The 144,179-nt window shown below is 36.3% G+C and overlaps 1 protein-coding gene across 3 annotated transcripts; it reads right to left on the bottom strand.

Moving 5' to 3' along the window:
• Positions 1-34,977: 34,977 nt before the first annotated feature.
• LOC134794389 (octopamine receptor) lies at positions 34,978-85,321 on the bottom strand. Of its 3 annotated transcripts, none has more exons than XM_063766195.1 (3): positions 85,078-85,321; positions 36,924-36,993; positions 34,978-36,849 (listed from the first exon to the last, which is right to left on the bottom strand). In XM_063766195.1, the coding sequence occupies exon 3, from the start codon at positions 36,656-36,658 to the stop codon at positions 35,228-35,230; it is 1,431 nt and encodes a 476-aa protein (XP_063622265.1). In that variant the 5' UTR covers positions 36,659-36,849; positions 36,924-36,993; positions 85,078-85,321; the 3' UTR covers positions 34,978-35,227. The 3 variants fall into 3 exon arrangements, with proteins under 3 accessions (XP_063622265.1, XP_063622264.1, XP_063622263.1); XM_063766194.1 differs by having other exon boundaries at positions 34,978-36,830; XM_063766193.1 differs by lacking the exon at positions 85,078-85,321 and having other exon boundaries at positions 34,978-36,830; positions 36,924-37,216.
• Positions 85,322-144,179: the final 58,858 nt, after the last annotated feature.

Genomic DNA, 144,179 nt, shown 5'->3' with positions numbered 1-144,179 from the left:
GTTATATAACTATATTCTGGCTAAGTCACTGCTGGTTATTGAAAATCAGTTTAATATACTTATTTCTCGTATTCAGAGGTGCCTTTGAATGAATGAATGAAATTAATTTATTCCAGAAATAATCCATATGTGATTAAAACATTTAACATTGCCTTTGTGCATTGTGCGTTTGTAGAAGTATGAAACTTTGTTTGATATTGTTTAGTCATTTTCTATATGACGTATATTGCTAGGATTTAAAGTTATGCATCGTGCAAATTTACGATTTGACGTGATGTTTGTCTGTCTTACGACACAGTACGGGCGGGCAGTATGAGCAAGCCTGGGGGACATCAGCTAAGCAAAAATTGATATTTTTTTCAAGAGAAGTGTTAAGAGGGCGCGTAAAGCTAGGAAATTAGAAAGGAACAAAAAATACAGCGCGCCGCGCGAAATTTGCGACGAAAGATTTGACGATTTCATGAATGGGATGACTTACTTGTTTCTACTCCAAGTTGTCAAAAGATGGCATTTAATCTTTCACTTTTCCTGAGAATATCCAGTAACCTAATAATAATGCAGACCTCAATGTGGTATTGTAGCAGACGTTCTGCACGGATATTATGGTCGACTATGTCTACGTGACAGCGTGATAAAACAGTGTCCGCCCCTTTCAATCATGTGGAGTTAAAAAGTGACACTTTTATTTTATCACGTGGATAAAGCCATTCAATAGGCTGCCTGGACAGATAACAATTAAGGGCCGACTTTAAATTCTTTATATAAATTGAATTCCTTTGCCGCGGCTACACGGCGCTCTAACAAAGTGCGCAAATCATTACTTTGAAAGTATTTTCGGTGCTTCTGATGGCTGTAATTTAGAAGTTCTTATCACTTTAAATCATACTAATAACAAAACAAAACACGAAAACAAGATTATGATATTTAATTGAGGTTGTACCTATGTAAATGTTCATTTTTACATTTGCAAACTTGGTCATATTTATGTGATTAGATTATTTACCGCGAAGAGGCAAACTTTGAAAAGGAACCTATTATTTTATCTCTCTGTCTCTCGTAGGACATTTCAAGAACAGCCAGCTATACCTACTTACAGATGATAATGAGAACGACTTTTAAGCATCAAAATAAGGCAAGTTTTCAATTTTATTTATATATTTTTTATCTATATAAAAATATCAAATTAAAAAAAAAATAGGGGTCGAGAAGTTATAAAAGCGGCATCTTCCCGTGATTTATGAACAGGGTCACCCGTGTCGAAGTCCCGTAACTTTAATATAAAAAAAAAAGTTTCGTCTGGGCAATAAATATTGTAGGGCTAAGATTAAAACCAGCCGAACGTTAATTTTGATGTTCGACAATTTGCCGCCATTTTGTCTTGAGGTTCGTTGAACTTGTGAAGCTTACTGGCTTAAGACGATAAACTTCGACCCGAGCTTAAATCAGGTTTAGTTGTCTAAACCTACCTATATCCGGTGGAATAAAACGAAGGACTTTTACGCAAACTGGGAATTGTTCAGGCTACGTACTTTATTTTTCACTATTAAATTAATCAAGTTAATATTTCTAACCGTTTTTTAAGATACAGTTTGTTAAACATTAGTGCGAAAATCTGTATGTTTCAACCCTAGCAAGTAGATCCTATTGAATGACATGACATGTGTCAATTTAAAATGTAAATAACTTTGTAGGGTTGTCACTGATATAAAAATATTTCATTTTAATGATTTTGTTTTACTTTTAAATCCAGCTTTATGATTATAATAACTCGATTGTAGATCACTTAGATAATACTATCCTTTCACCTCAGTCTCTAGAAATGTTACACCCTGTATAATAATAATATGAATTCCAGAATGATATATCTGCCAATTCTGCCATTTAAATTCTAGTAATGTTATAATATTTACATATATCTGCTGGTATTCAGAACATTTAAGTATTGAAACGGACAAATTGGAACGTAGAAGTCAGTTTAATTTGAGCTTAAATAAAATTACACATATTTATTAGTGATCAACCTGTTCGACCCGTTATCGAACGTCGAACGCTATAAATTTCTGAGTTTTTTTTCGCTTTACCTTTTTCGATATTTCAGCTGGATTGCACCATCTGTGGTCACGCGGATGCTCGCGCGGATGTGTGGTCATCCGAGTGGTGACGATTAGTATGGTCACTAAACATGTGTATAAAACGTGAAACTTTAAAATGTTCTAAATAAGAGTACCTAATACTGCTATAAATACTTAAGCACAGGGACTTAATCATTGTTTTAATTCGTTATTTAAAAAAAGTGTTTGTTTTTAGTTACTACCAGGGACCGGAACCGGTTACCTTAACCGGGGTTTTTCATAGGGTTATTTTAGAAGTGGTTATAAAAACCCCTACCATAACGGTAACCGTCTGATACACTTTGATTCGGTAACCGTATCAGATCGAGTTAACCTCTGTTACCGGTAACCGAAAAAAAAACCCAGTCTATTCAGTTACCTCATTATAAGGTTTTTGACCAGTTCAAACGATTGTAATCTTTACGCACACTTAAATTCAACTTATTATTGAATAACCGAGGTTGGCATGGGCGGTCTATGAAGCCTCCAGCACAAACAAGTTTTTTTGCTGTTCCTTTGTTTATCTTTATACCTACCTGTGTGGTGTGTGCTTATTATAAATCTTATTATATTATAAACTAGCTGTGCCCGCGGCTCCGCCCGCGTGGAATTCGGTCTGTGTCAGTAAGCGGCTAATTTCTAAGCCTAATTTCTCTCCCTCTCCCCTGGAGGCGGAACTTAAAGTAAAGTTGACAGATGGATATGCTAGAGGACTGTAGTCCAGATAAAATATTTTACAATTAGGTACCACTAAATAAAACTACACTCCAAAATAATAGTTTTTTTCGCCCTTATTCAAATTTTACACGTGATTTAAACGACAGAGTAGTAGGTGTATATCGGACGATACAGTAAGCCGTAAGGTATACGCGCGCGAGCGAAAGCGAAGCGGCCTGCCTGTGGCTAGACCGCCACTAACCGTGGTTTTCTTCAGACTCCTAAGGAAGACCACGTGCCCCTTGTAACCTCAATGCGTTGCGAGACTTTCGGGAATGATTCGATTTTTTTCGGGAATGCATGGTAGTTAATGCGTATAAAATGCGAGTCCCAAATCGTTTGACTCCGCAAACGACCAGTGCCGGATTAAGATATTTTGATACCCTAAGCATTTCGGCTGCCCTAAGCAGAAAACAAGTAACTCGAAAATTTTCAAAAACGTTTTTTTTGGATTTTCGGTATCTACAATTTCAGGCGCATCTTTCACCAAAAAAATAATTGTAAAATAATGTGTAGTTTTCAAAATATTCATGTTTTTAAAATCCGAGTATCTTTTTTTGACCCTGTATTCTACGCTAAATTCAAGTATATATCCCATTTCTACGCTAAAGACAAGTAACTAAACAGAGATACTTGTAATTCATATAGATGACCGAGATACTTGAGTTTAGCGTAGATGTTCGTAACTGCGAATTAGTTTATTACAATGGTAAAACAAGTATCTCCTCTCACAATCTGCGATTTAGGTCAGAAATTAGTTACATAGTTATACAAAAGGTACCTTGTTTAAAGACATACATAGAAAACAAATTTGCTTAGCAATATTCCTGTCAAAGGTGAAAAGTCTGTGAAATTTAAGTTTAAAGTAAAAGTGTTGTTAAAACAAATAAAATTATCTGTATTGTCTACACTGTAGACTCTACAGTAATGAAAACAGAACACTAGAATACGCCAAAGAAAGAGGAAATCTTAATTATGCCGTATCCGTGCCAAAGGTTTTGGAAAAAATTAGAAACAAACAACAACTGACTGTATTCAATTGACCAAAAGGGAAATATTTAATCCAGGAATAATGCCAAAATTTGAATTTTTATAAAGACACTTATTATGTGGTGAAGTGAATCATTTGAGGTCAATCTCGAGAAGTCTATTAGTAGAGTTCGACCAAGAAAAGTGTTATTTTAAACGTCAAACTTCTATGAAATTATGACATATACATAACACTGGCACTGGTGTGCTCTCAACATCTCTGCAGACTTTTCTTGGTCTAACTCTACTAATAGACTTCTCGAGATTGACCTTGTGCTGTCAAAATCTCTGCAGACTTTTCTTGGTTTAACTCTAGCCACTAAAGAGATCCACCAATTACTTACCATATTAATAGGTGTATATCAGCAAAATTTCAGATGGATATGGTTTTATAAGAAATAGGTAAAACTGACTTGCAGGATTTAATTAGATTTTTACTTTGTTACAAGTAAAGGTAAATAGTAAATAACGTAACTATGTACCTAAGTATGTATTTATCTATACACGTATGTATATATCGTCGCCTAGTACTCATAGTACAAACTTTGCTTAATTTGGGGCTAGGTCAACCAGTGCAAGATTGTCCCCAAATATTGATTTTTATGAACTCACCAGCTCTCACCATTCCATGCACCTGCCTCATTCCTATCAAACACGTCTGTCAAATAGGACTATAAAAAAATGCAAGTCGGACTTGCCCACCGAGCCTTACCAATTTACATAGTTATAGATTTTTTTATTTTTTACAAATTTATAGTTTTCAGATTATTCCCTGTACTTATAATGTAATACAATATTACTTGCCAAATTTCATAGTTTTAGGGCAACGGGACTTCTCGTTGACCTAGCTACCTACTACCCCCCTACTTAGGTACCCTTTAAATTTTGAATCCCTTGAGAATGTCGAAATATACTTACGTATTTTGGCATAAACCACCGTATCTTTATTTTTACGTTAATGTAGATGTTTGATTTTTTTCTACATCTTTAAGGGAATGTAGACCTGAGTATATGGTTTTAATTTCAACTCGATACCTCCACGCGTTTCCGAGATAAAGGATCTTGACAGACAAATGGACGGAGGACGGACGGACAACAAAGTGATCCTATAAGGGTTCCGTTTTTTCCTTATGAGGTATGGAACCCTAAAAAAGAAAAGTTCGGAAGCAGGATCCTGTAGGTACCACCCATCTACGAAGACAGAGGGTTTGTTGAAGGAATGGGTCATCGTATCACAAAATAATCTCTGAAAATAAATAAAATCGATGAAATAGGTACGAATAACCATGTGTCAGAAGGTACGAGGATGGCAACGTCAATCACTAATTTAAAAAAAGTCTATTTTCCAATAGAAAAGAACTTTAAAATATATAAAAAAATATTTTTTTTTTTCAAGCGTTTTATTATCTAACAGGGATTTTGAAGTCGATAAACCTGAAAGAAATAAAAATCAGTTTTCGGTAGCATATGTTATTAGCTTTCATTTGGTACCATTTCCTTCAGAATTGCATGAAAATTGGAAAAGTTATTGAGCGGAGAGCCAAATATGTTTAGTATTTAAGAAGCTAAAGTGCTTGCTATTTCCAAACTAAACACGAGCTACTTGAATTTGTGTAGAATCGTTCTGAGATTTTCGGGCAGTAAACTACACAGAAAACATTTTATGCCTGTACAAAGTTTAATATACAAGAATAACAAAAAATAAAGTCTGTATAAGCTTAATTTTATCGCCTTTAACATAATGGTATAAACAGATGTTACATTTTAGACCAAATACCTAACAAAACTGACAAATTACGTTTTTTTGCTCTCCTCAAAAATTTGTCAAAACTGGGTTACTTGTTTTCTGCTTAGCCCCTGCATATAGCTTCAGTGTACAAATTCCTTCAGTCGCAGGGGTTACCAGTCAAAACGATTGTAAGTATATATTTATAATGGAGCAAAATTGAGGATAACTTTAAATTGAAACTCGGGCATTTAATTAAGTAACGTGAGCCCAGAAGCTCGGCCTTCACGTCAATTTTGACGGCACAGACATTAGCGTAATTACGACGCTTTAGCTGCCTTTAATCTTAATTACCTCTTTATGAAGGTACTATTTCCTAAGGGATATAACAGGTACTTTGTTATTCACTCTTCCTAAATTAATTAACCCTTAATTTTTTAGGTTTTTTATGTGTTTATATGTAATTTTTAAAGTTTTGCAAGCGTTTTACATTTTACTTTTATATTCATATTATAAATCACCTAGCCTAAAGGTTCCGTCAGACAGGCGCGTTTTCCGGGCGGGGCGTGAGCGGAGCGTGAGCGTTTTGTATGTAAAAGCGGCGCGCCCCGCTCACGCCCCGCCCGGAAAACGCGACTGTGTGACGAAGCCTTTAGAGTTGAAATAAATAAAGAGAATAATTAAATTTACATTATTTATTTTTATTTATTATTAAAATCTTACAGATGGCCATAAAAATATTTAAAAAAATATCCATTTAAGGCTTTCCTGGAAATCGTATCTACAGTATAGTGTGGTATAGTTGACAAAAACCAATGCTCTTCAAAATTAAAGTGTCAATACTTAACAAATTGCATAGTAGGACAAAACATGAAATAAAACAATATGTCTATTTTTACATACTTCATTAAAATAATGAGACATAATGAGAAAGGGATTCATGAATAAAGCTTTTAAGTTATAAAAGTGTAGGTACCAAAACAGGTGTGTAAAATCAGTTACGCTTTCGTACTAAACACAATTGCACGTTGCATTTAATGTAGTGTACTTTATTTTTATGGTTTTTGCCGTAGGAACCCCGGGCTTGGGTCTAAAAAGTTCAGTAAACGGTCTAAGCTATCATATTTCACGTCTCTAACGCTAATAATATATTTGTGTAGAATATAAGTTAGGATATCACAAATAAATAATGCATAAGCTTATTAATTTTCGTGTAAAAATATGAAAAAAAAAACGCTTCCTTACCATTTTAATTCAGACAGGTGTATTTTTTTTTCTAATTGGTAACTATACGAAAATTAAGATAAGATTTAAAATGAGTGAATAAATAAATTGCCTATATTTTTTCAAAGATCTGCCAAATGAAGTGTTAAGGTTTGTTGGAATTCAGAAAAAACAATCTGTGGTCGCGAATGGTTGAAAAAGCCGAGCAGAATGTAATATTCAAGTTGATATTTTTAACATTTATTGCCCTTTAGGCTGTATCGATCCTTTGGTTTAACACGGGTTGTTTGGGCTGTTAACGAACGGGGTTTAGAAAACATTTCCTTTATAAACCCGGCTTTAGCTCCGGGTCCAACCTTTGGACGCTATTTATATGTAGAGTTTAGGGTATTTTTGTAACTGCTCTTTTGAAGAAATGGAATAACGGTTTCCTTCTGTAGTGAAAACTAATTTAATATTTTGCATGATACAGTATACACGAACATACAATATTAAACAACAACACAATACCTACTTGTTATTGCATACATCTCTTTAAAATAACCTGTTAGCAATTATTACAATAAATTTTCAGAATTAAGTAAAAGCTCTAGAAATATTTTGAAACTAGCTGTGCCCGCGGCTCCGCCCGCGTGTAATTCGGTCTGTGTCAGTAAGCGGCTAATTTCTAATCCTAATTTCTCTCCCTCTCCCCTGGAGGCGGAACTTGAAGTAAAGTTGACATATGGATATGCTAGAGGACTGAAGTCCAGATAAAATATTTTACAATTAGGTACCACTAAATAAAACTACACTCCAAAATCAAGAGTTTTATTCGCCCTTATTCAAATTTTACACGTGATTTAAACTTAGAGAATATAACCAAACGGAGTGGTCATTAACAGGCGTTCCCCTCTGTCGAAAATAGGCGGCCAATGGTCAACCGACGTTTATCTGACATGGCTATGTTTACGTTACGTAGGTACACATTTGATTTGCCCCTCCCCCGCAAAAAACGCCAGACTATTTTGTACCGTTATAAAATTATAGACATGGCGTCTCCGTTGGTTATATTCTCTAAGGATTTAAACGACAGAGTAGTAGGTGTATATCGGACGATACAGTAAGGTATACGCGCGCGAGCGAAAGCGAAGCGGCCTGCCTGGCTAGAGTGCCACTTACCGTGGTCTTCTTCAGACTCCTGAGGAAGACTACGTGCCCCTTGTAACCTCAATGCGTTGCGAAACTTTCGCGAATGATTCGAGTTTTTTCGGGAAGGCATGGTAAATGCGTATAAAATGCGAGTCCCAAATCGTTTGACTCCGCAAACGACCAGTGCCGGATTAAGATAATAATATTTTGATGCCATGGAAATCAGTCACATCATTTTATCACGAAAATTGACAGTGCCGCAGCAGTAACGTTGCAACAGAGTACCTAATGCTGGTGCAGTCGCCACCCGAATGTCACCTTTATCATAAACATTTTAGAATGTTATTGAAAACGCGAGCGAAGCGAGCGCGAAAATGTTTCGATATAAAAAAACGCAATTTGATAGACAGTTGTAGGTACATTTTTACTTTTAGTACGGAAATCAGTCACATCATTTTATCACGAAAATTGACAGTGCCGCAGCAGTAACGTTGCAACAGAGTACCTAATGCTGCTGCAGTCGCCACCCGAATGTCACCTTTATCATATCTCAGAAAGTAATTGAAAACGCGAGCGAAGCGAGCGCGAAAATGTTTCGATATTAAAAAAACGCAATTTGATAGACAGTTGTACATTTTTACTTTTAGTACGGAAATCAGTCACATCATTTTATCACGAAAATTGACAGTGCCGCAGCAGTAACGTCGCAACAGAGTACCTAAAGCTGCTGCAGTCGCCACCCGAATGTCACCTTTATCATATCTCAGAAAGTAATTGAAAACGCGAGCGAAGCGAGCGCGAAAATGTTTCGATATTAAAAAAACGCAATTTGATAGACAGTTGTACATTTTTACTTTTAGTACGGAAATCAGTCACATCATTTTATCACGAAAATTGACAGTGCCGCAGCAGTAACGTTGCAACAGAGTACCTAATGCAGCTGCAGTCGCCACCCGAATGTCACCTTTGTCATAAACATCTTAGAATGTTATAGAAAACGCGAGCGAAGCGAGCGCGAAAATTATTCGATATAAAAACGCAATTTGATAGACAGTTGTACATTTTTACTTTTAGTATGGAAATCAGTCACATCATTTTATTACGAAAATTGACAGTGCTGCAGCAGTAACGTTGCAACAGAGTAATGCTGCCGCAGTCCCCACCCGAATGTCACCTTTATCATATCTTAGAAAGTTACTGAAAACGCGAGCGAAGCGAGCGCGATAATTTTTCGATATAAAAAAACGCAATTTGATAGACAGTTGTACATTTTTACTTTTAGTATGGAAATCAGTCACATCATTTTATCACGAAAATTGACAGTGCCGCAGCAGTAACGTTGCAACAGAGTACCTAATGCTGCTGCAGTCGCCACCCGAATGTCACCTTTATCATATCTCAGAAAGTAATTGAAAACGCGAGCGAAGCGAGCGCGACAAAATTTCGATATAAAAAAACGCAATTTGATAGACAGTTGTACATTTTTACTTTTAGTATGGAAATCAGTCACATCATTATATTACGAAAATTGAATGTCACCTTTATCATATGTTAGAAAGTTATTGAAAACGCGAGCGAAGCGAGCGCGAAAACTTTTCGATATAAAAAACGCATTTTGATAGAGAGTTGTACCGTTTTACTTTTAGTATGGAAATCAGTCACATCATTTTATCACGAAAATTGACAGTGCCGCAGCAGTAACGTTGCAACAGAGTACCTAATGCTGCTGCAATCGCCACCCGAATGTCACCTTTATCATATCTTAGAAAGTTATTGAAAACGCGAGCGAAGCGAGCGCGACAATTTTTCGATATAAAAAAAACGCAATTTGATAGACAGTTTTACATTTTTACTTTTAGTGTGGAAATCAGTCACATCATTTTATCACGAAAATTGACAGTGCCGCAGCAGTAACGTTGCAACAGAGTACCTAATGCTGCTGCAGTCGCCACCCGAATGTCACGTTTGTCACAAACATCTTAAATGTTATTGAAAACGCGAGCGAAGCGAGCGCGAATTTTTTTCGATAATTTTTGGTGCCCCCTATAGTTCGTTGTTTTAGCATTAGAAATAAGGTAAACAATCTTGATGTGTCTTCTAATTCAAAAACACATTTTAAAAATAAGTTACGGCAAATATGTAACAATTATGAATCTAATACGATCGTTTACATTCTTCTGCTTTCATAAGTAACAGTTACTGATTTTTAAAAACCGTTTTTCAAATAAAAGACAGGTCAAGATCGCTTACCTTCTTTCAAGTTCTTTCTAATGCTAAAAAAACGAACTATAGACATGGTGCCCTAAGCAATGCTTATTTTGCTTAAAAGGGTTAATCCGGCACTGCAAATGACAGAGGTCAATGTGTTTTTTTCAAAGTACCCAACTTCGTGGCCATTATTAAGTGCTTAAGGAGGCGATACGTATGAATATGGATTTGATATGGATGCGATATAATTACGATTAGGTATAATTCATGACGGAGAAAATAAATAATTTTAAATAATTTTATGCAATTATACGCGTGTTGATTATATAAACACACATAGTGTTTATTTTACCACTACGTAACTATGTAAACCCATTTTTAGTTTTCTTGGTTACTTAATGTTTACTCAGCTAGCCCAAAAGATGGCACTGTGCAATGGGGGGCAATTACTTTACTGTCGTTTAATTTTGTTGTATTATTAAATCAACACAATTATTCAATTAAATTTGTTGATATCCGTACGATTGATTGAAATTTTAGAAGAGGGGTCTTCTAAACTTAGAGTTAATTTGCCAAAATCCTTCCTCGGTGGCTTATTTATGTCACATCGTATTAAATTCAGCGCCATCTGTTAGTTTACCAGGGTACTCTATAGTGTAAGCACATATTTGAAAAAAGTTTGCCCCTCCTTCCTAAGTAGCGCCATACGATTCAGGGGCAAACTTAAGTCAATCGATTATTGTGGCTACCCCCCCTTTTAGGGGTTGAATTTTTGTAGCCTATAACCTGGCCGAGGATTTTCTCGACAGATTAGTAAAGTTTTCATCAAAATCCGTTCAGCCGTTTTCACGTGATGCGCGTTCAAATAAACAGACAAACAGATAAACAGATAAACAGACAAACAGACAAAAATTCTAAAAACTGTTGGAACGTGTTCTGTTATCAATTCCAAGTATTCCCAGCCAACTTTTTTTCAAATATCTTCCATGTACAGACTTTCGACCCTCTTCAGCTTTATTATATGTATAGATATTCTTTTTTATTTTCAAACTAAGTATGTGTTGTGGCTCAGCGACCCTTCGAATTGGCCTCGGAAATGTGACCACGCCACTTTTCCCGATCCTGTGCCGTTTCCTGCCAATTATCGGCTCGTAGCTGACGCAAATTTGATTTTCAAAAGAATACTATTTCTGACAATATATTTCGTTTGTTTTCGTAACAACGATCTTACTGCTATTTATGAAACAGTTGCTTAACAATTCTTCAGTTCAGCTTTAACAGAGAAGATAACAGAATTCACGGTGCCGAATACTTCCTTTTTATTGGACATATAACGGAATGGGATGATTGAAAAGCACAATTTGCGTCCTCAATACCTACCGTGATAATTTAGACTTTTATTCTGTTACTTGGAAAGAATTTCCATGCCAACAAGTTTTATCAATTACCTAATTAGCAGACCTCAATTAGCATTTTTACGGCTAGGGTGGATAAGATCCTTTTTCTCGAGACACTTCTTACTCGTCTTCACTTTTACCTTCGAGTTGAAATTAATACCAAGTCCTTTGATTTATTGTCATACTAAATCCTGTTACTATTAATTAGCCTAGAAACATGAAATTTAAAAAGAAGCAATAGCTTGAAGCGCTCACAAGTAAATATGTAGTTTTGTCCAAAATAAAATGCAATTACAGAATAGGTACATCTCTTTTGGTGATATTATTAAGTATTATTGGAAGTACGAGTAACAGGCAAGTGGCAATCAATGTATTGGATGTCAGATTTATATTAATGTTATGCAATCTCTACATTCTCTAATTAGTATATTTAAAACTTTGGCACGTGTGCCAGAAGAACGAATCTGTTTGAGTTTTACCCGTGTACGAGTTAAAGTTTGATTTGTTTAAACTTCCAAAGTTACATGTTTGGAAGTAACTCTTACACCTTGTTTGAATACTGAGTTAAATTCAGTGTTCGCGTTTAAATGGCTTCATATGGAGCACTTTCATTATTATAATAATACCTACTTATTTCTATTATTCTACCTTCCATGCAAAAGTGTCAAAGTGTTTTGAGAATTAATTTTGCGACACGAGGCTATGTAACTTACTCCAAGGCTGGACCAGATTTTCATAAAGTAGGTACCGTAGCACAGGTAACGTAGTAAAGTTTGACAGTGTAGTAGTAGAATACACACAGCTAAACTGTGGAAGGAATTTTCGTGTCGCATGCGGTATTTCTGGACCGATACGACCTTCAAACCTTCAAGAAAAGATCGTACTCCCATCTTAAATGCCAGCAACGTTTTTACAACCCCTCTGGTGTTGGGCGACGGTAATTGCTTACCGTAAGGCGATTCAGCCGCTCTTTTGTCTCCTATATCATTAAAAAATGTTCGATTCCTCTCCCTCAAAGTCGTCAAACATAAAGGGGCCCACTGATTAACAGTCCGCCGGACGGTATCGGCCTGTCAGTTGTTCGGAACTGTCAAAATTTTGTTCTAACTGACAGGCCGAAACCGTCCGTTACTGAAAACTGAAACTGTCCGGACTGTTAATCAATGGGCCCCTTAAGACCTGGGCATAAAAATAGGTACTCAATACATTTTACAACGGTCCCACAGATTTTTATTCTGATTCAATATAAAATGTAAATTAATAGCTTCTTTCTTGTGACAACTTCCCAGTAACACGAGAATTATACCATTAATATTTGTCATCATGTCATCAAACGTAATACCTACGTTTTAAAATTGAATCATTTTCGAAATTGAATTTGTAATGGATAACTGCCATTATTCATTAATCTCAACGCCAAACAGTAACTTGAATAAGCAGAGTCAGTTACACAAAACATCAATTACGCCGGCCATTGAATCAAAAAGACAAATTTAAATAATAATTGTAAAGGCATCGGAAGTTAAATACGTGTTGGGCGGGAACCTCACTAATTTGTCTGCAAATCAAAAGGTACGAGGCTTTTACAATTAAAATTCCCTTTTACATTTATTTATGGCGGCTTTCGGATGAAAAAAGCGCCTGGCGTCCGTTGGCTCGTTGGGTGGACGACATGCGGAAGATTGCGGGTCACTTCTGGATGAGATTAGCTCAGGACCGGGACAAGTGGCGTACTATCTAGATACTCTTATCTAGACATAGAGACATATGCTCAGCAGTGGACGATAAAGGGCTGATATGATGATGATTATGTCGGCTGTGTTCCATAATAGAAAAACTTGCTATAAATGAAAGATAAACTTGTAAATATGAAGAACTGGCTGAATGGTCTTGATTGTCATATTTTTGTGCAGACAAAAGTTACATACAAAAGATTTTATGAGAATTTATGAATGAAACTGTTCTTTATAGAATAAAATGTTATGAATCATGCACCATTGCATTCTTGATAACACTATTAAATGTTACACCATTACAAAGTTATTGCAGCAAATATTGCGAAATTGAAACACGCCATTTTTATTGGTACCACGTATTTCCATACGATTGTGTCATAATTTGTAATATTTTTCGTCCCTTATTTCACCACTTGATATTCATTGACCAATGTTTGACGGTATTTAAGAGCCCATCAACGTGCACACTAGCGCCATAGCTAAATAAAGGATGACTCACGTTAGACCAGGCCGTGTCCGGGCCGGAGCTACGGCACATCGTTTTCTATATAGAGCATCACGCGATCGCCTGTCATGTCATAGAAAAGTAAGCTCCGGAAGCTCCGGCGACCCGGACACGGCCCGGTCTAACGTGAGTCATCCTTAATCGTGATTAATTAAATTTAACGAAAGATATTGAAAAAAGGGGGCCGCTACGTACTGTATTGTGTATTTAAGTACCTTTTGAATACATCAAACTAGTTTTTATGTTGTTGGTTTCGTCGATCTTGGAACTCAAAACAAAAACGGCTGTTTTAATTTTGGACGCATAGATTGACGAATCCAGCAACATAAAAACTAGTTTGATGTATTCAAAAGGTACTTAAATACATAATACAGTACGCAACGGCCCGCTTTTTTCAATAACTATCGTTAAATTTAAATAATTACGATTATTTCGCTGTGGCGCTAATGTGCACGTTGATGGGCTCTTAAGGCTAGCTTGTCGTTACGAGAAAGATTTATGGCAAGGAAAAACGATGAACCAAACCGGTTGTCGGGGACTACCTTCCGTAGCGTGCCAAGTGGGCAATTCTGCAAGTATAACAGCAATACTACCAAGTAAGGTCATGGCAGTTCCATATAAGCTACGGTGCTGCCGAAAGTTTAGATTAAGCTTTATATAAAGGGGGTACACTTGTACACGTACGTACCTATTTTACTTTATAATATTTTCGACAGAAAAATAATTTTTACAAAAAATATCAGGCACATTACTTATGTTGACTTAAATATCCCACAATTTTGTACCAAGAAGCCAAGAACTCAAATTTGTTTTATTGAACGTTCAAAAAGGTACAACGTACAATATTGTATGTAGGTATAAAATTGAATAAAAAAGCATACCTGTACCTATATATTAATTAATGTACCCTCTTCAACTAGGTACGTGGTAGCGTCCACGAGCTTGATTATTTGAATTATCTTATTTACATCAAAATTTTTGAAACCTCAATGTATTTTTCGGTCCGATGATTATTTTATAACAATACTAGCCTGAAAGTTTGTTGTAGGTATTCATTTAAAATATATTATACATAACTTAACTTGGCAAAATGGTTGTTAATACAAATTAGCTCTTTGAATAGGTATTTGATTTCATAATATTACAGAATAACCTTGCGCAGTTATTGGATTTTGTACCTACATATTAGCAAAGTCGAAGGCCAAGCGATATTATTCATTTGTAAACCGCTTATGGAACGGACGCGTGCGCACCATGTTTAAAATTATTTTTCTAATCACAACTTTAGGGGTCATTGACATCATTCTCAGTGTACCGATTGACTACTTTCCCATATTTGGTACTGATGCTGATGCAATCGTTTTTGAGGAACCGACTAATTCTGAAGCAGGCTCGCTAATCGAGATCAGATTTGGTGAAATTGGTAACAATAATAATAGTGAAAGTGAAAACAAATCTGATGAAAATAGTACCGATGTGAATGGTGAAATCACTAGTGGTATCAATATCCGTAATAGCAGTGAGAACAATATTGATGCTGAGTTTAACAGTGAGGTCAGTGAATACAATAGTGTTAACCACAGTGAGAGCAGTAACATTGGCGTTGAAATCAAGTGCCCTAAAGGGTTTGTGCTAGTTGGTGATACGTGTTTCCCTGATGATTAGCCCAATATACTTGAACAATGCTGACAATGTATTTCAGAAACCTAGGAGTATAGAGGTGTAGCATAAGGAAGTTACTTATTACCTTACATGTTTACGAGTATAACTTTTTTGTGCAAAAATGACGTATTGACGTACGAATTTTAATGGTATTAATAAAGACCTAAGAACATTCATATCCAGTGATCGGCATTAAATTTAAAATTTTGGCCTTTGTATTTTTCAATGTATTTTTCAAAAAGGGCAATTTTTTGTACTTTATTATTTATTAATTTATTAAACTATATCCATTGCTGATACGACGAGTGAATATCGGAAGTAAATGTGTATCACTATTAAAATCAAAAAGTGTCGATTGAGAAACGGATACGGAAAATAAATTAATGTCTTCATAGTTTTAAGTACCTATATTGTCTTCAGCAGCGTTGCTGTGAAACATTACTGACTAGATTGCTGAAGGAAATGACGTTTTAGGATTTACCACATTGATAATGATATTTCTTGCAGCACTGCAGTAATGCTGCACAGCAATGGCGCAGTCTGAATTCGAATGTAACCTTTAGTTCGGTCAATGCCTTAGCTTACTTGTCTGCTTTTTTATTTAAATGTACTTGTACCACTCGTACCTAGTGTGATGTTGTCTAAAAAAGACTTATAAGTATGTACATTGATTATGTTTGAAGATGATTGTAATTTTTGTGCAAATTGAGCCGTATCTTAATTTTTATATTTATAACGAATTATATGAAGAAGGTGTATTTAAGGTTTATTTATAAACGCGCTATGTAAGATCTCTTAAGAGCTTTATTTTGTCATCTAAAAGAACTTTGACGAGGACTTTATTATATTGAATATCGAGACTGCCCAAAGCAGTATTTTACTCTGAGCTAGCCTCAGGTAAACGCAAGGCTGGTGGGCAGTACCTGCGCTACAGGGATGTCTTAAAACGCCACCTTTTGGCCTCCGGCATATCATGCGAGTCGTGGGAGGAGCTTGCATCTCGGAGATCGGACTGGCGAACTGCTGTCAATACGGGACTTGATAACTTCGAACACACCCGACTTGAAGATCTTGACGCCAAACGCCAGCTCCGAAAAACTCGGCCCAAGCCCTCCTACAATTACACATACAACGCGTCTGGGCAGCTTTACTGTGTTTTGTGTTGCCGCACTTTCAAGACCAAATTTGGATTTGCGAGCCACGCTCGCGCCCACGCACGTAATAGTTAAGAGTGTTAAGACCCTTTTTGATTTGTCAGGATGTCGCCGTCGACGGATACGTCTGGGAGGACATCATCATCATCATCATATTGAATATATTAGTACCTAATAAGTACCGAGAAGGTAAACAAAGGCACCTACTTAAGTATGTAAACATGGTTGTTCCAATAACCTGTTTGCAAAACGTATGTCTGAGTAGGTATGCGTGTGATGAGGTCATAAAACATGTGCATGACATTACAGATTATTTAATATTTTTATACTTACAGCGCAATTCGGGAAATGACTTAGAGATTACATCAGACATCAGAATTAAATCTATTTAGATATCATGTAGATATCATTCTAATATCAGTTTACGTACGAATTGGCCAGTCATTCGTATGAACACGATTAGAGGCCTATTTCTCAATGGATCTTGTATAACAAGCGTATCAGGCTTCTGAGAGATGCAGAATGCAAGCTTTTGTGAATCGACACCGAGGTTGTAAAAGGCTTGTCCCTTGTTTGTGTATTTAGGTTTTTTTGTAGGTAGGTGATTAGTTTTAAGTAATTTGACTGTAAATGCCAATGATTTTAGTATAAAATGTTAAAAGTATACAACAAGAATCAATTAGAATAAATATAAGTTGTAATTGAGTTTTCTTATCTGCGTAATGTGAATAAAGTATTTATTTATTTTATTTTTTTATTTATTCTCTGTAAGGTATTTGTTTTTATTATAAGTAGTCTGCAATATAACTAAATAATTTATAACCGGTTTTATTAAGTAATAAATGTCCAATACTGGTATCATTTTCCTAGAGATGAGGAGACATAAATGAACAAGTAGCGTAACTACTTAAGTAGGCATGAACATATGAATTTAATATTAATCATATAATTTAAAGATACAAGAAATACTCATCACCTGTAGTGCACCTTGATAAATAGACATTCAAAGCTATACAGTTGACTCGAATCTTGGCTGGAAGTGTCATGTCATGTTGACCAATTATGTAATAAGTTGAGTAATGCTGCCTTTGCCATTAAAAAACTGCAGCCACTCATAACGAGAAAATCACTAAAAGCTGTATACTTTGCCCATTTCCACTCCTTAATATCCTATGGTACGTTGATATGGGGAAATTCTACTGATGCCAAGCGAGTCTTAATACTCCAAAAAAGAGCTATTCGATTACGGCCGGAGTCCAAGGCAGACATCCGTGTAAAGAACTTTTTAAACAACATCGCATCATGACGCACTACTCCTTATACATATTTCAAATATTGATGTTTGTAAGAAACAATTTAACCATGTTTAAACACGTCGAGGTTGCGGGCAAACAGCTCCGATCCACGGGGAGACTACGCACAGTGCCGCGTCGCATGGCACTTTCAGTCAATCCGAGGGCGATAGGGCCAACATAAAAATATAAATCTTAGCAAAAGTGCTTTGTTGGCGAAAAGTTTTCATAATAATTGTGACTCATAATGTTCGCATGTAATGCCGAATATTCGGTCGCCGAATATTCGGTATTCGGCCGAGAGAAGGGCCGAATATTCGGTATTCGGTATTCGGCCAAATTCACTATTCGGCGCATCTCTACTTTAAAGGCTCTCACGTCTCCATGCCTCCAACCTTTTAGACTCATTAGTCTCTCAACTCATAACACTAATTAAAGGGTAAGTAAGTACCTATTTTAATACCCAGGCAATAAATTCAATGAAAAATATTAAGCGAGTGGTCCTGTCTAGATAATTGGAATAAATTATCCAATTTATTCCAAAACATATTAACTGTAATTTATCTTTTCATTAGGCCCTGCTAATTAACGTAAATAAATAATAAATAAATATTCTTTATTGCACCATAAAGTTAAAAAAAATACAATAGTTGAAATACAAGCTTAAGACTAGGTAACAACAGGCGGTCTTATCGCTAAAAAGCGATCTCTTCCAGACAACCTTTGGGTAGCAGGAAAGTTAAATATATACTACCTACTTACAACTTTGAACGGGTAGTGCCGATTCATATAAATTAACAAACCAACAATTATTCATTAACAAGTAAATTATGATCGAAACTGTTTAGTTTTGATCATCTCAGTAATTACCTGTATTAAAAAAAAAATAAGTGAAGAGTAGAAACCTTTTTAGAGAGATGATCAAAACCAAACAGTTTCGATCATAATTTACGTTAATTAGCCGGGCCCAATGAAGAGATAAATTACAGTTAATTTAATGCAGAATGCAAACAGTCCGTTACTAAGAGAATGTTAAATTAGGCACTTCGTTCAAGAAGTTTATGAACAGAATATTATGAATAGTAAGTACCTAGGTAATAACTAGTGTTTAAGACAATATGACTGCCGTAGCGTGCAGGCGATGACGATGATGATCAGTAGAAGTAGACGTAGAAATATTACAAAAAGTATAATTACTAATACGGGAATCTTTTTGAGAGTAACCCAGTTAGAAGGTTCCATTCCAAAGCTTTAACTCGAGTAAATCATCATCATCATCATCATCTCAGCCTATACGTCCCAAAAAGTTTCCACTCTTCACTTAATTTTTTTTTAATACAGGTAATTTACTGAGATGATCAAAACTAAACAGTTTCGATCATAATTTACTTGTTAATTAATAATTGTTGGTTTGTTAATTTATATGAATCGGCACTACCCGTTCAAAGTTGTAAGTAGGTATTTAACTTTCCTGCTACCCAAAGCGTGTCCCACTGCTGGGCACAGGCCTCCTCTCATGCGCGAGAGGGCTTGGGCTATAGTCCCCACGCTAGCCCAATGCGGATTGGGGACTTCACATACACCTTTGAATTTCTTCGCAGATGTATGCAGGTTTCCTCACGATGTTTTCCTTCACCGAAAAGCTAGTAGTAAATATCAAATGATATTTCGTACATAAGTTTCGAAAAACTCATTGGTACGAGCCAGGATTTGAACCCGCGACCTCCGGATTGAAAGTCAGACGTCATATCCACTCGGCCACCACTGCTTATTAAATACAATATATACTCGACAAAATACTCGAGTAAATACAATTCGGTAATTTTAAGGATTTAGCGGTTAATAGAAATTAAACTGTCGTGAGTCAAATTAACAGTAAGCTAATCATACGGTTTAACTGACGTGTAGTAATCACACGCGCGACATGTTTCGGGGAGCCTAGGTCTTCATTTTCAAGCACTAGCGTGTGACTAAAATACGGATGACTCACGCCAGACCGGGCCGTGCCCGGGCCGGGGCGTCCGACATGTCATTTTCTATGACGGCTGATCGGTCATCACGTGGTGATTTCCATAGAAATGAAGTTCCGGAGGCTCCGGCCCGGCCACGGCCCGGTCTAACGTGAGTCATCCTAAACCGCATAATTAGCTAAGATTAAGCGGTTCTCTTCATGTCTGTCAAATTAATCGCAAACTTAAGCACCATCAGTACGGTTACCATCAGTTTGTCACTGACATAAACGCCGTCGAGAACGTAATTTACTTTCTATACATCTCGCTCGCACTCGCATATTAGTGCAAACGGGATGTATAGAAAGTAAATTACGTTCTCGACGGCGTTTATGTCAGTGACAAACTGATGGTAACCGTACAGATAGAATTTCGTATATCCAGTTGTAGTTAATTAATTATTATAGGTGGATATGCACCCACCGCCTGACAGCTTCCAAAGTAGTCTTACTCGCTAGTTTAGTAATTACTGTAGATGTATTGTCGTGTTATTCTCGTGTCCCAACAGACAAGACCGACGGGATAATTATGTTTCCCGGTTGCAACTAAAGACTATTTAGTCGACAACCGCTTGTCCATAGAAACGTACCTAGGATATAAATATTTTCTATAATGTCAATATCCAGACAGGGAAATGGGGACTACGTTTGTACGGAGAAGCGGTCGTCCCTTTTCCTCTTAAAGGAGCCCAGGTTCCGCTTTTTCCAGCTAATTTATACGTAGGCACTAGTTTTTATGAAAGCGCCTGCCATCTGACCTCTCAGGGGAAACTAGGCCTCATTGGAATTAGTCCGGTTTCCCATGTGAGCATGACGTAATAAAAAATGGTAAATTGATAATAATACTCGTAATTCATACATAAAAACAATTCAATAAACTCATTGCCAAAAAAATTTCGTTTTCTATTTAAAACCACGAAAACTATGGTCCAAAATTAACTCCATTATCTTCATTCAGGTGAAGAAATTAACCAAACCAAAACCATACACAGTAGGTACTACCAATGTACATTGTATTACCAATATAGGTATTGCCAATGTACATTGGTAATAACATTGGTACCTATTGTTAATTACGGATTAAACTTGTTAGATGTTTTATGTAGGTGGTTTAACGGTATTCATAATAAATGTGCCAAGTGGATACAAATCCTTAAGTTGTATATACTAAACTTTTAGAGCTATGAGGATCGTATGGGTTAGTAGACTGGAATATATGAAAATGTATTCAGCGGCAGCGTCTGTCGCAATGCCGCAAAATTCAATATCTGATCAAATCGAAATCGCTGTTTTAAAAGAAGTTTAAAGAATTTTCCATTCATATTACAGTGGTCAAAAATGAATTTCTTTATGATTTTCCTACATTAGAGTATTTCTTTTCTGTCTGTCCCAGTAAAAATGAGAAGCTATATACGTATGGCGAAACAAACGTGACAACAGACAAATAAATAGTGTATTGTTTTAATGCGAGAAATTCATTATACGTATATTAGATACCTACATATAATGAATTTCTGTAAATATCTCATGTCAAATAAAATGATGATATAAGTATTTGTATATTAAATATTTATCGTAGTCTTAGTACCCACAACACAAGCCTTCTTGAGCTTACCGTGGGACTTGGTCAATTTGTGTATGAATTTCTTCAATCATTGTATCTCTAAATTACATTTTAGTCTACTTTAATATTAATTTAATATTGACATGAACATAACATGTTTACAACATTTAAAAATATGTTATTCTGATTCTAATGCACTTAGAATTCATTAGCATAGTTATGAATTTGTAAATCTAATTATATTTTTCCTTTTTAATATGTAAATTGGCTCAATAAATTAATTAGTAGGTACCTATGAGTAGTTATTGAGTACCAACATTCAACAATTAAGTAGGTAGACAGAAAACTGAAAACAGCAATAATTCATTCAAATATCAAATTAAGTACATTCTAGGCAAGTATTCACCAGTCGTGAACCGTTTAAGTCTCGCCAAATAGCTCAGTCAAATTTCCGGGATTGTTGGAATACTTGGGATTGTCAAATCAAATCCCGGAGTGGACGCGCTGAATTGGGATGTAAATTAAATAGGTTTCACGTACTTACGAAGCACGTTAATGATTTTGCGAAGTAATTTATGACAAATATCGTTGGAATTACATTGTATAATCTGGAAATATTTAGTTAGTAGTACTAACTTAGTACCTATATAATTATGTTAATACAAAAAGTATTTACAATTAATTTATTGGGCTTCTAAACTAAAGATCATTAATAACGATTTATTTAAAGTAAAGCGTCTTTCAAATCGGTCAGTAGTCACAAAAGAAAATCAAATGAAAAATTTTATGGCGCAATTACATAGAAAGTCTTCATTTCTTTACATGATTAACAATAGGTATCGATATGGAACTTAGTAAGCTTATGTTATTCAGAATACCGAGAACGTACCTAAAACAGTTGTAATTCAAGACCAAAAATAAAACATACATAATATTCTCTCGCGTATCGCCGTCATGGGTTTAGCGTTAGCCATGGATTACCTTATAATAAGTACCTATATAGATTATGCATTAAAAATTACATTGGACTCCTGGTCACCGAATATTGGCCCAATTAGGTACCAAGTTAAGACACCCCGAGCTCATGTTTAAATGTCCATAAATTTTAATTTTAGGCCATATCAAGAGACTTACGCGTCTCATTAGAATGACAGGTCGCCATAACATAACCACACCGTCACGCTTAGGGTTGCCAACTTTTTTTGGTGGAATATAGTATTTTCCAGAATAAGGAATAAAAATATAGTACATTCCAAAAAAATATAGTACTTTCAGATAAAATACTAAACATGAGTGTAATATACGTTTAATCGGAAATATAGTATTTTAGCGTACTCTATATTTTCCAAAAGTATATAGTACAGAGAGTCTAAATATAGTACAATACTATATAATCTAGTACGGTTGGCAACCCTAGTCACGCTATGTGTCCACTTACAGTGAAAGTTCACGAGAAAAGTGGACATCATCGCAACGAACCTATAAAAATAAAAATATCACAACCTGTTATTGTGACGCTCCTATCGTCGATTTATAGCGAGGATTTAAACGTGGACTCATCAACAAACTGACCAGTGTGACGCTCTCATACTTTATTAACATGATGCTAATGCGTAGTGAGCTGCGAGTCGTTTTAAACGCTTCATCTAAAGCTAGGTTGTCTGTGCCTTACGCAATAAAGTTTTATGGGGTGTTTATATCCCGGTCGGTATACGGCGGTTATCGCAAACCAGTCGTTGCTTGCGTGCTAGGCAAATATTCTTGGCGTGCAGAGAGTAGATAATAAAGGGAGAAGCAAGGCCATAAGCGAATTCTTTCTTTTGAACCTCCGAAGCAACGTGTGCAATGCCTTTACTCTGCCTGCCTGGGGTTTTTATATTGACTTACATTATTAAATGTTCCTTTTAATATTTAGGGCTCCTATGAGACGCAAGACTGCCCTGCTGGAGATGGTTCACTGAGTGGAAACGCCCCGCCCATGGAGGACAATGAAATTGTCCTGTCGACCTTCCTTGATATTGAGGACGTTTTCGACAACACTCGCGTTAACTCATTAGTGGAGGAGCTGAGTGTCATAAACTTTTATTTCTTCGTTTTATTACTTTATTTCTACCACTGTCCGCTGGGTGCAAATCATACTCTAAAATAGTGGTTAAGCTGGAACTGCTAAGTTATATAGTAGCGGCTCGATTCGGAAAATGAATTAGATTTCTACTAGACTTCAACAAGTTACGATACGGATAATTTAAAGATATTTGTAAGACAGATATGTCAAATTTGACGTTTGCGCGATTCTGGAGGTCCTCTTGAACGATTTCGACAAGTTATGACTTAGATATCTAGTCGATAGCTAATGTAGATCTAGTTGATCTCTAAATTGTCTCAAGATCTTGTGATTATCTCGAAATCCGAAGGCCTGTAGGTCTCCAACGGAAGCCTTACATAGAGGCTATTCTGAACGTGCCGCCACTTTACTTCCATTTTAAATTGGTGACCAGGTCTAGAATATCGGTCAAAAGGAAAGGAAATAGGCTCGGTAGAATCTTTACCATAGTAGATAGAAACATAAAGTAGATTAGTTTATTGAAAATATATGGTCAAAACTGGCTTAAAAGAAATTTTGTGCCTTGCTGACTGAACAACCACGAACTCCTCATAAGAAGATGCACATTTCTGTACCTATTAACTTGCATTGCAATTGTCCCTCGAAATTTCAACACTGAATTCTATAGGTACGTGCTTAATTAGATAAATATGACCCCTATAATTACAAACGTTCATAAAAAGTTATCCCCTACCACTCAGCAGGATGTACACATATTTACCACCTTATTTGTATAACAAAAACAATTGAAGAATTTATTTTAATCCTACTTATTTCCTCGTGCCTCTTATTACTTAGTAACAATTGTGAACTTCTCAGTATCGAAGACTCTTATAAAGTTCGTAAGAGGCTTGTATAAGTTTCGACTAAGATTGTTTTTATAAGTACGCCTGTTTATTGTATTATTCACTAAAGTTATTATTTAACTTTAGTGAACTGGCTGTGACTAGTGTGACTCTAGGAAAAGGTATCCGTTCCTAAAACTACTACGGGGATAGAACCCTTAGGAAAAGAATTCCATACTTAAGTACTTAATACTTTGCCTAATAGTTTGCTTAATAGTTTGAACAATAACTGTCTCATACAATTCATGATTTATCTCCCCTTTTACGAGTATTTGCATTGAGCAACCTGTATATCAGTGCACTGTTTTAACACATGTCTCATTATTAGCAAATGAGCTGCTCCCGCCAGGTGCAATTTACGACCTCATTAGTTTTTTTTCTTGGTATGGACTTGAGGGACCTCATTAGTTCTAGTCAGCGATACTTCCCTGTTTCCTTCCCCTGTACCTGTCTCACATAATGATGGGCTAGTTCATAGGAATTGATATCGTGCCTAAAAATATTCCTGATTGGAGAATTAGTTTTTTTTCATAGGTATGAATTATAAATTTATAATTAGGTAAATTAGGAATTGTAGGTTAATTCTAGATAAGGACAACAGTCTATTTGAAACTATTACGGGCGTCTGATCTCAGTAATTTGGAATGGAGAAATAGTTGCAGTCCGAAATATGTAATGGCGTACTAAATATACCTACTTAAACCAGAAAATTAATATAAGAATATAGGGATGTTCCTAATACTGGCAGGTCCTACTGTTGACGGATTTTCCTCGTCAAGTCCAAAGTTACCACATTTGACGGAACCTAGTGTGCTGACGCTTCAGGGTTTCATCAGAAATAATACATATTTAAATGCAAGTTTCGAACACAACAGACTTTCGTCTTCACAACTACTCCTGTAACGTGAGTATTAAGCCTTCGGTCTTCGGTGCATATCTGCTCAAAATAACAATGACTATGTTCCAAGTAAGTAGGTACAAAATAGCAAAACATTACACATTTAACACAGGGATTCACTAGGAGACGTAATTTTTATCTAGCCAGGAAATTAGAAATGAACAAAAGATTAGGCGCACCGCGCGAAACTACGAAGGACGGGTCACGATCGCGCGGGTTCTAACGTTTTTTGTCAATATCTCTGTTTAAAAAGTTAATTTTATATCAAACTTCATTGTAACTTTCATGTAAAATATGCAACGTTGTACCACACAAAACAACAACGGAATGCATTCATGATATGTCCGTGCAATTTTGGAAGTTAGTTATACCTACGTCGGGAATAATATCGTACAGGTGTTAAACTTCGCCTGACTTCGATACCAATACAATGTCGCGCGATGTCGTATACATATCTAGATGTCAAATGAAGTTACCGAGGGAGTTGTCGCCGAGATTTGTTGTGGGATATTTGTCACCTAGTGAATCCCTGGCTTTAGGTAAGCGTGTTCATCATACATCACATCATGTTGGCGAAATGATTACAGAGGAGATTGAAAAGCAATTTTGGGTTGTTATCCTTATTCCTTCTTCTGGATAAATATTTATAGGTGTTTTCGTAGAATTAATTTGTGGCAATATGTATGCATAGGAAATATCTTTGTAACACTGTTTACATTTTATTTAATCCGTTTTATAAAATAGTAAATATGTTAGTTATCATTAAATATGTAGCAGCCACTACAAATATGAAATAAATTAATAATAAAAAAACTTATTTAAAAACAAGCTTTTATTTAAATGCGCTAAAAGAATAAAATAAATTTTTCCTTTAAAAAATTTACTATCAAGTTTTAATGTCATTACATAATTTATATGATATAAAAGCTTGTCGCGAGATTCAAGTAGGTACTTACTCGTATTTACTTCGTATGAAAATTTTAAAAATTGTAATCCATCAGATCAAGTTATTTAAATTTTACTTGTTTATCTACAAAGGTTAATCTCGCGACAAGCTTTTATATCATATAAATTGTGTAATGACATTAAAACTTGATAGTAAATTTTTTAAAGGAAAAATGTATTTTATTCTTTTTAGCGCATTTAAATAAAAGCTTATTTTTAAATAAGTTGTTTTACTATTAATTTATTTTTTACTTTTTAGCTATCGCTGGACAGGTTTCTCAGTCTGTTCATCTCATTCAACGCATCATTGTTGCAAGATTATTCAAATAGGCATATTACAATGCGCTATTACAATTCAATAGATTCACTAAAAACTTCAACTTTCGTTTTAATGAAATAACTAAACGTTTTACGCGAAATATCATCTCTAAAAAGTAGCATATATCTCTAACCACCGTACGATGTTTGCGGCATAGGCCCGCAAACGTCAGTACCTATGTAGGTATGAGCCCTAAGACTTCAGTCGCTCTCGTAAACGATTTCTTTGGAAACGGTAACTTAGGTAACTTAACTTTTACTTTGTCCAGACGACAAAATCAAATTGCCAATATCATCCACATGTAATATACAATTTCATAAGCGCTTATTCCATCGATCGTACACGGTCGCCCAGTAGGTACTTTTTGTAAGGAAGACAACTGGCTTTCCTACATAATGTTGGGTCAGCGAGCCAAATGTCCTTGAATTTATTTTTGCATCCACACCACTCAATTGAGCGAAAAACTATCCCCTCTGGACACCTAATAGGTACTGGCGGTAATCACGCTGCTCCGTACTTATAAATACACGTATATATAATTTGCTCTCCTAAGTGCTCATCAAGACGAGTGAGATGACCAAAACAGCGTGTGCCTATGTTGCAACAAACCTGAGTTCCACTAAATACTGCCAGGGTTCAGCTACAATTCTATCTTGGGTATCTCCCAAGTGCTCAACAAGACGAGTCGGATGACCAAAACAGCGTTTGCTTATGTTGCACCAAACCAAACTAATACTCAACGAGACAATTCTAACAACCGTAAACACAATTACGTTATGTTATTTTATCACCGAGTTCCTATGGCCACCTCCTGTCTCCATCATCAGATCAGCTCGACGGTACCATAATATTGCATTGTCATCCAACTTACATATTATGTTTGCAAATTTTCAGCTTTTGTAAGAATTCAATTATTATGATACTAGTTATTATCGTTGACTGTACTTTTCTTTCCACAGTGAACTAATACTCAACGAGACAATTCTAACAACCCTAAACATGATTAAGTTGTGTTATTTTATCACCGAGTTCCTATGGCCACCTCCTGTCTCCATCATCAGATCAGCTCGACGGTACCATAATATTGCATTGTCATTCAACTTACATATGTTTGCAAATTTTCAGCTTTTGTAAAAATTCAATTATTATGATACTAGTTATTATCGTTGACTGTACTTTTCTTTCCAAAGTCAACTAATACTCAACGAGACAATTCTAACAACCCTAAACACAATTACGTTGTGTTATTTTATCACCGAGAATTATTTTGATACTAGTTTTTAATATGGTTGACTGTACTTTTCTTTCCACAGTCAACTAATACTCAACGAGACAATTCTAACAACCCTAAACACAATTACGTTGTGTTATTTTATCACCGAGTTCCTATGGCCACCTCCTGTCTCCATCATCAGATCAGCTCGACGGTACCATAATATTGCATTGTCATCCAACTTACATATTATGTTTGCAAATTTTCAGCTTTTGTAAGAATTCAATTATTATGATACTAGTTATTATCGTTGACTGTACTTTTCTTTCCACTGTGAACTAATACTCAACGAGACAATTCTAACAACCCTAAACATGATTAAGTTGTGTTATTTTATCACCGAGTTCCTATGGCCACCTCCTGTCTCCATCATCAGATCAGCTCGACGGTACCATAATATTGCATTGTCATCCAACTTACATATGTTTGCAAATTTTCAGCTTTTGTAAAAATTCAATTATTATGATACTAGTTATTATCGTTGACTGTACTTTTCTTTCCAAAGTCAACTAATACTCAACGAGACAATTCTAACAACCCTAAACACAATTACGTTGTGTTATTTTATCACCGAGAATTATTTTGATACTAGTTTTTAATATGGTTGACTGTACTTTTCTTTCCACAGTCAACTAATACTCAACGAGACAATTCTAACAACCCTAAACACAATTACGTTGTGTTATTTTATCACCGAGTTCCTATGGCCAACTCCTGTCTCTATCATCAGATCAGCTCGATGGTACCATAATATTGCAGTGTCATCCGACTTACATATGTATGCAAAATTTCAGCTTCATTGGAAGTCGGAAAGTGGGTCAAATTTAGCTTGCAAGATTTAACCCGTACTAACATAGTTACAGATTTACATAGATACATTTATTATAATAATTGCAAGTTAAATAAAAGCTTGTAAAATACTTAAGAGCCAACGGGAGTGGTCATTTCTCCATACAAACGTACTCCTCGTTTTCCTCCGTGGTTTTTGAAGCTAGAGCAATGATTTTTTTCAACACAGATTAATATTGTCAATATCTGTGTCGGACCGTTTTGCTTTTTTTGATATTTTTGTTTTTTAAGGCGCTAGAGCCCTTCAAAAATGGCCAAAATGGCCTAATTGACTATGCCGCAATGAGAGGCGTGGCATTCAAAACTGATATCAATTAGCCAAAAAAGCAAAACGGTCTGACAGAGATAATTTCATAATCATTTAGATTTCCAAATTTGGTTACGATTGGTTAAGTTTTGGAGGAGGAAACAGAGGAGTACGAAACCTCGATTTTTGAGATTTTTACGCAGGATTTTTCGCCTTGTCCTTATCGCACTACTTTTAGGTGCCGCTTCCGTTAGCGAGACGGGTATATTTACCTAAAATATTTAAAACTCAGCTCCTGTTTCGTCTTAAACACGCAAAAAAAATATTCAATAACGTTCTGGCCTTGAAATACATACCTCTGACCCTGTCCATGGTTGCTTGATTTATATAGCGTGTCGGTTTTTCTAGACAGTATTTTAGTAATTTATGTACAGTCAGCAGCAGAAGTCGCTAAGCGGGCGAGGTGTTCACAATGAACTTGACGCGACTTTATTGTTAAGAGAATAACTGCCGTATTCGAACTTCAAGATATTCACAAGAGACGACACGTATTAGATCCATTCTAGATACGTTATAGTTTAGATATCAACTAGTTCTCTTTTGCAGCGCAATTCGGGCAACCAATGTCACTTTTACGTTAGATAGAGTGTTGGCGACTGGCTGGCATGCGACCTATTTTATACTTTTAATTTGTATACTTTTTGAATGATTGCTTGTCAATCAGTCTGCCTGTCACCGCCTAACTATTAAGATCTTGTGTTTCGATTTAAATAAATTATTTATAATATTTGTTTAATATCTGCGTGTTTGCATTATATCTTCGATTCATCATACAGTCCATTCCATTAGCTATCATAGAGTAAGATATCTATTAGATGTGAATTGGATCTCTAAGTCATATCCTGTGGAAATCGTTCAACAGTATCTCCAGAATCGAGCAAATGTCAAATTTGACAGGTTAGATCTTAAACATATCGTTATCGTATCTTGGTGATGTCTAAAAGATATCTAATAGATGTCTATTTCAAAACCCGAGGCCCTAAGAGCGTGTCAAGGTAATTTTGAACACCTCACCCGCTTAGCAACTTCTGCTGCTGACTGTAGGTTATTAAATGTAAGCTTGAGTTATTGCCAATTCGGTGAAATCTATGGCAGCATCAAATCGTTTTACGGGATATGGCGTCCTTGTGTCACGAGAGAGGTGACCTTCAGGCGCCGTCTTTCAGCACTTTTAGTGCCTAGCTTTCCAATAAAACTATTGCTTAGTGCAGTAAACGTGTTAAAGTATGTAATACGCTGGGCTATAATTCGTTATCTACGGGTAACGGAAGAAAGCTTCAAGTGACTTCACTTATCGCTGACTGGCAGCGTCGAGGTAATTACGGCCCAAATCGAATTTTAAGATACGTCAGTTAATAGATCTAGAAACGATATGAATTAGATATCTTAGTGTCAAATGTGACGTTTCTTCAAACAAAACGTCACTTTTGACACTGACACATCTAATCCATATCGTTTCTAGATCTATTAATTGACGTATATTAAAGTTCGAATCGGGCAGTTATATGTACCAACATTTCATGGCATAAATAATTGATAGATTTGTGAAAAATAAAAGTATGACGATACATGCTTCCAGCGTTCGCGTCGAGTGAATTCGCTTAATTAAATCTTTTTTTCATGGCTGAGCCATAATTGGCAATTTGTGATGCGTAAATGCGAATATTGTCATTCCTAGAAATATTCCCACGCGCCATATTCCTCGTTATTCATAACTCAAAATGATTTTCCTATTTTTATTATTTAATTGCAATATAATATTTCAAAGAGGCTGATTCTATTTTAACAATTTGATATTCTTTTCATCTCGTTTTGATACGACCATGAGTCGTGTCATCAGGCATCTCACACATACAAGATTAAGCGTGCCTAATAAGACGACTCCTGGCTGCATTTCGTGACAATCAATCAGCGCTGCCGCTGATTGGCGCTCACGGTCGTTATATTGAAATAAAATGAAACTAACTAACTAACTAATATGGCTCAGCGATCCAAAGAGGATCTTGGCCTCCGAAAACAGGAGCACGCCAGAAATAAAATGAAAACCATTATTAAATTGTTAACATAATCGGCTTCAAGGAAAATAATTCTCCCACTGATACGCCCTGAAATTGATGTTTAGCTATTAATAGCTCTTTAAACCATAGAAACGATGGCGATTTACTTATGTTCACTTCAAACCTATTATAATACTTATAAACTAAAGATTTTAAAGTATTATTTGCCTACTATTACTTAAGGGCACTTTATGATTAAAATAAATAAAAAGTAAGCTTACCCATTTAGCATAGATACCTAGTTTACGGATTGTTTTAATCGCTGTATTCTCCAAAGACCGAATGTTAGCATTAAAACAAAAGAATGGCTAGCAACTACAAGTACGTGATTTGGAAAAAGCGTGTATATGGTATATTTTCCTCTTGCGCCGTACCAAATTCATTAGGTACTTTTCCAATCCAATACTCGACTTCCAAAAACCCCTCGATATACTGGCTTTCGTTTTAAGTGTTCCCCACCGTACCTTCCGCTCGTGCGTAGGGAATGTTCCTCCGTGCAGAAATTTCTTCTTACCCGTTGGACTGGATATATTGAAGAGTAGTTCTTACCTTAGCAGAGCGTGTATTTCCATTGGTTGTTCTAATTTTTATGGTTACCGGTGTACTGAGATATGGAACAACTATGTCTAATCAGAGCACATAGTTACACTGGTCCAGCTGAAACTTGCACTCGTCTGCGATGTACGATAGAAATAGCACCCCAGGTAATAACTAAATTTTTTACTTCGGAAAAAACGATGAAAATATAACGGCACTCATTTGAGATTATTGAATTGCTCGGCAGGTTTAGTATTACCGTCTGTGTCTACATTACCCAATGAAATACATTATTCTTATTATCAAAAAATATTACCTACTCATTTAGCTGACAATATGCCATGTGAAATTGTTTTTCTCCCGTTTAGAATTGGAGGATTTTCTAGTAGGGGAGCCCACGATGCTAAATCGGGATTTACTCGAGAGTCATACAGACCTATTGGAATCGAAATATTAGATGATAAGAAGAAAAAAAAGTTACATAAACTTTTTTTTCCAGCGAGCCGGAAAGCGTCTACATTTTTTTTTAATTTCGGGAGGTTGGTGGAGGGTTAAAAAATCGTTAAGCTGTTTGTGGGTTTGGTCGTTTTTGTCCACTTTAATGCTATATTTTTCTATAACTTAATATAACAGTACCCATAGTACAAGCTTTGCTTAGTTTGGGGCTAGGTTTGATCTGTGTAAGATGTCCCCTAATATTTATTTATTTTATTTATTTATTTATTTAACACTTATTTGTAGCAATTTTCTTAATCTGACGAACACAAGTTTGACGCCTACTTTTTACATTGTAACCGTCAGATTAAGGAAATGCGTGCAAATAATTATCAGATTTAGTAATAGCACAATGATAGCGTTAATTTGGACTAGTATGACCAAATCCACAATTTGTTGAACCCCCCACCAACCCCCCACCAACCAAGGGCTCAACATAGATAGCTAAAAGGGGTAAAGGTAGACTACACGGGGTAGCAAGATATCATTCATATCTTAATTTGACGCGCTCGAGTAAACACAAAAATCCCCTCTTGGGCTTCCCTACCACAAAGGAGACCGACGATTTCGGGCCTTCCAAAAATTATTGGATATAAATTACAAACTATTACGTAATGTACCTATTTTATTACGTAAAATAAACATACTGAGACGAATCCACGAATTGCTAATTCCCGCCGAGGCATATACATACAATGTTTTTCTCCACATGTGTAGGGAAATATGGTAAAATAATCAATTATTAAGGCTACTCGAAGCTTAACATCAAAAATTGTCGTCCCTCATAATTATAAAAACTATCTAATCGTTATTTATCGTTTTTTAGTGATTCCTAAAATAACAAAAAATTAGCTATAAGTAATTGAATAGAATAGAATAGAATAGAATTAATTTATTCGTAAGCACAAACAATCGGTACAATACATAACATTATATAAAAGAAAACATAAAATAAGATTAAAGTGCCACGAAATGGTCCCATCTCAGCATGTTGCTGGTGGCTTTAATTGACACTAATCGGTTTATGAAAAAACTATTTTTGAAAAATGTTGTGCCATATCCGCATTTTACTATAGGATAATTACACTCTGTTAACAGAAAATTATCACAAAAGTGTGACATATCCACAACTTTTGTGTCATATTATCATACATTGTGCGTTTAACATTTACTCATAAAAAACGGATATGGCAATAATAAAAATGCTTTTTTTTCATGATTACCACTGTATTCACAATATTTGTTTGGTATGGTATAAATAGTAAACATATGTGCCTAAATGATAAATACGTTCAATATTTCCTAAATGTAAAACTTTCCGAAAAAAATTTTTTTTTGCTTGTCTTCGCTCTCCTGTAAACCATGTAAGTGGCGTATGGCACAAACGTATTCTCACCCGACGTAATGTTGATCAAACTTATCTAAACTTACTCTCTAACATCAACAGCTTTATATGTGTAGGCATATTCCTATGAGTTTGGATAAGGTATCCTGATAAGTATTATACCACCGCCAAAAATGTATTGAAGATATCGTCGCAATGTCTTTCATAAAGGGATATGGGGCTTAGTATGAAGATATCTCGATAAACCTAAGATTGTTTTCTATCTAAAGTACCGATATACTTATTTGAAATAAGTTTCGAGGTCTTATGTAAATATGGTTTCTGTGGGTATTCAAAAACTTAATACTTTACTTTCAGTAGTTAGTATTTGTTTAAATATTAAAACAAAAGAACAATGAAACGGTACAATGTTTAGGTAAAAACAATGAAATTATATCGCGGTAGACCCGTTTGTGTAATTAAATATGTGTACATACAAAACGCGAGAGTTTAAAGTGTTATATTTGTTTAAAGCTCCTTATTTGATATTTTAGTATAGTTATCTGAAGTAGTTTATTTAGTCTCATAGTGCTTTTCTCGAAGTATGTCATTTTAATGTAAATAACTATCATTAACTGAATGTGCTAACCTATTTTGTGACATTTATTGTGACAATTTGCTCAGGGTTTGTATACGTTTTCATTTGATATAGGAATATTGTGAAAAATCTAATCCATTTCAGTAACAAATAAAAATGTGTTTACGACAGCTTTACGTTCCTTTTGTAGTAGGTGTATGAAGTGTTTTATTTAGGTATAGCTGTAACGATGACGTATTGTGCGTAATAAAAGTAAAGTCAGATTTAGATTTAAACACTTGTTACGGTTTTGAAATGAAACACCAACTTCAATTAATACTTTATTAAAATCTAAACAATAAAAATTGCTGTTAATATCCCTTTCAAAATACGGGCTCAAATTATTTTAAAGGGATATAAATTTAAAAACAACAAACATGTACTACAGATTCAACAGAATGGCGTAACCAACAATGTGAAAATAAATCTAACTGTGAAACATTATTATTATTATTAATTTTGAAGACATGCATTTACAATATATAAGTATATAAGAACTCATTCGTTGACAGTATGTTAAGATTCGTTAAGTTTAAATTCGATATTTAATTAACCACGAAGTATTTACATTGAAGCATTTCTTACAGCAGCTAATGTGCTATGCACATGCACACTTTGAAACCTGTGTGTATTCGTGTACACTATAGAATACAATTTAGATCGGCGTTAGGTTAAATATTCTAAACTCTAAATCATAATTAGATTCCAAAAAATGTTGCCACTGCAATAATTTGTTTGTAAAATAGTAAATTCCTTTTTATAAATAAATACGCTAAGATAATTTATTTATTGTAATTTTACGCCTACGATTTAAAAAAGTACTTTTATCTACTTATTTTTACATAAATACAAGACGCGCTAGTAAAAAGTGGCAACATTGTCTTACTTTTTTTGGAATCTAATTATGATTTAGAGTATAATATTATTTATATGTAATTCTTACCAATGCTGTACAAGAAATTTTAAATTCTATTCAACATTTATTGTACCTACCTATATTTACAATAATGAGTATTTTTATGAAGTCCAATCATATTTATACACTTATGTAATATCAATATCAATGATTGATGAAACTAATTAATTTGAGCAAACCAGCGGCTTCCAAAATCATTAAGCGCGTTATACACCCTAAACGAAATTCTTTACAGTCTTTGGCACCAAATATAATAGCTACGCCTTTATAAACAGTAGTTTTTTAAAGGCCCTTCTAAAGTCCATATTAAATATGGTGTATATTAAAGGATTTAACGCCGAGTTAATGTAACCGAGCCAGGTAATAAAGTTGATGAATTTGTTGGACAAACAACAGCTAGCACAAAATGGTATAACCACGTAGATAAGGAAGAAAGGGAGCCAGCATACGACGAAAACTCCCATTATGATACCTAGAGTGCGCGCCGCGCGGCGTTCCCTAGTTAAAGAGATACGCTGTTTTTCTTCTATGAACTGATACACGGTGTTCTGTTGGGTCAGCCGAGGCTTCTGTGGCGGTTTTTTAGTAACGGGCTCTGCTACTTCCACATGATCTTCATGTGTTTCTTTTGAATTACTTTCTGAGGACGTGTTTTTATTCTCGTTATCAGCTATATCAGTTACCGAGTTTTCATTTGACAGGATAGGAATCATCAGCTTATTTTGATTTTTTTCGTCTTTGCTCCAGTATCGCCGTTTTGGTTTCTTTTTCGAATTAGATTTTTTGGAGGAAGGTTTTTTCTTTTCGCTATCTGACATGAGGCGCGTGACACCCGGGTGCTCATTGTGGTTCGCTTCCGAGCTGACCGAGTCTTGGTCATTGTGATCACTCTCTCGAGGTGCGCATTTGTTACGGCCACTAGATATTGTACTGATCTTAGTAGCTTTAGCTCGATCTCTCAGTCTTTTTTTCGTCGCCAAGTATATTTCGAAATATACTACAGTCATAATAACTAACGGTATATAAAAGGAGCCAGACGAGGAGAATATGACGAAACCCGGTTGAGAGGTCAAGCGGCAGGGAGTGTCGGGTTCGAATACTTCGGGCCAGTCATTCCAACCCAACAGCGGTGGCGAGCTAATAATCAGTGACAATGTCCACACTATGCCAATCATGAAAAGTACCCTTTCGAGAGTTCTCTTTTGTGCGTAATTTATAGGATCTGTGATAGCCCAGTACCGATCTAAGGCAATCGCGCACAAATTTAAAATGGACGAAGTGCAGCACATTATATCGCAGGTCAACCACATTTTGCACACGTATATACCGAAGACCCATTGTCCTAATATAGAATATGCTACATTTAGAGGTAGGACCAGTATCGCGACTGTCAAGTCCGCCACCGCTAAGGAAACGATGAAGAAATTTTGAACGATCCGAAGGGGTTTGTAGGTGAATACGCTGAGGATTACCAAAATGTTTCCCACTATTGTAGAGATTATTATGAGGGTCAAGACTATGGCCGTGCAGATGGCTTCCCATTCGGGGACTGCGAGGGTGATGCCGAGGCTGCTTTGGTACTTAGGTTCGTCCGCGACGGCGCAGAGGTCGGTCTCCATGCCGTACGGCAGCGACTCATTGCTGATGGAAGTGAAGTTGCTGTGTCCGTTTGTTGCCAACTGCCCCATCGCGCCTCTTGCTACATCGCCGATTTCAATTTATGCAGTTTTATTTACGAGCACATGGAACTGAGAAACAGTTTTCATGTCATCATACTTAATTAGCAAGTAACGCAGATATTTTTTCGTTTGCGATACAACCGCGAGTTCCCGACGGTTTATTCTTTCGTACGCCATTTTCCTGTAATAAAAACAAAAGTCTTCTTATAATGAAGAAATATTTGCAATGTCGTTCTCAAAAGGCTTCGGGTTGGTAAAATAAAGACTAAATTACCCTCTGCTCGAGATCTTTTCTAAGAAGTCCCATTTGCGAGGCTTGTTCATTTTTTCGAGTGTACATAAATCTGAAACAAAAGACAAAGGCATATTTTAGATGTTTTGTATGGATCGGAATAAAATCAGTTATATTGGCGTGGTTGGCGTTTTTTTATGTTCGTTTTCGTACGTTAATCAAAACTATTCCCCTAGCACACATTCCATTACGCCACAATATACCTAAGTAATAATGTGAGCGTCCCCTGGGCATGAGTACCCTAACGTAGTATACTGCTTCTCGAATAATAGCGAATTTAAGGCATAGCTACCCGTTCACAGATACCTAAAAAAGGCACATGTTCAGACGCTAAGAATTCGTGAGCTAACTGCTAATGGAAAACGTTTTCAAAGGTAATCTCCGTATGAAAACGCAACGACTTAACATGGACTTAACGTGAGCAAATCATTTTCTTAAGGTTATATTTTGAAAAAATAAACAAATATCAATAACACAACTTTTTTTGGGAACAAATGAAATATTTTGAAAGTAGTTACACTAATATAATTATGAAATAGATGTCATATATTAATGAAAAAGTGACGATGCCCCGGTCTTCACCACTGGAGGGCTTTGTCACTTTTTATTTAATATAAATGACATCTATTTTAGTCTATAAAATATATGTAATTTTGGGGCTATAATTTATTAATCAACTTTTCTATGGGAAAACTATACAATACCTACTAATAAAATCTCGGAGTAAATATATATGGAGCGGCCATTAACAGGCGTTCCCCTCTGCAAAAAAATCGCGGCCGCCGGTCAAGGAGGTTATATAAAACTAGTTGCCACACGTCATACGCCATTCAGCAAACGTCAGTCTAAGCGGAATGATAGGAGCCGAAAATGCCGAATTGCAGCGTTTTCTCGTGCAAAATGAGATCGGAAACGTCTAGTCTACAAAAAGAACACGTTTTTTATCATATGTAAGTACTATTACATCTAAATATTATCAAATAGTGCATTAACTTTGCAAATAACTAAAAAACATTGTCAATCTGACAGTGATACCAGTGATATGATATTAGATCTAATTTAGGGTAATTCTAAAGAAGACTTTCTAAATATTAATTCGGTACGAGTAGAATTTCTAATAGGAAATATTATGCGAAACTCTGCGTAGGGGGCGCGACTACCACAATCCATCACAATCTGGGGGTCCGCCGCGGAACAAGAAAATTTAAATTTCGTTATCTAACCTCTCTATCACTATTGCATATTTGAGCGATAAAGAGAAAAGAGAAAATTTACTAGCTAGCTTAGTGCTACACTCTGGCGGCAGAACACCAGTAATATGCCCTATTTGCGTTGCTTTTTGTTATATGTGACGTTCCATGGAAAAAGGCACCTTATGGCGGCCGGCGCTTACGTCGCATGGCGCCGCAATAATATTGGAGCGGCGTTAATAATAGCGTAAGCGCCAACCCCCATAAGGTACCTTTACCCGTGGGACGTCACATATAATTTATGTAACACATTATTTTTATATAACACCTTAGTTTCATATCAACCTAATCTATTTAATCAAATAAATAGATCTATAAGAATAAAGAAAAGGGGGACGGGGGATCAAAAAGTAGTCGAAAACATCTCGCGTGATTTGTGCACAACCCCTAAATAACGTAAAATTACCGATAGACTCTTTTTTTTTAATTAATTTTTCCTTTAGTTTCTACATATATAGCTGGTCAAGCAGATCTTGTCAGTAGAAAAAGGCGGCAAATTTGAAAAATGTAGGCGGGAAGGGATATCGTCCCATAGAAAATGTGAATTTCGCGCCTTTTTTACTGACAAGATTTGCTTGACCAGCTATATATTTTTATTTAACATGTCAAATATTTTATTAATTTAAGGTATTTACGGCTGTCACTTTCCATAAATAGGCACTTTTAATTTATTACTCTGGTATCACCGTACCAATATTAGTGATGGGACACCATAAAAACCAATATCGGTAAAATCGATATAAACATAATGAATAATATACAGATGGTCATGATGCCTAGCGAACACCAGCCATATAGTACAAACCTCAAGGAGTGATATTCCTAGGCAGATGATGATCTGCCTAGTGACCACCAGCCATATCGTGCTAACTTCAAGGTGTGATATTCCTAAGCAAGTAAGCAGATCATGAAACGCCGGCATGTCATGATCTGACTAGTGACCACCAGCCATACCGTTCAAACCTCAACATTTAGGCATATCGAATAAGTAGGATGTCCTAATTTTAGCAAATGATAACCATTGAAATGGCTTGACAGCCTACTTATAGTACGTGTTTGGGTAGCGTATGATTTTAGTACCTACCTAGTACCTACGCATTCTGCTCCAAATGCCACATAGAATGCAGCACTAGCCGTGGCAAAAAATGCAAAAGGCAGATTATTAAATGGCGGCGTTTCATGATATGCCTAGGAATATCTCGATATGCCCGATTTTACGATCTACCGCCGATATATATACTAATTATCCCCTACTCAATATCCCTTAAATGACATCCTATGGCCGCGTTCCATCTCTGTCATCAGATCTGCATGCTCGATAGTATATTGCATTGCTTTCAGAAGTAAACCAACATGTAAAATATTAACTAATGAACTGATAATAAAAAATCATTCTATATCAGCTTGCAAGATTCGCCCTAAACAAATTGACAAACTATTAGAAATAACATCTAAACAATACAAAAATTCAAAGTTAGTAAAATGCTGGTACAAAGACTTGATATTGTATTATTATTATAATTGATAAAATCAGAAATTAAAATTCATTGTCAATTTTATCGACAATATTATCGGCGCGTCCCTCGCACTATCTAGGTTTACTTAGAACTGACGTCATCTCGTTCACGGACAGGGTTGTCTGTGTTTGTTCTTGTACTTGTGTGAATATAGTTTTTGCTAGTGTTTGATAATTTTGTCGTGTGCGTGTGTAGCGACGCATGCTAAAAATGCATTAGTGTTAACATTATTTGTGTGCGTTACCTCGTCCCCCGCGCCAAAAACGACAGAATTTTTCAGATAGAAATTAGTGCGCGTCTCTACTCCATAGATATTTACTCCGAGAATAAAATGGACTTAATATAAAAAGAAACATTTTCGATCGTCAGGGGGGCATTTTTGAATTCTAGGCGATACGCTGTGAGAAGTACGCGTCAGCCCTCTCTGGGGTCTCCTGTGGTGTTTATTAGCCGTGCCGATAGAGCCCTCACAAACGCCTTCATGTCGGCTGACCAAGGGCCCAGTGTCTCTACTGCGAGCGCCGCAAACTCGTAGTCCTTAACCCTTTAACCATTTGACAATCCTTTCTAGTCATTCGATTTCGAACCGTAATTCTTATAGTATAGATCCGTTTATTTTTTGAGTATGATGGCAAGTATGTTGCCGCTACGGACTAAAGGTTTAAGTAAGGACGAGTATTTGCGGCGCTTGAGAACCTGGGCCTGGTCAGCCGCACCGCCGGCCTGGATGCGGGTCGCCTGGATATGGGAATATGCGAAGGTATCTACGCACGTTCAATAAGTTTTTTCGTCATATTCTTTGTACTTATGTACCTTTTTGTCATCGGACAGAATGTAAGTACGTCTGCAGAAATAGCGTTTGTTTAGCCACTGGACCTCGCTAGATTACTTTCTGGCTTTAGTATCGAATGCCACGACAAGTCACGACTTTACTTTGATAGTTGAGTCTGAACGTAGTCGTTTACGCAGAAACTTTTATATTGGGTGAAGAAAATTATTAAAAGGTTATTAAAGGGGGAACTGGCATTTTTATTGCAATCGAACGAAGTATTCTAGCTTTGGTAGAGTGTAGTGGACCGTTTTTAGGGTTCCGTAGTCAACTAGGAACCCTTATAATTTCGCCATGTCCGTCTGTCTGTCTGTCTATCTGTCTGTCTGTCCGTCTGTCCGAGGCTTTGTTCCGTGATCGTTGGTGCTAGAAAGCTGCAATTTCGCATGGATATATAAATATATAAATCCGACAAAGTCGTACAATAAAATAAATTTCTTTTGGGTACTCCTACTCGTAAAGTGGGGGTGTCATTTTCGCTTCAACGCAGTATGGGGTATCGTTGGATAGGTCTTTCAAAACGAGTAGGGTCTTTCAAAACATTTTTGATAAAGTTAATATTTTTGGATATATATAATCGCTCCGAAAGAAAAAAAAATGTGTTCCTCCCCCCTCTAACCTTTGAACCATGGGTCCAAAAAATATTGAAAAATCGTAGATATAGTTTTTTCAAACAAAAACGTTACTTTTGACACCGACACATCTACTCCATATCGTTTCTAAATGTATTAATTGACATATCTTAAAGTTCGAATCGGGCAGATAAAACTTCACATGCCATGCCATGTGCTTTTTGTATAGGTACTTCCTACTGTAACCAGGCCTGAGAAACATCCATCACGCTCACTGCGTTTCTGGATTGTAATTGACTTATAAATTGATATCAATTTGATTCTTTTTGGTTATTATTAAATAAATTTGGTTATTATAGCTGGTCAAGCAGATCTTGTCAGTAGAAAAAGGCGGCAAATTTGAAAATTGTAGGCGCGAAGGGATATCGTCCCATAGAAAATTTGAATTTCGCGCCTTTTTTTACTGACAAGATCTGCTTGACCAGTTATATTACTATTTTTCGCTTTATCAATCAAAAATATCTAGGCAAATTATCCAAGAACTAGAGATAAATTTAATAAAAAGCAAATTAAAATCTGGTTTTGTAGAGATAACGAAGATTGGCTGACACAGATCTAACCAGAGAAAGGCAAATAAGAGATTGTTGAATATTCATCTCTTTTTCATCAGTAGTCGAAAAGAAATAAATTTAATTTTCTTTTGAATAATTTATATAAATAAAAATGACTGGTCAGTTATTTAATAATGAGAAACAGAAGGCAATTTTTCATAATAGCCAAAGTTTACTTTATTAACGTTGAAATAAATCTAATTTGTTTTATGTTCTTGGTGAAAAAGTCAATCAGTCAAGTTCGGACTGGCAACAGCGACCAATCAGAAAAAACCAGACAAGTGCGAGTCGGACTCGCCCACCGAGGGTTCCGTACTTTTTAGTATTTGTTGTTATAGCGGCAACAGAAATACATCATCTGTGAAAATTACAACTGTCTAGCTATCACGGTTCGTGAGATACAACCTGGTGACAGACGGACGGACAGCGGAGTCTTAGTAATAGGGTCCCGTTTTACCTCTTGGGTACGGAACCGTAAAAAGGAAGTGGGCAATCGGCGTGAAGTTAGCAGCCTAAGGTTTCTGCCTAAAGTAAACCGACCAAATAAAGAAATCAAGATTTATAAGTTTTACAAAACAGTAAAATATACGATTTCAAGGTAAGGGATACACTTAATTAAATAAAAATGTGATATTTCTGATGAATTAACATTTGCATTAAGGCAGCCATGTATTTTCTCCCGGTTTGGGCTAGTAATCTTCTTTCAATCCTAATGAAACTTACTTCGTTTAAAACTACTATTAACACTGTTCTAGTGGTACGAAACACAAAGTGTAAAATCTAGACAGCTTCATGTGGAAATTTTCCATTTTTTTTAGGCTGCTATTGTGTGAAGTTAGATAGCTGCCTGTGTAATCTAAAATCGGAGATTGGGAAACTCAAGTAGGTTCCACAGAAAAATTATGCGGAATACTCTCGGATTTCACTTTCTTGCCGGGAAGTTGATACTAGAGCCTGTTTGATTTTGTAACTTTTGACAGTGCATACATAATTATAATTATTACAAAAGTACCTCCTAATAAGCTGAATAGGCTGGAATAATGAATATTTATTTTAATTAGCTTAGTTACTTTTGATTGCAAATGGAAAAGTTAAGAGATTAAAATTATTTTATTGCCCTTATCATGTAATACAATCGTTTTTAGGGTTCCGTACCCAAAGGGTAAAAACGGCACCCTATTACTAAGACTCCGCTGTCCGTCCGTCCGTCCGTCCGTCCGTCCGTCCGTCTGTCACCAGGCTGTAACTCATGAACCGTGATAGCTAGGCCGTTGAAATTGTCACAGAATGATGTATTTCTGTTGCCGCTATAACAACAAATACTAAAAAGTACGGAACCCTCGGTGGGCGAGTCCGACTCGCACTTGTCCAGTTTTTTGGATTTTGTTACATATGTAGGTATACCTCTATAATAGGTAGGTACGCATTATTTTGCACAGTCAAAGAATTTAATTTCCGACCCATTTCGAACCATGTGACAGTGACAATCAATATGAAAGTCGCTAGAAACCTCATACTATTGTCACTGTGACAAAGTACAAAATATGTAGGAAATTAAATTCTTCGATCATTATGGAGATTTACATAATGATTTCAGTTCTTAACGGTTGTATGATGGCTGGAAGCCTGATTGGCCCAATTTCATGAATGGTATTCATAAACTGTATTACGCATAGCGCAAAAAATTAAACAAGTTGAGTGAAAGTGCTCTATCGGTAGGGTAGGCGCAAAGTTTAAAAATGATTTATCTCTACTAACACAATACATAATTATTTAGTTAGGGTTTTCAATTATAGGTATACAGTATGTAACTGAACGAAAAGCAATTACTCAAACCCTCATACTAATTTAATTTAATAAATTAATTTAATTTAATTTAATTTAATTTAATTTTAATTTAATTTTAATGTAATTGTGTTGACATGTATTTTTAAGTTTATTTTTAATTTTATTATGATGTTATTATTGTTTGTAATTATGTATGGGTATATTTTTTGCCTGAAATAAAGAATTTGATTGATTGATTGATTGATTGACTAAGCAACTTTTACTATGGGACCAACCCCGAAATCGCGAAAAAAAAATTGACTCTCCCATAGGAAATTTCAACATCAGACCAGCAGAATGTATGAAACATCCTTTTTTTCCGCGTTTTCGGGGTTGGTCCCATAGTAAAAGTTGCTCAGTATGACCTAAACATTAACGGGTTTGAGTAATAGGGAATATTGGGCAAAGCTCTGCGTAGGTGGCACCTTTGTGACACATACAGTAAACAAACCACATTGACACATCACACGTAACGTCAATCACATGGCCTACCGCGAAATAAGAAAATCGAAATTTCGTTATCTAATCTCTCTATCACTCTTGCATATTCGAGCGATAAAGGGGCAGATAACTAAATTTCGATTTTCGCGTTTACCGGTAGGCCCTTGTTAACAAACCGCCTTGATGCATCAATGTCATATTTTATTGTCTGTGAAAACTTGTCAAAAACAGTTTAAGGCACAGTATGTATAAGTTAGTCTATGAATTTACTGAGTCGGTAGTGCTGCACTCTGGCGGCAGAACATTGCAGTAATATCCCCTATTGCTTTTCGTTCAGTTACATACTGTATACATTTGCAGTTATTTCGTAACTCCTTTCGGGAGTGTTTTAGTTTTCATGACAATTCAAACATACATTTTGATATAAAAGTGATGTCATTTTGTTACAGTTCGCGTGCGTGTACATTTATTAGCGCTAGCGAGACAACGACGGGAGAATGGTAACAAAATTACTATGATTTTCATCATTATGTATGTTCGAATTGGCCTCCGTGTGTCGCTTCAATAATTTAACATTTCCCCTTGAGGAAAGAAAAACCAAACTCTTCAAGTAAATTCAAAGCAGCAAATTAATTTCGGAAATTATACTTGTTGACGGTTTGGCAAGATAATTTCAACTCATCACATTGATAAAAATTTCTCCTGACTTATTAACAAGAAAGTTAATTTGCATCATAGAAAGTTTGAAGGACTTTATACCTTTACAATTAAGGACGTGGCAAACCTTTTGAAAATTGAGCTAATTATTTGATATAATTATTGATTCAACTTTCATAATTTACGCGAATTAATTTAACAGAATGAACACAATTGAGGAGAGTATTTTCAAAAGGGCGTATTTCTTTATGGACACCATACAAAATATAAGCCCTTTTGAGAAGACACTCCTCAATTGTACCTACCTAAGCACTTTTATTTATTGCCTCATCATTTTGTAAGTTTTTCTGTGTCTGTCGTGAATAGCTTTTTTATGATATAGAAGGCTAACGAGCAGACGATTCGCCTGATGGTAAGCAATTACTGTCGCCCATGGGCACCCGCAGCACCGGAGGGGTTGTAAGTGCGTTGCGGGCCTTTAAGATGGGAGTATGCTCTTGTTTTGGAGGTCGTATCGGTCCTGAAATACCGCAGGCGTGTCAGTTCATTCCACAGTTCTTAGGCCATTCTTCTCCGAGACCACGGGGACAACGCCGTCCTCGAAACGTTGGAAGTAAATTTTGTAACTTAATTTTACGCGATTAAGTCCTTTTTACACGACTGCCCAAGAAAAAAGAGTGTATTGTTTTCAGCGTTCATGTTTTTTGTATATATATATATTCAATTATTTATTCATGTGAGTTTCTTTATTCCACCTTAACTTCTGTATGCCTTAACCGATTTAGACGACTATGATACATCATTAGAATCCTTACGCCATCCCGGGTGACATAGGCTATGTGACGTCATTATAAAAACAATATGGCGGACTTAATACGCCATATTACGCAACCTTTAGAAAAAATATCGTGCAAACCTATCGAGTAGGGTATCAAAATGAAGGGCTTTGAAAGCAGATTGATAATATATATGCAACATGTGGGTTTAAGTTAAATTTAAAAAAAAGTAAGAATTGACAAAATATATTAAGAGAAGCTAATCTCATAAAACCAAAATATTATTATTGAATGGGATACTTATTAAAATAATAGGGAGGGGTTTGACCGCCGATCATAAAAAATATAATAATATTATATTGGTACATACTACTCATAGTTTTTAAAACATGTTCTTAATTGCGCTAATGGATTCCAAAATTTTAAAATATAACTTGTATTTATTAATCGATACGATGGAGAGTCCGTCTAAGCTAACTCGATCTGCACCGACTTTGGCAGAACAAATTGTGAATGTATTATTAGCGCCCTGCATGCGGTCCAAAGCCAAGCGCCTTCGACTTTCTCATACTAAAAGTATCGACGTACGTGACACGCTGTACGCGTTCCTAACACTGGGTAACTAACACAACTAAAAATTATTTTTGTCTTTTCTTTTTTTAGTACATAATAATGAGTAAAAATCTTGTAAGATTAAATCAGCCCCTATTGATTACAACAAACCGAGGCGTAATTGCTATGTGTTCCACAACTCGTTTTAATTGACTGTGGGACATTGATATTAAGAAGGCGTCGTACAAATTGAATCCACCTATACCCTATATCAATCATTGTCGGCGGTGACTTATCTATATTGGCGTAGACGGCCTGTGGAAATGCTTATTTATAATACGTTAGACTTTGAGTTATTATTATGAATTCACTTTATAAGGTCTAGGCATGTTTAATATACCGTAATGTATTTCGGATAAATTTGGAATTCACTCTGCTCTAATATATTATTTATTATAGTTAGTGTATTTTTTTAAATAATTCTACAATAAAGGAATTCGTTTTGCACGTAGACGTTAGTCCTTCTAAAAAAAATTGTGTTACACCCAAGCTTTGGTTACTTTACTACACAATTAAGTGTTTACATACATACTATGCTTTTTACATTTATACAGAAAATATCAACAAAAAGTTGTTTTATCTTCAGAATCGCCTCAATTTTTTTAGGCAGATTTATAATGAAAAATATCACCCAAGAAAACACAATGGATTTAATATGTCGAGGTATAAAGTCTTGTGCGGAGCTAACTCGATTGTCTGCCTAGCGCGGACTTGAATTAACTTTGTCTTTTCTGTTTTATTTTTATACAGACTATGGTATGGAACACGCACAGGAACACGTCACACTAATATGTAAAGGTTCTATCCAACTATTGCGCTAGAATAGCACGAAAGTAATTAACAAAATTTGTAGCAAAATAATGCGGAGAAAATTTCACATTCGAACTCATGACGAAATAGTGATGTCCAGCTGTTACGCTGCAAGACCCGCAAAGGGCAAAAACGCAGAGGGCCTTGCCCGTATGATTTTCATTCATTTGCGTGGGGATTTTTAATTTTAATCCATGTTATAATCTCATAATAGGCAAGGTGCGAGCAGTGCACGGATGAATGGTACGATCTTTCCAAGAGGTCTTCTTCAAAAGATCTTCATTAGGTACATCCGTTAGTGCTCTGCCTGCATTTTAGATAAATAAATCTATATCTATCTATCTATATATCTATACATATAATAAAGCTGAAGAGGGTCGAAAGTCTGTACATGGAAGATATTCGAAAAAAAATTGGCTGGGGATACTTAGATCTGTTTCTCTGTTTGCCTGTTTATTTGACCGTGCATCACGTGAAAACGGCTGAACGGATTTTGATGAAAACTTTACTAATCTGTCGAGAAACTCCCCGGTCAGGTTATAGGCTATAAAAATTCAACACCTAACAGGGGGGGGGGGGGGGGGTAGCCACAACACTCGATTGACTTAAGTTCGCCCCTGAATCTTATGGCGCTACTTAGGAAGGACGGGCAAACTTTTTTCAAATATATGCTACCGCTATAGAGTACCCTGGTAAACAAACAGATGGTGCTGAATTTAATACGCTGTGACATGAATAAGCCACCGAGGAAGGATCTTGCCAAATTAACTCTAAGTTTAGAAGAGGGGGTACGAATATCAACAAAATAATTGAATAATTGTGTTGATTTAATAATACAACAAAATTAAACGACAATAAATTAATTGCCACACATTGCACAGTGCCATCTTTTGGGGAACTAAGTAAACATTAAGTAATCAAGAAAACTAAAAATGAGATTACATAGTTACGTAGTGGTAAAATAAACACACATTATCAACACGCATATAATTATTTAAAATGCATAATTATCATGAATTATTATATACCTAATCGTAATTATATCGCATCCATATGAAATCCATATTCATACGTATCGCCTCCTTTAAGCACTTAATAATGGCCACGAAGGTGGGTACTGTGAAAAAAAAAACATTGATCTCTCTCATTTGCGGTGCCGGATTAACCCTTTTAAGCAAAATTTAGTTCTTGCTTAGGGCACCACGTCTAAGGGGCACCAAAACCGTAGGCAAAAAAACGCGCAGGCTGCATCAGCATTGCAGTCGTCGTGGAGTAGGTACCTATATGAAACTTTTATACGCGTGTACAAGTACCCATCTAATAACGAAGGGTCGTAGGGATCAAGTAAGAGAGTGAGGGTACGTCAGAACATCTCCAACGTAGGCTTTCGATTTGACCTTACGCGGAGGCCCTTAAAATCATGGAAAAAAATCTTGCTTTCGGGCTTGCAGCCAGCCGATTATTTCGACATAGGTTATCGATTTTATTTGCCATCTTGCACGCCAGATTTCTCGGCCAAGCCGAGTTGTTCCTTAGCCGCGATCCTGAGACCTAACTGTCAAAGTGTTATAAGGGGCCCCGTGAAAGCCGAAAACTAAAAGCATCCTATCAAGTAGCGCTTTCGAGTGAAGCCAATGAGCGAGCAGTAGAAGAGTCATGATTACATGCACATATTCGTTCAGAGTTGATTTTCTGCCTTAATAACACTTGGGCGTGGATCCAAATCCAAGCTTTCCTCTTTCGCAGCTGGGCCTTCTGCCTTGCTCACACTTCGCCAATTCAATTCACTTGGTAAATTCCAAGCTCTGCTTTCTGTCATCTTTTCTGTATGAAAACAACCTCGCTGAGACTCTTAAATATCGAGCTCTATGCGAAGCTAGGCTGATAGAAAACTGGCCCATCCCTTCTCTGTATGAAATCCTGGATTCGCACCTGGTTGGGACTAAAAGTAAAAATGTACAAATGTCTATCAAATTGCGTTTTTTATATCGAAAAATTTTCGCGCTCGCTTCACTCGCGTTTTCGATACACTTTCTAAGATATAATAAAGGTGACATTCGGGTGGCGACTGCAGCAGCATTAGGTACTCTGTTGCAACGTTACTGCTGCAGCACTGTCAATTTTCGTGATAAAATGATGTGACTGATTTCCATACTAAGTTAAAAGTAAAAATGTACAACTGTCTATCAAATTGCGTTTTATATCGACACATTTTCACGCTCGCTACGCTCGCGTTTTCAATAACATTCTAAGATATGATAAAGGCGACATTCAGGTGGCGACTGCAGCAGCATTACTCTGTTGCAACGTTACTGCTGTAGCACTGTCAATTTTCGTGATAAAATGATGTGACTGATTTCCATACTAAAAGTAAAAATGAACAACTGTCTATCAAATTGCGTTTTTATATCGAAAAATTTTCGCGCTCGCTTCGCTCGCGTTTTCACTACACTTTCTAACTTATAATAAAGGTGATATTCAGATGGCAACTGTAGCAGCATTAGGTATTCTGTTGCAACGTTACTGCTGCATCACTGTCAATTTTCGTGATAAAATGATGTGACTGATTTCCATTCTCAGCTGTAATGTGGCAATGAACGTCACTCAATTTACCTAAAAAATTCAATGTAATCTTGATGACCCTAGGGAGAGGGGGCACCATGGTCTAGAAATGCGATTTGGGACTCGCATTTTATACGCATTACCATGCCTTCCCGAAAAAAATTTTATCATTCGCGAAAGTCTCGTAACGCATTGAGATTACAGGGGGCACGTGGTCTTCCTCAGGAGTCTGAAGAAGACCACGGTGAGTGGCGCTCTAGCCAGGCAGGCCGCTATATTACACAAATGTTTGGCGGGAAATTCAAAAAATCTTGGGCTGGTCACACTTTGTGTAGTAGGAATTATAGTTTTGACACTAGAAAATATTTTTGATTTTCTGTGCACACGTAAGGTACCTAAGGATATAAGTTAAATATACGTTAAAGTGCACTCAAAGGCAGCTCACATAATTTCTACCACTATGTAAAGTAGAGTCAACGATAAACACATATGTTAACACTTTCTCACCATATATCATCGTAACAAAGCGAAAAATGAAATGTAGTGTAAATAAGACCTAGCTCGATAATACCGTAATATTAATCCATCACCAAAAAAAATAGATAAGTACTATACCAAATATGCTAAATGCTAAGTATCAAAATATTTAGAGAGCACCAACCTCCTAATTTGTTTACATTTGTTTAGGAGTTGTAAACATTGCAGTTTTTTGTTATACGTTCGCACATTGTCGTATTTATTTACGAGCTTAAATAATAGTTTGCGAACCTCACCCAGTATAGACATTATTAATATTATTTAAAATAAACCCCTTATAAACGGCAAACAATTTGAATGAATGACATAAATTGACAACTGACTTTTAGCTTTTTTTTTAAATCATAGACAATTGGTGATACAACAACGAAATATCTGTCAACAATTTTTGGCTAGCCAGACTCTACCTTACAGTATCGTCCGATATACACCTACTACTCTGTCGTTTAAATCACGTGTAAAAATTGAATACGGGCGAAAAAAAACTATTGATTTTGGAGTGTAGTTTTATTTAGTGGTACCTAATCTATCTATACATATAATAAAGCTGAAGACGGTCGAAAGTCTGTACATGAAAGATATTTGAAATAAAGTTGGCTGGGGATACTTAGAATCGATAACAGAACACGTTCCAAAAGTTTTTAGAATTTTTGTCTGTTTGTCTGTTTATCTGTTTATCTGTTTGTCTGTTTATTTGAACGCGCATCACGTGAAAACGGCTGAACGGATTTTGATGAAAACTTTACTAATCTGTCGAGAAAATCCCCGGCCAGGTTATAGGCTATAAAAATTCAACCCCTAAAAGGGGGGGTAGCCACAACACTCGATTGACTTAAGTTTGCCCCTGAATCTTATGGCGCTACTTAGGAAGGAGGGGCAAACTTTTTTCAAATATGTGCTACCACTATTGAGTACCCTGGTAAACTAACAGATGGAGCTGAATTTAATACATTGTGACATGAATAAGCCACCGGGGAAAGATTTTGCCAAATTAACTCTAAGTTTAGAAGACACAGATATCAACAAAAATAATTGAATAATTATGTTGATTTAATAAATTAATAATATATCGAAAAATGTTCGCGCTCGCTTCGCTCGCGTTTTCAATAACTTTCTAAGATATGTCGACTGCAGCAGCATTACTCTGTTGCAACGTTGCTGCTGCAGCGCTGTCAATTTTTGTGATAAAATGATGTGACTGACTTCCATACTAAAAGTAAAAATGTACAACTGTCTAACTGTCTATCAAATTGGGTTTTCGAAAAATTTTCGCGCTAGCTTCGCTCGCGTTTTCTATTACTTTCTCAGATATGGCGACTGGAGCAGCATTACTGTGTTGCAACGTTACTGCTGTAGCACTGTCAATTTTCCATACTAAAAGTAAAAATGTACAACTGTCTATCAAATTGCGTTATTATATCGAAAAAAGTTCGCGCTCGCTTCGCTCGCTTTTTCAATAACTTTCTAAGATATGGCAACTGCAGCAGCATTACTCTGTTGCAACGTTATTGCTGTATCACTGTCAGTTTTCGTAATAAAATGATGTGACTAATTTCCATACTAAAAGTAAAAATGTACAACTGTCTATCAAATTGCGTTTTTATATCGAAAAAATTTCGCGCTCGCTTCGCTCGCGTTTTTAATCACTTTCTAATATATAGCGACTGCAGCAGCATTACTCTGCTGCAACGTTACTCCTGTAGCACTGTCAATTTCCGGATAAAATGATGTGACTAATTTCCATACTAAAAGAAAAAATGGACATCTGTCTATCAAATTGCGTTTTTATATCGAAAAATGTTCGCGCTCGCTTCGCTCGCTTTTTCAATCACTTTCTAAGCTATGGCGACTGCAGCAGTATTACTCTGTTGCAACGTTACTGCTGTAGCACTGTCAATTTTCGTGATATAATGATGTGACTGATTTCCATACTAAAAGTAAAAATGTACAACTGTCTATCAAATTGCCTATTTATACTGAAAAAATTTCACGCTCGCTTCGCTCGCGTTTTCGATCACTTTATAAGATATGGCGACTGCAGCAGCATTACTCTGTTGCAACGTTGCTGCTGCAGCACTGTCAATTTTCGTGATAAAATGATGTGACTGATTTCCATACTAAAAGTAAAAATGTACAACTGTCTATCAAATTGCCTATTTATACCGAAAAAATTTCGCGGTCGCTTCGCTCGCGTTATCGATCACTTTCTAAGATATGGCGACTGCAGCAGCATTACTCTGTTGCAACGTTACTGCTGTAGCACTGTCAATTTTCGTGATATAATGATGTGACTGATTTCCATACTAAAATTAAAAATGTACAACTCTGTCTATCAAATTGCGTTTTTATATCGAAACATTTTCGCGCTCGCTTCGCTCGCGTTTTCAATCTCTTTCTAAGCTATGGCGACTGCAGCAGTATTACTCTGTTGCAACGTTATTGCTGCAGCACTGTCAATTTTCGTGATAAAATGATGTGACTGATTTCCATACTAAAAGTAAAAATGTACAACTGTTTATAAAATTGCGTTTTTATATCGAAAAATTTTCGCGCGCGCTTCGCTCACGTTTTCAATGACATTCGAAGATGTAATAAAGGTGACATTCGGGTGGCGACTGCAGCAGCATTAGGTACTCTGTTGCAACGTTACTGCTGCGGCACTGTCAATTGTCGTGATAAAATGATGTGATTAATTTCCATTCTCAGCTGTAATGCGGCAATGAACGTCACTCAATTTACCAAAAAAATTCAATGTAATCTTGATGACCCTAGGGAGAGGGGGCACCATGGTCTAGAAATGCTTAGGGCATCAAAATATTTTAATCCGGCACTGGTCGTGATTTGGGTCTCGCATTTTATACGCATTACCATGCATTCCCGAAAACAATCGAATCATTCCCGAAAGTCTCGCAACGCATTAAGGTTACAAGGGGCACGTGTCTTCCTCAGGAGTCTGAAGAAGACCACGCGGTGAGTGGCGGTCTAGCCACAAACAGGCCGCTTTGCTTTCGCTCGCGCGCGTATACCTTACGGCTTACTGTATCGTCCGATATACACCTACTACCTACTCTGTCGTTTAAATCACGTGTAAAATTTGAATAAGGGCGAAAAAACTATTGACTTTGGAGTGTAGTTTTATTTAGTGGTACCTAATTGTAAAATATTTTATCTGGACTACAGTCCTCTAGCATATCCATCTGTCAACTTTACCTACTTCAAGTTCCGCCTCCAGGGGAGAGGGAGAGAAATTAGGATTTGAAATTAGCCGCTTACTGACACACACCGAATTCCACGCGGGCGGAGCCGCGGGCACAGCTAGTTGTAAAATATTTTATCTGAACTACAGTCCTCTAGCATATCCATCTGTCAACTTTACTTCAAGTTCCGCTTCCAGGGGAGAGGGAGAGAAATTAGAATTAGAAATTAGCCGCTTACTGACACAGACCGAATTCCAGGCGGGCGGAGCCGAGGCACAGCTAGTAAATAATAAATAAATATTATAGGACATTCTCACACAACTTGACTAAGTCCCACAGTAAGCTCAAGAAGGCTTGTGTTGTGGGTACTCAGACAACGATGTATATAATATACAAATACATAAATACATAGAAAACACCCAAGACTCAGGAACAAATATCTGTGCTCATCACACAAATAAATGCCCTTACCGGGATTTGAACCCAGGACCGCGGCTTCACAGGCAGGGTCACTACCCACTAGGCCAGACCAGTAACAACTATATGAACTTCTTCTGGAATGACCATTCAATGCATAGTTCAGTTCAGTTCAGTTCGGTTTTTTTATTGGTAAACAATATTTTACAGGTACATTTGAAATATGATAGTTATTTAACATTCTACAAATAACATCGCAAAAGTGGTACATTCCATACAAGGAATTTTCCTTAGGTAAGCTTTACCTACTTTCTGTTTTATTTATACACATATGCCAATAATATAATTAAAGTGACAAACAGATCGGGATCTAACGCGTTGTTGTATCAAAAAGGCTTTTAATATTAACGAGATTTTTATCTGAAGAATATTTCTACTCAAGTAGAAATCGTTAGCTGACTATTGCAGGCGAGCCTTTTTAAGAGCTCAGCCACTTCAATTTAATACGAAGATCAAAGGAGCTAAGTCCTGTTCTTAAATGCCTATATTTATTAATGTTTGTTTCAGTGACTTTTGAGGTAATATTTTGGTATTGCTTGGTAAATTGAAAACATACTCCAGATACATAAATTCTTTTGGTATGATGTATTTCAAAGCGAAAAATAAAATATTCTGTGGATTATCGTCCATAGCATATGGCTTATTTTTTCTATTTTACTCTTGTGATGTTCTTTTGATGTTGATAAAACTGTTCTTTAAAAGTAGATTATGTTGATTTTTTTTCTTTCTTATTACGAAGAACTCATAGTACCTAACAAACTGTTAGACGTTCAGTATGTTCTAACTTAGAACATATAAACCTAACAGGTTGTAAACCTTATGCCATGAGCTGGCGACTATTTTGTTTTGTCTGTGGTTTTCTATTTCGTCAGTATACATGAACAAATGAATATATATATCGTTTTTCTGTCTGCACAAATAATGTTTTACTCTATTCAATCCTGGTAGAATTCCACTCCAAACCCAATACAAACTATTACTTTTAACTAAAGCTATCTGTTACAAAGACTTTGCTTCTACTTAATCATTCAGAGGGTTTCCAGAAAAACTTAATGGACTAAAATTTATCCTGTTATTTCAAACACACTAAATCAATAGCTGTAGTATTAAGTAATAATTTATACAGATCCCAGCTTGCAAGGCTACTATGCCACAAGAAATCTGGATTAATCTTTGGAAACACAAAATATTACATTTGTAACCTGGAGGGTTTCGCAAGCGTAATATAATACACCTACTAATTAAAATTCCTTTCCCAGGTAGCAGGAAACTAGGAAAAGGGTTATCTATTTTTACTCGACTACGGCAAAGCAAAAGGAAGGTGAAGATCTTTAGGTACCGGTATGTAGTTATGTATTATGTACCTATATATGTATAATATACATTTTACATTAGTATTTAGTTTTTAAGTTGTTTTAAGTTTATAAAATGCATATATAAGTCAGTCTGTAAGGTATTTGTAATATGGGCCTTGTTACCTGGAATAAAATTTTAAATACGTATCTGTAGCGGCTACATTTTAGGTATCTCCGTTGTAAAGTACATCCCTCCATATACCCGTATTTGTACCTATGGAAACGGAACTAAAAGGGAGTCTTTTCCTTTCACGGTATCGAAGGACGTAAAGAGGGTAACGTAGCGAAAATTTTTCGTAGGTACGTTGGAGTCTCAATACGCTAGCAAGAAACACATTTATGAGACGAAATGTTTCGATGAAAAGAACACTTAAGTATCTTTATTTGGATTTTGCCAACGCATTTGGCGTTTGGTTGTGACTTTATATTATTTTGACAAAAATAGAGTTACCATCCAAATATCACAAAAAAAATCTGCCCAAAACAAATTACAGGTAGGTCAGGTCGAGAGTCGCGACTCGCAACTCGTGGTCAAGTTTGTTGCTTCAGTTTTCCTAACGCAAGTGCGTGACATGCCTTCCCGCTTCTCTCTAACTATTTTAACATAAATGAGATAAAAGTAATCTCATTTGCGCGAGACATGTCTCCCCAATCCCATGGGATTCCACACATATGAAAATACCTTATTTTTATTGCACACCTTCTTCTTCTTCTTCCTCGCGTTATCCCGGCATTTTGCCACGGCTCATGGGAGCTTGGGGTCCGCTTGACAACTAATCCCAAGAATTGACGTAGGCACTAGTTTTTACGAAAGCGACTGCCATCTGACCTTCCAACCCAGAGGGGAAACTAGGCCTTATTGGGATTAGTCCGGTTTTCCTCACGATGTTTTCCTTCACCGAAAAGCAACTGGTAAATATCCAATGACATTTCGTACATAAGTTCCGAAAAACTCATTGGTACGAGCCGGGGTTTTCCGAGCTCCGGATTGAAAAGTCGCACGCTCTTACCGCTAGGCCACCAGCGCTTCTTGCACACATTTTTATTGCACACCTGAAATATGATAATACTATTTTAGTTATTCTGTGACTGAAATAAAAGTATAAAACACAAACTTTGTTAAATGTTGCGGAAGCACAGAGGTCGGACGGGTAGGCGAATAGGTGTATTGTAAAACAATCTCAGAAGCACACGTGTTACAGGGGTTTAGTTAGGTACAGATGTAGTGCGTAATTATTTTCCTTCGTATTTTCTCGGAAACGTTCGTATTTGTCATGCTACTTCAGTCAACCTCAGGACTTTTTGTACCGAAATTGACTGAAATAGCAAGACACGTTCGTAAGTTTCCGTGAAAATGCGATGGAAAATAACTATGCATTACATCATTATTCTGTAATTGCTTGAGAATTTTTTTTTTTCTATTTGCACTCAATGTTATTGTTTTGTAGACAATTCTTGGTAAGATACAAGTTAGATCATATTTTCAAATGACTGAATTTAGAATGTTGAATAATGTTTGATAGTTGTGAAACTCGAGACATTAATTAAAGCTTGCCTAAATTGATGATAGCTTTTGTTTGATGTTTCCCGTCGGTGTCAGGAAAGGCTTAACAATTGGTGGAACTTTAATTTCGTACCTACGTCGCGTTTCGAAATTTAATTTGTTTGCTCATTCATTTGGGAAGTTTCTAATATCAATTATAATCAATATCGTACTTGACAATTATATCTGCTGAATGATTTATTAAGTGTTCTATCATTCGATAGAAAATATCGCCGATGTCGCGGCATTACTTTTTCATTACGAGTAGATTACTTTTTCGTTCATTCGTTGTAAAATATAGATCAGCAATTACTTCCTCTTGCATTTCACTCGTGCAAAAGTATTTAAAATCTTTTTACCCAATGTTTATCCTTAAAGGGGCCCCTGATTAACAGTCCGCCGGTATCGGCCTGTCAGTTAGAACAAAATTTTGACAGTTCCGAACAATTGACAGGCCGATACCGTCCGGCGGACTGTTAATCAGTGGGCCCCTTTAGGGGCTCAATTTCGAAAAATCCTTTCTTAGAGGATCTGTACAAAACTTGTAGAATATTAATAGTTCAACTTTCACAATCCTACATGATGGCTAAAGCTGTGAGTTGACTGTAAGTATTTATAATAATAAGACCGTTTAGTATATTTTAATTATGTACGTACTTTATGTATGAACTTCCGATCTTCCGTCCCCTAAAAGGGACAGGTTAATACTGACTCCCCATGCTTATTCAGTCTCTTTCATTGCAATCATTTGAATAATAAAAACGTTCAACCAAATTGAAAACCCAAAGTCTGATGAAAAACCGACTAGGAGGCTAATTCGAACTTATAATGTCTTTTTGTTATCATTCACGCGTGTATTTAGCGAGATACACGGGCGAATTATTACAAAATGACATCAATTTGCATGACATTGGAATTTAAGTTATAATTTACCTCTAGGCCTTGATGATGTAAGTTGCCCTAAAGTTGCACTCTGAAGCGATAACATGATTCATGAACTCACAACTTCATTGACATGCAGATTATTCAGCTCACTAGGTACTTATCGACTCGCTTACTATGCAGATCTGTTAACTTTCGGGCACGGCTCCGTGAGGCTATTCGCAATGAACATTATACCTAGTGTTAAAGTTTATAAACAGTTAGGATTTTAACAGTTAGTTAGAAGAGGTTTCTAAAAAAGTATGTACCTAAATTATGAATAATTAGGCTAATTTAAACCGGTAACGTTCTTATTTTGTTGTCAACTCTTATAAATATTATATATATAGGTATTACGGAATATTCTGTTGTTCTGTTATTCATTATATCGTGTACGTACATTATATAAGTCAGTGATGTCCCTTGTTATGAACTGTTTAAATAGGTATATAAAATAGTCCTATGATGTTCTTAATTATTGTACTAACACTTCATAACTAAATAGAATGAGATTGCGACTGATAATAAGAGTGATAAGCAACGAAGTCAATATTAATCTCAGTGCCTAAGACACAGGATCTGATGTGAAGACACGAAATGAGCACCTACCTAAAAATACCTTCTTAAAAATACCTTTAACGATAGACAGCCAAAATTATTTAAAGTTGAGCATATAATAGAGCTCCAAAAAGGTAATATTTTTTGTAATTAAATCTCTAATATATATTAAGCTCAATAGAAGAAAAGCCACAAATCAAACTGAGTATTTCCGCCTTTAACCTGCCATTCTAATTTAAACTATCAACTATCGATTGGTCCGTCGGCGCATAAAAAATGCATCCTAACGGTAGACTGTTATTTCAGTACTATGGACTGCTGTTGAATTAAAATATTCAACGATGTTTGCATAACTAGGGTAAAGAGAAACCAGGTCGTTTCTAAAGTCGGTAGAAAGATATCTTGCAGAGAACAAAGCGGTTGAAAATTTCAAATTACATTCCATGTACCATCCAAGTACCTAAATAACTTTTTAGCAGTAGGTAGGCACTTTTTAACCAACTTCTTTACCCAGAAGGAGGAGGTTCTGTATTCAGTTGTCGCTATGGTTTCTTATAGCTTACACTCATAGCCGGGTTTTTCGGGGGCAAAAACGTACCAGAGCTATTGATTAATTTTAGTTTAGTTTATTTTTTTATACCACATCGGTGGCAAACAAGCATACATCCCGCCCGATGGTAAGCAGTCACCGTAGTCTATGGACGCCTGCAACTCCAGAGGTGATACATGCGCGTTGCCGACCTTTTAAAAACCTGTACACTCCTTTTTTGAAGAACCCCATACTGTAGACCCTCTGGAAAACCTCGGAAGGGAGCTCATTCCACAGCCGGAGCGTCCGCGGGTTGTTTATATCTTTAATTAAATAAATAATTATAATGACAAAGTGATTAATTAAATATTGACCCAAGTTTTATAGAAAGAAAGCAATTTGTAAATCATAATAAAAATGAAATAAATGTGACTTATACTTGATGCAAGGTGCTTATTAATTAAGAGCGTTAGTTCTTTCATTATCTATTTGCAAACATTTATCATTAATTCTTGCAACTGTACACTATAACAGACATCTAATCAAGTCAATCTGACAATAATTATAATTAATGGAATAATAATTCATTTCATTTCATTGTAAATACTATTATAATACTTACTTAAAAATTACACAACGGTGCTGTCTTACATCATAATCAATTAATTCATAATTAATTTTATCGACTTATAGTAAGTTTCACTTGTCCTCGCACTTTTTATACGTTAAACCGTCAAACCGGTGTGCCAATGTTCATATCGACGCTTAAGAATCAATACTGTCTTAGTAACAAATAATTTAAAATTTAGACAATTATGGCATGCTATTTGTTATTTTTTTCTGCACCTAACTGCATTAAAAGGTAAAAAACGTCAAAAATGTTAGTTAGACAGTATTGATTCTTAAGCGTCGATATTGAACAAATATATGGCCGGTGTGACAATGTTCATATTGAACAAATATATGGCCCGACTGATGATAAACAGACTCCGCGGTCTATGAAAAAGAGGTTTTTATTGGGTATTTGTTTTTGTTTAGTGCTTACTTTTTACTAAGAAAATACAAATGCGCGAATTGTAAAAAAATGGGATTATCACTGGTATGAAAAAAAGGCAATCTAACCGTAGGTGAGTTACCTTTAACAAATTTTCAACCTAGAGCGGTATTGGAATTCCATTTGTAAAGTTTAACGCCACTTGCACTCCTCAATCCAACTCGGGAATGGGAATTCATAATAAATGAAATGATTGACGGTTAGGAATTATTCAATAGGATTTTGTTTGTTTATACTGAAATTCCAAATTTAAGTTTATTATGAATCAATCTGAAATCAAAGACCCCGGATGCCTCCCGAAATGTTACCTGGAATGTAAATTACATTTGAATTCGAAATAATTTACTTTCCTTTCCAGAGTCGTAAAATATACCGTTGAAATTACGTATTTATGACAATTGCCTAAAAGGATTTCGTAGTACTAAACCACGACGAACACTTAAGCGAAATGAACAGGAAAGGCGCAGCTGCTCTTGAATCTGAAAATTATTTAATTCTCAAATTTATCTACGGCCAAGGATAAAGCTCGGAAATACTTGAGAAATTATAAATGTTAATATGAATGTTAAAATAATGAAGCATAGAAATTGATGATGAAGGGGAACTTTATCACGAACTGTACTTAGACTTAGGTTAGATATTGATAAGGCAAAATAATATTTTATTTATAACTTGGTAAAACAAACGGTTATTATATAAGAAATTTATATAAAACAAATGCATGTAAATGTATATCATAATCATAATGTAGGTGGAGAAATATGCACAGTAAAATGTAGTGAGGTAGTAAAGTGCTCGATTAAAGAAATAAGGCGTTGATAAGGATTTTAATATGTAATTTATCGCTGCGTTGGGTCGTCCATAAATTAACGAGTCCGGAAGGCCCTTAACTGACCTCGCTGCTCACTTAGGAGCATTCCCCAAAACCTGCATAATTAATAATCGGCTAATAGCGGTAAGCTGTAGAGTTTCTTACCTCCTATTTCTCTTTAACAAAAATACACACCTCCTGTAGGCGTATAATACAGTAATTTTATTCATTTCGCGTTTGCGTTAAATCCGGTAGTTCTGATTTTTTGCAGACGTGTTTATGATGTTGGCCCAATGAACAATACAAGTTTGTGACTTCGAGCGCCGAACGCAACTTTGTCAAATATCGAAAAACCCGCGAAAATTTCGGTTTTCTTTTAGATTTCGGCGATTAGAACCCTAAAGGACTAGTTTTTGATAGTGCCTTCTCAGGGCGTTTTTAAAGTGAACTAAAGGAGATCGTCGATCTTGGGCCCAGAGTAAACCATCACATATATGGTACAGAGTATTACAGTAATTATATACGCATTTTATTACTGAAATAGATTTAATATTGGGTAAAAATGAAACGGGAATTAGAAATATGTAATTAAAATACATTATATTATTCATTTCCGTAATTCAAAAGCCTTGCCGTCGTCAACATCTTTATTAGCATTGATATAATGCTCAAATTCACACAAACCGTGAGGTTTTTTCACTAAGGAGTTATAAAATCTCATTGCATTAAACTATAAGGTGGGTAGCCATAAGTCATAGTTGACATAAGTGCGTTTCGATACTATTCAAAATATTATTAGTGTCATTCATTATTTATTTAATATATAGTTATAAAAAAAAGTAGGTAGTAGTAGTAGGTTTATACCGGGTGTGGCCTGTAACATGAGCAAAAAATTAAACTGTAGGCTGTACTCCTCATACTGACCAACATTTGTTCAGCGACTTTTAAAAATAACTTGTGGTTTGATTTTTATTACACTTTAAAGTTTATTCTAAGACGCAATGTATTGCGAATTTTGTTATGTTTAAGGCGTGACAAACAACGTCAATCACACTAATATGGCGTGGCGATGGCGTCCATTGAAGATAATATTTATTTTGTATGAAAAATAGGAAGTCTAAATACTTCATTATTTTTAAAAGTTGTTGAACAAAAGTGTCACCGTTTGAGGAGTACAATCTATGTTTTAATTCTTTGCTCGTGTTACAGGCCACACCGTGTATATACCTAAATCGACTGTAAAAATGCCTAAAATAAGTAGTTAAGAAATATAGTAATTTGTCTTTTTATTTAGTTACATAGTTTGGAGATTTAAACGAATTCAGAATACGACGATATCATGCTACTTTATTTAACTAAACGCAACCATTTTTAACAACCTGTCAAATATTTTCAAGTAACGCCAACATTAAATAAACCTTACTTCCTTGAAAGAAGATTTAAAACTTCCGAATAAGATCAAAATATAACTTTTTATTGAACGCGGATACGATTTCAGTTTCATTTACATGTCATACTTTATACTTTGTCTATTTTCTTTTAAAAAGCCAAACACTTTTACAGAATAGTGTGAGTAGTATACGCTTTTGTATATCAAAGTTTTTCTTGTCATGTTCAAGTTTTTATTGCAGTATTTCTCAAAATTCCCGTTATATTTCATGATTCTGTTTTTATCATCATGATCTAGCAATTATAACGATTAATTTCCTATATATATTACATGTATACATTCAATTTGCGAGTGGGCCCAAACGCCTAAGAAAATCGACGATCTCCTTTGCTACAATACGAGACTAGAATTCCCTAGAATCTAGTAGTTTCCGAAATAAAACCTTTCAAAATTTATAACTTTTTGAAATTGTATTCGTAGGGTAAGTAAGTGCAGTGAGTATGTACTTTTGTCTCAGGCGATGCAGCTTGGCACGATTGTTCCTAAGGTCAAACAAAGCTGATTTGGCCAGGTAGCTTGAGATCGCACCGTGCCTACCCCCCAAAAAGGGAGGCGCAAGGGTCGGATTACCAGGTCCAGTCTATGCTATATTTCTTCCTGCTCTTAGCAACTAGGGCAAGTAATATATCATTTTCATGTAATTTAGGGATTCCTTATTCTATAAATCACTTCAAAGCAGGCAGTCATACATTTTTTTGGAAAATATGTAGCGAATTGAGTGACGATTTCCATAGAAATGTAATTATGGCCAAAGTCAAAGGTTAAAAATGTAAAAAGAAACACTTAACTTGGCGTTTTAAAAGTATGAATATAATGTGCCCGTCCATAAATTATATGAAAATGATATATAACTTGCCCTAGTTGCTAAGAGCAGGAAGAATTATAGCATAGATTGCACCTGGGAAGCCGACCATTCCCCCCCCCCCTTTTTGGGAGGTAGGCACGGTACCATCTCGTGTCTACCGGCTCAAATCAGCTTTGTTTGACCTTACAAACAATTGTGCCAAGCGGCATCGCCTGAGACAAAAGTGCATACTCACTGCACTTACTTATATAGCCTACGAATACAAGTTCGAAAAAAAATATTAACTTTGAAAGGCTTTCGGCTCGATTCGGAAAATAAATTAGATTTCTACTAGACTTCAACAAGTTACGATATGGATAATTTAAAGATATTTGTAAGATAGATATGTCAAATTTGACGTTTCCGCGATTCTGGAGGTCCTCTTGAACGATTTCGACAAGTTATGACTTAGATATCCAAGTCACATCTAGTCGATATCTAATGTAGATCTAGTTGATCTCCAAATCGTCTCAAGATCTTGTGATTATCTCGAAATCCGAATAGGCCTGTTTATTTCGGAAACTATTAAATGTACAGAGACAATTCTAGTCTCGTACTGTAGCCAATCTAGTCCACTATAAAAACGCCCTGAGAAGGCACTATCAAAAACTAGTCCTTTAGCGTTATAATCGCCCTCCCTCCCTCCTCGCGTCGGTTTCCTCAATGCTGAGGGTCGTGACCATCTCGTCGAAATAGTTTTGTGCGGACCACTCGGCGCCATACACATCTATCTGCTGCCTTGTGGAGAGCGTCGTGTACGGTGGTGTCGAGGGTGGTGCGGACCTGGTCAGTCCAACGTATCGGGCTTCTGCCCCTAGGTCTGTTTCCTTCCACTTTGCCAGTGACCACTAATTTTTCGAGATTATCGGTGCTTTTCCTGGCTATGTGTCCGAAGTACCTACTCCAGAATCCTTCGTAGGCAGGTGGTAGTAGCCTCGTCTGGATCTTGAGCTCCTGAAGAATCGATACGTTGGTGCGATGTGCATACAGATACATGATTCAAAACTGGATCTGGCATGAGGGTGGGGAGAAGTGACCGAACAGGATAGTCTTATGTATCTTTCAGTGGGAGTAGCAGCGAAAGAGCTATTATTGTTTGTCCTTGTCACAGTCTCACATTTTATTTGTTCCCCACCGTTTTTTTAGTATGGATTATGGTGGGCAACAAATGAATTCGACCAATCACAGTGTCGCATTTGCGTATGTTTTGTCCCTCACGGAGGCACACGTACGAGTATACCACTTCTATACGATTCTACCTTCTATGGTTTCAATGAGATCTAGTAAGTAATTTTTTTTAATACGTCATAAATCGTAAACCGCAATTTTATTATGTTACTTGCTGCTACGGAACCCTTCATGGGCGAGTCCGACTCGCATTTGGCCGCTTTTAATACCTCTCCTAGTGTCCCATTTTAGCACGTCACGGATTATCCATTCATTGTGTTACACACACTTCATCAACAAATATAAGTACCTTCCAATAGTTTATTTTCGGTTAATACCGGTTGTAGCAGATCACTATTTATAAGACGTAAACAACTAGCAACACATGAAATGTCATTTTAGTCTACGGAAAGAAAAAATAGACTTTAGGTACTTTCTTTAAGTCACCTTTTTACCGATAAAGGTATGTATTTTTTTATATATATATAGGTACCGTACTTAAAAACCATGTTATCAAACCATTATTATTTTGAATGCGCGCTGTGGAACAAAGTTATCCCGCGGGGCGGGGCTAGGACAGGCAGGCGACAGCTGTCACAGGTTCAGCGCAAGAAAATAAAAACACTAGATAATATGCTTATATTAATTTAGATTAATATGTGTCACTTTCAGGCCTTGCTTGTAAAAGACAATATTTACCTATAAATAATGGAAAGCCACGAGGTTATATTTAGAATATCGTTAAAGGCGGACTCGAAAACGAAACTTGGTACTTTTGCCGTTTGTGTGCGTTGAGTAATAGAGGGCCATGGCAGGAAACGCATTTTAAATTGGTAGACAAAGGAGATCGTCCATTTTGGGCCCAGAGGAAAAACCATCGCGTATATGGTAGGTATAAACTATTACAGTAATTATACACCGTGTTTTTATTGAATTCCGTTAACTTCGGGGTATAGTTAAGTACGTTTATAAGAACTAAATGGCATAGTTAATTAAAAAAAAAAAAATTTTTTTGTTTTCTTTTTTGTTTTTTTTTTTTGTTTAAGAAGTAATTAAATGTAGCATATAGCGTTGTTGTAACACGGGCATTACATTTAACTCAACCAAACAATTGAAATCTGTTACATATCAATGTCATTTCGTACATCAATCGACCGAGATTGTACTTAAGTTTAGTAGCAAATGTATGAACTCATTCTAAACACTAATCAATATGTAAGCCGGCCCTAAGGCAAGTGTACACGCTTGTAGAGGCCTTATAGGAAAAAAATAAATTATGTATTATCTCCGAAATGGACTTAATTAGAACATCGGTGTCTTTGAGAAAGTTACTTGATTTAAGCTCAGGAATGCACCCTTGAAATTAACGGAAATCAAAAAAAACACGGTGTATACCTACTCATATTATTACGGAAAACGATATAATATTGGTTGTTAATGAAACGGGACTTAGAAATATATTATTTCCATGATTCTTTGTTACTTGCAACAGGCCTATTGTGTCAAATTCTTGTTTTATTTTTTCGGAATTTTTGCTCATGGATGCCAATCCTTTAAGCCAAATCTCATAGAATAAAACTTGAGACAGCTATGATGGCGCCATCTATGTAAACCTTTTTTGTGACCCTATTCCGCAATTACATAATATTATCTCTGAATTTAATATTTCCAATTATTTTGATCGACTTTTGATATTTAAATTACATAAAGTAGAAAAAACTACTGCGGTGTAAAGATGACTTTTTTTGTATATGATGACATTGATGACGATGCACCATCTCCTAATTTCGTTACATAATCTATCCATGCTAAAGAAACCTAAAGCAATATCGGTTTTGGCCCCGTAGACAACATGCCAATCGCTAACGCTCCGTAGCGAACGAAACGCAACTGTCACTGTCACACTAATATGGAAGAGTGATAAAGAGACGCGAAGCGCAAGCGATTGTCACCTTGACTAAGCCGCCAGGGCCTTATTTGGAGGAGGGTATGTCTTAGTAGGCATCTATATTATTGTATAGATATCTATTTTATGCAAGTTTGACGGCGTAGGATACCAATCAATCTAATTTGCTTGAACTTAATTAGTACGCTTAGCGTGGCATGCTTGTGAAGTGAGTCGGCGTCGTCGGCGTGTAGCTCAAATACCTACCTATTTGAACACATATACTCTTCGAAGAATTTTTCTTATTTACTCGTAATGCATGTTAATTATAAGATGTAATAATGTTTTGAACAGATGTGTCCCGCCGAGTTTGTTGCCGGTGCCGTATTGGGATACCCTCCTCCAATTGAGGGGGGATTTAAATCTTCTCGAGGCAGAGGTGTACGGTTGGAGCCGGTATAGCTTTATTTGACGTTCATAAGCGCATTGTAATATGCCTACTTGAATAAACTATTTTTTATCTTTATCTTTATCTTTAGAAGTCTTAGATACTATTAGCTTCTACTTAGCTTCAATAGTAGCGAATGAAACCTATATTTACAGTTCACGTTCAAAACTATCTTATAGTTAGACTCTAATTGTTTAATATTGAGGAACCTCTTTTTAGGGTTCCGTACCCAAAGGGTAAAACGGGACCCTATTACTAAGACTTCGCTGTCCGTCCGTCCGTCCGTCCGTCCGTCCGTCTGTCACCAGGCTGTATCTCACGAACCGTGATAGCTAGACAGTTGAAATTTTCACAGATGATGTATTTCTGTTGCCGCTATAACAACAAATACTAAAAACAGAATAAAATAAAGATTTAAATGGGGCTCCCATACAACAAACGTGATTTTTGACCAAAGTTAAGCAACGTCGGGAGTGGTCAGTACTTGGATGGGTGACCGTTTTTTTTTTTGCTTTTTTTTTTGTTTTTTTTTTTATATGGTACGGAACCCTTCGTGCGCGAGTCCGACTCGCACTTGCCCGATTTTTTTTTGTAATTATTAGAGAATGGTAGATTTTTTGAAGCAAATTCTCAACCGTTACCGATGCTGACTGTTGTATCGCTACAATCGACTAAATACTAGATTTTTTTCAACCGTGGCTAACCATTCACATTTTTAAAATCTTACTCATATCTTACTAGTCTATGAATATAATATGTATATGAATATATGTATATGAATATGACTGTATAGGTAAAAAAAAAGAGAATTAGATTTTAAAAGTATGAAACGGAATTCGAGTTAACGTAAACGCAATAAGTTGCTTATCATAGAATAGTTACCCACGTAGGGACATATAATATCGATATCAATTTTACTTCAAAGCGACATTCATCAATTATTCACAGGAGCTTCCCAGCATTCCGTGCATTCGAAGCTGTTACGAATATTTGACTATTGTCTCTAATATGTATAGAATTGGACTATTCTAGTAATACACCTATCGATTATACGAGCTTAATAATTTAAGCTTCTGACTAAATTAAATTTAGCACTGTTTTGAAATGTTTTAATTACTTTCTTAATGAAAGCTTCCAAAACGCTTAGGTACTGATGCGAAACTTGAACAAGTATATGGAATAAGTAACACAGCCACTACAAACTGCTGGCCAATACGAATATAATTTACTTTAATCCAATATGTTTCTACAGCGATCTAGAATTAAGCCCTTAATTTGCAACTTTACATTGACTAAACACACAAACAAGATCAGACTAGATGTTGTATTTTGGAGCACGACTGAGGGAGATTACACTGCGAACTGGCTCTTAGTTCCTCAAACCGAACTAATCCTTTAACGCTCACCGTAAAATGGAAAACAATGTTCGTAAATTTCCAGGATATAATATATTTTGAGTTGCTGCTCAGTCGGTGCGAGCCACGAGCCACAAGTAAACTTGGACGTTAATTAATGAACCCTGGCGGCCGATGCGCTTTTGTTCGCATCAGGAATTTGAAGATGTAGGTAATTGCTGGCCTTGCTACAGCAATACACGGGGCGCGTAGGGAGAAATAAACGTGTGCAAGAACAACAAAAGGATATATTAATACGTACACGATGTACATACTTGTGAAAGTTTATATTAATATAAAATAACAGAAAGGGATTATATTCTCCTTCTATGAAATGTTTGCTTTATGTATAATGTTAATTTGGTATTTATTTTAAAAACATTGTACTTTTTACATCCTTTTGGTTTTCTTTTTACTCAATAATGCATTGGTTTTCACACAAAACAAGCCCGGAGATTGGCCTCTCATCTCGTCTCTGCTATCATAATAGAGTGTAGGGAAACAATCGGGCTGGAAGGCTCGAGACAGGACCGAGGGCATATCTTAATAGACTGTCCGACGGCGTGTGATGGAGCATGGAGCCCCTATAAAACCAGCAATTGATTTCATTACCCGCGGGCATTGGAAGTTTGAAACCGGTCGTGGAACAGATCTCTCTACTGTGAAACAAGAATTTATATCTTCATTGATATTGAACATTTCAAATTTTGCAGCGTTGACACATTCGTATTTACAATAGTTTTATAACCGCTTAATTTAAATGAATAAAACAGAACAGCTTGATAGTTCGTTAAATTTGCCTGACAAATTTTGATTAAAAGTTTTCGGGAAAAGCATAAAAAGCTTTATTCTGTGTACGTGGAATGGGCAATAGTAATGAGTTTTGAAACTTGATAAAAGGGCCCACAGATTACCAGTTCGCCGGACGATATCAGCCTATCAGTTGTTCGAAGCTGTCAAATTTTGCATTTAACTGACAGGCTGATATCGTCCGGCGAAATGGTAATTAAACCCCTTAAGAAAAGAAAATAATTCATGCAATATTATGGATTTTACTAATAATTCCAATGACACCACATTTGTGTTTCTTAAATTGTTATAAACCATTCTGTATATGAATGAAAAATATTAAACTAGGTTGAAGCAAAAACGTTCTTTTGTTTTGGGATTGTTGTCGAAGAATAGTTTCTGCCGCAAACCTTGAACACCTATTTAATTTAGCTGAACGTGAAATGTGACCAGGAGGTCTATTCAGACAGTTATTTCTTGCTATCAATTTGTGATGGATATGATCTTTCAGCTTCGTGTGTCACTTTTGACAGCTGTTACTATCTGAATAGACCTCAAGGGCAGAATACTAAGCTATCGCCTTGGCTTGCTATTAAGAACGCAATAAGTATTGAAACTGATGATGAGGATGGTGATTATGATGATAATTGATTGAAACTAGAAGCATTATTAAGTAAACTTTTATGTTATTACTATAGCTTAAGCTTAACAAGTTTAATAATGTCATAAAACAATTTTACTAAAATAGGCACCTTCGAAGTAATAGTTGACATGTCGATATACTTTAAATTGAGCTCAACATGACAATAATGTGAGCTTTTAAATAATACCGACACATTGCCTTAGGGTGAAAGAGCATTACGCAAATGGCGTTCTTTAATGTAATGTACGCGCTTGTGTCATGCCGCTAAGAAACACGGTTTACTTTATTATAACAGTAAAAGAGGTACCTATACGTTATAAATAGCGTTCTAATCTGACAACCCAATCTTACCGTTGTGCAAATGAAATCAAAATCGTGTTCCATAGGTAGTCATTTTTGGTATTTCAATACCGTACCTACTTTAAACATAATTATTTTCATAATTGTAGGTAAATACATATTTATTCCACGAAATTCATAATAATTATGTTACCCATCCAGGCAGAAGCGTTCTCGAATTTAAATAAACATAGGAATTTCATTTGGTGTAATATTTAATCACCCCCAAAGCTTAAAAATCAACAGCGTTTTTAATCTTTTTAAATAAAAAAGAAAAATCAAGTTCTAATAGTACTTTATACGAGAAGTAGTTAAGTGATACTTGCCATTAGATTTCGGTTTTTCCTGTGGCCATCAATCGTATCGCTAGATCATTAATCTGAACCGTCAGACGGATTCCGTATTGCAGAGTTTTTCGATATAGACGTCTGTGTAAACCCGGAGGTCAATCCGAACTTACATTTTGAAGTCAAAATGATATCTAGATAATGTAATTTTGTTACCATTCGTCCGTGCGTCTCGCTCGCGTGAATACATGAATTTGGTCATAGTTGTGATATCACAACAGTTTGTCAAGTTCACATTTGGAGCATTCCATGAAAATTGGCTACCGTTTGTCCCGTACAAGAGTTTCCTTTTCTATGACAAATGATCAAAACAATGTACAGAATAATAATCGCCTGCATAAATGCTGAAAAAAAAGTCGCAACACAGGAAATAAAATGCGTTTATACGGGACAGCCCGTGGAATGCTCCATTTAAGAGTAGGTAAAGTCGAAGATTTGCCTTACTATGCATAACAATACCCTAAAGGTATTATTTTGGAAACCAGTTAAATTATAACATGAACTTCACGCGACAACAAAATTTAAAATTTAATGAGTTTCCAAAGGTTAGGGTTGTTATGTGTTGTGGAGATTGCAGAGTAGTCCGCAGAGAGTGATTCCTACTTGTAAACGCCGTGTTGCTTACAAAAATCTACAAGTACCATCACGCACACTGTTAACTTTACATCGGTGGACCCTATGCTTTTTGTAATAAGGTCCACGTTAGGAGTGTTGCTGTTTTGTACACTCTGCTGAGCTGACAAGAGGGTCATTATGGTAAGAGGTTTTTAAACCGGCCTTGCCTTTTGTTTTGGTGTTTTGTCAGAATTAAATAGGATCAGGGTACAATTGAATTCTTTGCCTCCAAGATTCCTAATTTAAATTTCGTTTGCAGAGAAACGAAACGAAACGTTATGTCTCTATCGCAATAGTAATATGGAAGAGTGATAGAGAGACAATAGCGTTTCGTTATCTGCAAATTATTGTCATTTTGGCTAGGCTTCCAGGATTAAGAGCCGTTACCATAAGATGGGATCTCTTGAAATCGCGCCAAATAAAGCATATTTAGATTTTTTAAGCAGATTGTGTATGTATATTAGTCTACAAGTCAACTTTGGCACGATTTGAATTTTGAGCGCGTTAAACACGAGCGTTTGTACCATAAAATATTTGTATATCTGGATAGTGCTTCGGGCTACTAGTAACAGTATAAGTAATGGCGATACATATGGTGAGTCAATATACGCCGCAAAGCTGTTTGCTCTACGCCAACGTGCCATCAATTGAGATACAAACACATGTTTGTTGTGGTGTTAATATGACGTTCAATACGTTACTCGTTTTATTTAGAAAATTGATAGATACGGCGCCCGCGTCAAGGCTGCAATTGCGTAATCAGTAATCACGATAGTAATGCAGCTGCAGTTGTCATCGGAACGTAACCTTAATGTGTCTACATACATACCTACTCGTAGGTATGTCTACGTACCTCTTGGTCCCGACATGCTATCTAATTTATGAAAATCTAAAGAATATAGATATCTCATAATATTGCAATAGTTAAATCAAATGCAGACTAAATATTTTACTATATATAATATTATAGTAAACTTGTACTTACCTAATCTATCTATCTAATCTAATACCTTTAAACGAGCAATTATTGTTTATTTATATACCGGGTGTGGCCTGTAACACGAGCAAATAATTAAAACATAGATTGTAGGGGAGACCGAGGTGAGTTTTGACAGAGGAGAGTTGTGACATTGTCGATTTTTTTGGAATCTAATGACTGTTAGCGAGCTCGCAACAGTGTGCGTTTGTTAGCTCGTAACTTGAACTAACAAACGCGCGCTATTGCGACCTTGTTTTTAGTTAATAGATTCCAAAAAGTCAACGATGTCACAACTTTCCTCTGTCACAACTCACCTCGGTCTCCCCTACTCCTCAAACGGAGACACTTTTGTTCTACAACTTTTAAAAATTATGAAGTATTTAGACTCCCTATTTTTCATACAAAATAAATATTATTATCAATGGACGCCATCGCCACGCCATATCATTGTGATTGACGTTACTTGTCACGCCAAATTCGCAATACATTGCGTCTTAGACTAAACTTTAAAGTGTATTAAAATCAAACCCCAAGTTATTTTTAAAAGTCGCTGAACAAATGTTGGTCAGTATGAGGAGTACAGCCTACAGTTTAATTTTTTGCTCATGTTACAGGCCACACCCGGTATATATGTCGGGGATCTCGGAAACGGCTCTAACGATTTCGATGAAATTTGCTATATGGGGGTTTACGGGGGCGATAAATCGATCTAGCTCGGTCTTATCCCTGGGAAAACGTGCATTATTGAGTTTTATATGTTTTCCGAGCAAAGCTCGGTCTCCCAGATATTATTTATTAGGATAAAAATTCACACTTTGATTATATGATTAATTAAAACATTAAAATCATTTCACACAGTCTCAGGGATATTTAACTACTCAGATGTACTACGCAGGTACATATATATTATGTAGAGCATATAGGTACTCAATTATTATAACAAACAGTTACCGTTTGTATACATACCGTTAATTACTGTATCAGTTAGGAGAAATTAACTAATTACCCATAGGTATTATGTTTGATCATGGACTATTATTAATCATTCTAAAATATAATGAATGTAATTAATTAATCAAATAACGGTCACAAATGTTAATATTTTTATTCATAGCTTTGATCGTTTAATTGGTCTTATAAGTCGTACATTGTTTAATATGCTTAACTTGTTCGCGTCTTTCTTGTAGACGTCGCAAAGTTAAGGGAATCTAAAGCTAATTCGTACGCTGTACCCTTACAGGAGGAATAAATTTTTTCAGTACTTAAAACTCAATAAGAAAACCCGGATAGGTTTACATATGGAGGTTTATACCTCATACTGTACCTATGTACCAGAGTCGTTAAACTTAATATATTGTGTTGCCCAAAGAAGTGACTTTATTTTAAAATGTGTATTGTGTATCACCCCTTATCCACTTATCGCACTATATACCACGAAGCGTTCCAGCGCGTAACGCTGACATGTTCCATTCTAATTTTATTGTCGCCGAAGCGTGGAATATTGTCGCTATTCCCGCACCGTTAAACTATATTAGCGCGGGCACAGCCAGCCGTGTCTGTCACGCCGCCCTTATAACAAGCCTTTGTCCCATTACTAGCTAACGGTAATTGCCGTGGTTCATGGACAGTACTTAGTCATTATTTTATAGCTCTGATTTACATACCAACTAAGTATGAATTATTCTTGGAATGCCAAGTGGTTCAATCGTGCCAATTTCAAAAATGAAGTAATAAGCAGAGGTGCCCCGAATAGTGAATTTGGCCGAATACCGAATATTCGGCCTTTCTCTCGGCCGAATACCGAATATTCGGCGACCGAATATTTGGCATGACATGCGAACATTTTGAGTCACAGTTATTACGAAAACTGTTCGCCAACAAAGCACAACGTTTGCTATAAGATATATTTTTATGTTGAACAGAATTAATGAATGTGGTTACAGTCAATCAAATCAGACCCATGATAAAAATAAAATATTGTGTAATCAACAAATGGTCTAAAACGTGCCTTCGTATTTAACTACTTTCCAAGAATACATTTTAAATATTAAATATACCTAGTTTTTGGTTATTTTTTTGTGTAATTTTTCTTTTTAGGTAGGTGCAACAAATATTCGGTATTCGGCCGAATAGTAGGCAACATTCGGCCGAATACCGAATATTCGGCAAAGTGGCCGAATAGGCCGAATACCTAATAGTTGCCGAATATTCGTGGCATCTCTAGTAATAAACACTCAAGTATTACTTGATATTTGTTGTAGACGAAAAAGGTCACGAGAAGATTGAAGTTATCTAAACATGGTACCTACAGTTTCTCCTCTAAGCTGAAAGATTCGATACCAGTCATCTTCGGAAACTCAAAAACGTGTAACCTAAGCAGTTATTTCATTTCAGTAGGTATCTAAGAGAAGATAGTAATGCGTCTTTAATTTCATTTGCTTAATCGAAACTCATTTTTTATTATCAACCGTTAGTTGTTAGTTGTTACTAGTTGTTGGTAAGTAATTGCCTCAAGATTTTCTAATCAAAAGGAAACCGTCACTTCAGGCATTAATAAATCTCTAAATTTATTGCCAACTCTATTAGACAACGGGAATTTCTGTTCTGTGTTCAAATTGTTGAACGCAGATACACTGTACAATTTCAATCAACTGTTAAATTTTAATAAAACTAAGGGTTAAATTACAGATAAATAATAAATTCCAACAAAAGTAAAGGGACTTCGAAAATTAGAGAAGACAACAATCAGATCGCCATTTCGAAATTAGAATCGCATACTTGAAATTCGAACCTCGTAATTCTAAAGATAGGAAAAAATGAAGGGCATTGTCAGAAAGTTCAGCATGCTGGTACGAGTAACATTAGTTAATTAAAAGTTGAGAGTGGCGATAAACGCGTTTCTAAGTGTGAAGGGACCGGCTTAATGACGGTCTTTCCTCTAGGCAGTCATCAACTTGGGATTGTATTGTGGTGATGAGTTCATCAGAACTTGTTTGAACGTCGGTTAACCGGCGTGCGATAACAAACATTATTCTGATGCGGTCTCGATCGAATAGGATTGGGAATTACAATGTGAAACCACTATCCTTTAATCCTGCTCTCACTCTCTACATATTGCTACAATTTATATTAAGGCGAATAAAATTCGGTCTTTGTTAATAAGTTCGGCTACGCAAGCCACACGCGGGCACACGAACGTTGCAGTTGAACGTCAGCAGCGGAGTTGAAACAGTCGCCGTGGTCGAAATCGGCCGGGAGAGTATATATATACAGTATATTTCTCTATACGAGTAGTTAACCATTGGATAGATATTTCAACATATCTATACCTATTTTTTTACTCCCTCTTTTCTACCACTATGTACGGGGTTTTACTTCTAAATACTTACCTCCTCATTCATAAAACTTAGCAACCTCTTACACACCGCTGTTAAATTTAGTTACTCTTTCTAACAAACAGAAATGTCAAAATGACATATAGGGACTAACGATTACCTATCAACGGTTTGTCAAATTTGACAGACGTTAATGAATAACGCCGTTAATATACTTGGTCACGCAAACTATGTCAGTAGAAAAAGGCGGCAAATTTGATAAATCGCGGGTTAGCAACACTACGTTTGAATTGTTCGAAAATCGCGTGTCATATATCTTATCTGTGGAACTGTTTTGTTTACATTTCATCGTTGTTCGATACATTGCTGCTTTTTTTTCGTTTCCTAGGGATACCATACTTTAGTTCATTTTACATTGCTACTGACATATCCAGCTTGACAGACTATACTTATCAATTAGCAACAAAAAACCTTTTTACTTCTTCGGCAATTCTTAAAATCACCCTGCACTTAATGCCAAAAGATTTTATCTAATATACATTGTATCCTTTCAGGGTTCATTGTGTCCGTGGTCAAGAAGGCTAATTTTCTGAGCATTAGTCTCCCCCGGATGGCCGGAACACTCCTATCTCACAGATAAATGCTTCCACACAATGGGGAAGCGCTCCAAGATAGGGAGGTTTTTAAATATAAATTGGTCGCTTCGAAGCTAAAATTGCGGTAGGTATTATTCTTATATATAATCTTTTGAAGCTAAGTGATTTTATCTTATTATAATGGCATTTGTTTTCAGAAGTAGGCAAAGGTTGATAACAAGGGTACTAGAATTTCGTTTTTGTTTTGTTTCCTATGTTCGTTAGATATGTGTGATGTGCTATAACAAAAGGTACTTGTATAATTATTAGGTTGTGTTTGTTATGAAAATATTAAGTTTATTAAGATATTTTAAGAAGGGGAGACCGAGCCAAACCAGATTAAGTTTTCTGTAACTCTAAATAAGTAAGCATAATACCTAAATAGAGATATCAGATAACGTAGAAAAGTACAAAAGTCAGAAAATCTTATTTGTAATTTTGTACCTACTTACATAATTTTACCGAAAAACCCCTTTTGAGTGAAAACGCGTTTTCACTACCCAGTTAGGTAGGTACCTAGGTACCTACATCTAGTTGTCCCGAAGTGTCTTGGTGAAAACTAGTTTTAACACTTTTATCTACCTACTTAATTCTTAAAAAAAAATTTCAGCGACAAATAGTTTTGACTAATACACAATTACACATAACACAAAAAAAAAGCTTTATTTTTAGGGGTCCATACCCAAAGGGTAAAACGGGACCCTATTACTAAGACTCCGCTGTCCGTCCGTCCGTCCGTCCGTCCGTCCGTCTGTCACCAGGCTGTATCTCACGAACCGTGATAGCTAGACAGTTGAAATTTTCACAAATGATGTATTTCTGTTGCCGCTATAACAACAAATACTAAAAAAGTACGGAACCCTCGGTGGGCGAGTCCGACTCGCACTTGTCCGGTTTTTTATAAATTAACATTCTAAAATATATAAAATCGGTTCTGCTGTTTGGTCACAGTCAACCTAGCACGCTCCCTGCAAAGCAGCATCGTCGCACCTATCTTTTGACTCTGGCAAAATACCGCGAAAACCAGTTTTTGTTCGTTATTTTTACACCTTCAACTTTGACTTGCAAAACTTGTTTTTAATTTAAAAAAGTTGGTAGTTTAATATCAAACTGCTAGGCTCAAATGGGACTGGGCCGGTCACGTCTGCCGCATGCATCCAGACAGATGGGCTAGTGTAGTTACCAAGTGGATGCCAGAAGGAGAGCGCGGACGCGGCAGGCCCAGACGGAGATGGCGGGACGACCTAGATACCTTTCTCAGTAACTGGACAGAGCAGGCGCTATGTCGGGAGTCGTGAAAGACAAGGGGAGAGGCCTTTGCCCAGCAGTGGGACACCTCAATAGGCTAGTATAAATAAAGTTTAATATGCCATCTTGATAGCATATTTCAGTACCTACTTTAACGGCTCGATTCGGAAAATGAATTCGATTTCTACTAGACTTAAACAAGTTACGATACGGATAATTTAAAGATATTTGTAAGATAGATATGTCAAATTTGACGTTTCCGCGATTCTGGAGGTCCTCTTGAACGATTTCGACAAGTTATGACTTAGATATCCAAGTCACATCTAGTCGATATCTAATGTAGATCTAGTTGATCTCTAAATCGTCTCAAGATCTTGTGATTATCTCGAAATCCGAATAGGCCTGTAAGTCTCAATAACAAAGATGATATATTTTAGAGTTCCATCGTCAAAACGACAACGAAACCGTTATAGTTTCGTCATGGCCGTCTGTCTACTGTGACTGCTAGTCGTAATTCGTAATATAATGAAAAGCAAGATCATAATGAACCCGAAAGAACGATACAATGCGTAGTTTTGACGAGACCAACACACAAAGTCTCAGCCAATGTTACTCACTGCCAATACAAGGCAGGTGATTAACAGAGCTAGAATCTTAGAATTATTAGTTAGTTAGCCCTATAGCTGCAATCTCTGCAATCTTAAAAATATGTCCGAAATGCTCTTTTTGATACAATTCCTCTAGTGATATTATAAGACAGTGCAAAAGGTTTAAACTCAAGAACAACAATAAAACACAGTTTTGTTGAATCGTTTGATGTACTCGAACATTTAAAAACAATTAAAAAGTAAAAGCATCATAAAATATGTACCCGGTACCGGAACACAATTTTCACCAAAATTATTTTCTGAAAAACATTTCCTACTATAAGGATGAATTATTAATTGAGATATAAGAATAAACAATATAAACATGCCATGCATACGGCTTAATTAATGGATTGCGCAACTGCAATAAAGTTTATAAGCAGACCCCGTTATCAGTGATGTAATTTTAATGAAACGCAAGGGTTGTCACTCACTCCCCCACCGTGCTGGTAAAATTCCACAAGCTATTGGGTGAAAGTACGCATGTGGGGTAATTGTTCGCATCAAGAAAATTTCAATGGAATTGTCAATAAAATAAAGTTTAACGAATATTTATGAAATTGTCTGATCAGTATCCACGTACTAATTTAAGAATATTAAATAACTATTAATACTTTACTTAACATATTGAATAGTGCTTGATTATTGCATCAAAACATGACTTAAATGAACTAATTATACACCAATAATGCGACGTGTGTCGAACTGCTTTCACTTTGCGTCCGCAGCAGCTCACGTGGTTCCAAATTATCGACACAAATGACATCAAATCCTGCTAATACGCACAACGCTCCCATCACCTTTGCCGGTGAACGGCACACCGCGATCTCTTACCCACAGCGTACTCTTAAGGGGCCCACTGCTTAACAGTCCGCCGGACGGTATCGGCCTGTCAGTTGTTCGGAGCTGTCAAATTTTTGTTCTAACTGACAGGCCGATATCGTCCGGCGGCCTGTTAGTCAGTGGTCGGCTTTACCCCGAATGACTATACAATCATGGTAAATATGTGCAGTGCCGATCCTTCCATTTTCATTAAAATTTCACCACTGATAACGGGGTTTGTTTATAAGCTGTAGGTACGGAGCTGCAATTTTCTGATCACGGCTGACTCGTTCAAAGCATTATAAGATTAGCAGAATGATAGAATGACTAAGAAAATCACGAAATACGTACTTTCGAATAATTTAGGAGAATGATGAGATATTTCAGAATTATGGGACAAACAAATAATTACATAATCTGCCCCTGAAAATTTGCTCTGCAACGATAAATAAACCAACAACATAGGGAAAAAACGCGCACGAAGTCAGTGTTCCGTATCATAGCGCAAAAAACGGCAATAAAATCACGTTTGTTGTATGGAAGCCCCACTTAAATATTTATTTTATTTTGTTTTAGTATTTTTTGTTATAGCGGCAACAGAAATACATCATCTATGAAAATTTCAAGTGTCTAGCTATCACGGATCATGAGTTACAGCCTGGTAACAGACAGACAGACGGACGGACAGCTGAGTCTTAGTAATAGGGTCCCGTTTTTACCCTTTGGGTACGGAACCCTAAAAACAAAGCCTGTGACTAAAAATTATATATGATCAGATCTTCTAATTGGAAAACAAAAGGTGCACTCCACACAATAGTAGGTAGGTACCTACATGATGAACTTCATAATAACCAATGCGGGGCGGGGCCGCGGAATTCATCCTACCGAATTTCCGTTGGCTCGAGTGTTACTGAATCGAATATTCGATTGAAATACTCGTACTTATAGTCGAAATATGTACATTGTACAATCGACCTGACATAATACGGAATATCTAGCTTCAATTAGTGGTGTATCAATGTTCCGCGATTCTATCAAACCAGCAGGACTGACTACCGGTATTATTCCAGGTTGTTAGGCTCGTAAGGTTCTCGGGTTTCCAACTTGATAACACGCTTTCATGGAAGCCTCACGTCGAGCTAGTATGTAACAAGTTGGCTACCTCTATATATGCACTGCGTGAGCTTAGCAGACTGGTGTCGCCAGAAACTCTCCTGCAGTGGTGTATTATGCCTATATACATTCCATCATATCCTACGGCGTTATCCTTTGGGGTAACTCATCGGATAGTAAAAGAGTGCTAATTTTACAAAAAAAAGCTTTTCGTATCGTGGCGGGTGTTCCCAGAAATACATCTTGCCGAGATTTATTTAAATCAAAAATAATATTAACTGTATGCTCGATGTATATACACGATACAGTGATGAATGTGAAGCGAAACTTGAAAACATTTAAACGAGCCGATGAAGTCCACACTTATAACACACGAAACGCTCATCGCCTCACGAATATTCGTAAAAGGCTGGCCCTATGTACAAAAGATCCAAGGGTGATGGGACCATCCCTTTATGAAAAGTTACCTAAACGTGTGAAAGACATAGCCAGTGTGTCGGAATTTCAGTCCCAACCAAAGCAAATACTGCTAGAAAATACAATATATTGTATGGACGAATTCATGAGACCTTAAACTATGTATTGTTTGTTAGAATATCCCATATTTGATAATGTACTCTTGACGATCATAATATTAATTATTATATATTGACATAATAATTTATAATGCAATGTAATATTATGAAATAAATAAATATCGTATACTATTTCAATAGGTATTTGAAATAGTTCGTAGAAAATCATCATCATCTTCCTCGCGTTGTCCCGGCATTTTGCCACGGCTCATGGGAGCCTGGAGTCCGCTTGACAACTAATCCCGAGAATTGGCGTAGGCACTAGTTATAGTAGAGAATACAAAGGTCATATTAGTTACCTGAGGACTTACGGTATGTGCGCGGTAGTCTCTTTGTACGAGTATTTGTCGGTACTATAGGTATATACATTTGTAGTAATAGTACGTGGGTATAGTGTGCAATGGCACAATGCCATTTTATTGTAATTGGATTGATAGTACTCGATACTCGTGTTTGCAGCTGATGTCAACGCCAGCGTACGGAGTGAGTGATGCGTGCCGCGTTCGAGAACCGCTCCAATTTGCGCTAAACAAATAACTTGTATTGAACAGTGACGGATTAGATATTATTGTCCATATGGAAAAATAGGTTAGGTACCTATTTTTTTTATTTTTTATTAATTAATATTGTATTAAAAACAGGTAGAATAATTATAAAACGTTAATTAGGTGTAACGGAAATTAGAAAGGAATGAGTAAGAAAAATAAACCTTCGTTAATGGAATTTCTTGATACTGATATATTTTTAAGAGGGTATCAGCCAGTAGATATCCAAATACATTTATAAATAAAATTATATATCTTTGATGCTTATATTTTTTTAAAGTGGTTCCAGCCACTCGTCTCTCAATATATTAAATAGCGCATATATTCAGTGGGGTAGCTTTTCGTAAAGGAAAATGGGGTAACGCAAATGAATAATAAAACCTTCAAATAGACTGAGTATTTCTCTTTCCATCACATAAATATATACGAATATATAGGTTGACCTTAGCCATTGGACAAACCCTGAAATCCCACGTAGGGTTACTTCTCAGAAATGCTCTAACGGTAATATTTTTTTAATTAGAACAAATGATAAAAAAAAAAAATTATCAAACAAAAGTTATTTCCAATAATCGACAACAAAAAGAAAAATACTGTATTAATCATTGGCAGTGCTTTTGATAATTTGTTTGAAAATGTGCGGCAATGATGACATTTGTCAAAAGTCAGAATCTTATTAATGTCATAAATAAAAAAAGATAATCAAAACGGTCGAAAAAGGTTTCGTACTATATATTACCTCAGGAGCTACTAACACATACAGGTTGCTCCAAAGTTACAGAATCGTAATTTGTTAATTTCTTCGTAACCGCTACACCGATTGTTATGATACTTTCTATACTGGTTCTAAATACCCTAATGCATATGTACGTTTCAGCTTTGTCCAATTGCTAAAGACATCCTGTATATTCCTCCAGTTCCTTTGGCCATTGTACTCAAAGTGAAATTACACAATTGTCCGGGCTTAGGAATAATAAAAATATAATTTCCACGTGCAAAAGCGTCGCATTACGGTATTTCTTTTGTGATATATTTAATAGAGGCGAGATGAATGTTTTGTGAAATAATTTTCTGGCTAAATCTGTTTCTGCGACGCTTTTGCATTTGTTGCGTTTTTATTTACGATCAGACGAAAATGTTTTGTGCATATTTAAGTGTTGCGCTGTAGTTTATAAACTGAGTATCTATAGCAAAGTTGTAGAGGGGTCGAAAATGCACTGATGGTTTCAAGAAAACAGGGAACGGCCGCGCTTTTTCACTCGATTTAGCGCGAACACTAGCCCGGCCCCTAATAACTTATAATAAAAGTACTATACTATAACACATACCTACAGATACTTATATAAAAAATACAGTAGTAAAAATTATATTTAATAACTATTTATGCACAATGTGTATAATATTTTTATGTATTTTGACAAGAATACCTAATCTAAGCAAATTTTTACTTACGGATTTAAACTATTTAAAGTCATATTATTGTAATAAATAATCCATTGCGGCTGATAAACCTCTTTCTATTATAGTTTCTTATACAGATGGAGCGCATAGTTGTTTTCCTTCGTATTTTCTCGGGAACTTATTTGTCATGCTACTTCAGTCAACATCACTAGTTTTCGTACTGAGACTACCGGCGCGATTCGGGAAATGAATTAGAGATTCACTAGATATGAAATAGTAAAGATATGTGACGTGCCACGACAAAAGGTACCTTATGGCGGCTGGTGCTTACGCTATTAACGCCGCTCCAATATTCAGCCGGGGCAATGGTACCATACTATTTCATATCTAGTGTACCTATCTCTAATCGATTCCCGAATCGCGCTGTACATCTGTATCTAAGTATAGTGTTAATGCTTAGTCTGTAGTAAATTAGTAATACAAACAAACCGCTAGGAAACCAAGTGGGACCCAATTAGGTAATGAAAAGAACAATCAAGTGGATCGGAAAGTGCTGCCGCGATATTTATCGAGGGTTCTTATCATCACGAACAGTGCCCTGTTTATCAGAAGCTTGTAACTTGTAATACAAGTGGAAGTCCCTTTCTAACAAAAGCTGTCAAAAAGGGACTTCCACTTGGATATCAAGTTACAAGCTTTTGATAAAACGCGCCCCAGAACGAGAGAATGTTTACGAGTTGCGGTATAAAAAGGGAAATACTGATTCCAGTCACGGTTTGGGTCACAATATTGGTGATAAATATGACCTTGCCTTGACTGTGTAATTCATATAATAGGTAGGTACCTAAAATAAATATATAGGTATATATTTACGGTCGCTCGCGCTCCTAATTTCATTGGTTTTCTCAATGCTGGGTTTTGATTATTATCATAGTGGAACTGTAGGATGTTTCTGTGTGTGATCCGTGGTTAGAACTCTTCGAGTAAGTAATTTCACGGAAAAACCTTGTGTATTTATTTCTTGATCTACAAAATAAATAAGTATCCAGGTGTACAGTCAACTGTAAAAATATGGGTGTACAAATCATCTCAAAAATATGTCCCATAACTCTTATGTCAGTGAATTTAAGAACTATGGGACATATTTTTGAGTAAGTTGTCCACACCCATATTTTTACAGTTGACTGACCCAACACTGGAAGGGTAATGTCAGAAGTGATGATGCAACACCTAACATCACCCAGCCAGTGTTGGGTAGACCTAGATGTGTACGGGTAAACGCCAAATACAGCTTAATGTTGCTTAAAATTTCGGTCTTTACCCAAAATGCTAGGGTAATACTAGTTAAACTTGAGTTTAATTAACCTTCTAACACCACCCGTAACATATATATATTTTTTTACTTTGATTGTACCATATCTACTATGGAAATATGTACTTAATTATATAATTCCGAAAGAATGGTTAATGACAGTCGATTTTTTATTTAGCGTGCCTCACCTGAATAGAATTCATTAAATAGGAATCCATATTCATATATCTTAGTTAAAACCCCCACAATCAGTTCAACATTTTTTATTTATTTTCACCTTCAATTTACTGACACTTTATCTTCGCAAGCCAACTCAGAACACTCTTTTGTATCTAACTCTGTTCCGTTTCATGAAGCCACTTGATCCCTAGGGTGCACCTTGCACTTTCCCGTCTTATTTAAAAACCTTGGATATCGCAAGATATTTTGTGAATTATGAAAAATACACGGACAGTGTTCTTACTCCAGTGGCTTATATCTCGTGTGTTTGTTCGATCTATTTAATTAGATTGTACAATTAGATTACTTTTCAGACCCTTTTATTTTTCAAAGCGAAAATTACACATTTTCGCTAACGAAAGTTTTACTTTTTAATTAAAGCAAAATATTATGTGAGAGATTGGATCCTACTGGGATAATTTATTGTGTAAAAAGACAAATGTAGGTAATTGAAAACGCACAAGTAGGACGTAGGTACCTAATATATTTTTGTAATAAAAATCTATATAGAGGTACCTAATATCTGGGAGACCAAGCTTTGCTCGGAAAAATATAAAAACTCAAAAATGCGCGTTTTCCCAGAGATAAGACAGCTAGATAAATTTTTCGCCCCCGAAAACCCCCATATCCATTTCATCGAAATCGTTAGAGCCGTTTCCGAGATCCCCGAAATATATAAATAAATAAATATTTCGTTTGAAGGTATAAGATTCGGTGATATATTTCAGCTTAACCTTCTTTCTCGCAAATAAGAAAAATTTAACAATATCGTTGTTATTGTCATACGCTTAAAATGTTAGCCTAAAAGGCGTGCCGTAAAAATAAGCATGCCTACACAGTTATGGCACGTGCCTGCAAAAAAAAAGTCATTAATGTTAATTGTACAGAACTGTTCCCGCAACTCTTCGGCCCATACCGCATATTATCAAAATTGTATTAGTGTAGACTTCGGGCAACTAATTATGAAAGTTGCGTTGTTGGCGCCGAAAATGTTGGTCGAACTTTTCAATCGCTTACTAATGAACGTGCAGTTAATTAGGTGAAGAGTGTGGAAAAGTAGGACAGATGGAATTACAATTTCGCTTTAAGAGGAAGGGGACGATCGATTCTCCATATAAACGCAGTCCTCATTTCTCTCCCTGGATATTGACATTATGGAAAATATTTTTCACATCACCTATTCGAAAAAGGGCTTTTTCGTCCCCGCTAGGAGGGATCAAAGTGGCACTTTTCTTCCCTGCAAGGGGGATCACAGTTGTACTTTTCTGTTCTAGGACACATTTTTTTTCATTTTTACATAACATTTTTTTTAGATTAAATAGTGTTTTGATACATGATAATTTCCTCATTTTTTTTTTTTATTTTCCTCATAGTTGATGTGAAATGCAATATGTGTCATACGGTATCAAAATTATTTCGTCTTGGGCGTTAACACTTGAATCCCTCATTACGCCCAGGATTCTACTTTAGAATCCATCGCTTCATTCAGTATTCAATGTACGCCCTTGACGGAAATATATAATTTTGATCCCTTGTAACAGAAACTACTATTAACACAATTTGATGTATTTTAATCATAGCTATCGTTTGCTTATTTAGATTATTCAAAATATATAAAAAAAAAGTTATACATATAAAAAATTTAACATTCGAATCTCTACATTTTATCCAAAAATTAATTTTAAACCAACTGTATACATAAACACAATATTTCACTGTCAAATAGCAATTCCGAATCGCTTTTCGCTGTGTACCAACAGACATGAATTCTGATATAAATACAAGTAGGTAATGTCGTTTGAATGTCAGTTTTTTTTTTCAAATAAATAAATTACGTTATTGATGCTGTTTAAAATGAAACCGAAAGAAATATTAATTTTTGTTCTAACAATAAAACATTAATATTACGAGTATTAGGTATAAGATATATAGACTCACCTCAAAACTTCTCCCTTAAGTCTTCAAAATTCAAAAGTTTCTAACTCCAAACTTGATCTTACACCATTACGACACTTTTAAATTTTAATTAACCTAAATAACATTCTTAAAAGAGTTACATCACCAGTCTCAGTACAATATTACACTAAATTTAAACAATTTCGAGTTACGAACTTTTACTCTCTCAGCTTCGTAGACCCTCTACGACCGCCTCGCGTAGACGCCGGCTACGAACTGGCGCTACGTACCGACTACGCCGCGCTCGAGTCTGTCAGCCTGATTCAAATTGAAATAAACGACATAAATTTGAATTGCGAAGAACTTTTTGAATTGATGCTATCGTCTCGTTTTTATATCACTGTACCTCCCGCTTACTGCCGCCTTCTTAGACCCACTTGCACCATCCCACTAACCCGGGGTTAAGCGGTTTAACCGTCAACCCAGTGTCAAATTGTACTGGTAACCATGGTAACTCCAGGTTTAACCGGGTAACTCCGGGTCAGTGGAATGGTGCAAGTGGGACTTAGATACATAGTACAGATGTAGTGCATAATTGTTTTCCATCGTATTTTCTCGGAAACGTTCGTATTTGTCATGCTACTTCAGTACCATGACACTCTTTTTGTACCGAGACTGACTGAAATTAGCGAGACACGTTCGTACGTTTCCGTAAAAATACGATGGAAAATAATTATGCACTACATCTGTTCTGTACACCAAGAATAAGCGGGCATCTCGCTCGTTTCTTCCCAGAACGTGCAGAATGTGGAATGAGTTGCCTCCTGAGGTATTTCCTTTGCGCTACGACATGGGATTCTTTAAGAAGCTGGTATTTAGGTTTCTCAAGGGTCGTCAAAGCTTAAGTGACTCATGTGATGTTGCTATGTCCATGGGCGACTATGACCGCTTCCCATCAGGCGGCTCGTCTGCTCTTTTGCTGACTATCACATAAAAAAATCTCGGTACGATATGGATCGGATCTCACACCCTAAAAAGGTGCGTATCTATAAACAAAAACGTTACTTTTGACACTAACAGATCCGATCCATATCGTAACGAGATCAAATTTTTGACGTTTATTAATATTAGAATCAGGCCGTGTGTAATGACAAATTTTGTTCTGGGGCTCAATTCCACTTGGTTCAATAACAGCAGGTGATATTTCACTTCGACCCTTATTTTTTGCGTTCGCAATATTTTCTTCGACATTACAAGTTTTACACTTATTCTTTCTAATTTTAACTTAGCAGCGGCGTTGAACATTCTTGTGTGATTAATGACGTGAAAATGCCTTAAAATTTACCTTTATGCTTTAAGCTCAATCGAATTTTTATAAATTAAGATTGATATGAAGCAATCTCAATCAATCATTTAAAGCAATCATATCGTTAAGGCTGTCAAGTAATTTACTTTTCTATAAGAATTTAGCTTTTTGGTTTTTAAAAGCCATGGCAAGTTTTTTTTCTCTAAGGCACACTCAAAAAATATTATATCCACTATCCTTAGTATTTCATAGTAACTTAATTTACTTAAAATTAACAGGGTAACTATGGGCCCGATTCGGATTTTGAAATAGACATATTTTAGACATCACCAAGATACCATAACGATATGTTTAAGATCTAACCTGTCAAATTTGACATTTGCGCGATTCTGGAGATACTGTTGAACGATTTCCACAGGATATGACCCACGGCTCGATTCGGAAAATGAATTAGATTTCTACTAGACTTCAATAAGTTACGATACGGATAATTTAAAGATATTTGTAAGATAGATATGTCAAATTTGACGTTTCCGCGATTCTGGAGGTCCTCTTGAACGATTTCGACAAGTTATGACTTAGATATCCAAGTCACATCTAGTCGATATCTAATGTAGATCTAGTTGATCTCTAAATCGTCTCAAGATCTTGTGATTATCTCGAAATCCGAATAGGCCTGTTAGAGATCCAATTCACATCTAATAGATATCTTCTAACGTAAAAGTGACAGTGGTTGCCCGAATTGCGCTGCAAAAGAGAACTAGTTGATATCTAAACTATAACGTAGGTATCTAGAATGGATCTAGTACGTGTCGTCTCTTGTGAATATCTTGAAGTTCGAATACGGCAGTATCAGTCGTAACATTTTTGTACTTTATCTTACTTGTTTTCGTTCATAACCATAAAAATTCGCTTGTAAAACGTAAATAATGTTTTCGAACATCAAGTTTAATATTTTTCCCTACATTTAAATTAGCAGTCGTCACATCATTAAATAACCAAATTGCTACTTTAGAAAAAAAGAGTAACAGCTAAATGCATAATTTTTAGAATGAACTTTAGTGGTTCCATTATAAGATTTAAATTTCTTTGGCCTTTTAAATCGTGTAAACCATTTGTCATGACACAGATTGCATGTTTGTGCGTCAAATAGCCGGGAGCAATTTTCACGGAGTACAAATATTTAGACGAACTTAATTACGTATTTTAACATCCGTGCAAGATTTAAATATGGATCATCCATCGCATTTTTAGTTATGATAAAGTGTCCTATTACGTACGTTGTGTACGGGGATTTGGCAGACTACGTCGGCGATGAGGAGACGAGCTAGACTCCTTTTTAAAAGAATGGCCGAAGACTGCTCAAAACCGGGAAGAATGGAAAAAACGGGGGGAGGCCTTTGCCCAGCAGTGGGACACAACAGGCTCTCAATAATAATAAAGTGGTTCAAAATCACAGAATATTTTTCCCACAATTGTATAAAATGATAATGTACTTTGAAAATTTATCATTATGATGTTTACGACAGTATTTTAGCCTTCTACGGATTTTAATAATATTTTTACTCTAGAGACGTTATTCCTAAAAGCCGTTTCGACCGAATCAAACATTTTAAAATGCTGTTTAATTTTTTTAAACACTGTCATTTAGAGTCTGTGCGGAAAGAGAAGAGTCGTAGAATGTATTGGATCCCATACATTTCACGACTCTTCCCTTTCCGCACAGACTCTATATCAATAGACACACTCTACTAGACTAATTTGATGATTTTATTATATATTTTGATGTAATATGTAATTTTTGATAACAGCTTTTACTTTCGATTGTACTTTTCTGCCCCTCCGCGTATTATATAGTAACCGTAAATATGTTACGTTACAAAGCTGGTTGATAATTTAACGTAATAAACAGTTTGGACGGTGAGTCAGTTTTGTTTTACGAAGTAAATAGTTCCTCCTATTATACTCAACTTTAGGCCAACTTTATTCTACTTAAACTAACTTTCACGTATGTTGACCATCTGGTAGATTTAGATTTAGATAGATTTAGATATTTATTCTCATAATATTAAATTACATTATAAATTATGCTAGACTAATCTACACGAATTTATATTATGATCGTCATTCATATTTACATAATATTATTTAATACATACAAATTAAAAAATGTCTTGCAATTATTAATCTTATGTCAACAATTTATCCATTCATAATGTATTATAATATATAATGTGTTATATAATGTGGTATAAAATAAATAGTTGAAAACTTTGGAAATGTCAACTTGCATAGTACGCATAGTGTGAAATCATTTTTAGCTTGTAAGGTTTTTATAATAATATGTATGCTAGTTTTAAGGTATTTATCTATGGGCCAATAATTGCCTGAAAATAAAACGTTTCATTTCATTTCATTGAAGATAATATTTATTTTGTAAGTATGAAAAATAGGGACTCTAAATACTTCATAATTTTTAAAAGTTGTTGAACAAAAGTGTCACCGTTTGAGGAGTACAATCAATGTTTTAATTATTTGCTCGTGTTACAGGCCACACCCGGTATAACTAAAAACTTACACTCAATAGCTTAAATACATCTATTCTTAGGTCCCTTACTGGAAATTAAATTGTAATAGTTTGTTTCAGAATACGGCCACAAAGTCTCTGTCTCTAATGATTCGGTCCGTACGCGTATTACGGCTACTGTCACGCCAAAGTGATAAACGGACGCATATTTTACAACCCCGCCCTCGTCATATCCAGATCCAACCTCTCGTAACCTCCAGCTACATTCCTACTATTGCTTCGAATTACGACCGTGGGACTGAGGAATAAGGTTTTTATTGTAATAGCTTAGATATAATAGATAAGAGTTTTTGAAAGTGATTAGTGCTAATGTTAATGTAATAAGCACGTTGCATAATGACTTGTCATTAGCAACGGTTTTGGCGCGCTACAGAATATTATGCATTGTTGAAGTATTGGAATGATTTAATTTTGCCGTGAGTGTTACGCATTACCGTAATAATCATAACCTCGTGCCGCCCAAGAAGAAAAACGCAAGATCAGCTAAACGCCCAGTGTGCAATATAATAGCCATAATATTTAGAAGTCGTAACTGCCCACGCACTTCAAACATTTTTGAAGTGAAAACTTCTTTAGCGGCGCTGAGCACTTTTTGAGGTGGGGAAAAAATGATCAACTCGGTTCAGCGTAACGCGTAACGCGTAACGTAACGCTGACGTCATGTGTCACGGACAATGTTATTCACCAAAGAACTTTAGTCATAACGTATCATAATCTGGTCAATTATTTAAAACTGGACTTTTATATTACGCAATAAAGCTCAATGTTCTAATCTTGTACGGGCTGGAATACGAGGATCTCACAGTTACATTCTAATTTTCTATCACTCAAATATAATTCAATAAAGCACATCTTGATGAAATCGCTAATAAAAGTGAACTCTTGTTGGATGAATCTTGGTGACTAAAACTCAAAATATCATGACCAAATATATTTAGATGCGAGGTCTGCAAGGTAACTTTACAATTTCTATTCGAATTTTAAACAATTAACGCTACAAATTTAAGCTCACTGGCCAGCAATTTCGGACCTAAAGTTTTTCAATAGAAAGGAGGATGGGTCAATTATACATAGATAGTGCTGCAGACATTTTGGACTAGTCATTGAGTTTTCACTTCTGTCGGCACTCCCGGAGTGCAACCCGTTGTTTTTTTTTAATGAAAACTCAAGTCATAAGTATAGCTTCCTATGCTGAGTGTCACTTTGTACAATGTATTGCATAGTGGGTAGGCACGAGGATAAAGTAACGTTTTTGATTGAAGAAATGGCTCTTTTGACACTGACAGATCGGTATCGTATCGCTGTGACATCTTATAAGTAAGAATTGTTCGAATTGAGCCGAAAATCGTGACTTATTAATCAACTAAATCCATTGGGCCGGATATATTCGTACTCATGTAATGGGCTTTTTGCGAATAATGGCAATTGCTATTACCCATTACGTTATTAAATTAGTACCCGCGTGTTTGTGTCATAAGAGCGTTTTATGAAACATTGCGAGATGTTAGTACTAGATGAAAGAAAATGAGGACGAACATATTTCTACGGCGAATACCCAACCCACTGCCGTATTCGAACCTCAAGATATTCACAAGAGACGACACGTACTAGATCCATTCTAGATACGTTATAGTTTAGATATCAACTAGTTCTCTTTTGCAGCGCAACTCTGGCAACCAATGTCACTTTTACGTTAGATAGAGTAAGATATCTATTAGATGTGAATTGGATCTCTAAGTCATATCCTGTGGAAATCGTTCAACAGTATCTACAGAATCGCACAAATGTCAAATTTGACAGGTTAGATCTTAAACATATCGTTATCGTATCTTGGTGATGTCTAAAAGATGTCTAATAGATGTCTATTTCAAAATCCAAATCGGGACCCCAGTGACATTGTAAAATATGAATCCAGTGGGATTATGTTTCACCTACCCAGCCAAAACGAATTTCGAGATATACCAGCTGGAAAAAGCTCTTAACTTTTTTGGTTGCTTTTTTCTGTCCTATAGAGCTGAATAATAAGCTACTAAATTTTGAATAATATGTTTTTAATTAGATAATATGTTATATATTATTCTGGATGTATCGCGCTGCCACCAATAAATAAACGCAAAAGATCAATCAAATTATTGACCAATCAAATATCAAATCAAAAACAGATGTTTAAAATCTGAATTCCGCTCCTACGAATACTATTTGCGAAGTGCGCAATTTTTATTTGACAAAGTGATAGAATGGAGACATATGGCGCTACTTTTGTTGAATGCCATCGTCACATATTATACCTAACAAGAATAGCAATATTTAAGGTACTCGTAGCCATATGGCTATTATATGATAATGAATGTAATAAGCTCAACACCGTCTGTCACAGGACCGAATTCTGCTGTTTGTTTTTACAAACAACATAAATAATAATATTATAGAGTTAGACCAAGAAAAGTCTGCAACTATTTTGATAGCATACGCAGTGCAAGTACCTATACGTCATAATTTCATAGAAGTTTGACGTTTAAAATAACACTTGCACTGCGTGTGCTATCAAAATCGTTGCAGACTTGTCTTGGTTTAACTCTAGCTAGTTCATATTCATAATTTCCCAATAAGATTCAAAATGTTATTGAAACTCCAACATTTATTGCCAGTTTTAATTGTTTAGAAATACTCCTAAAGTAAGCAAATAAACCTAAAGGCACTAGTTTACCTCGGAGATACGTGTTACAAGTGTTATTTCGTAACTCCGGTTAGGCGAGGCTACAAGTAGGTACATGGGGCCACACCAGTTTTGGTGTCTAGCAGTAGTAGTTGCCGCGCACCGCTATGGAACGGACGCCTCCTCACGCTTGCGCTTGTATCTCTCGTAATAGGGGGTATTACTGCAATGTTCTGCCGCCAGAGTGCAGCACTAAGTTAGCTAGTAAGCCATAGAGTAACTTATACATACTGTGCCTTAAACTGTTTTTTGACAAGTTTTCACAGACAATAAAATATGACTTTGATGCATCAAGGCGGTTTGTTAACAAGTTAACAAGGGCCCACCGGGAAACGCGAAAATCGTAATTTAGTTATCTGCCTCTTTGTCGCTCTAATATGCAAGAGTGATAGAGAGGTTAGATAACGAAATTTTGATTTTCTTGTTTCGCGGTAGACCCCCAGATTGTGATGGATAGTGGTAATGGCGCCCCATACGCAGAGTTTCGCGTAATATTCCGGGGATCTATATCTGAATCCCTAAAGTATTTTCTCCTATCTTTGCATTCCCTAATATTGTTTGTCATAATGATCAGTTGTCCTAACACTCGTATACTCTAATTTTGGTTTCCCTATTATCGAATGGCCGATTTTTTTTGTCCTAATATGTTTTTCCCTAATGGCACTTTCCATATTGAGTATTTATCCTAATGTTATGTAGCATAATTCTTTTTTTGCCTAATTATTGTTAGGCCTAAAAATTATATATCCTAACCATCATGTTACCTAATTTTACTTAGCCTATCGTTGCTTGACCTAACACTCGTATGCCCTAATTTTGATTTCCCTATTTCGTTTAATTTTTACAATGGTCGCAATTCTAACCTAACCTAACCCACTTTTGTGGCAGCAGTTCGTTTTTGCGAAGATCACAGTTCTAACCTAACCTAACCTAACCCACTTTTGTGGCAACAGTTCGTTTTTGCAAGGATCGCAGTTCTAACCTAACCTAACCCACTTTTGTGGCAACAGTTCGTTTTTGCGAGGATCACAGTTCTAACCTAACCTAACCCACTTTTGTGGCAACAGTTCGTTTTTGCAAGGATCGCAGTTCTAACCTAACCTAACCCACTTTTGTGGCAGCAGTTCGTTTTTGCGAGGGTCACAGTTCTAACCTAACCTAACCCATTTTTGTGGCAACAGTTCGTTACCATTCATTATGGAAAGTAATTTTTATGATAATTGATCAATAGGAAAAGTAACTGTTATGACAATTGATCATTAGGGCAATAGCCATTAGGTCAAAACAGTTAGAGCATGTTATTTTATGCCAAACATTGTTAGGGATTTCGAAGAATATGGTAAAAAACATTAGGGATCTTGATAGTTATGGTACAAATGCTTAGGACAAATGAGTCTTAGGTTAACCATTACATTATGGAAAATAATCGTTATGACAATTGATCGTTAGAGCATGTGCCCATTAGGACAAACCAGTTAGGGCAAGTGACTTTAGGACAAACGTTGTTAGGAATTCAGAATGACACCCATATTCCGGATATAGACGCGTTTTGTTAGAGAGTGAACCTGTACCTAGTACTATTATTTATTCTGTGCTTCAGTAAAGCTCCGTTACTACAATTGTGTAGAAATAGCAGTAGACAGTTTTCATTTCCTTCATTTGCATCGAATCCTAATGGCCATTGTGCGATTGAATTGAGGACATGTCTGCTACCAGTGAGGGTTATTTAAGCTGACATCTGGGTCCCATTTCCTATTTGCCTTGTAAAATATACCTACTATTAGAAGTTCCTTTTAACTACCTACCTTTAAAAACGATCTTTAGAATAATATATACAATTGCCATCAGGTATATCGGAGCGGCCAAGGTGCTCACAAATATCTGAACACGCCTCTATTTTCAAGGCGTTAGAGTGCGTGTTCAGATATTGTGAACACTTTAGTCGCTCCGTTATACAAGGTGGCCAAAATATAAGTGCATTCCCGTTGCCAGGGAGGCTTAAGGATTATGCGGAGCAGCTCCAACGGCATCCTAAGGGTGTTTGTAGAGAAGCCTGATTCTCCCATGCTCGTACACATTAATAAGTTAATGATCATGGATAATAGTTAACTGTGTAAATTTTATTTTAATATTTGATTTTATTTTTGTGAATTTTAATTTAATTGATTTTATCTATTGTGAATTTTAATTTAATTGATTTTATGTATTGTGCATTTACATTTTAATTTTATTTATTTAGTTTTTTAAATATTAACAATAGATTTTAAGTCACTATGTACCTAACCCATGATGGATCCTAGTTATCTAAATAAATAAATAAATTATTATTATTATTATTATTATTATACTGAGCAACTTTTACTGTGGGACCAACCCCGAAATCGCGCCGCGATTCGCGCACGAGTGTGGAGCGGGCTTAATGTCTGATGGGACACAACTTGTCCACAGAGAAGCCGCTAAGCGGTAATGTGACCTCATTAATAAAATGTTACCTAAGAGGGTGGGAGACAAACAACGTCAACTGTCAAATAAAATTATGCTAAGAAAATAACATGAGTACTTACACGAGTAGAATATAAAACGAAATTCTGTATTAATAGGGGTGTTGACTGAATTTAAAATAAATTACTTGACACCATGCATGAAATAAGGCAACAGAACATTAATTGAGAAACGTAGACCAAAGTTCTTTTTAGACACAATTTATATTTTATAAATCCAATGGAACTATAAAGAGTAGGCGTAATATTTCTTATAAATGCCATATTGGCCAATCGTTTTGACAGTTCGAAAAAAGATACTGATTTGGCTGGTAGTCAAATGCCCTATTATAGCTGGTTTGTTAGTGCACACCGTTGTATGTGCAAAACAAAAATACGTTTTTTAGTCTTTTCTACTTTATGCTTTTTTTGTTAGAAAGCGCATTGTTTTTGTTCTAAAAATAGATTCCTCATCCTTAATTTATCCAAAAATGATATATCACATGCCCTAATAGGTATAGTTTTAGAGAAATGTTGCTCCAAGTGAAACGCGGCAGCGTCGAACTTCCCTCCCTCCCTCCCACTAAATGAGAGGTGGCTCTCGACGACTCCCGGTCTGTATCTGCTCAAGACCAGCTAAGAATCAACTGTGCCAAGTTTCAGCGCATAGTCACAAAATGCAAGATGTCGTGCACTAACAAACCAGCTATTAACACTGTTTCTTTCGAAAGGAACGGATTCAAACAAACGTCATATTTTCGTTAATAATAACAAATGATGGTGCGACTACACAATTTATTATAATATATATATGTATAGTCTAACACATAAAGCAAATCGATCCATCTTGTCAATACAGCCTGCTCTGATAAAGTTTTAAGCCTCTGAATCCTAATTTGTAAACCGTACAATCGATCAGTCGAACGTTTCCGTTGGCAAGCATCAAAATAAAATTATATGCCATTAGGGCTGTTATTCTTCCATTATTCAAATGTAGGCCGGCCAAAGTCCTTATTTCGTGCTACACATCGAACTGACTGATTTTACGTCTCTATCTTACACATTGTAAATATTGCGTAAGATGAGAAGGAACCGCAAACGATTCCACTTCCATATTAATTTGCGCATGACGAATAGAACCCTTCACGTGTACTAGTGAGGTGAAACCGGATACTGTACGCAAATTTAATGTCTCTTGACTTCAGGAAATTATTACCGAGAGAATCGGTAATGACAAAATCAGTCGGAAATTATGGTGTAGCAAAAATAATGTCCTGGAATTAATGAAAGAAAGAAACCGATACACTAAAATAAAGTCACCGGTTTCTGATCTGATTAAGTAAGAATGGTATGTATTTATTTATACATACAAATTACCTTGGAGGATATAACCAAACGGAGTAGCCATTAACAGACGTTCCCCTCTGTCGAAACTCTATGTCCAATGGTCATACTCATTGTATGGACTGACGTTTATCTGACATGGCTATTTTTACGTTACGTATACATTTGACGTGTCCCTCTCCCGCAAAAATCGGTAGATTGTTTTGTACAGAAAATTACACACAAAGCTTCTCCTTCATTCTTCTTTTGGTTATATTCTCCAAGCAAATTATAGAAAAAAACAACGGGTTGCACTCCGAGAGTGCCGGCAGAAGTGAAATCTCAATGACATTGTAACAGTTTTTCGATCAGGTCACGTGTCCGTCTTACGAAGCGTCTTACGTCAAAACATTAATAACAGCGCCATCTAGTGCAAAATGTCTGCAGCACTATGTATAATTGAGGTTAACGCCATCTAGCGTTATTTCGTCACATTACTTGAAACCCCTAAGCACATCACTGTTAGTAGGTACTCGAGTTATATTAGTACCAGTTATATATATCTCTGGTACCAGTTATAGGGAAACTCACTAGATGGCATTTAAATCAATAAAGAAAAACTCAATGACATTGTAACAGCTTTTCGATCAGGTCACGTGTCCGTCTTACGTCTTACGAATCTTACGGTCACGTGACACCTGTTGCGAGTTTAACATTTTTTCCCCAACACAAAAAGTGCACAGCGCCGCTAAAGAAGTTTTCACTTCAAAAAAATCTAGCTCATTAAAAAGAGTTGAATAGCACCGGAAAAATTGTTTAAAAATGTGATACAGCCACCTGCAATAATATGTTACTCTTTGAAGGCCGCAAAAATATGTGACACGCTCTTATAACTCTACAAATAAGATCGTGTTAGATATTTTTGCGGCCTTCATTGTGTAACATATTTTTGCAGGTGACTGTACCTGCATCTAGCATTGGAAATCTCAAAGTTGCGAGTTCACTTAAACACCACTATAAGGTAAAGCCTGACCAGGGATATGTGATCACGCGCCATGTTGCGGAATTTCACTGGAACTAATTTTTTCATACTATACTGAACTGTCACTCTTTACATGATAATAACAGCGCCCTCTTAACAATGATCATATATACTGGTCAGGCTTTAATTAGCATTCATTTCTCTGATAAGCGTAGCAACATGTTCACTTCTATTACCAACCTCATTCTTTTTGCAAAGAAACTTCAAAGTTCAGCTCGACTAACTTACAAATTGCCCATTGAAATGTCAAATAGAAAAACCGAGAAGCTTTGAGTAGCATTCACTTTGGCGGAGAGATGGGTGCTCAAAAGTAAGTCGCTCGAAAGGATGGGCTCGAATTCACAGTTCACTTGAGTTTTGTGCAGTTGACGGGATTTACGCATTTGCAGACAATCCTAGGAGGCTATTTATTTGAAGAATGAACGAAATTAAAATAACGTAGCTAGTTATTATTTTTCCCTGACGCAACGGAGAAGCGATGTTGCATGTAGGTTGAGAGGCCACTTATTTGTTTTTGTATTTGTATGTTCTCGTGTATATTTTTCCATTGTTATAAATAATTGTTACCGATATAGGTGAAGTTTTCTAATGTATCACAAAGATACAACAACATATTCCGCTTTTAAATGAAAAGCTATTAATTGAAATTTATTTAAATAAGAATACGATTTACTTAAATGGTACTCGTGTTGTTTCGGGATTCGTTGCATTCTCAGCTATTGCTTCAGAGCCTACTAACTAGAGTCTGGTTACTCATATTATGTAAGCATAATATCCTCAGGGGTGGGGGGGGGGGGGGGGGGGCTCTCAACTTGATCTTGATATCTATGTCATTTAAGCTACTAGGCCAAGTTTGGTATCGTATTCGTATAAATCGGGGATGCCGAATTCATTTATGATATCATAATGACACCATTCCGAAGTAAAAACACATAAAATATGAAAAAAATAGTTAATAGTTTTTTTTAATTCCCCTTCACGCCTAAACCGCTAAACCAATTTAGTTCAAATTTGGTACAGCGATAGTTTGAGTCCCAGGGAATAACAAAGCATACTTTTTATCTCAGTAATCATCCCTTAAGGGTGTGAAACGGGAGGTGGAAATTTGTATGGGGATCCAATAACCGCTGAACCGATTTCGATAAAATTTGGTATAGAGATATTTTGAGTCCCGGGAAAGAACATAGCATAGTTTTTACTCAAAAATAATCTCTCAAAAGTGAAAAGCAAGGTGTAAGATTGTATGGGGAATCAATAACGGCTGAACCGATTTAGATGAAATTTATGTCTACATCTTTGATTTAGTTGAAAATGATCCTAAACTTGACATAGAACCTATACTTTAAAAAAATATTAACCTCAGACGTCATCCCCCACCTGCATCAAAAATCTGGGTGGCTCCACTTCTTAAATAAATTCTAGGAACACAAAGATTGATTCTGCCTAAGGAAATGTCTTATTCAGTGAACGCCGTAGTTGACCTTCTTATGGTCTGAGCACACTCCACTATATATGAAATATACATGGTAAAAAAGATTTTATAAACACATTAGGTCTATGATTTCGTCTATTTACGCTTTTTCTTTGGGCAATATTTACTATCTAAATAATGAAATGTTTCCTTCTTATAATGTATTACTTAGTACAACGTATGCTCGTAGATTTTTTATATCGTGGTAAGTCGGCGAGCTTTTATATATACGAGTATACTTTGTATATAATCTCTTCTTTGATTTGTTTTCAGCTTAAGCTTCTTTAAGGCAACATTTTGGATAATCTATACTTAAAACATCATGTTAGTTGACTTTACATAGACGTTAATTCATTCGGGAAAATCACATCGGCTTTTATTTCCATAAAAAAACCTATGTATAGACATTCAGACGCGCACATGCAAAACAAGTAGGTCCTTACTAATAAAGTTATTGGTCATTTCAAAATTTTACATATACCTTAGGGTGTTGCTTATTTCGTCGAAATTTAAATTTTCTATGTCTCACCCCCTTAAATTGTTCTCTTTCACTAAAAAACAAATGTGGAATTATTTCAGAATTTTTAAATTCGTTTTAGGGGTCGCTACCGAATTTAGAAAATTTGGATCCTTCATACATGATGATTTTTTTTTTATTTTTTTTTTATTTTTTTTTTATTTTTTTTAGTGAGATAGTTTGTCAAAGTATATTGAAGCTATTTATATGTAATTCAATACTAGGTATAGTTAAAATATATTTTTAAATAATTTTTATTCCTGTTTTAGGAGTGCGCACTGCAGAATCAATATTAAGAAAGCCTAAAACACGCATAATAAGCTTTAAAAAAATAGTGATATTATTTTATGTTAAACTGCACATCCATCTCCCCACCCTGACCCCTTGTCTCATAAAAAAATAATGAGAAAAAAAAAACAAAAAAAAAAATCTTGTATGGAGGGCCCAAATTTTCAAAATTCGATAGCAACCCCTAAAACGTAATTGAAAATTCTGAAAAAAATCCACATTTGTTTTTTAGTCAAATAGAACAATTTAAGGGGGTGAGACATAGAAAATTTCAATTTCGACGAAATAAGCAACACCCTAATATACCTACAATACATACGGTATGTATTTTAGAGTAGATACCTTAACATTTTAGTTTTTAAAGGAAAAAACTTAAATTACACAAAATATTCATAAGAAGAGTACGTATATAATCGCATACTTGAGAATCAAAAGTAATGTTTGAAAGTTCGTAAACTAAAGAAAACTACACAGTATGCAAGAAACTTTGTTAACGAGTTCCTTAAGGATGGATCTAGAAACTTGGAGCACATATTTCAAGTAGGTAGGTAAGTTTTGTATTTGTAACAACACTTCGGGTTTCACACTAAACTTGCGCTTTTTACTTTGTTTATGTAGCAATACCCCAGAAACTTCAAGTAGTCTGAGTTTTGAGATTGATAGTTACATGTCACAACAAAATTCAAATATAGATTTTCATTTATTTTCATAGTCATAAATTTAATTACTTGCGTTCTCTAATTATTTCACGTCCTACGTTAGATCCTTGCGGTCACATTAGTACTACAAATGAACCTCTATACAACGTTAGGATTGTGACTGTGGTTTACCTTAACCGGCCTATCTGCAAAATAAGCATGTTTACATAAAGTGTTTGTTATTTATTATATAGCTTTGATACCTAATATTATTTGTGTTTCAACGTGGAGTTACAAAATATATTTTGTCTTCAGATGTAGGTATACACAAAGATTATTAAATTTATTGTTAATTTGATTTTGTTTAGATTTCTCTTTCGCCTTTTTATGCCACGAGATGCCTGAAATGGTTTTAAATTAGGACAGAGCGTATGTGGTATGTATAAAACGCCCGGCACGGTTTTGCACGATTGCGTAGCCAACATGAATTGTTTTATTTTACACTTACTTAGAATGCATTGAGTTCCTAAAAGTCCGTAAAAATATAATATGTTGATTTATTATTAGATATTCTAATATATAACCCTCTTTCCAATTTAAATTTAATTTACAATGCCAATTCTTATAAAAGCGTTAAAAATCGGAAATATAAATTTAAAATTCCGCTTCCTGTTTATTGGAAGCGGCCATTTTGTAACAACCTTTGATTACTTCTCTCTGAGGCGCGCGAGTCATTTCCGTTGTCCGGGAAAAATTAATTAATCGCTTTTTTAAAATACGATTCTGTTAAAATTTTCAATGCATCATCAAATATTATTAGGTATATAGCTATAAATAGGTATCCATCTTGTTCAATGGTAATAAATTTGAAATACATATATTCTAACTCTTATATATCCTATTCCATAACCTAAATCATATTAAAGATTTCTACTAGTACCAGGAATTAAAATTTTAGGTTATAAGAAATGGGATTAAATAGATGTACAGTTTCCCCATATTCAAAGTGAAAATAAAATTATTTGAGGTACTAACCAGTGCCTGGCTGGGTGTCAAAGAAATCAGATAGAGTCAGTCCATGAAAAGTCTGCAGCGGATTTGATAGCCCACGCAGTACACGTGTTATTTTAAACGTCAAACTTCTATGAAATTATAACGCATGACACTTTCACTGCGTGGGCTATCAAATCCGCTGCAGACTTTTATTGGTCCGACTCTAGATTATTACTTTCAAGTAGTGCTCAGTAGTCTCAAATAGGTTATGCTGATGAAAATAATGTTCTGTGGACGGATTATGTGGTGTTCATGTTTTGTGTGATTTACACACTGTTTCATGCTTACCTATTTATTTACAGTTTGGTATTCGCTATTAGGTACTTTAAGTTAAAACAAATATGCTGCAAGTAACAAAAGAGCCTGAAAACAACGTTTTATATGCGGTAACTATTATGCATTACGCCAACGATATTACATCATAACCGAGGTATAACATACTTGTTAATATCTTTTAGAGATTAACGTCGCTTCGTGCTTCTTGCTTCTCTCGTTTACGTACTTAGTAACTTAAGCGCAAGAGAGATTTGCGAACAACAACGCGAACAGAGAGGCTCCGATGGAGTAAAGTTTTTAACTGGATACAAGTAACAAGACTTCCGACATCATAATCTAATTTTGAATACCGTCAGTTCAAAGTATAGGTTACTCTATATACATTATATATGACACGAGTATTTACCCGCATTAATTTAATTATTTCTTCCTTCATTTGATAGCATTCGACTAAAACATAACTAATGTAATACGTGCTTTAAAATTGAACGACTTAAATTAAAATAATTTTAAATGATACGCAGTAGTATGACGGTATAATTATATATAATTATCAGAGCTCGGAATTCTCGTAGCATTTTTGAGCTGTCATAGGAAAACTTTTAGGAAATTAAAATAATAAGTAGTATTTTATTGTTTCTTATAAATAATTTGTGGACTGTTTATGTCTTTTAAACATTTTTCGAAAGAAATTGTAACGAGAATTGCATCGAAGTTGGTATCCAAAGGTTATCTCGAAAAGATCGCTCATTCGCGATAAGACTGCATGTTGTTTACTTCTACTCGTAATCATATTTTACATCGATAAATTCAGAATACAATATTATACAATATAATACAATATGATTGTATTCTGAATTTATCGATGTACATATGTATAATCGGAAGTCGATAAACGAGAAGTTCCTATGACAGCTCAAAAATGCTACGAGAATTCCGAGCTGTGATAATTATATGTATCTACCTTACTGGTTAGACTGGTTAAATGTGTCTTTATAAAGTGACATTTCTGGCGTAGTGAATCAAAAATCAGAGGTATGACAAGTTATATTCTTTTACATAGTTTAATTGTTTTCATAATTTTATGACCAACTGCAGTTTTAATCCTTCAATTAGTGAGTGTTAAGCAAACGTGTTAGCGGCAAATGCTGCCTGCAGCCGCCAGCACTTCACAGATTAAGCTTCCCGACAAGCTTCCGGGATCAAAATAGCTTAACGGCGAGGCGCGAACAACGGACGCGCAGACGAGTATTTAAAGCTTTTTCGTGAAACCTTTACTTTCGGAACTTTGAAGTCGGTTAAAAATAAAGGCGAAAATCATCCAAACTCATCCAAAAACCACTTCGCTGGTCCATCAGTTTAGTCTTTGAGCGCTTTATCCGCAGAAAAACAATTCAAACAGCACATTGCCCCAGAAAAATGCAAAATATTCGCAGCATGAGCGAAGGAATCCCGCTGTGAAACAATATAGCTATGACGTGACCCACAAAGGGTTTTTTGACATTGGAAATGTCTTTTCGTTCGCTCCAGTATAGGCTCCGATTTCACGAAAAAGTGCGATCCCCTTATATCTCGGAAAGTTGTGAAGATATGATATTAAAAAATAGGCTCAAAAGACGCATAATCACGAGAGCTGTAAGGTGCAAAAATAATTATTCGAGAAAGTCAAAAACAAAAAAAGTTATGGTCGAAATAGTGAAAATAAAATTAATTTTTTCCGAATTTTTCATTTTGGTGCTCGATAATTTGGAAACGAAGAATGATATCAAAAATTTGAGAAAAACGGCTCTGGACAATTTAGTCAGCTACAATTTGAGCCTAAAACAAAGACGATCGGGTTAAGGGTTTGCCCTGTAGCCTAACCTTTAAATAGTCAAAAAGTCAGAACGACATTTTTCACATGACATTTATGACTTCATGTTTCGCAGAGTTCGTTATCGGTGTTTGTTGTGAATTATCGATAGGAAGAGGGAGAGGGAGAGGGAGAGGGAGAGGGAGAGGGAGAGGGAGAGGGAGAGGGAGAGGGAGAGGGAGAGGGAGAGGGAGAGGGAGAGGGAGAGGGAGAGGGAGAGGGAGAGGGAGAGGGAGAGGGAGAGGGAGAGGGAGAGGGAGAGGGAGAGGGAGAGGGAGAGGGAGAGGGAGAGGGAGAGGGAGAGGGAGAGGGAGAGGGAGAGGGAGAGGGAGAGGGAGAGGGAGAGGGAGAGGGAGAGGGAGAGGGAGAGGGAGAGGGAGAGGGAGAGGGAGAGGGAGAGGGAGAGGGAGAGGGAGAGGGAGAGGGAGAGGGAGAGGAGAGGGAGAGGGAGAGGGAGAGGGAGAGGGAGAGGGAGAGGGAGAGGGAGAGGGAGAGGGAGAGGGAGAGGGAGAGGGAGAGGGAGAGGGAGAGGGAGAGGGAGAGGGAGAGGGAGAGGGAGAGGGAGAGGGAGAGGGAGAGGGAGAGGGAGAGGGAGAGGGAGAGGGAGAGGGAGAGGGAGAGGGAGAGGGAGAGGGAGAGGGAGAGGGAGAGGGAGAGGGAGAGGGAGAGGGAGAGGGAGAGGGAGAGGGAGAGGGAGAGGGAGAGGGAGAGGGAGAGGGAGAGGGAGAGGGAGAGGGAGAGGGAGAGGGAGAGGGAGAGGGAGAGGGAGAGGGAGAGGGAGAGGGAGAGGGAGAGGGAGAGGGAGAGGGAGAGGGAGAGGCTGCTAGCAATACATGAAATGAAATGAAATGAAATGAAATGAAATGAAATGATAGCTGATGCTGAACCCTGGCAGTACCTAGTGGAGCTCGGGTTTAATACAACATAAGTACACGCTGTTTTGGTCATCGGACTCGTCTCGATGAGCACTTAGGAGAGTAGTACCCAAGATAGAGCTGATGCTGAACCCTCGCTGTACCTAAAGGAACTCAGGTTTGTTGCAATATAGACACACGCTGTTTTGGTCATCCGACTCGTCTTGATGAGCACTTAGGAGAGTAGTACCCAAGATAGAGCTGATGCTGAACCCTGGTTGTACCTAGCGGAACTCAGATTTGGTGCAACATAGGCACACGCTGTTTTGGACACCCGATTCGTCATGATGAGCATTACCCAAGATAGCTGATGCTGAACCCTGGTAGTACCTATTGGAACTCAGATTTGGTGCAACATAGACAAACGCTGTTATGGTCATCTCTCGTCGCGTCAAACTGCTGTCAAGAAAAATACATATCTTGCAGCAAATGGGCCGCTGCCGATCAAGACTCGAGTGACGATAACGGCGATGTGGCTACCACTTCTCGAGTTGACTACGGATTTGCCGTGTAATAATTTTCTTGTACTTTGAACATTAATATATCCTGCTTATTAATCGAAAAATGAAATATGTACCTATACTTATGCGCCACGGCGACAATTATTCAAACTTCGATCCGCGTGTGGAAATTTTGCAATTTGTTTGTTCACATGCGTTATGTCCAGGATACTTGTGTTAGTCTAAGAATAAAATAATTATCATTCAACGTTGTAGTTTTATTTTGTAACTTTTTCCTTATCCAGACTTTCTCGTCGCTCAGCGACAATATTTTTGCGAATTCCGTAGAGTCATTTCCAATGTGCTCGATAGTCGTGTGAGGCACGAAATCTGTGAATTTTTTTCATGTCCCCTGTGACGTCACAACTAGGTCGCAAGGTTTTGTGTCGTGAGAACTAAACTGACGTGTAAATGATCTTGTTATGATTTTTAGACGACTCTAAAATTAAATATATTAAGAACGGGTCACTCAATAATAAATATATATTTAATATGTCTGTGTTTCACGGAAGTTTTGTTATTAAGACTCTAAAATTACATTGGAAAAGGCAAATATTTTATTATGTTGTATATTTATGACTCAATGCAATGAAACACGGCAAAATTACCGACTTTTATTTTGTGTGATGTGAGAGTAGATACTGTGGAGGGCCGCGCAGTGTAGGAGTAGCTACATTAAAATATTTTACAGTACCTACATATATGGTACCTACATAAATAACTATTGTACCCGATTACAGGCATAATATATAGCAATATAAGCATAGGTTTAAGAGCGTCAGCAATACAAACCCTTTTAATGCACACAAGAAAAAGTATTTTTTGGCGTTAAAACAACTAAGGAAGATGAGTAGATACATGAAGATATTTATATTGTCGGAAAAACTAGCACTGAATACAGTTTTTAGACTATTAAGATCGGAAGCCTAAATGAGTGTGTGAGCAGGAACAAAAGCTATTCATAATAGGTACCTATTCAAACGTTCAGACCTTTCGTTTCACGTGTTTACGCGAATACTCTTACGTTTACATAATGTTACGTTTGCATATTATGTCGGCGGCCGATCGTAAAATCAGACAAATGATGTATCAAAATAATATCTAAATGATGTCATTTAGTTATCATTTGCGTGTGCATTTCACTCGTACTTGTCATTACGTGTATGGGCACGAGTGAGATGCAAGGGCGAATGAGAACGAAAGGACAAAGGGCGAACGAGGATACTATCAAAAAAATAAAGTAACAATGCACTTTATTACACTTGTAACACGGTTTATTGTCCAATAATTTCAATGGTGTTAGTTAGTGACTTTTGCTTGTCACCCGACGATTTATTTATTTCATTTATTTATTTATTTATTTAAAGATACATTAAACTTTTTAGATAGCATTACTGAGCCAATTATAGGATCTCGCAAATAGAAACTGAATATAATTATGATACGTACTGAATATATGATACGTTTAAGAAATGTATGTTTGAATTGCACTCCAGTAGTTTCTTAAAAAAACCTTTGGTACATCCAGAGCTTTCACGGAAAGGTTTATGTGTAAAATGAAACAATTTGTGTATGTTCATCCTAGCAAGGCTTAATGCAAACGTACGAGTTCGGGGTTTAATTTTCAATTTCACCGGCTGCACCTAATTGAAGGCACCGCACTGCTCGGTTTACGTAATCTGTTTGGTATTTCATAATTACCTCGGATTTACCTGCCTACGAAACTGCAGATATTTGTATACATCGTAGGTATGTTGTTGATGGGTGCCACTGCGGTCAAGCTTTGGTAGGTAAATAGGTATTTCCTACTATAGAAGCTCCTATAAAATATGAAGCTGTTTGAAATGGTTATCTATTTTTACTTCGTTCCTTCGTGCATGTTTTTTGGCAAACCTATTTAACACATTCAGGGCCAAGAACCCTTTTAAACATAACATTATCAATTTAATTTTACAAACAAATGTTTACATTATTATTTATACTTACTCTTTTCGAGTAAAATGTACGTAATGGTCGTAATGGACTAATTACTCGTATTGGAAGATCCTTATTAATTGTTATACGATAAAGTACGTATATAATGGATGTTCTATAGATAATCGAAATGAAAATGTTACATCTACTAGTAGATTTATTACCTCGCAAATTTACTTACCGGATACTATTTTTTAGAAATTGTGTTCATACTCTCCCGCCTTTTGCTTCATGTTTGAATAAAAAAAAAATATATTAAGTTATACAAAAACAACAAAAATTTAAATAAAATTGGGCACAGCGTACTTCGGTTCTCTGTTACCAGTTAGATAAAAGTTTGTTTGAAATAAAAATGTCTAGGATAATTCCAAATGAGATCTACAAAAAAGGCGTCGGTACAATTATCTGGCTGTAATTTAAGATTCATTTATTCCCTGATTGTTAGAGACATGAGCTTTATCGAATATAAAATACAATAAAACTGGGTCAGAAGACATCATTAAAAATATAATTATATTTCTACAAAGGGTCTCTATTGTTTCCCAAATAGTTTTAAGTCATAATGTATTGTTTGTCCGAATTTTCGTTAGTCATAATTGTTTTTTCTCAGAAACGCGTAACTTTTCAGGATCTACAGAATAACCATGCGAAAATCCTGAAAAGTTAACGGTTTCAGTTTTATGACTAACGATAATATGACAAACAATACATTATGACTTAAAACTTTATGGGAAACAAAGGGATCCCTTCTACAAAGCTTAAATTATTTACTCGTTTGATATTAGATACTTATATTATAGAAATATATTTTGATGACCATTTAGAATGAGTCTACGTTATTTTTGCACTGACTTTAGCAGTGAGCCCAAATCGAACGTACATTTTTACATAAAAATCGATCCTTTTAAGTAGTTATCAATCGCACGTGCATTTCGCTCGTACTTGTTCGTACATAATATCGGCACAAGTGAGACACACGGGCGAATGATAACAAAATAACATCAGTTAGATATCACCAATGTATGGGAGCACCATTTTATTTGTATCTGTAACATAGCTGGGAGGCTAGTCAAGTGGAATTCGTTTATAGAAAACGCCAAAGGAAACTTAAATACCTAATCCCATGTATTGATCACGTCACTTTCAGTAATGTTCTATGTGTTATCTCGATACATTATTTGTTATTTTCTACTTGGCATTGCGATCCGATTGTGATGACGGCCCTTGTTCAGAATACCATATGATACTAGTTACTACGTTACTACCAAAGAGAATTTCTCCACTCTATTCTCTTTGCTACTCCGAGTTAAATAACCATTTTTCAAAAGCTAATTAGCCAGACATTGTGTGGCTTAAGGTCAAGGAGTGCTGTTCGGTAATGACCGAAGTTCCGGAACGTATCGGCTTGTAAAATCTGCAACTAAGTAATCACCCCTATATCGGTTACCGACAAATCGATTTGGAAGATCGCGTAACAACGCCCATAATGATTAACAATAAACATTTTGGACAATAGACTGCTTGATATAGATTCCGCATTAAACCTTTGGTATGCTAAAGCACATACCAATGCGTCCCACCCAATAGGTATTCAATTTTAGGTGCAATGAGTTCAGAGGGCCTATAGCGTAAGACGTTCGACGTGTTGCCTTTCTGTCGCACTTGTAAATTCGTACATAAATGTGACAGAGAGGCAATACGTCGAACGTGGTTCGCGGTAGGCCCCCAGATCCTTATCCGAACTCAGCTCACTGAGCGGCTGTGCATTATCTGGTCGCGGATATCATTGTTATTACATTATTATTTAATCAGGCTTGGCATTGATGAAGTTACAAGAGAAAGGCTTTAAATTGCTATTCATAATTCTAAGCAACCGTATTATATTCTAAAGACTAAAGAAGACTGTTAGTTAATGGTATAAGTAAGTATAGCCTTAAGATATAAGATACTACAAATTGTTTGTTTTTTACTAATGGTTCGTGCCAATAGAAAATATCTATTAATAATTGTAAACTGAATTTAACAGATTTTTAGTTCTCGGTGAGAACTGCTGGGGAGGAAAATGCATGTTTTAGTATGTAAGTTAGTTTTTAATAGGATCTTGTACATTTTACTCTGTTGTTCTCCTAATAAATAAAATAAAAAAGCGCTTTGATTTTTCGGAAACTCTGCTGGCTGAACGCACTGCACCTTAATCATGTTGACGATAAGTTAATGTTATGAACAGCCAACATTCTACAGTAGCAAACGAAAAGTCGAGATTTCGTTCGTTCGAGCTTTCATACTATATTATTAAAATTTAAAGCAAATTTTTACTGTGACAAGGTACAAAATTCGGTCACATCACACATCATAGCTTTTATACTGCAATGGCCTAGCTATTTTTATTCCTGGTTATTTTTCATTTTAGTGTACTATTCATTTTTACGCATGAACAGGTTGTACACGAACACAACTGAACTGGAAGCACTTTTATATTCTTTTTCTACGAGATCGAGTAAACTGCACGAGTCATTTATTTATATTCTATAGAGTTTGCCGGGTAATTGAACTGATACGTCTCTTGTGCTTACATAATGTAAATTCGATGATCGTTTAGCTTGTAAGCGTATCCGTAAGACTCTTTTATGCCTCTATTTCATAAAATTACATTTAGAACACTGCTGCCATTAAGGTAAATGGAGCTATTACCGTTTATTCGTCCTTCGTATTTATTTATGTAGGTACCGCGTGGCATGGCAATGGCATGTCGGTAAATCACTTTGCCTTTATATTAATCTGATTTATGCTATGCGTAAAGCAAAATTAAAAGAAAAAATATTGCTAAAATCGTAACCTTTCATTTCAGAGTCAAAAGGAAGCCTGTAGTTGGATAAAAGACAATATTCAAGCATTGCTGCATAAAATTGGTTAGGTGTAATTTAAGGGTAGATCTACCAGTTAACTAAGGCGGTTGATAGGGTTATGATTTACTACGAAATGGGCTTGATGCTTTTATTTTTTGCATCCATTTATTATGCCCACATTCTCACCGCGAAATACGGAAATAAATATAACAAACCACCACCAAATCGTATGTAAAAATTAAATACTGAAAGTAAATTTCCAAGCTAGCACTCTAGGTACTTAGAAAACCATCGCACAACTACTTTACTAACTACTTGAGTTAAGTGGTAGTGATAGATTTACAGGTACAATTGTCATTTGGGGCATTATCTATGAAAAGGGACCTATTGTCGATGGCGCTTACGCCGCACAGCATCGCGCGGCATTGTATTTATATCGGAGCATCGTTAATAATGGCGTAAGTGCCATCGACAATAAGGTCCCTTTTCATAGATAAGTTCACATTTAATTTGAGTGCTTACACGTCTCAAATTGAGATTGATTTTCTTTTATTTAGCAATCTAAATATAAAAGTAGGTAAGTAGTACTAGGTATATAAAAGTGGTTCCAGTATTTCTGAACAATGTCTGCAGATTGTTTATTCTTCAATGAAATAAGAAATGAAGAGATTTCCCACATTTTTTTTATTTCTAAAGGGAGCAAACGTCAGTAAGCAACAATAGGGAGCAACATAAATAGTTCACAGAATTTTCAGGCTTGCTTTTTGTGGCAGTATTTGAGGTGTGGCAGTGTTTACAAAAGGGCATATTGCTTGTGTTACTTATACAGGGGCAGAAAAGTTATTTTGTAGTAACCACCGATAACTTTTGTAGCGATAACGTAGCAGCAATTTATTCAAAACAAAACTAATTGAATTGTATTAGAAATAGCAGTAGCTAATTAGTTAATATTCCCAATAATAAGTTAATTATATTATTTTTTCTTAGATAACAATATTGTATATTACCTATATTTGTTAATTAAGTTCTAAGCCCTAGATATTATGGAAGAGCGGAGTCTTCTGTCACAAGTATTTTATACTTACTAGAAGACTTCAACCTTTACACCTGTACCCTCTGTGTTAACAAATAAACATTTTTTCATTTTTTCATTTTTTTTTCAATCTCTTCATGTTCGCAGGGAATCTTTAGATGTAGATCAATCGAATCGAAGATCCTTATGTGTAGGTACATTAGGTTAGGTTAAATATTATAAGCTGTAGGGGAGCAATTAATAATACTCTAGTTAATAATAGAGTCGCACACAACACATCTTTTTCGCTATCCGGATATATATGGCACTCTAGTTAATAATGTTGATAATGTAAAACATGGAAGATATTTCGATTAGTTTAAATTACCCCGCAGTCTAAATTGCCCCCTGCATCTTATGTCGTTTAGCTAAAATTATAATATAGCCTGTACGAAGCTGAATATTTTTGTATTCAATAGATCGTCATCCAGATTGTTCATTAATTAACATTGGTAGTCATAAAGCAGAAAAAATGTAATTTTTATTGTATCCCGGAACATTGACGGTTTCTTAAAGAAAGTAACAAATCAGAGATTGCTTGAAGCTTGATAAATGAAACATTTATTTACGCCATATTATTTCATCTTCAAATAAGAGAGCGACAGAAAACGATTTATTTTAATACGAAAACGTTATACCGAGGTTTCTACGAGTATTTTCGTAGGTCTTATATCGACTGGGATATGGACTGTGATTACCTTTTGTATTGTTTTCGAGCTCCCGGTTTTTCGACGCAGTTATATGCATCTTGTTCACGGGTAACTCCCACCACCCCCATATCCCGGTCGATATAAATCTAGTGAAACTAATCGACTAATCGTGAATAATTCAAAAGTGTCATTTTCGTAAGTACCACTAAAATATTTAAGGGTCAATTTTCAAATAGGTAGGCATTTTTTGCTGTCCCACGGCTAAAACTCGAAGTCCATAGGACTAATAGACTGGGTATGTATATATTTTCATTCAATGTATTATAAGCTTTAAAAATCATACACAAATGTTCCTAAAATATTATTAGTTCCTGACAAAATCGCATTTGAAGTTTCAAAAACGGCGAAATTTGCCGTTTTTCGCGTGTCCCAGTCGCGGCATAGCGCAATAAAAAAAATCAAAACTTTGGATGTAGGCAACGTATTATAAACAACTTTGTATTTTTATAAAGAGCGTTTTCTAGAGAATTGATTTAATCATATTGATAAATTAATGCGTTATTTAATAAAACAAGGGAAGCTTTTTTATCGCTGTCCCGCGCGGCACCTGTTTTGTTATGACTTAAATATACCCCCTATAATCTTCTTTGTCTATTGAATAACGGTTAGATTAAATTTACGACGCAATAGTGCGGTTAGTTGGTTATTGATTGACATCGAATTTAGACGCGGAAACAGTTTAATTTATTTAAAAACAGGTAAGAATCTCTTTCGATGTATTTTGGTACGACTACAATTACATTTGTATGGACGCTTAATACCAGCTTAATACGTTGGTACATAGTTGAAATAAAAATGTTTATTTTATAATAATAGTTGTAAATATAGTGTTAAACTATATAGTAAGATAAATAAGTGAATCGGTTGTATTGTGTAGGAAATATCGCTAAAAATATTATTGGCGACATGTCGCGACATTTGTATGGCGACATTTATACGGCTATTTTGACCGTAAAAATGTCGATTGTGGCATACAAATGTCGACATAGTGTCATACAGATGTTGAGAAGGTGCCATACAAACGTCGTCAGGGTCTTATAAATGCAACAAAAATAATAAATAGTGGCATATACATGTTGATACTGCCATATAATGTCGAAAAAATGCATTATACATGTCAAAAGCGCCTTACAAATGGCTAAATAGTGGCATACGAATGTCGATCTTTAAACATCCATATCTAGCTAATTATAAAAAGTACAGAGGTGCCTCGTACAGTATATTTTTTGTTGTTAAGAACCCTTCCTAAAACGATGATTATACATCAGATTATTCAAAAATAAAAAATTGCCAAACAAATGTCGAAAAAACACCCCCTTCAAAAATTGACCCTTAAATGTTACAGATGTTACAGTAAAATATAACAAATTTAATAGTTTTGCGTTAGCCCCTCTCAATGTACATTTCTATCGTCAAAGCATAATGTTGAATGGTTGCACTGTACTGGACACAAACTCAACCCGTTGCATTGTCTCAAACTTTCTCTTTGATGTAGATGTAGGACTGTTGGTATACTAAAATATTACGGATGTCACTAGCCGGCTTAGCGCCCCAAGATAGGCTACCTGTATTTTTCGAACTATGTTAATTAAAGTAGAGGGGACAAGCAGGTAGTTTATCTCGCGGGCGACAATCGCGGCGCTCCTGTGCTAAGCCTAAGTGAGTGCTAAGGAGGTACCTTTATACATATTATGGCTACGATACGACTCGCAGTGCATTTCGCGCATCAAAAAGCGCAAACGATTATAATTATTATATCCAAACCTTAAAAGATAAATCTAAATACCCCTTGTTTTTCTTGATATATATCCTGATACTTTTTTTTGTCTTATTTTATTGAACAATACTGTAAACATAATATGATAGACGGTTGGTTGTATTTTCTATGGCCATTGTAAAACATACAAAACAGATCTGATACTGCCGTGATATAGCATTTTGTCGATCTAGTTGCAAAGTGAGTTGTGTAACAGTTCTTTGTAAGTAATAGAAGTTTGCAGTTCGGTTTGTTTAACAGAGCCGTTATCTGACGACGTCTTTTGTTGCCATCTGAATAGAAGCGACTTTTTACTTCTATGTAATAAATGTTTACAAATAACTCAGTTAAATAATAAAACAAAAATATACTGCATTTTATAAAAAAAGGAACTAATACATAACAATACCTACATAAATGTTAAACATTTGTTATATTAATTTTAAGGATACGAACATAAATCTATAAGGATATGTTTGACAAATCGACGCTGTACCTATTTCAGATCCCTGCATTTGGCATACATCTTTGAAATTCATACACTTCCCGTAACAGAGAATAAATAACAGCTTGCGATAGATGATATTGCTTTGTTCTTCGATTTAAAATATGTGCATGTGCAGTTTATTCAGAAAGAATTGTTTTCTGAACAATACTATCCTCATACTATTTCACTATATTGGTAAAATATGTTGTGAAATCAGATGAATTTTCTTTTAGTTCAAAAATATTTTTTTTGTTAGCTTGAGCTTGCTGTGTTATGTAACTAGCGGACTAGGTATAGGAATTTTGCTAGTTAAGTAATTAGCTACAATAAATAGTATCGTTTTTAGGCTGTCAGAAAATGTATTTAGTAAAATATAATTAAATAAATCAAATTGACAAAGCCAGCAAAGTTCTTTTTAATATAAGTTATCTATTTTGAAAGATAAAATATATGACATGATAAGACGTTTAATTCAAATGCATTGTCTAAGTTTGTTTTTCTATTATACTTAACAAATATAATATAAGCTGTAACATTCTTTAAAATGTCATAATTTAAGTTTCATGTAAGTGTGTTGGCGTAAACTGCGAACTTATATGTGTATGAAATAAATATGTACTAACAAAAATATCCCCTGAAACTATGATGAAACTGCATTCTTATGTACAATAAAGCTTAAAAAATAATAAAACAAGCCTTAACTAAGATCTGTCGTCAAAGCACGGTTTTCGATCTAGTCTGAAATCGATGCGATGGCTTTATGAATTCGGAATAATAATGAGCATCCATGTTTAGAGGAAATTAAGTGCTCTCCGAGAAATGTAGGGCGGATGCAGTCCAATTCCAGGTCTTATCAATGAACTTTATGATGGTAGGAAGGGACCTTCTCTTTGAAGGGACCTTACGTTGATATTAATAACTAGGACGGGGGTCAAACATATATATGTGCATTAACACTACAGAATAATTTAAATCATTTAATTTGTTTTTATTACGCTACTAAGTAGGAACAAAAACATGTACGTAAATATATGGAGTGTATATAGGTAGGTACCTATAAAAGATTTTTGCTCTTAGTTGCACCTATAAGGCATGTAAGAACATGTATTTTTATGGAGAGTGACGCTTCGATTCGGAAAATGAATTAGATTTCTACTAGACTTCAACAAGTTACGATATGGATAATTTAAAGATATTTGTAAGATAGATATGTCAAATTTGACGTTTCCGCGATTCTGGAGGTCCTCTTGAACGATTTCGACAAGTTATGACTTAGATATTCAAGTCACATCTAGTCGATATCTAATGTAGATCTAGTTGATCTCTAAATCTTCTCTAGCTCTTGTGATTATCTCGAAATCCGAATAGGCCTGTTAGACTATCACTTAATTATTTACTTCGTCTCTGTTATGACCTTCAATTATTGCACCTAAATAACTAAGTTTACATGACGCCGAAATTATGTTTCGTTGAACATTTTTTTTATTCATGTTTGTTTGTCAGAAATTCAATTTCGTTTTCATCACATAGAAAAGTTTTGTGCTAGGTAATTGAAAATAATTAAGTCTCATAATAAATTTACTTTGAGCGGCAGGAAAACATGGACTTAGTTTCGAAGCAGAGGTAATCGGATCGAAATATTCTTCAATTCCTCTCTATAGGTACCTACACTCGCTTCCGTGATTTCCTCTGTTCAATCAATAAATAATAAATCGGCAAAATCATTGATACCTAAATCCGAATTTATTTTTCACTTAGGTATTAAATACGTAAGCTGGGCAAATAGAAAACGGACAAAAACACATTTATAAATTATTTAAACCCAAAATCCGTTATAAAATACGTGTATCCTGTACTAATTGAAACACAGATATTTAAATGCCGAAACACGTAACGTTTGAAAATTGGGCGCGAAAAAACGCCTTTGATTATTTGCTGCGCACATGTCCCGAACCGCGGCGTTCAAACATTGCCGTAATTTGTTTGAACAAGCAAATGGAAGAGCTGTTTGAATATTCTTACAGTAAACGATGTTTGGGTACAACTCAATAGATTGTACTGGCGTGATCGCATTATCTACTTCCAGAATTGCGCGAGTAACGTCCGCCAATAAGCAGTAAGTCGTCTGGGAACGACACTAAAGTACTAGCAATCTGGGCGGGTGGTTATATGCCTCAATTTACTGTTTTACAAAATGAAATACGCTACTGGAAACGTTAAAAGCAAAATGTGATCATTAAAATTGCGTCTTCAAAATGGTCAATAAACGTCCCGTGAGGCCGGCGTATTATGGATGGATATATCCATCTTTATCCATGTGATAAAATAACTGTTAACACCGTGGGATAGAAAGTGACGGACACCGTTTTATCACGCTGTCACGTAAACAAGAACGACCATCATATCCGTACTGGACATATTCTATCCCGGGCGTGGTCTGTAGGAGCAATAAACTAAACTGTAGGCTGTATTTCTCAAACTGACCAAAATTCGTTCAGCGGCATTTAAAAATAACTTGTGTTTTGATTTTAGTCTACACTTTAAAATTTCATAGGAATGTGTTACGAATTATGCGTGTCAAGCAACGTCAATTAGTTATTTTTGATAGCGTACCTACGTTGATATTTAATTTCTAAAATAAAGAGAAATACCTAAATTACTTTATTATTTTTAAAAGTTTTTGAACAAACATTTTATCTTTGAGGAGTTCAATCTATGTTTAAATTATTTGCTCGTGTTACAGAAGAAAACCGGTATATTTTTAGAACTTCATTAATTTTTTTTTAAACTTCAAACTGATATTATTTTTAGAAACAGGTACTAAGAAAAGACTGAGTGATCCAATTAATTAAAACTAAGGACCAGTCTCGTTAAAATGAAACGTGATGCAAAAAAACCGGTCTAATGATACCCCTTTAACGTTTACTCTCAAAGGTAATCAAGCCTTTATGTTTAATTAGTGGTTGGCACCCTTTGAGGGGGTGCAAAGTGGGGTGGGACCCCAATTTTCACACCCTCAAAAGATAATTTTGGTTATAAAAACTATCCTTTGTCCTGTCCCAGGACTATCTATCCAACTATTTCTAATACCTAATTTCAACGAGATTGGTTCAGCGGTTTAAGCGTGAAATTAAAACAAAGTTTATCTTTTAATTATTATTTTCGGAATGGTGGCAATGTGATATCATAATGAATTCAGCACCCCCCGAATACGAAAATACGGCCTAGCAACTTCACTGATGTAGATATTATTATGAAGATAAAATTGAGAGCCCCAAGTAAAATTTCAAGAGCGGATATCTCAAAAACTGTACAAGATATCGAAAAACTTGACGAAATTAAACTTGTATCAAATTTAATCAACTTTATTTTTCTATGAGTGATCATGTCACTAAAGCGTATAATTTCCGAGATATAATCGAAAAACCGAAAAAATGGGACCAGGATGGGATGGGATGGATACCTACATATTTTTTGTAATGTTTTGTAAGTGTTTTTATATTGTACTTTTATACTCACATTGTAAAACCCTAACCTAAGACCCAAGTTAAATAACGGAGATAAATAATGTTTTCGTGATAAGTTGTAAGTCAAATATTTCTTTTTTAATTAAAAACCAATTTTAAGTTTATGTTTGTAAATGATTCGATAAATAAACCGGCCCAGTCTACTAGAATAAGAAAACAGAATAACCGCACAAACGATGGATCCCTTATAAAAGTTCCGAGGCATGTATGTAAATCCGAGATAAAAGCAAAGTTACTACACAAAGATTATAATTCACGGCTGCCACTCAACAGTAAGCTCTCTCACTTTAACTTACATTTTTATCATAATAAAACAAAACATATTTCTGCGGAAAGATGTTATGTCGAATTACCTATTGTTTTATGATGGACGGAATCGGTATGAGTTTGGTGATAGTTTGTATGTAGGTATGTTTACCAATTAATGTTCCCATTTCTCTCATAAGGGTAACATTCTATTTCTGACCGCAGCTGCACTACTAGTACGAAACGCGTCGGTGTTATTGTCAATTTCCATAGTAAAATGAATGGTAGTGCTGCTGTCGTTGGAAATCTGTGAACGATTCACTTTATTTCATTAGTGTTAGTTCTTAGTCACGATAAATGTCATAATGTAATAATTTTTTAATCTATAGGTATCTTCTATACAGTTTTAATTTTTAACTGACTTCCAAATTTAAAAGGAGGAGGTTATCAATTCGGTTGTATGTCTTTTTAATTAAAAGTAGTTCCTACCTGTCCAAAAGTAGTACTTGCCATAACTGTACGTATAAGTTCATGCTACTTACTTCGTTTTCACTATACAATATCTCACCGGGCAAATGAAGTAGTATGTAGGTAAATAGTGTAATTATCTACCTACATATTCGTCAGGCCTACCTGCTAGTTCAATTTTCCATGTTTGTTGATTTCACTATGGCAAACACATAATAATAATTTTGTAACTTGAAATCCTTTAACTAAGAGATAAAATAATGTCAAAATTTTCTTCGCTTGAACACTACTTCTCGCAACCTACATAGGGCCCGATTCGGATTTTGAAATAGACATCTATTAGATATCTTTTAGACATCACCAAGAGACGATAACTCAGCTCAGGTAAGAATGCACATCAAATTGTATGAAAGCATCTCATAACAATCAGTCAGATTCATATAATATGTATTCTCATTTCTTTTATTGATTTTATTTTCTTTTCCTTTTGTAAGAATTTGATATGTTTTCTGAAAGAGCTACGTATTTGTATAAAGTTATGTACTCACTGAGTATAATTGCATGAATTCTAAAGTAATTTAAATTGTATTTTTCTTAATTACTCGTAATGCATGTTAATTATAAGATGTAATAATGTTTTGAAAAGATGTGTCCCGCCGAGTTTGTTGCCGGTCCCATATTGGGATACCCTCCTCCAATTGAGGGGGGATTTAAATCTTCTCGGGGCAGAGGTGTACGGTTGGAGCCGGTAAAGGTTTATTTGACGTTCATAAGCGCATTGTAATATGCCTACTTGAATAAACTATTTTTTATCTTTTTCTTTATCTTAACGATATTTTTAAGATCTAACCTGTCAAATATGACATTTGCGCGATTCTGGAGATACTCTTGAACGATTTCCTCAGGATATGACTCAGAGATCCAATTCACATCTAATAGATATCTTTCGCTATCTAACGTACAAGTGACATTGGTTGCCCGAATTGCGCTGCAAAAGAGAACTAGTTGATATCTAAACTATAACGTATCTAGAATGGATCTAGTACGTGTCGTCTCTTGTGAATATCTTGAAGTTCGAATACGGCAGATACACTAAAGAAACTTCGCACGCCTCGCCAAACACAAGAGACTGTGAGCTTACGTGTACGTATTGTCCGAGGTCCGAACTTTGGGACCTAGTTGCTCAAACTTCTTACCTGGTGAAGACGTGCTTTGAAAATCTTGCCGGTCTAGTCGTTACCAGCTAAGAGTACAGGCGGTACAGCAGATTATGCAACCAGTACCTAGTCATGCTAGTCTTGTGCTAGTCATACCTACTGGTGTAGTAATACTGGTCTAGTTTTAATTAAGTCTAAGTCATGAATAATATTGTTTAATGTTAAGAACAGTCATGATTCATGACTCAGGTTGACATCTGACAAATCTCCAATGTTTAATGTGGCTATACATATATAATTATATACCTACACTGCTATCAACAAGTTCTCCTTATTGGCTATCTCACGGAAACTATTGGTTAGTTCAACGAGCTTTCACCCCCCGTTGGTTCAGAGACTAGAAGATGACACAAAGCGATGGAGATAACCTTAAAAACTCAAGCTTTTTATATTGGATATCTGTACAAATAGGTAGATTCATTTGTGTTTAATAAATGGAATTAAATGATACAATTTGTGACTTACTTATTTGAGAATAATTAAAAAACACCTACCTACAAATATGTATATATACAACACGAATAAATCCGTACAAGGCGGGAAGAAGTTGATAGCTCGAGATATTGAAGAAATTTGAATTTAAAAAGAAAATTATATAAGGTTACAATTTCATCAATTTTTTCCCGCCAGTTATCATCTTCTTCCCCCCGTGTACGGAAATAGTACCAATTTACAAATAACTGCCATTATTACAAAAATAGCGCCACATTCTGAGGCATCGATACGTAAACAAGTTGAGCCCCTTAAACTCGAGGGTTTAATTGGAAAAATGTAATAAACGCCAAAGAATACAAATAACTTTAATGCCTTTGGCACTAGCACCAAGAAATGTATTAATGTGAAGGATTTTCTTCGTAATACGACACAAGACGAGAGCTATCAATAGCGAGGGATTTTGAAGGAACTAGGTGAAAATGTGAAATAAGTAGTTTAACTGTTATTTCTACGTCGTTGAACAGGTTTTTAGAGACGTTGGGTACCTACTGAGGAATGTCAACCTAATCGAATATGGAGTAGTCAAACTAGGGAGGTTCCTCCATTTGTGAGTGCAAATTCGGATATCTTTGAGCACCTTGACCGCTCTGATAGCGACATATACTTACCTATATTAAGGTCGTCAAAGCTACGAGCATGTATAGTATTTAAGTCATCAATTGATTGTGTTCTCCATAGGGTCAAGGCCATTGCTAAAAATGATCGAAATAAGTACACGAACGACATGCGCCACACTATACATCTAAGGCCAGTGAAATTAGATTTTTTCCAGAAATAAATTCCCAGCAAGCTGGAAATCATCTTAATACCTTCATTTGGTTCTAAATTTGCTCCATTCCAGGAGTTGTGGATGTTTTTTACTCTTTTTCAGTTTTTTGCTTGTAGTTCAAAAACGGTACGTCCGACGGAAAATTTGCTCTAATCATGATAAAAATTGCCATCTAAGAATCCGAAAGATACCTTAATATGAATTCGTAGTCAAAAACCGGGCAAGTGCGAGTCGGACTCGCGCACGAAGGGTTCCGTACCATAATGCAAAAAAAAAAACGAAAAAAAAAGCAAAAAAAAAACGGTCACCCATGTACTGTACTGTACTGACCACTCCCGACGTTGCTTAACTTTGGTCAAAAATCACGTTTGTTGTATGGGAGCCCCATTTAAATCTTTATTTTATTCTGTTTTTAGTATTTGTTGTTATAGCGGCAACAGAAATACATCATCTGTGAAAATTTCAACTGTCTAGCTATCACGGTTCGTGAGATACAGCCTGGTGACAGACGGACGGACGGACGGACGGACGGACGGACGGACGGACGGACGGACGGACGGACGGACGGACGGACGGACAGACGGACGGACAGACGGACGGACGGACGGACGGACGGACAGCGAAGTCTTAGTAATAGGGTCCCGTTTTACCCTTTGGGTACGGAACCCTAAAAATTGTAAAAAAAGGCCGCCACTTTGAATTTCTTTTTTTTAATAATCGCGTTAAAATCCGATTTTTTTTCACTACTTTCTGATCCACCACAATCTTGCTGGTAGTGACATTGTAGTTAATGGTGGGTTCCTTCTACATCGAGTGGTTTTGTCAATCCAACGCATTTTGGCTCTACAAATAAGATTGTGGTTAGATAATTTTATGTACATTTACTCAGCCGCGTAGGGAGTGATTCTCAAAATAGTGGCATCTATAGGTTAAAGTTAAGGAAAAAAAATTTTGAGTATTTTTTTCAGTTTTAAGAATGAAAAATATTTTTTAATACTTCAAGTAACCCAAATTTCGAAAAGGGAACGAAATTATGGCGAGTTGAAGTTTTGAGATACAGGTTAAAGTTACACTACACAGGTTAGGAGGGAAATGTAGCAGGTTAAAGTGAGTTTTAATATAAAATGATATATAATCAAATTGATAGAGTCTAAAATCACGTCTTGCATTGCCTGTGTGAACATCCAGACGGCCAGCACGAGCTGACGTTATTATGCAAGTGAAAGCGGACATATATAGACTGAAAGGTCTTGTACATATATGTATCGTGTCAGAAGTCACAATAACCTGTCAAGATTTACATTAACCTGTACATTGATCACAGGTTAAAGTGAAGCAGGTTACAGTGAAAAATACATTCTTGTATATTTTATCTCTTAAACAGATAATAATACGAATGTCTCACTTTTAGCATAGATGAATATACCTTCATACAAAATTAAAATAATATTATTACATTATGCCCCATACCAATTCGTAAAATAATCGAGACAAGTTAAAGTTAACATTTTGTTACAAACTCCAGGTTCCTGCCTTTAATCACTTGTCTCCCCGAAACTACGACACCTGGGTCATGATGGTTCCCTACGGTGGTTAGTTTGATACTTACCTAATATTTTGCCACAGTTATGATCTAAATATAATTTTGTGTGCGTGAGTGAGATGCGATACCGTGGATGTAAAGGTTATAGTGAAAATATCCTTGGACAAACTTCGTGCGTGCATATTGTTGTACAAAAATTATATATAAGACCCTTGCAACGTACATTTTAAAAGATATCTATTGTCTATGTAATTATATAGTATTTTATTAACATTAATTGGTGCTTATAAAATCTAAAGAACTAAAACTGGAAGAGCGATGCATTTGGAAAAGACAGGTTACAGTGAAAAGTGGTACCTACTCTTAATTTTTTTTCGATATAAGTATTAAATAATAATAAAAATAATGACTTGGCCTCGATAAACATTGTTTTTGTTTATCTATAAATATTTTTGTTTCATATGGAAAAGAGCAAATGAGCAGCATACATTCAATTCAAAAACTCGATGACAGGTTAAGATGCCACTATTGCCACTATTTTGAGAATCACTCTAAGGTATTTTTACATGTGACTGTGCTCGAATATATCATAACAGTCCGTTAGCTAGAGAGACATCTAAATATAGACTTTAGGGTAAGTAGTTACCCTACCTATTATGTTTTCAAAGTTAAAATGATCATAAGTGTTTTTCCACAAATTGTTCGTATATTAATTAACAAGTCAATCCTCTCATAAACTAAAATGAAAGCCCGTATGCCAAAGAATTTCGGTCACATAGTTTGAAAGGGAATACTAAATGAAAGTCTGGAGAAATTGCCAGTGATTGGGAATACAGGCGAGCGTATAAGCCAGTCGCCAACCAAATGGACCGATGAATTAAGTGGTCCACTACTTTTTCTAAGTTTTGCTCGGTCCGGTTAATAGGACAGATTAGAAGCCGATGAAGACAAATAATACACTCTAAATGTAGACTATCTCACTCATGAGAGAATGACCAGTGAAAGTGAGTACTTTTTACTATATTGGTTTTAATTTTGTAAAAAAAAATAGATAAGCAAATGTAACCAGGATGGTGTAATCGCGCCTCGCCGCAAGTGGCAACATTATCACGCTTCCAGTGCATTTGGTGATTCTTTTCTCATGCAAAGAGGGCGTTTAGAGCAAACATGCGAGCTGGAAACCAATAAACCGTGCCGAGGCTCGAGCAGGCTTTCAGCTATGCGCCGCTTTCGTTCGCAGTGCAAGGTATAAGAATTTAAGGCACTTAAGTTTTATAGGCTAATAGTGGAAAGCACATTGTAAACATTGGTTAACTAAAGTAAAACGTCATACTTAACTGATGTTTACTACGATCAATCAGAATTGTAGTTTAAAAACCCTTGTTGATATTTACAGAAGTAACGCATCCGCTATAAGTTACAGCATCTTATATTATAAATTTTGTTCCATTTTTATCATCTATTGGTGTTAAATAACACCGATATAGTATAGTACAACCATCATATCATATAGTACAGTAGATACGGTTTAAAAAAATAAGCACAACTTATCTATGTACATAGACTAAGGGCCAGTTGCACCAACCACATTTGACAGACTGATCAAAGTCAGCCGGCGCCACCCGGCGCTTTACTATGAAACTTTCCATACATAAAAATTTTGCGAACTCTTTAACGATACGAACAGTTTGGTGCAACCGACCCTAAGAGAGCCATACAGTACCTACTACATCGGCAAAGTCCAGTTGATAGTGGGTGATGAACTACACGCTCATTTCTGAATTTTTGCGATTGAATTTATTCTCCCGTACAAGAAGCTAAGAAAGGCATGAGACACGGAGTTGTTGTCTAATTTCGGAAATTTCTATTGGAAACACAACTTACTCCGCTTCCTCCACTGATTCGCAGCACGTTCACACTAGAAGAAGCGCAAACTGAGCCAACGACGCCAATGTTTTACTTTTAAATCGGATCTACTTGCTATTACGTACTTATAAGCGTCAAAACAACTTAACGGGAGCGCCTAGGTACTGGTTGTTCGACGGGACAAAAACTACCAATGTAACGGAACTACTTTTGGAAACGGACGGTTTGAAACTAGTAACGTATACAGAGTGGATTTTTAATACGGAACTAAGTGCTTAAATGGCATGAGGAGACCTTTCTTCACTTTTGAATTACATGACGATTATCATGTAATAGATTTTGGTCAAAATGTAGTTAGTGATGAGATCTTCTACAATAATTGAAATATTGCATTATTAATTTAGTTGTACAGGTGTATTAGGTAATGTTATTTAAGGTAACTTTATAATCGTATATTTCGACCGAGCGAGAGTGCGAGAGAGATCGAGAGCACCGTTTCTATAATTACTTTTATGCTCCGCCAATTTTCCCTAATAAGCTATTTCCCTTTTTTCCTTGCGCAAAAAAAGTTACATGACAAGTAAGCAAATCTGTGATAACTCGGGGCACATTCTAGGGATTTGATATTGATAAGAAATATGTCGATAGATATAAGACTTTATGACTTAAGGTCACTTTTTATGTAGGTACTTTTGCATGCAATAAATGAAGATGGAGTAATATTTAAGAAATAACAAATAACGATATAAAATTATTAAAATAAAACATTTAGTGCTAATGTGGAAATACTGACCTGGTTATAAATAAAATATTTAATTCGAAAAAACACCTTTTTAGAATTTAAGAAGCAGTATACAAAGCGATTTTGTATAAATATATTTATTTTATAGAACATTTATGTTGACAGTAATATCGATATATTTAATTGTCTATAAAATATTTTGCTACGTCAATGTAGTAAAAGTGCCCCGAGTTATCCCAGGTTTGCAAATAAGATTTACTTCTAGGCACGTTTACATAAATAATGAGTTTAAAAAAAATAGTTGTTGAACAATAGGGTTTTCAAATGTATGTGCTTTGCATCTGATATTGGCAGCGTACGAGTAAAGCCAAACAAATTCCATGTTCACTTTTCAATCAATATCAATATGCTCCATACAAGCACAGGCAGCATCATTTTTGTATCAATTTCCGATTCAGTTGTGCACAGAATACCAGGTGAAGGAAAATAGCTACGTACCTACCAAACATAATATTGTATCCGTAAATTCGTTAATAAATGCGAGTCAGACGACGCAACGGAGCCACGCTGTCACGTCGTCGCCCAAATCCAGTGTTCAACTTGTATTTTGTTCTCATGTATTGTTTTAACTTGTATTTTGTTCTCATGTATTGTTTCTTTGTATTGTATTTTATTTTATAGTTTCACAGTGCATTGGTTTTACTGAAATGCTGTGTTACTTAATTGACTAATAAAATAAATAAAATTCTAGGATGGCTCAAGGATAACACCGGTGTGAGGGCTGAGGGTAGAGACTAGACTTTAAACATATAGCCGACTTGCCACTTATGTTTCCACTTCTACCCTGAACGCAGCAGTCGTGACTCCACTCTGGACGGCCGGCCAAGAGTAGAGTATCCTGTCACACCTTCCGGTGACAGAACTCCACAGGAGTACTCGGGTACATGGGGTCCTCCAACAGCTTGCCACTATGCCCTGCGTTGACTGATGCACGGGTAAAACCAGTGGATGATGGGGTCGTCATTTCCCTACGCCTTATTTTATTATTATGGTGTTGTATTGATTTTGAAACCATACCTCATTCCTTACTATTCTGCTGCATATATTGCTGCTGCTGTCTCACTAAGTGCTGATTGAAATCTGCATATGAATCTGAGATTTGTATGAAAAGCTTTAAAGTGTATACTTTATACATTGCCGTGCGTACATATGCCTTTGGTCAGGGCATAAAACTTGGCCATCAACCCGGCTTCTGGGGGGTTAGAGTGACCTTCTCTATCCCTCACTTAAGCAATACTCGGCCGGCGCGTCCTTGTCGCGGGGTTGGGCGCCCCTCGCCTTAGTAGGCCAAGGTGTGCGGGTGGCGAAGTTCGGTCGGGGACCCAGTGCTGCGGGGTATAACGCGGTCCCCTGCCCAGGGTTACGGGTGAAGACCCTAACGGTGATGGCATCGGAGAAGATAGGCTTCGGTACGGTGTTTATCGGCGGATGGGGCAACGGATCTGGAGTACCGTAGGCGACAGTAGGGTCCAACCCGAACAAGTCGGCAACTCCTGCAGCCAAATCAGCTCCGCACGTAATGACCAGCTTCATTCCTGTGGGTTAAGCTGACTAGGCCGAGAGGGGGTCGCGGATGCTGGGCAAGTTCGTGACTCCAAACTGCGTCCCAGGCATGCAGCGCCTGTGGAGAGGACACTCCACCCAAGCCTGAAAAGGTGCGGATTACAACACGGGGAGTCGCAGTCACCGGTGATAAGCTTTGCGCTAATAGGCGTGTGCGCGGGCGCCAGGGGTGACTCCTGACGGTAGGATAGTCCATCGCGGCTAATTGACCAGTTACCGCCTGCCTCAGCTGGGCAGCCCCCGGCCAATAAGGTACTGGTCCGCCTCTCATCCTGCGCTCCTATAGGTGTGTGGAACAGCAGGCATGTCGCAGTGTCTGAAACAGGATGGGTATCTAATGCACCTGACAAAACAACGAGAAGAAAAAAGAATCACACAAACGTTATTAATATTATGCGATTCGCCACATGGAACGTGAGAACTATGCTCGATGGAACCGTCAACGCATCATCGGCCGCCGACGGTGTACCAGAACTCAGGAAGACTACCATCATTGATAGAGAACTTCTTCGCCTCCGTATCGACGTAGCCGCGCTGCAGGAGACCCGGCTTCTTGGCGAGGGCAGCCTCCGTGAAGACAATTACACCTTCTTCTGGAAAGGAAAAAACGACGGCGAAAGACGAGAGCACGGTGTTGGGTTTGCTGTTCGTAACAGCTTACTTAGATGTTTTGAAACACCTGCATGTGTGTCCGAACGCATAATGGCACTAAGACTAATGTCAACAACAGGCCCTATTACTCTTGTTTCGGCCTATGCACCAACCTTAAAAGCTCCTGCCGATGTTAAAGACAATTTCTATGAAGATCTACGTCAATGCCTGGAAAATGTTCGCACGTCTGACAAACTCCTATTACTCGGCGATTTTAATGCGAGAATAGGAAACAAGGCTGACGACTGGCCGGAATGCATCGGTAATCACGGAATTGGCAATGTCAATGAAAACGGACAGCCCTTGCTGGAGCTCTGCGCGTCTCTGTCATTGTGTGTGACGAACACTTACTTTAAGAATGCACCTATTCGCAAGGTATCATGGAAACACCCGCGCTCAGGTCACTGGCATCAGATCGACTTTATCATCACAAGGAGAACGGACTTGCGTGATATACTTAACTCCCGTACATATCATAGTTGTAACTGCAACACGGATCATTCCTTGATTATGGCTAAGTCGCGTCTAGTTCCAAAGAAAATTCACTCTGCTAAGAAAGCGCCTTGTAAAATTGCATTGAACACCGCCGCTATGCTAGACAAGAACTTATGCAAAGACCTAGGAAAATTAATTGAACACAAACTTAGCAAAGAAATTTTGGATGCGTCCGCTAACGCTGAAGAAATGTGGCAATTGATAAAGAGGGAAATATCGCAGGCATCTGAAAAGGTGTTTGGCAAGAAAGGAAAGTTTTCAAGTGTTTGGTTTGGGGAGTATGAACACATTCTGCTGCCATTAATTGAGAGGAAGCGTACAGCTCATCTAAACCTATTGAACAACCATAGAGATCCTGCAAGACAAGCTGCATACAAGGCAGCCAAAGCAAAAGTGCAACGCACCAGTCGCAGTTGCGCTAATGAGTACTGGGTTAAACTTTGCCAGTCTATACAGAAATGTAGGGATGTGGGTGACTTTAGGGGCATGTACCAGGGAATAAAGTCTGCAATCGGCCCGACAAAACGCAAACGTGCCGCGATCAAGGACCTCGATGGAAACCCGATTACCGAGAAAGCTAAGGAACTTGATAGATGGGCACAACACTACTCAAACCTGTTCTCTCAAGAAGTGTCTATGCACCCAGACGCACTGGCTAATTTGAGTTCTCGATCCGTAGTGACTGAGCTTGACGACCCCCCCACAGGCGAAGAATTCCTCGAGGCTCTCCAGAGTCTGAAACTAGGTAAAAGTACAGGTCTTGATAACGTACCTGCTGAGCTAGTGAAAATCGGTTGCGTTTCTTCTCCCCTGTGCACTCTCTTACAGCGCTGTTGGGATGAGGGAACTATTCCTCAGGACATGAGAGACGCCGATGTCATTACCCTATATAAAGGCAAAGGAGATAGAGGAGACTGTAATAACTACAGGGGCATATCCTTGCTAAGCATTGCAGGAAAGGCATTTGCAAAAGTTGTTCTGAGAAGACTGAACACTTTAGCCTTTCAGATATACCCTGAGTCGCAGTGTGGGTTCAGAGCTGGCCGTTCGACCAATGACATGATATTTACTCTTCGGCAACTACAGGAAAAATCTCGCGAACACCGTGTACCGCTGTATATGGCCTTTATAGATCTCAACAAGGCATTCGATACCGTGAGTAGGGAAGGTCTATATGAAGTATTGTGCGGAATTGGATGTCCTCCCAAACTTTTGTCACTTATCAGGTCCTTCCATGATGGCATGAATGCCTCAGTTATATTTGATGGTGAGAAGTCGGCGCCTTTCTGCGTAAACCGTGGAGTCAGACAAGGCTGTGTGCTAGCCCCTACCCTCTTTAATATCTTCTTCTCGGCTCTGCTTCTGACTGCTTTTGAACAGTGCGATGTCGGAGTACACCTGCATACTAGAAAGGATGGAAAACTGTACAATATTAGTCTTCTAAAGTCAAAAAACAAGCGTCTAGACGTAACTGCTAGAGAACTTCTATATGCGGATGATGCTGCACTAGTTGCAAACTCTGAAAACGAACTTCAGGAGTTGGTGACGCGATTTGGTCGCGCCTGTCGACTGTTCTCTATGAGCGTAAACACCAGGAAGACTGTCATCATGGTGCAAGGCGTAAACCAATCTCCGAACATCATGCTCGACGGTGCTGTGCTCGATGTCGTGGACCATTTCTGCTATCTTGGCTCTACCACCACCCAGTCACTATCTAACGACAAGGAGATAAACACTCGGATAGGCAGAGCATCAACTGTTTTTGATAAGCTTTTCGCGCGCGTATGGAGAAACCGTATGCTCACTACATACACCAAAGTCCTTGTATACCAGACCTGCGTCCTAAGTGTATTGCTGTACGCATCAGAAACATGGACTACATACGCGAAACAAGAACGGAAGCTGAACGCTTTGCACATGCGCTGCCTGAGGACTATACTTGGAGTTACTTGGCAAGATAAAATTAGCAACGAGGTAGTACTCTCAAGAACACGTTGCTGCAGCTTAACTGCTATGTTAAAGCAGAGAAGACTTCGTTGGCTCGGTCACATACATCGCATGGACTCTGGGAGACTACCACGCCAAGTAATGCTGGGTCAGATAGCGGACGTAAAAAGACCTGTAGGGCGCCCAACTCTACGGTTTAAGGACTCATGTAAGCGTGACATGGACAGTTTTGGCATTCGGACCGAGGGCTGGGAGAAGCGCGCCGAAATGAGACCGGAGTGGCGTCATGACATTCAAGTCGGAACTTCTAAGCATGACGATGACTGGCTGGAGAACCTTAAGCGGAAAAGTCTTCGTCGTGCTCTACCACCGCCTGCGGACTCGCGTTTTGTGTGCGATCGATGTGGCAAGAAATGCCGCGCTGCTATAGGACTTTATAGCCATCAACGGCGATGCGGGACCCCATAAACACACAAGCGCCGCAACAAACATCTACAACAGATGATGTGGCCAATGATGATGCGTACATATGTATATGCATCATCGAGCTAAACAGTTCTCTATTCTCTTTTCAAACACATCGCTCTAATTTTCGTTGTGCACTGAATCCCCTGCAAAGGAAAATAGCTGTGAATTGTGTTCAAAAAGCCATTTCCGATTAAGTGGCAAGGGGACGACTGCTTCATACGAAGTCCTCATTTTCCTCTCTGAATATTAACGTTACATAAAATATTTTCACGCAATTTGATGTTAACCACCGCTAAGCCCTTTCGTTTAAAGTTTTTTTTTTATATGAGTTACGCACTTATAAAAAATTGAATGGAATTCGTTTTTCCCTTCTAACTCTTAAAATTATTTAAGTAATATAAAAAATTAAAAACCAAACTAAGGGGCATAGCTGTGGTTATTAGTTATACAATAAATTGTGTCAAAACATTTTCCTTAATGTTAATATCCAGGGTTTAAATAGGGGACTACGTTTGTAGGGAGAAGTGGTATTTCACTATCGTCTTAAAAAAGAATGCATATTTTCAGAACTATTCGCGTGACGCGGTGTGTGAAAATTTGAAAACTGCTTTTATTGTCTCCAAAAGAAATGACTTTTGGTATTTGAAATATGCCTTCTATTCCCTTTAACGGATTTCAAACTGAATTATATTTCCAGCAGTTGAGCGTCCGATTAAAATTTTTTGCATTTGCAAATTCATTTTCTGCTTCTGTCATTTAAAAATGTTTGTTACCGGTTGATAAAGTATTTTGATCTTTGGGTACATTTTTGGCTTTTGAATCAATTTTTAGACTACAGTTTTTTCTTATGTTTATATTTATTTAAATTGTATTTAGTGAAAGAGCTTAGCGAAAAGAAACTGCATTTTCGGCAGAAAGCAAGCCGCTTTGCCCAGTGATACTAGGGACCAATCTGAATGATTTCATCCTAGGAAACACAAATTTCATCCACTAGAATTCAAGATGGCGGAGCTTTTCCAAAATGGCGGCTGCAATATTAAAAAAAATTATAGACACAAAACGGCTGCACCGATTTTAGTGATTGATATATCGATCAATTCGTATTGACACCTGTAATCGAATAAAAAATATGGCATTTATGAAATTAAAGATGGCGGCCGAATATAAAGAAAATTGTGTTTTTTATTAGGGCTCCCGATATCCGTGTTCTTAGCCCCGGCGGTGCTAAGCCTCCGAATTACACGAACCCGTCAAGATCCGTGCCCGTGTAGTGCGTTCGGCTCCGGATCTACGCTCGGCTCCGGATCCGCGGACTTCGGCTCCGTTCGGGTATTGAATACACGGCGCCGGCGGACCGACTCCCCCGGCCGGTTCGAACTTAAACAAATATTTAAGAGGTGGTATTCTACTTGTTTAAGATTTGTCCAATATGCATTGCGTCTCACTCTCTCATTAAGCAAAATGTGAGACGCAAATACACATTGGACCGAGATTGGACAGATGGAATACCACCCGGCTGTATCGGAATATATTTGCCAAAATAAGAAGGTTGCAAAACGTCATAAATTTGTTTGTTAAATATGATGGTATAGCTAATTCGTTACTTGGTCGGTTTATATTAGGTACAGGCGTCTTTGATATAATATACGTCAAGATTATATAGGTTGGATAATGTCTTGATTTATTTTGTAAAATATGGAGGTGTTGCTGAAATGTAATTTAGTCGCATTATATTAAATGAGACACCTATTGATGTTACTGCTTGTAAAAATGATTCAATAATGAGCATGTAGGTTTATAATGAATATTAAGATACTAGTTTTTTCTCACATTCCCACTTATTACTTAGATACTTTTTATTTCGTACGAAGTTCATAGAAATGCACGTGTACATTAAGATAATAATGGTTTGCGGGCGGCAATTTTTACTGATAATATTGACACTGACACCCTGATTCCCTTTGACATTGGTATTTTACCAGGTAAACCTTTTGTTTGTAAAGTAAAAGAAGTAGCCGTGCTATTTTACAAACAAGAGTGGTATTTTTTCCAGTTATATCGGAGGGGGCAGTTTTTGAACTCACAAGTACTCATTAGCAGACATAGAAGTTTTGGTGGCACGAATAAAATTTAGCTAGGGAATTCCACACGATATTAAATCCACGATTCGAAACCGGCAGTCCGGCACTCCCTGAAACCTATAAAACGACACCTATGACGACTTTTATGTCAAAGTGCACGGCAGACATTTTCGAATTCTGCACTCTCTGAAACCTATAAAACGACACCCATGACGACTTTTATGTCAAAGTGCACGGCAGACATTTTGGATTCCAAAATGGTCATCATTTTCGAATTCTGCACTCCCTGAAACCTATAAAACGACACCCATAACGACTTTTATGTCAAAGTGCACGGCAGACATTTTGGATTCCAAAATGGTCATCATTTTCGAATTCTGCACTCCCTGAAACATATAAAACGACACCCATGACGACTTTTATGTCAAAGTGCACGGCAGACATTTTATTATTATTTTTTTAATTCATGATATAGCATTTAAACTATCACCTGACAAAGTATCAAGCGGGAGGCGATGACTGACGATATTTGCTCCTGGCCCGCGGTCCATCCCGCCGACTATATTAAATACTAGCTGTGCCCGCGGCTCCGCCCGCGTGGAATTCGGTCTGTGTCAGTAAGCGGCTAATTTCTAATCCTAATTTCTCTCCCTCACGCCTGGAGGCGGAACTTGAAGTAGGTAAAGTTGACAGATGGATATGCTAGAGGACTGTAGTCCAGATAAAATATTTTACAATTAGGTACCACTAAATAAAACTACACTCCAAAGTCAATAGCTTTTTCGCCCTTATTCAAATTTTACACGTGATTTAAACGACAGAGTAGGTAGTAGGTGTATACCGGACGATACAGTAAGCCGTAAGGTAGACGCGCGCGAGCGAAAGCGAAGCGGCCTGCCTGTGGCTAGACCGCCACTCACCGTGGTCTTCTTCAGACTCCTGAGGAAGACACGTGCCCCTTGTAACCTCAATGCGTTGCGAGACTTTCGGGAATGATTCGATTGTTTTCGGGAATGCATGGTAATGCGTATAAAATGCGAGTCCCAAATCATTAGAGTCCGCAAGCGACCAGTGCCGGATTAAGATACTTTGATGCCCTAAGCATTTCTAGACCATGGTGCCCCCTCTCTCTAGGGTCATTAAGATTACATTGAATTTTTTTGGTAAATTGAGTGACGTTCATTGCCGCATTACAGCTGAGAATGGAAATTAACCACATCATTTTATCACGACAATTGACAGTGCCGCAGCAGTAACGTTGCAACAGAGTACCTAATGCTGCTGCAGTCGCCACCCGAATGTCACCTTTATCACATCTTAGAAAGTCATTGAAAACGCGAGCGAAGCGAGCGCGAAAATTTTTCGATATAAAAACGCAATTTGATAGACAGTTGTACATTTTTACTTTTAGTATGGAAATCAGTCACATCATTTTATTACGAAAATTGACAGTGCTGCAGTAGTAACGTTGCAACAGAGTAATGCTGCTACAGTCGCCATATATTAGAAAGTGATTAAAAACGCGAGCGAAGCGAGCGCGAAAATTATTCGATATAAAAACGCAATTTGATAGACTGTTGTACATTTTAATTTTTAGTATGGAAATCAGTCACATCATTTTATCACGAAAATTGACAGTGCTGCAGCAATAACGTTGCAACAGAGTAATGCTGCTGCAGTCGCTATATATTAGAAAGTGATTAAAAACGCGAGCCAAGCGAGCGCGAAAATTTTTCGATATAAAAACGCAATTTGATAGACAGTTGTACATTTATACTTTTAGTATGGAAATCAGTCACATCATTTTATCCGGAAATTGACAGTGCTGCAGCAGTAACGTTGCAACAGAGTAATGCTGCTGCAGTCACCATATCTTAGAAAGTGATCGAAAATGCGAGCGAAGCGAGCGCGAAATTTTTTCAGTATAAATAGGCAATTTGATAGACAGTTGTACATTTTTACTTTTAGTATGGAAATCAGTCACATCATTTTATCACGAAAATTGACAGTGCTGCAGCAGCAACGTTGCAACAGAGTAATGTTGCTGCAGTCGCCATATCTTAGAAAGTTATTGAAACGCGAGCGAAGCGAGCGCGAAAATTTTTCGATATAAAAACGCAATTTGATAGACAGTTGTACATTTATACTTTTAGTATGGAAATCAGTCACATCATTTTATTACGAAAATTGACAGTGCTGCAGCAGTAACGTTGCAACAGAGTAATGCTGCTGCAGTCACCATATCTTAGAAAGTGATCGAAAATGCGAGCGAAGCGAGCGCGAAATTTTTTCAGTATAAATAGGCAATTTGATAGACAGTTGTACATTTTTACTTTTAGTATGGAAATCAGTCACATCATTTTATCACGAAAATTGACAGTGCTGCAGCAGCAACGTTGCAACAGAGTAATGTTGCTGCAGTCGCCATATCTTAGAAAGTTATTGAAACGCGAGCGAAGCGAGCGCGAAAATTTTTCGCTATAAAAACGCAATTTGATAGACAGTTGTACATTTTTACTTTTAGTATGGAAATCAGTCACATCATTTTATCACGAAAATTGACAGTGCTGCAGCAGTAACGTTGCAACAGAGTAATGCTGCTGCAGTCGCTATATATTAGAAAGTGATTAAAAACGCGAGCGAAGCGAGCGCGAAAATTTTTCGATATAAAAACGCAATTTGATAGACAGTTGTACATTTTTACTTTTAGTATGGAAATCAGTCACATCATTTTATCACGAAAATTGACAGTGCTACAGCAATAACGTTGCAACAGAGTAATGCTGCTGCAGTCGCCATATCTTAGAAAGTTATTGAAAAAGCGAGCGAAGCGAGCGCAAAAATTTTTCGATATAAAAACGCAATTTGATAGACAGTTGTACATTTTTACTTTTAGTATGGAAATCAGTCACATCATTTTATCCGGAAATTGACAATGCTGCAGCAGTAACGTTGCAACAGAGTAATGCTGCTGCAGTCGCCATATATTAGAAAGTGATTAAAAACGCGAGCGAAGAGAGCGCGAAAATTTTTCGATTTAAAAACGCAATTTGATAGACAGTTGTACATTTTTACTTTTAGTATGGTAATCAGTCATATCATTTTATCACGAAAATTGACAGTGCTACAGCACTAACGTTGCAACATAGTAATGCTGCTGCAGTCGCCATATCTTAGAAAGTAATAGAAAACACGAGCGAAGCGAGCGCGAATATTTTTCGATATAAAAACCCAATTTGATAGACAGACAGTTGTACATTTTTACTTTTAGCATGGAAGTCAGTCACATAATTTTATCACGAAAATTGACAGTGCTGCAGCAGCAACGTTGCAACAGAGTAATGCTGCTGCAGTCGCCATATCTTAGAAAATTATTGAAAACGCGAGCGAAGCGAGCGCGAACATTTTTCGATATATTATTAATTTATTAAATCAACATAATTATTCAATTATTTTTGTTGATATCCGTGTCTTCTAAACTTAGAGTTAATTTGGCAAAATCTTTTGCTCGGTGGCTTATTCTTGTCACAACGTATTAAATTCAGCTCCATCTGTTAGTTTACCTGGGTACTCAATAGTGGTAGCACATATTTGAAAAAAGTTTGCCCCTCCTTCCTAAGTAGCGCCATAAGATTCAGGGGCAAACTTAAGTCAATCGAGTGTTGTGGCTACCCCCCCCTTTTAGGGGTTGAATTTTTATAGCCTATAACCTGGCCGGGGATTTTCTCGACAGATTAGTCAAGTTTTCATCAAAATCCGTTCAGCCGTTTTCACGTGATGCGCGTTCAAATAAACAGACAAACAGATAAACAGATAAACAGACAAACAGACAAAAATTCTAAAAACTTTTGGAACGTGTTCTGTTATCGATTCTAAGTATCCCCAGCCAACTTTTTTTCAAATATCTTCCATGTACAGACTTTCGACCGTCTTCAGCTTTATTATATGTATAGATTATTTTTTGTTCTTATACTTAAAGAACACGTCTGATCGTCACTATACGTCGAGAACAGGCCGGAACCGTGTGTAATTAATATCCGTGAATCCGGACACACGGGTAACACGGGTACACGGATCTTATTTACACGGATCCTAATTACCCGTTCCAAACGGGCCACAAATCCGGTTACGTGTAGCACGAGAACGGGGCACCGGCAACGGGTACCCGAAACCCGGACCCGACCGCGAGCCCTATTTTTTTTTTTCTTTCTAATGAAAATAACAACTAAATATTCTATAATATGGTCACATATTCTTTAATTTAAATGAAACCTGATAATATTATCTGCAAAATAAAAAAATAAACTTAACAATCCGTTGAGTAGTTTTTGAACTATACGCATTTCAAAAAGCGCGTAACTGCCGTCCGAAACGGAAAAGGAAGGTGAGTAGGTTTCGCGGGGGGAGTTGGGTTGCGAATCCAGAATTTCTTTTTTCAGTAGCAGCTACTTTAATTTTTGGGCTTAGGTTGCTCTCAAAGTAATTTGATTATATTTTTAGACATATAATTTTTTCTTCTTTTCGCAACACTAAGCTGTCAAATCATACAATTTTGAAACACAAATTCACTGTCAAAGTTGATGCTCGAAAGCGGCGGATTTTTAGTTGAATTTAACTTTGTTTTTAAGTGATGTTTGCCAAAGTAAGTGTTTATCCACCTTTCGGATATCGTTTATATACTTACATGGCTTATTGGAAACAGAAAAACATAAGTTATATTTTCTTTATTTATAATGGTTTTAACATAGAAAGCGATTCAACCGCATTTGAGGATTTTTATGGGGAGAGCAGGAATGTACTGAGGGGTGAGTTGGGTCGACAACGGGGACAATTGGGTCATGAATGGGGAGAGTTGGTGTTACGAACGGGGTGTACCGGGTTGATAGAGGGGGGAGTTGGTGTTCGTAGTTCAGGGTTGTCGATTTACATAAGTAGTCAAAAGTGTCTTACATTATGATAAAATAGTAAATATTATTTAAAAAAATATTTAAGTAGCGGAGGAATTAAAGAAATTGCAAATTAAATAAATATGTTATATTAAAATGTGCATTTTATTTATTTCATACAGTAATACAGGCTATAACCTACTGAGTGTTTAATCGACTTTTATTCAACTCGTGAGTTTTTTTATTGTTATTTTATTATTAATATTTGAAAAGCCGGCCATTTAAACACCCCCGCAATCCTTCTCGCACTATAGCCCACCTTCTTCCCTCACCGCACTCGCGATATTTTAGTTCGCTGCTACGCCACGATGTCGCTAGTCGTATTAACGAAGATTTGAACGGGGCATATTTTTTCTAAGTAGTATGTAGTTAACCTTCTTCCTTAAATTCTTTGGTTGACAGTAGGTATCTAGACAATGTTGTTTTTATTTGTTGCGGGTGACAAAATAGGGAGTAGAAGACGAATGTCGAATAATATTTAAAGGAGTTTTTATGCTCCAACAATGTTGTATACGCTACTGTTGGTATTAAATAATAGAAATAGCATAAATTTAATAACTAATACTCGTGCAAGTAATAGTTATGTTTTTTATTTGTCGACTGTAAAATGTTTTTTTGGTTATAGGGGAGATGTGGGTATAGGGAGAAACTTTACTGTGTTCACAGTTGGAGACAAAAACACAAGATTTAGGTCTTTATGAATAGTCCATTTACTTAACTAAGTAACTGCATACTTATTTCTCGTGTTTTTTTATATATTTATATAATTATGTTATGTTTTCTAAAGGTTTAGTAAAGGATCATTTTATACATAGGTATGTATAAAACGATCCCTAGGGTAGAGTTAAAATAATCACAGATGATTCCTTTGTAATATCAAGATTTCTTCGTCTTAATCATTTAAGTCAGTCGATTCCAGCGTTTCTTTATTTTCAGAAGATGAGTGCTATTTTTTTTTATATTGGCCTTATTTTTAACGCCGTCAGGGGCACAGATTTTGCTTGCTATTTTAAAAGGCAATCCATGTACAGGAAATGCTCATTTAAAATGCTTTAAATGAGATGGGATTTTAAGCCTACTGCTACAAAAATAATGTAATCCAATTTAAAATGGAGCAATAGTAATACTCATAATAAAAAAAAATCGATCCAACAATCTTCCAAAATCGCCTTTGTTTGAAAACCCAACTCACCCCAAATACGAGGGACTACGGGGTGAGGTGGGATTTCCTGTTGATCGTCAAAGTTATGAAATGGAACTACCCAAAATAAAATAAAAACTAAAATAAAAAACGTCCGGAATTTTGCATATGTAAAAATAAAATGTTATCGAGGTTTGAATGTCAGTTTTGCACCTACTCACCCCATTTTACGGTACGTATTTTATTTTACAAGTATCCAAGCAGCAACATCGATTTTGATATTGGCGGCAGCAATGTTACGGTGCAATACCTACTGCTGCAGTAATTCTGCCGAATGCCGACTGCATTGCATCGAAACGTCAAAAAGGTAATTTTATCGAGACAGACAGACAGAATTATGTAGTCTGATTGCGAACGATACCTTTACAGTAACACAGCTGCGGTGATTGTAATCCGAATTTCACCTTTAAATTCTTAGTATTGCCAATATCTTGTTTCTACAGCTGACAAAAGGCACGAGTAAGTTCAGAAACTCAGGCAGCTCTGAAAGCAACTCTCAACTATTGAAGTTTGGTTTCCAGGCTTTGTCCTGAATTCGGCGAATGCCACGAGTGCCAGAGCACACCTCTGACGTGATTTTCTGGAAATATTGTGTACCAGTTTATTTCAGCGTATTTTTCGAATCATGTATTTGAAATGTGTGGCGATATAGAAAGTGCTCCGTTTTTCTATTTAATTTGTAACCGATAGGATACATTTTAAAATTATTTATGGATTTCCTTAACTACTTATGTTCTTAGACGAAACAAAAGGAAACCTGTTTAAAAACTCAAATTTGTCTGTTCTGCTCGGACTAAAAGTACCTACCTAAAATTTTCCATCCCGCCTTTTCCACTTTTCCCAATCGTCGCAATAACTCTTTTTGAAACGTATTTTTCAACACCCAGCCATTTTCCTGGTGGAACGTTTAATTAAACTCGACCCAGAGAAAACTGTTACCAACTAATGAAACGAATTAGCCCGAAGGAACAACTGTTCGGGTTGCCAGTGCTAATCGACAAGAGGATTTATTTTTTGCACGCCACCGGTAATGTGCAGATTGATTGCTGAGAACAGCTGCTCATTGTGCAAATAATGAATTTTGAATAATAATTTGGTCGAGTTAGGGATTTTTCTCTCGCTATTCAGAGAGGCTTGGGACAACATTTAATATTATTATAGTTTTGGTACATGCGAAAGAATATTTTGCGATATATATTTTAATAGCTTGACCAACATCTAGATGAACTAACATGGAATAGGAGAAGGTAAAATCAAAATACTCGTACCATATAACAGATAAATACATACTTCTCTGTTAATAAGCGCTAGGGGGCAAAGATACGCTTAAACATTAACTTTACTTGTTGGAGCATTTGGGGCTCATGTAAATAATGTAACTCCTAAATGGCTCAAAAAATGGGCCAGTGACTACTTAAAAGTATGTATGTCGCAAGCTGCTCTTAAGCTGTTGCTGAATTATACCAAGTGACCCATTTATAAGTACATATAGATATCTTCGTACTATGCGGACATTTTTTACCGTTATCCAATTTTGCGTTCAAACATCAGAATAAACAAGCCTATCATTGTAATGATTATGACGACAATAAACAAGTTAAACATGCATTTGTTTATTTTGTTGTTTAACCAAAATAATCGGCTATCGTTATCGTAATTGATTTCAAACTACGTCAGTAGTCTTGCCAAAACAAAATAATAATTGTATTTTAAAAACACTAATATTATTTTGTTTCTGCAAGTGGAATGATGAAAGTATTTCGTTTAACTTTCCAAATAAATAAAAAAACCATTCGAATCCCTTCAATACCATTTATTGAAAAATAAATTGTATAGCTACATAAGTACAAAGGTAATAATGCAATATTCTTGTTTTCAGCGTCGTGATAGTGACGTCACGATCACGTACCATTTAGTGAGGGGCGTTTTATGCGTTGTGTACTTAGGTACGATTGTCAGACTGTTAATGTCGTTTCTGAATTTTCTATTGCTTTAATGCAATGGGTGGGTTTGGGTTGGATAGATATTTGATCCTTAAAACAAACCGGTTGGGCTAACACCATTAAAAATAACTTGTCTTTCAGCTTATAATAAAATGATAAAAACAGGATACCATGCATTTGGATACAGTAATAGTACATTGTGCAACAAGGGGCGTAAGTTGAATATTGCAAACGAGAGTAAGTTAAATCGCGACGGCTTGCCGGAGCGATTTATAGAATCGAGTTTGCAATATTATTACGCCCCGAGTTACACAGAATGTTTTTCAACACACTTGCGATACAAAAATTAAGTATAAAGACAAAAAACTGTTAATTATGGCACTAGAAACTTCATTACTCCCTAGGGAGAACGCTTTTTCTATAACTCCCGCTAAACCTGCGTGCAATTCCACATTTACTGAACAAGTGTGATGAAAAATAATAAAGCCCACTACTCTATTGAAGGTTTTCATTTTCAAAACGTGGTTGGTACTAATTCTACCGTTTATAGGTTAATCTTTTATCTAATACGAAACGAAGTAGCGAGACAGTTAATATAAGTTGACGTAGCATAATTACATACATTATTTTAACGAAAATTCTAAAAGGTTTACCAAAGTTATGCACACTTTTACATAAATGAAGGCTCATTTAAAGTTTTTAACTTAAGAAATACAAAGTTCGTGAAGCTCAATTTTATGCAGGAAAGCATCTGCATTTCTTAAAACTAGCTGTTGCCCGCGACTTCATTCGTTACGTGCGATTTTTTATGTTGGTTGTTGTATATTTTTAACATTGATAAATTAACCTGTACTTATGGTTTTACAGAAATAAACAATTTTCATTTTCATTTTTCGTTTTCATATTCTGCATTAACATTGTGCAATGAAAGATAGCAGTACCTAGGGTTTAACCCCCTTAGGGGTTGTAATTCCGAAGGGAAAAAACACAAAAAACGAGGCGGATAATTCCGAAAAAGAAATACGAGTGATTATTAAATTATTTTCCGGATTACCCAGTTTCGAAAATTACCTTCATACACCTTACACATTATAAATATGTAACCTGATGTAACCTGTTTGTAGTTTCGGCTCCACGACGTTCATTAGTCAATCAGTTAGGACATAACTACGCATTACCTTATAATTATGTATAAGCAAACATTTTTGATCAATATTCCGAGAAAGGCACCTATTTTAGATCGCACAATTTACGGTGACCAAAATGAGTTACGTCGAATCGACATAAATGGGGAAAAAAAGTACGTGCCGGCGACTTATTTATTGACGGTAATTTAGTGATTACAACCAGTAGGTCAACACTAGGTCATGTTTTCGACGTGGATTCGACGTCGTCACGACGTGCCGCGTAGTTGAAATGTACTAATTTGGTAATCTTTACCAACTTTAGACGTGCTGACGACATATTTTTTACCATATAATTACTCGGTGTGGCAATATTTAGATGAGACGTGATGAAGAGAAAAAAGAGACACAAACATTACGCTTATATTTTCTTTTCACTCAGAAACAAAATGTCTAACAAGAAAACAACTTCTAAGTTTTGCAATGATAATGGCGGCCACTAATTTTTATGTAAAATAGTTTAGGTCGTTAGTGCAGACCTATCATGGGGAAATCTAGTGCGATGAATTATTTTTCGTGCAGTATGTTAGGTTTACATACAAAACTATCGATGGGCTTTTGAAATATTTAAGTATTCAACATTTTATAAAATCAAAATTCATATATTTGCTTGTTATTGAGTGTTGTAATTGAATATTTGTGTGTGTGAGTATATTGACACGATCAAAAATATTGTTTTATTTTGAATATTAGCAAAATGAAGTACCGTGCGATGGCACCATTCAAGATATAACAACTTAAATTATGCAATATCATATTTTGCATCTCGTTATAATGAAACAAAATGACGGCACAACCGTATGGTATTGATAGTACTTTACAAGTGTTTTTAATTGTATGGTCGCAATTTGGTATCTGTTTTAAGTATCATTTACCTAAAATTAGTAACAAAATTGACATAAAATCGACGACCTAAAAGTCTTCGTATAAGAAATAATTACGTCGCAAATACACCTAAAATGCCTTATTAGTACATTAGACCTATTGGTCAGGGTTCGAAGTTAATTTTGCCTAATATTTCGCCTTATTTTCAATCCGTAAGTCCCTGACTTCATGGTGTACGTTTTATTGTCCCTATATTTTGACTTGGCAGTAAAAGTGTACAATACGTAAAAATAATTGGTGCCTAGGACGTAATTTTTACTTAAATTGGTAAAATCTTCTTCCAGCCTAGGAAAAAATACTTAAAATGTTTGCTGGGGTAGATATGTCGCAGGCATTTTGTAAGAATCCGCCGTTTACTAACGGCGTCGGCATTTTACAAACGTTTCGCCGTTTGTAAATTGCCGAAGGCAAATTTATAGTGCGCTCAATACCGTCAATGTCAAACGTTGTGAGTTTCGCTAGGGTGACCGTGGTTTCCATAAAAAACTATAAGGTATTCAATCATTTATTCCCAAAAATTAATTTAACTGAAACTTACATTTCAAACTTCTACACATCAAAACTATGAAAAACGCTGGGGTGTCCATCAAATCTGGAGTTCTTGGATGGTCCCATCGCACTGTTTCTTTTCAAAAAACATTTCCTTCACATTTAACTAGACGGAGCTCCTAATTCTGGGCGGTTTGCCCTTCGGGCATCTGAAGCTACCTAACGAACCCAACCTACCTACTTATTGATTTAGTGTGACGTCCGTGAAAACAATACACTAAAAAAAAGCGTAGTTTAGGTTCGTTAGGTAGCTTCAGATGCCCGAAGGGCAAACCGCGTAGAATTAGGAGCCCTGCGAAGCGGGGCTCCGTCTAGTTAAGTAGTGAAGGAAATGTTTTTTGAAAAGAAACAGTGCAGTGGGACCATCCAAGAACTCCAGATTTGATGGACACCCCAGCGTTTTTCATAGTGTTAGCGCCACGCGTGGTAAAATAAAGAACTAATTCGACAAAAATGCCGCGGCAAATTATAAATGGCGCCGTTAATGCCATAAGTATTATACATAATGCCGACATTTTACAAATTTCCTTCGGCAATTTGCAAACGGCGAAACGTTTGTTAGGTGCCGACGCCTTTTGTAAACGGCGGATTCTTACAATTTGCCGACGACAGATAGACTAGGTGTTGCCCACGACTTCGTTCGCGTGGATTTTCATAAGCTTGAGCTGCAAAAAATAGGAGTTGTGTTATGATTTGACAACACGTGCAGAAACGCAGATTTAAATAACATAGATTGGGATACCGCCTTATCACCTTTAACTGATGTGAATGAAATGACGACTATTTTTTACAAAAAACTGCAAGATATCATTGATAAGCATGTACCTGTTTCAAAATCAGTAAGCAATAGCCGATATCCTATTTGGTACACCAAAAATCTCATTAAATTAATTAAAGAGAAAGATAAGTTACGAAATAAATGGAAACGATTTAAAAATCCTATTGACGAATTTGACTTTAAAAATGCGAGAGTGCGGTGTCATAAACAAATAGAAATATGCCATCGGAACTACATGAGTTCTATAGAATCCTCCATATCTACCAACAACATGAAGGTATTTTGGTCCTTCATCAAATCAAAGCGTAAAACTGAAGGGACGGTACCAAGTAAGATGCAGTTTGAAGGGTCAACAATATCATCACCAGCGTTAATATGTGACGCATTTGCCAAATATTTTTCATCAGTGTACGCTGTTAATAACACTAGTAGTCCAATTGCTAACAAGACCCAAACAGCCGCTACATGTACACAAATAATGGTTTAAACTCTATATCGCTCACCCGTGATTGCATTGAATCGTCTCTCAACAAGATAGACAAGAAAAAGGGACCAGGTCCGGACAAAATACCAGCGTTTTTCATAGGAAATTGTGCAAAAGGTCTATCATATCCCTTCTCCATAATTTACAATTATTCTATTTTAAGTGGTGTATTTCCATCAATATGGAAACAGGCCAATGTAATACCTATCCCTAAAAGTGGTGATAAATCAAATATTCTAAATTACAGACCAATCTCTTTATTATCTATTCTCGGTAAGGTTTTCGAATCCTTAGTAAATTCTGTTTTAACCACCCATATAAAGCTTGTCATTGTTCCCGAACAACACGGTTTTCGAAAAAATATGTCCACAGTTACAAATTTAGCAGTGCACGTTTCTACTCTAGCCGAAAACATAGACAAAGGTTTACAAATCGACGCTGTTTACACTGAAATAAGCAAAGCTTTTGATCGAGTAAACCATGGTTTGCTTATAAACAGGCTGTATAATTTTGGAGTACATGGTAAATTGCTGGATTGGTTCTCATCTTATCTTACATCCCGATCTCAGAAAGTTCTAATATGTGGACATGAATCTGTGAGTTTAAAGGCTTCATCCGGTGTACCACAGGGTTCGCACTTAGGTCCTACATTATTTTTAATTTTTCTAAATGATCTTGCTCAAGAAATTCATCATTCTATATTTTCATTTTTTGCAGACGACTTAAAGATAAGTAAAATTATCCACAACTCATCTGACTCACAACAGCTACAGGAGGACTTATCTCGTATATCCAATTGGTCCAATAACAACAAACTACCGCTGAATATAGGAAAATGCAAGCACATAACATTTACGAAAAAGCGGTTGCCTTTAAAAACATCGTATGCCATAGACAATGTACCCTTAAAAGAAGTTTCGCTTATAAGAGATCTCGGGGTGACTCTTGACAAGGATTATCATTTAACTCACACCTTGATAATATAATAAAAAAGGCTAACCAACTGCTCGGCATTATCTGGAGAAATTGCAAGAAATTCAAAAATATCTCGGTTTTAAAGATTGTTTTTTCAGCTCTAGTTCGCAGTCTGTTAGATTACTGCTCTAATATATGGAATTCGTTTTATAAATGTCATGTAGATCGAATCGAACGTATACAAAAGAATGTATGAATGTATAAATGTCATGTAGATCGAATCGAACGTATACAAAAGAGATTCTTATTTTTC

This window comes from Cydia splendana, chromosome 10 (assembly GCF_910591565.1).
Source record: "Cydia splendana chromosome 10, ilCydSple1.2, whole genome shotgun sequence".
In the NCBI taxonomy this organism is placed as follows: Eukaryota; Metazoa; Arthropoda; class Insecta; order Lepidoptera; family Tortricidae; genus Cydia; species Cydia splendana.
The sequence above is the reverse complement of the archived record's forward strand: the minus strand, read 5'-3'. Positions and strand labels throughout refer to the sequence as shown.

Coding starts and splice junctions, on each gene's coding strand:
- LOC134794389 (XM_063766195.1), bottom strand. CDS start 36,658: ATGGGGCAGTTGGCAACAAACGGACACAGCAACTTCACTTCCATCAGC.